Source organism: Colossoma macropomum, unplaced genomic scaffold, assembly GCF_904425465.1.
Source record: "Colossoma macropomum unplaced genomic scaffold, Colossoma_macropomum, whole genome shotgun sequence".
Taxonomy (NCBI): domain Eukaryota; kingdom Metazoa; phylum Chordata; class Actinopteri; order Characiformes; family Serrasalmidae; genus Colossoma; species Colossoma macropomum.
This window is the reverse complement of record NW_023494800.1, coordinates 5717034-5848810: the sequence shown is the minus strand read 5'-3', so window position 1 is coordinate 5848810 and position 131777 is coordinate 5717034. Positions and strand designations below refer to the sequence as shown.

Below are 131777 nucleotides of genomic sequence, written 5' to 3'. Positions count from 1 at the left end.
TATAATACAGAAATCTCCTCCATTTTTACATATTCAACTATAAAAGTAGTGCAAAAGTAATTTACCGTAAATTTATGCATTAAAAAATTGCTATTAATTTAGCCAGATCCACAAATTTTAATTAAAAATCTGTATTTTTTCATGCACAGAATTTATCCACAGGATATCTAAAATATGCATTTTTGAAATGCATATACACAGTTTACAGACATTTTAACTTCATTTATGCTTTGGTAAAATATGACCAATATTTAATTTGCTAATACAGTACCAATAAACAGTAAAATTTCTGTCAACACCTTCCAGACAAAAAATGTTGCTCTCATATTCCATAGTTGCTCAGGCCCCCATCAATCTCACAGTAACTTACTGTGTTATTACAGAGAATATATTAAGTTGATTTCACAATAAGATGATAAATACAGTATTTTACTGTGAAATATTAGTGTTTAATATTTTGATATCCTGGCAGTAATTAACAGTGTGGGTATGATTAGGACTTTTAGAACACTGAGCAACTGCCTGCACCATAAAAAAGACCAAGATTTGGACCAAGTATAGCCTGCAAACAACATCAACCAGTGTATAGTAACTGGAAAAACTGCATATTGGCCGCCCTTATGTACAGCTTCTGTTCTGTCCTGGAAGTGTACTGAGTTGCCACAGCCCAGAAAGTGGCATGCTTGACTGACCACCCCCCCCCCATATGACCTCAAAACACCTGACAATAAGAAGCCACATTTCTCAAATGCCTCTGGTTAGAGGCCATGAACGGTATCATTACTGCCTAGTTCATTGTGAAGGAAATTGTCGTTAGGAATGTGTCAGTAAATTAAAGGGCTGTCACTGATCTCTGTTGAACAGCATTAGTCCGGCCCGTCATCGCGGATGTTTCCTCTCTGTGGATTTAGGCCGGTCTGCAGGGTTTACCAGGAAGTCAGCATCCTTAGATCAGGTAGAAGCCACTGTGGAAGCTTAATTTGAAGGTCTGCACTGGACTGAGGGCATGAACAGGTCACAGCTGTTGAAACTGTAGTGCAACACTGATATTCAGTGGGCAAAGGTGTCCAAAAAGGTGTAGATTCCTGTTCATTCAGTCCCCCCTCTGCTGCAGTAACAACCTCTACTCTTCTAGGAAGACTTTATACTAGATGTTGGAACATTGCTGTGAGGATTTGATTGCATTCAGCCACAAGAGCATTAGTGAGGTCAGGTACTGATGTTGGATGATCACTTCTGGATCTCTCCAGATCATCCCAAAGGTATTGGGTGGAGCTCCATCACTCCAGAGAACGCAGCCCATTGCTGGTGGCTTTATACCCCTCTAGCTGAACACCTGGCATTGGGCATGGTGACCTTAGGTTCATGTGCGGCTGCTCCAGAATGTCCCATTCAATTAGCAATGCTTTCTGATGCAGATTTCATGACTGTGTGCACATTTTAGCAGTGTTAAGTATGAAGTGCGTCTTAAAATAGCTCGACCCACTCATTCGAAGAGTTGTTGGGATACATTTGTGTATTTTTTAATATATTTTGGTAGTAGTGCTAACTTTCCCCAAAGTTATTATTATATTATTATCATGCTGAATCACAATAGTGAGACACAGACATGAGACAAATAACAACAAACAGAAAATAATAGTATTTTAATTGTATTTTGTATATCTAAAATACGTTTGGGTCGGACCCCCTTGCTTGGGCTTTACCTCTCTGTCAGCTGGTTGGCACAAGCCACTCCTTCTTCTCTGTACAGGCGTTCTCCCTTCACAGAACACAGCACTGCAACTCATGCCTTTGTGACTTCTTTGAAGGTCTTCAAATGTGCCCCCTTTTTTTTTGTTTCGTCATTTTAAGATCAGGACACCTGCAAAGGCAGATCCAGTGTTTTGCGTCTGCCCACTCCTCTATGCAGGTCAGTTCCCTGCTCAGCTCTGTCCTGCCTCCTTGCCAGCTTGGTTTTGCCACTGCTCACCTCTCTCTGGCCAAAGTCACCAAAATACAATTTCTGCCTGCTGGCTGATGTCAGGAACCAATTTTCTTAGCTTGTCCTTTAACACATACGCACCCCTAAGGCTCTGCAGAGTGACTGCCCCAGTAAACCCCTGCGGTCAACTTCAGCTGGGTGATTTCTCCATCCCCTCTGTTGGCTCTTAAGGACGAGGCCTCGATATTTGGCTTTAATCATATTGTAAAGCACTTTGTGAACTTGTGTTGTAAAGGTAATATATATAAAGTAAAAAAAAACAATAATAATAATAATAATAATTACAGCAATAATGTTTATTATAATTACTATTATTATTATTACTATTATTATTATTACTATCAGGGCTAACTCATACCAAACACCGGATGTTTGGTGTGAGTTAGCCCTGATAGTAATAATAATAATAAGACTAGAGCCAGATTTGTAGCAAATCACCAAAGGAAATCTGTCTGCCGGGTTTCTTCTTCCCTCAACATACAGCACATCCCAAATGCAGCCAAGTGATTCATGCAAATCCTCCTACGTTAATCAGTGTTGCCTGCACAGGGCGAAGTTTAGGCAGTTTAGTTTCACTTTGATTACTTTTTTTTCCTGCTTAAAAGAAACAAAACACTAAATGACCCCCTGACGCTGGCCTGTACTTTCTGATTTGAACTATTTATCCAAATTGTATCCCAAATAGTGCCCTGATCCCCTCTCTAGCCTCGTTAGGGCCCTGTTTTCTTACTTCTCAGGTGTGTGGTCAGAATCTGATGTGATCTAATGGTAAATCAGCTTGCCTTGTAGTCTCCTCTTAATCCTCTCCTGCTTCCTTCCCATATGGAAAAAGAATATATTCTGAATGTATTTATCAAATATATGTTTGCAATGTATGAAAATGGCCCAAGGGATATTTTTGAAATATGTTTTTAGAATGAATTTATTTGTGATTGCTATTATATTTTTTTTAATTGTATGTAGTTTTAACAAAGGTTACAAATAGAACTAAATGGTACTGACTTCTGTGTTTCGCATTGTACTTCACATTAATCATGTACGTATGCAGCAAGAGACTCACGCGCAGTGTATTTCAAATAAGCAAGATATCAAATCATAACTGCATTTATGTATCGGAACCTACAACACTCGCTTTTGTCATGCTAAAGGTTTACTTGTTAATATTCAACATTAAGATGCTGGAATACAAATTAATTTAAAAAGGTATCCAAACGGTATTTTGGATGTTTTCATACATTTTCAAATTAATTTTTGTATGGTACATTTCTATGTGTAATGTTTCCCCATACATTTTAAAATAAATACATTTTAAAATATATTTGGTTAATATGGCAGTATATTCTGAAATACATTTTAGTGTTTTGAATGTATTTCGGAATGGATGTAATGCATTTGAAATGTATTTTAAATATATATCTATATATTTTTTTTCCATATACTATAGATGTGTGTTACTTTGACCCTCAGCAGTAAAACAAAGCAAACCTTCTTCAGCATCTTTACCATCTTAAACTTGTCCTGACCCCTCCGTTAATACCCACCCTAGCTCTAATTCCAATCTTCTGTCCAATCCTAATGTCAATTTTGGCCCTGTTTCAGTTTATTAACCAAGTTTAATGTGATATTTGTTCATAATCTGAACTGATCTGGAGGTAAAAACACTTTACCCAGCAGACATCTCTCAGTCTTTTCTTGTTTACTTACTCTGACACTCCCCAGTAGTAAAACAAAGCAAACGTTCTTTGAATAGGATCCTCCACGAAGGTTTTAGCATGTGTGTCAGTGCGCAAACGCTGCCAAGTAAAAGCCCTGAATCTCTGAATCCGCCTCGCTCTTTGTGCTCATGTAACAAACGACCCAGTCTGAATGACCCGGCCGAATGTGCCTGGATTAGAGTTAAACAGCTTCCTTATGGAGGGCTGTTTTGTAGCATTGGGCTGATGATGGCTCAGACACGGAGGAGTAGATCGCAAGCTCACAATCCACCATGAGCCAAGATACACACCACGTATAACCAGTCTGATGTTGCTCTTGGCAGCTAGGATGAGTAAACTCTTATAGACGCCGAGCCTGCTCTGCACACTTATGATAAGTAGAGCAGGGCTTAGTCCTGACAAAAACAAAGGTAATTAAGACGAATACGCTCCCAAACTACTGCGCTCTTTAGGGTTCACAGAAGGACTATCTATCAATCTTCCTTGGCTGAGGTTCATCTGATAGGGATGGATAACAGAGAGCATTCGGACAGAATCTTGGCAGCTTCTCATCAGAACAGAGCCAGATTAGAATATAATGGTTACTTACTTATGCCAAATGTTCTGTCCTGACTTCAGATAGATTAGATTAAATAACAGTGTTGACACTTGACAATGAACATCCAGACCTGGTACTACTGAGCAGATTAGAGACGGGATTTTTTTACTCCGTTTTCGTTATTAAAGTCAATCCCTGTCTGACTCCGCTTTCCATGTTAAGTTGGTGGATACAGATGAGTGACAAATGAAAGGAAATATCTGAGTAAAACAGCGGAGAAACATAATGCTTTCAGACAGACTGCATGATGCAATTAGGCAACTTCCATCCTACCATGATCTGTGCATGTATGAGAATGCTGAGCAGGCCAAATTGACCATGATTTGCCATGTAAATGACTTTTAAAGAGGGTTCATTATTGGGGCACACATGGCACAGAGCTTCACAAAGATTGCTCAACTGGTCAGTGTTTTAATAGGAGCATGTGGATGTAGATCTGTGGAAAAAACAACAAGAAATTGGTTTGGAAAAAGGTAGTCCTGTTAGCTTGGCATTAAAGCCAAAGGCCGCTCATTTCATCTCCTTTTTGTGATGTCAGCACTCAAGCCTGTCAGCCAGAACAGTTTCAATATGTCCTTTCCACAATAGTTTGGAAAAGAAACCATCATTTAGCCAAAACCTGCTCTTCATACACCGATCAGGCATAACATTATGACCACCTCCTTGTTTCTACGCTCATTGTCCATTTTATCAGCTCCACTTACTATATAGGTGCTTTTACCCTGTTCTTCAGTGGTCAGGACCCCCATGGACCCTCACAGAGCAGGTACTATTTGGGTGGTGGATCATTCTCAGCACTGCAGTAACACTGACGTGGTGGTGGTGTGTTAGTGTGTGTTGCGCTGGTACGAGTGGATCAGACACAGCAGTGCTGCTGGAGTTTTAAAACACCTCAGTGTCACTGCTGGACTGAGAATAGTCCACCAACCAAAAATATCCAGCCAACAGCGTCCTGTGGGCAGCGTCCTGTGACCACTGATGAAGGACTAGAGGATGACCAACACAAACTGTGCAGCAGCAGATGAGCTATCGTCTCTGACTTTACATCTACAAGGTGGACTGACAAGGTAGGAGTGTCTAATAGAGTGGACAGTGAGTGGACACAGTGTTTAAAACTCCAGCAGCACTGCTGTGTCTGATCCACAGCGCAACACACACTAACACACCACCACCACGTCAGTGTTACTGCAGTGCTGAGAATGATCCACCACCCAAATAGTACCTGCTCTGTGAGGGTCCATGGGGGTCCTGACCACTGAAGAACAGGGTAAAAGCACCTATATAGTAAGTGGAGCTGATAAAATGGACAATGAGCGTAGAAGTAAGGAGGTGGTCATAATGTTATGCCTGATCTGTGTATATGAAGAGTGTTTAAGCTAAATAGACCCCGGATTAGCACATCGCTGTTTTATGGAGGCTTAATTGAAAAGCAAGAGCATAAATCAGTCATTATTCTCAGAAGAAGGCAAGGTGGCCCCAAACTTTTGACAGGCGGCCTATGTTAAAAGGCTGCTTCCTGACCCAAGCCTGATGGGACCTGACAAAATATTGTGTTTGGGCCAGGTTCAAGCCAATCTTTCATGTACAGCGCCAGGCTTGGATGGGCTCAGGTTTGTTTCCTAATGAGTGTTTTATTTATTATTTCTCATATCGTAGATTTGTTTTTGCATGCACTTGTCATGCTCTCTCTTGCATTTTCTCTCTTGCACGATCTCCATGTAAAACAAAACGTAGCTAATGGTCATGCCAAGCTTGTCATGTAAGTGTATGCGAGGGAGTTTGGGCCAGGCTCGAGTTTCAAATTAAATAGTACCAGTTGGGCCTGGTTGAGTCAGGTATCAAAGTCAGAGGTGCAGGTCAGGTTTGGGCTTCACTTTCATGCCTGTGGAGGCCTCTAGTGTGACCAAATGTCATGAAACACGCATTTAATATTGACATGCAAGCACAAATATTTCCAGATCCACAGAACAGAATCCACGGAAATGTGGGAAACTGCCAAATAGATAGAATAATGTGTCGTGATTCTGTATGATGTATAACTCTTGAAGAAAGTAGCCACAGTCAATCGCTTTCTTAATATTCAATATAGTTTCTTGTACTTTTCATAAACCTAGAACCTAACAGAATGACTTACTTGCCAATATTAGACCTAATTTTACTATTGATCTAACACATTGACACTATGATCATTTTTAGGCCTATGATGATGCATATTTATAAGTGCTCATACAAACAGCATGAGCAGAGGGGAATTCCACCAATTTTTCAAAATTCCTGCATAATAAAAAATTCTAAATGATTTGATGTGAAATACTGAATTGTAAATAGTTGTTCACAGAGATGATGATCTGAAGCGTCCGAAGCATTTAATGCCTCTAAAACTCCCTCACAAAAATGTATTACATGGATTACCTATGAATACACTGCCAAATGCCAGAGACGTTGTTTTCTGATGCTTTTTAGATACGTTTTGAACTGAACTGCATTTTTTAAAAGCCATTCATGGCAGAGAGGTAAATGCAGGGTGTTACATGGCAAAATAGTCCCTAAAAGAAAGTGTACTTTTCTAGATTTACTGCTGTTTTACCATCAACAACATAACATATAAAAACTCAGAAGACACAGATAGGTTCACTGGTGGTTTTGGATAGTAAATAAAATAGCTATTTTTTTTTGTAGACATCACAACTCCTGGTTACCATTAACACCATTTTAAAGAGACCAGAATCAGTATGTTTTTCTCTGCAATAAACCTATTTCATATTAAACCACTCTGAATGACTTTCTTTACATCTCAGTGATTGAATTTCACTGATATGTTGATAAATCAGTGGAATTCCCCTTTAATACTCATACAGCCATTCTAACTATTATTAAGGCAAGGCTTCTCTGTGGTTGTGGTACCATAAATTTACCTTGACGTAAGTTTTAATTACAATATGCAGCATTTGAAAAGACGTCTCAGTCTGTCTGGGGAAAATTCTGGCACCACCCAGTGGTTAAAGGAAAAGTGTATGTCATTGAATCCATATGTTACAGGCCTGTCTTTCCTCAGGTACATATTTCAGTGCTGCTATTCTTACCTTCACTGAAAGTCCTGTCCAATTATTAGCGGGTGCTGATTTCAGCTTGATCAGCGGGCCTGTGGGTCACTCCTTTGATCACTTTGACCCAAGCCTAAGCCAGCCTCTCTGACCCAGCCTCCAGGCCACTGCTGCTCTGCCCTGGGAAGGCACCGGCGGTGCCAGCCACAACAAAGGCAGCCAGAGAGTGGGGACTTTCCCCCACGGACTCACTTATGATCCATTACAGCTCCACATGGCTGCTGAAGCTAAAACGCAGGCTGTCGGCCTTAATTACTGACAGATTCGCCTTAGAAGCAGCCGAGCCTTCACCCGTTCGCTTTAGCAGGACCGCAATGAGGTTGACTCATCTCAAATTACCGGACGACTGGCAAAGCTGCTTAAGAAGAAGAGGGAAAAAAAGAAAACAATAACTCTACTTTTCTTCTAGGAGAACCAGGTGTGGAGTATGAGCCCGGGGACGTAGTTAACACTTTGTAAAATGTGAGGTTGATTAAAAAGACAAATTAATTGACTATAAATTAAACTGATAAACATCTGAGTTAAGGAAACATAGAATAACAAGTATTCAAAAGGGGAATGTAAATCGATTCAGAAATAAACCAATGAAAATAACTATTGAACTAACTAATGAACAGATCTTATACTATTGCACCAAATATTTGCTATCCCTTTACTTTTCTTATTACCTTTCTGTTTTTTCTCCTTCTACTTTTCATTCCCCTTTTCACAAACATGAGGCCAAATAAGCACATCTCTTAATCTGATTGTCTAATAAGGACACATCAGAGCAGCCTGTTAAATAAGACGACACACTGGTTGTGTTAAAAATAACACAGTGTGTTGTCTTTTATGATACATGAATGTGCCAAATATACAGTTATTTAAATAATGCGCTACATATTCTAACAGACAGATGTGTTACAAAAAAGAGGTGACACTTTATTTTGAGTGGTCCTTTTTAGATGAAACAAACACTCAACTGACTCTCATTAACATGTTAAAAACATGGTTAGGATTAGGTTTTGGGTTGAGGTTAAGGTCGGGGTTAGGATTAGGGCCAGGGTGAGGGTTAGGGTTAGGTTTTGTGTAATGGAAGCATAGATATACAGATCTAGATGCTGCGTTGGGTCCAGCCAGGCATGTCAACAGCGCTGCCTTTTTGGGGCGGTCAACATCGCTCCTGGACTGCATTCAGTACCATATTGCTCTCAGAAAGCGAGACAGGATTATATAACAGAGGGAACGCAGCAATCCACACTCATGTTAGTGTGATCCATATTGTTTGTGTGATGTTTATGTGTAGATATGGTCATGTGGGGGGGCGGCACGGTGGTGCAGTGGGTAGCGCTGTCGCCTCACAGCAAGAATGGCCTGGGTTCGATTCCCGGCTGGGTGACCAGGGTCATTTCTGTGTGGAGTTTGCCTGTTTTCCCCGTGTCTGCGTGGGTTTCCTCCGGGTACTCCGGTTTCCTCCCACAGTCCAAAAACATGCAGTCAGGCCAATTGGACATGCTAAAATTGCCCCTATGTGTGAGTGTGTGTGACTGTGTATGTCTGCCCTGCGATGGACTGGCGACCTGTCCAGGGTGTATCCTGCCTTTCGCCCAGTGACAGCTGGGATAGGCTCCAGCACCCATGTGGTTGGTGAAGCACAGAGAACCTGTTGATGTGATTACTTTTCCTCAGGTTTTATATTAAGCTTATTTTATTTAATAGTCTATTCAGGTGATCTTAACTTGATGTAGTAAGAATTTTATTTGTAATGATGGTTAAAGCTTTGTAGCTCGGTAAGTTATAGCATTTCTTAATCCATGTAGATATTCATAATAGATTAACATTAGCACCTTTTTACACGAACCTGAAGTCAGCTTCTCATTTCCCAGCATCTTGTTCGAAATTTCCCATTCCACCTTAAATGGTGCAGCTTCAGGCACCAGAAAGTAACTGCAGCATCATTTAAGGTGGAACGGGATAACTTGAACAAGAAGCTGGCGAATTGCAAGCCACATTGTTTCACACATTGATGGATTTGCTGATGTGTTTCTGATCGTGTTTCTCGCGCTAAACTCGGTTTTTTAACGTCAGTTGCAGACTGAATACTTTCCTGCTGGTCCAGACGGCTAATTAGCACAATCAGTTATTAAATAAGTAAAAGCTACCGAGAGCAGCTCTGTGCAGCCTGGATTAATCTGTGTGTGAGGATTATAACTAAACAAATTTGGTGAAAATCGGTTGAGTAATAAGGAAGTTGTGGCCGATTTAAACCTTAGACTCATCGTCTCTCAGTACAAGTGAACTTGTTCACCAGCGCATCTTGACCTCTCCAACATGGCAGACGCACACACGTATCGCCTCAGGTAGAGAACAACAGACAACGCGGCATCTAGGTATGTATATCTATGAATGGAAGTAACATATTAACAACACATCTACTTAATGTAAGTAATGTATCAACAGAACATCTACAAGATATTTACTTCAATGTATTCAGGTGCTTCACTACTGATACTTCACTGATGTTGTTGATGTGTTATGCTAACTATACACTAGAAGACTTTGAAAAGACTTTTGAAAGACTAAAGTCCGACACCCTCTCACATCCAAAGACAGTGTCACGTTTTTTAGTCAGAGACTATGATTTTGCAAAGACTGGGAATCTTACAGTGTCACTATTTACAACACTGCATCTAGATTTTTGAGATTATTCCCCATCATGCACCTGGTGGAAATTTACAAGCAGATAAACACTTTTCCTTCCACTCTATAGCGGTACAGATGGGAAGATACGCTGGCTGGGCGTGTAAAGATCTGGGACACTGTAGAGCTGTATACTCTGGCAGATCATCACCCAGAATCTTTTAATTAACCTGTAAAATGTGCTGTTAATTTTTTAATTTGATATAAAGATTTACTCATCAACACAACACGCAGCGATTCAGCATTGTCGACTGGGTTTTATGAACTAAACCATAAGAAACAAACAAACAAAATAAGAAACCAGTGTAACAGAAAACAGAAAAAAATAGAAAAGAGTTGATGATTCTTTAATAATGACATTCTTAAAGTCCTCTGCACATTTCCTTACCTGTTACAGGCTTAGCTGAAATATTAAAACAGTCAGTTTACATTTTAAGTTATTATGATTATTGTATTGAGTTGCCGTTTTTTACAGAGATTTCAGGCAGTCACGCCTGCACTCTCTCTCTCTCTCTATCGCGCCATGCGCCTGCGCTCGCCCGCAAGCACTCACGCCATGAGCCAAGACTATAATATTAAACACGGTTGATTTTGTTGCAGCGTCAAGACGAGAAAAAGACTGACTTAAGACCGCCATCTTGACCACCTTATACCAAACGATCAAGATGACGCGAGCGCGACGCGACTCTAACAAGACTCTCATGATTTTATTCCGACATGGATATCTGTCTGCGAAAGTGAAATCGCTTGAAAAGTCGTTTGATGTAAAGCCGGCATTACTGATACTCGGTTAAGAGTTTATTAATCATCTACAAAGGACCACTCCAAATAAAGTGTTACCAAAAAAGAGTTTAAAACATCCATTGTGAAAGTGCACTGCTGTCCTCGATGAGGGCTTCTTGCTGGATCCTCACACTCTGCTGTGATTCCAGATCTGAGGCCCTTGTTTAAGTGAAGGTGGTAAAACAGAGCAGCTCAAGCACCCCAGAGACACGTTAACATCTCTACGCAAATTCACATCCAGAGAGATGTTTGCTTTGTTTAACTGTTTTATTGTAGGCGAGTATCAAACTGAGTAAACAGAGTGAGATTCAAGGATACAGTTGTATGCCAAAGTTTAAACACCCCAGTCAAATTACATGTTCTGTTGATTTTCTAAGTCAAAATAAGCTTACACTTCTTCTGCAGAGAACACACAGTAATTGTGTACTAGTAGTAGCGTAAAGGTTGTGTAAACCAACACGCTCATGGACACACAAGTTGTTACACACTGTCAGAATGTGTGACGTAACTATATTCCATATACATTGTAAATATATATCACTGTTGTCGGAACAAAACCTCCAAAATGGTAACTTTACAGGAGAAGGAAAAAACCTACTTTACTTTTAATGTAAGTTAATGGAACCAGACTTTTTTCCAAGTGATTTTGGGTCGTTTCTTTTGGTCCATTCATCATGAAATTGACACACAGTATAAAGAGGAACAGGCACATTCAAATCAGGTCAAAAACTGAAAAATGACAAAAATGGAGATACAAGGTTTTGTTCCGACAGCAGCGATGTGTACCTGTGTATTTGTACCTGTGTATCATGTGTATCATGTACAGTACTGTGCAAAAGTTAAAGAACACCTTTCATTTATGTAATTTCCAGTCAAAATGGCCATTTAGTTATTTTTCAGTGTTAGATATAAAGCAGAAAACATCTATTTTTAACAGAAAATTACACAGAAATCTCAACAACTCAATATTACAGCATTATTCAGTGTTTAGTGTGTCCACTCTGCCTTTATTACAGCTTCCATTCTTTCGATTTTTCTCAGTCTCAGAAGTTGTTTTTGCATTTTCTGCATCTCACAATCCTAGAAATCCAAACACCTTCAGCAACGTTGAGGCCTGGACTCTGGGGTGGTCAGTCCATTGTTCAGCTTCTTTGTTTGATGTGTCCGTCTCCTTTTCTCAGTGAGGTTCTTCTTGAACAGTTACACATCCTTTCAGACCCACAGCGCTGAGTCGTCTTCTCACAGTGGAAGGATGGACAGAAACACCTGTGGATGTTTTCAGATCTGAAGCAGCTTGATTTTCTCCTCTCTCTCAAAGATGAAAGATTTAAGTGCTGTTTATCTGATGGGGGCAGTTTTGGTGTCTACCAGGTCTTCCAGGTGGTTGTTAAGAGACCCATTTTCTCTGTGGCTTTTAAAAATTTTTTGAACTCCAGTTTTGGCATTTTTTTTTCTTTTCCAAATAAATGACTTCAGCTTAATGACTGTTTTGATTGGAAATTAAATCGACAAATGGTGGTCTCTGTCTATGCAAATATCTACATGCAATAAAAATGCTCTTTCCTAGTTTGGTAATGCACACTTCCACACACTAATTGAGATCTTACACATCTCCTCTTTTGTCTTTGGTTTGAGAAATGAGTAGCGATTCACTCTTTCCACAAATCTTTTGCGAAATAGATGAGGTTTACAAACATGTTGCAGTGTATTGTAAAGTTTTTCAGAAGGGCAGTTGCAGTTGCTAGGTTATGACGGACCAACTGGGTGACCCAGTTTGCTACAGCGCCACCCTGAGGCATCACTAGTTAGTTAAGCATACCAAGGACAGAAGCTCGCTGACTGTGGGTGAACAATGGCTTAATGGTGGCTAAACAATGACCTTTGCCAGAATTTGTATTTCAGCGTCAACATTTCCCTAATGTAGAGCATAACGTCATAATAAGTTTATTCTCAGGGACCTCCCAGAATTTTGATTTTCAGATATTCAGGGAGTCCAAGAGGTTAATCAGGGGTTCCTGGACCCACAGGACCCCCTGTATTTCGCACCTTGGTTGTAGGTTAGTCCTGTGTTTTCCTCAGGTTTTTATAAAGTCAAGATATTTTTGTCTCTAAGATGCATGAAAACACATACACAGGTCTTTTGTTGTCTGAAGCTTCTTAAATTCTTAAAGGCTTAAAAATCACTGTATATTCTTGTAGATGTCTACCACAGTTGCTACAGTGATGTATAGCATTGTCAGATCTTCTGCAGAAGGATGCTGCTTTAAGGCATTTCATGTCAGCACCTCCGTCTGCTTATAATTTGCTCCATGCTCCGTAGGGAACAGAATCAGTCTACAGTGCGGGTTAGTCTTCTCTGATGAACAGTGTGGAAAATGATGTCAGACAAGATGTAGACAACACGACACTGAAGAAATGGTTTGTCAAAAGCTGAAATTTACACATTTACACACTAACCGCACATGTAGTCCATCAGCTAAGACTTGTTTGGTGTCCGCCTCTTCAGTTTTGCACTAGAGCAGGGGTCAGCAACATACAGCTGTGGAGCCACATGTGGCTCTGTTACTGCCCTGTTGTGGCTCCACAGCAGAATTAGATTTGTAGGTAAAAATAAAATAATCCTCCTTTACAGTAAAATAAAGCTCTGCTGATCGTTCAACACAGTTTAACAATAAATTGTCTTAAATACTGTAGTTAATGTAGAACTGCTAATTCTACCCTGAAGATCAGCGCAGACTGCTGGTCACCATAGCAACGCAGACAACAATCTCGCCTTGCTCTAGTAGCTAACGAAACGGCAAAGAGAGAGATTTAAGACGAATATTGATCATTTGGAGACGAATGGACTGATTTGCATTTATAAGCTGGTTTCCTGATACGTTTAATCTGCAACATGAAACTGTCAAACACTAAAAAGTTGCGAAGCTGAAGTCAGTTTCTTGTTCATCAGCTTCTTGTTTGAATTTTTTCTGTTCCACCTTAAACGGTGCATTCTGGCACCTAAGGCACCATTTAAGGCGGAACGGGAAAATTTGAGCAAGAAGCTGGTGAATGAGAAGTGACTTCAGTCTCGTAAAAAGTCAAAAGTTGAGAAACATTTTACAAGAAACTATTCTACCTTTGAGGAAAAGTTTCCTGCCAGATATGTGAGAAAAGCTATAGCTGAGCTACAGTTTAAAACAGAGCAAAGCAGATTTTTCATTTGTATTATATTTTTATCCTATACTAACACATCAGCACATACTGAGACATATTTACAGCCACGATGGTAAAATGGACAAAAAAGGTATTATTTGGGTGGCGGATTACTCTCAGCACTGACGTAGTGGTGGCACGTTATGTGGATCAGACACAGCAGTGTTGCTGGTGCCCAAATTTTTTCCTGACTATGAAGCTGTCTGGTGACTTTTAGATGTCCACAGCTGCTCTAATCATATAAAATCCATAGCCAAAAAGGCAGGACAGAGTTGTCTCAAGTATATTAAAACATGCTTTTTATTATTGAATAAATATATTTCAACTTCAGTAAAAACTTAGAGTACTTCATTTATCATTTTATTTATTTATTTCTCTTTAATGTAATATGTATATATATATATATATATATATATATATATATATATATATAAGAGTAACAGACTAAACAAAATAAAAAAATTACTAATGGAGTGTTACATGCTGGTGCTTTGCATTAGTGACTCTTTGTCAAGTCAAGGCAGGCTTTATTGTCATTTTAGCTATATACAAGTACACAGTGAAACGAAACATTCCTCCAGGTGCAACACGGGAACACAAGTGCGAGACAATGCAATATACACAGTGCAGACAATATAGTACAATGAATAAATAAAGACGAAAGACTTACAATGAATACAAAACAGAGCACAGGCAGCACACGGTACTGAGAGAATGTGGGGTTGTGCAAAGGAGGATGTAACACACTATGACATATGAGCAGCTTAGTAGAAATCCCAGCATATATGAGCTTAGCAGTCACTGAGATAGCAACCAGAACAGCAATGGTATACAGTGTTTGGTTGACACAGTAATTCTAACAGCTAACATTGTTAAAGTGAAGTAAGAATGTGCAAAAAATGCAAAGTCAGATATTGTTGTGGAAATAAATTGTGCAAAAAAATATAAGTATTCAGAGCTACAGTCATATCAAATGAAGTATTTCAGTGAAATGCAGTAACTATATTTAAATACAGTGTTCCAGACATAATTTGGGACTGCAAGAAGTGGGGAGTGAGTTAGTCCCATATTGTTATGTATGTGTTTGTGGGTCCATGTGAGTGTCCTTCAATTCAGTCCGTGGGAGTTGAGGAATCTGATGGCTTTGTGTCCTTGTTAAGCGATGAAAGCTGAAGGGCTAAGCAGTAGTAGGAAGCTATGGTCATTCAGATTCATCGGTAGGTCATTTTGAGGGGAGATGCAAAAAATTGCATGAGAATGAAAGTGTGATTTGAGGTTAGACTTAAATGAGTAAGTCTTGCAGCCAGTGCAAGAAGGTTGGCAGCCCTACCTGGTTTTGGTTTCGACTTCATATACAAGAAGTATCAAGAACATGCCTAGAACTGTCCCCTTAGGATTGCACTGCCATTTAACGCTAAATGTAGCCTAATTGTAAGCATGAAAATATTCCACATCATTGAGAAGTATTTCCTATTTGTATAAACCGACATTCCTCTTAGCATTCCTTTTTGATAGGAATGAAACAAAATCTTTTGAGACCGGTCATTCGGCTCCCTGTGGTCGAGGAGGAAGCCTACAGGCCATTTTGTCTCTTCTTTGGAAAGGCTGAAGATTCAATAGGAAGTCAACACCCAAACAGATATATCTTCTGCGGTAATTCTAGTGCAACAGTGCAGAGTTTGTTGTTTGATTGATCACGTAAACAGGTAACAAGCATTACCATCTTTTCAGAAGATGTTTTGTTTGTTTTGCACAGCAAGAAATTTAGCATGCTTTTCCCACTCAAGGCATAACTGAACATACTGGGTGATCTCCTGCGTTAAAGACAAATTTATTGGAGCTAGCATAAACGCTGGCCTACATTCTGTTTCCATTTATCCTGCAGAGTTTATCTCTCGAGATCTTTAAGATCCATCAGGCATCTTTTGTTGACAACTCAAGACTTAAGCTTTCAAGTTTTTTACTTTTTTGGTTTTCTCTTTTGTGCTTTTATATAATAGAACTTTCCCCCCAATTTTTTCCCCAACTTTAGTCAAAGACACCCACTAGTTAGTGCTCCCCCTATCACATGATGCTACTAAGCTAGGAGGGTGAAGGCTACCACATAGGGTTGCCTCCTTAGGCCTGTAAAATTCCTAGACATGTAATCAGTGGCTTATTTTTTTTCTAAATTCATTGGATGTGCTGCTATGCTCACAATCTAAGGTAGATGTCAATAGCTACACAACCAAATCTCATTTACCAGGTTGCAGCGCCTAAACATGTGCACAGACCAGTTGTCTGTACTTCTATGCTAGTCTAAACTAATCAAAACCCCCTGTACACAAATGTAGAAGCTGTCTGAAATGCTAACATATGTAAACGCTTGGATTCTGGGATGTTTTGTGTCCAGGAATGGAATTCATATTTATCTTGGACAGACAACCAGAAGCCAGGACAATGCAGGAAAATTCTGGACAGGTGACAAGCCTGCTAGCACATACTACCTCAGCGTCACATGAAGTACCACCACATCTTTTCTAACTGCTGCTAATGCAATGTCATTGGACAGCTCAACACGCTTGGAGGAGAGCACTAAGCCTGTCCCAAATGCTCTCATGGCCTCTTGGCCTTTAACGGCTGTGAATTGCTGAGGGTTCAACCTGTGTTCTTTAAAAAAAAAAGGACTGAAGCTTAGACAATTACCCCACTTTGAAGCCCATCTATAGTCTTTTTATGACACACATTAGGCAGCATTTCTGCATATTGTGCGATAATAATAATAATAATGCCTAGGGACTTGGCTTGAGCTGGTAGGTCACCAGGGACCAGCTGACCTTTGAAGGGGGGGGGGTATGTAGTGACCACACTATTGGCTAGCACTAAGAGACTCTGGATTGCACTAACAAATTTTTTTGGTTTACTTTACTAAGTTGTTAAATTTACTAATACAAATCTAGTAACACACTATTTCCTGTATAATCCTTAGTTACTTAGGTAAATCTAGTTACGTTTGGATAAGTCCTACAGACTGGAGAGTGTTTTGTCCAAAAAGCTTCCCAGCATTCTTAGCGGTTTCTGTTATTTAACTCTAATTTTTCTCATTTATAGTATACCTTGTGTTAGAGCATATTCTCATGTTAAATGTGAAGTTTGAATGCATTTATATGTTGTTGTTATTTTCATCATGATGGTGCTGTGATTGTGTTCAGGTTTACCAGCTCAGCCTGGAGCCATCAATGTTAACAGAACAGGCATTAAGCTGTTAGAGTCCTCTGAAACGAGTGATTCTATTCTTATCAAAGCCATTTATTTATAACTGGACAAAACAGTTCACTTACTATAATGGACTTTTAATTCATGCTAATCCATCACACAAGGAAGAGTATTTGATTCAAGTTCATTGAACTAATTTAAGGGTAGGCAGAGCCTCAAATAGTAGACCACTGCCAGCTCAATGGAAACCATTTATAATGATTGGGCCTTTTGAGTTGACATTAGTTGCTACAGAAATGTGGATCACAGAAAATTTGTAAGTAACTAAAACTTATATAGAGAGTTATTTAAGCTCAAACCTGTTAGGTAACTTTACTTAGGTTTTTTAGAGGCAACAATGTTTGCATGTTTTTTGAGTCAAGTAATTAAATTTTACAGTGTGCTAACACACTCAAAAACAAACGTTTTAGTGCACTGCTTTAAAGCCAACAAAACTCCAGAACATAACCAGAATATGACCCCACTGAGTCTCCAGCCCAGTGGGGTTATATTTGTTTCTTTTTTAAACTGCAGAAGAAGTCAACATTCGCCGTCTGCAGAGTTTTGCCGCTATGTAAACATAATTAAATCATTGTAGACAAACATATTTCATCTCAATATTTTTGCTGCTGAGATTATCTCCACTGATGAAATCTGTTTTTGTCTGCAGAGAGAGAGAGAGCTTGTTGAATTTTAGATGGGTCTGCGACTATTTGGTCATTCAATTTTTATTTCAAAAATGAATATTAAAAAATGAAGAATTTCTCACTTTTGTTTTTTTTATTAGTCTAAAAGCAATAAACTGTAGCTACAGAAGCTAACTTTGTGAACTAAGAGATCCACAAGCATCCAAAATCCAGTTTAATCCCTAAAACTAATAAAGAATTGGATTACATGAGCGACTGGCTCAGTAGGTATTTAACAGGTCAGGCCGTTTTAAGTGGTGATGACTCTAATGGAAGGCACATGTTGTAACACAATTGTCTTTGTATCTCTGCACACTGAGATCAGATCTGTTTTCCACTGGCAGTAATTATCTGTAATGTTAGATGAGTACAGTAAGCAAGTCTTCAGTCATGCGTGGGATGCGACAGGTGGATCTCGCTAATGACGGAGAGGGAACAGAGCAAAGTTTACAGTGGAAAAAGCACTGCGGGATGTTGGTGTGGACTGTTGCCAGCATTGCTACCTGAAGCCATTCTCACTCCTTCAAAGGCCCATAACAAAGGAATTACAGCGCTGTAGCGTGCACCACCATGAAGCTTTGGGATAAACACGGTTTAGAAGCAACTCTGGCAACTGGAATTGTCCTACTGTGTGTGTACAATGCTTGTTAGCACATACCAGAACACATCAGTACATATGACATGTATGTCAATATTTATGTTACAATTTCTCAATTCATTTTACGAGAGCAACTAGTCATTTTTCTGCATGACCATGGCCATGGATCCATGGTTTGGGAGCAGCACAGCATCACCAGTAGAGCCACCTGTAGGGGGATTAAGTGCCTCGATTAAGGGCACAACCAGGAGTGCTCACAAGAGTACTCTGAGATTTGAACCTACAACCTTCCAGTTGATGATTCAACTCTCTGGAGTATGCATCTATACCTTCATGTTCATCAAGGTGTCTTCCTTGGGCGGCTCCCAAATGACCAGTACCAGGAGCTTAGAGACCAGAGTACCCAAACTGTGAGGCCTCCAAATTGGGATTCGAACCCATAACAGCTCAGCTATCTTGCCACCCAATTCGTTTAAGCAATCAAATCATGTGCATGGGACCATCTACACCTTCATGCTCATCAAGGTGTCTTCCTTGGGTGGCTCCCAAATGACCAGTACCAGGAGCTTGTGGTTGATGGCTCAATTTTCAGAGACCAGATTACCAAAACTGTGTAGCTCCCAAATTGGGATTCAAACCCACAACAACTCAGCTATCTTACCACCCAATTCGTTTAAGCAATCAAATCATGTGCATGGGACCATCTACACCTTCATGCTCATCAAGGTGTCTTCCTTGAGACGAAGGGCAGTATAACAGAATACATCTGTACAATTATATACCTATATTGACCTATTAAGGACTTAAATATCTATATCAAAATTAAGTTATACTTTATTAATCTATTTCACAACAACAGTTGACCATTTTGCGGCCTAGCCATGGCCCTGGTTCCATGATCTGGGAGCAGCACAGCATCGCCAGAGGACCAGCATCACTTGGAGATGGTGGGTGATTAAGTGCCTTGCTCATGCTATAACCGGGAGTATCCAGTCAGTACTGGGATTTGTACCCAACACCTTCTGGTTATGGCTCAACTCATTTGAGCTGGGAGTACTCTGCTAGGCCTGGCGTTTGAACCCGCAATCTGGTTAACAGCTCACCTCCCTTACCACTGGGAAACCAACTACCCTATTTTTGTTATCATGTGCATGGAACCCTCTACAGCTTCATGTACATCATTGGTTTGAAGAGATTTTGCCTAACTAATGGTTCTTTTTCCAAACTCTTGTTAAAAGCATATATTGAAGCTCTTTTGGCCAAAGATGTTTTAAACACCTGGAAGGTTTGAGCGCTGACATCACAACAAGGGTGCTATGACAGGGCTTCTCTCAGTACTTTTTGCAGGTTTTGCAAAGAGAAAATGGCTAGATCTCAATAGTCTGGGTTTGTGCATGCATGCTGAATGGAAACGGCCACTGAGCTCAGGTTCTGACAGTGGAGGATAAAGACGCTTTACATGAAGAGCCCTTTACTCGGTCTCTGCTACATTTTGTGCTGCAGTCAGCCTTTTTTTGAGGTGGTGGGAGGCCCCTCCAGCTGATAAAAATGCAAGCCAGACTCCTACAGCAGTCTCACCACCATCAGAGCTCTAGCCGAAGCCCAGAGACATGGGTAAACACGCTCAGGCTGCGACATGAAAGAGTGCCCTAGGGTAATGAGTCACTCACTCGCCCCTTCTCTCCATTGTCCCACCATGCATCACTGACCGCAAGAAAGAGGGAGGAAGAAAGGGGGTCGTTTTGGGAGGGTCTGGGGTACAGCTGGCTCTGTAACAAAGCTGCTTGAGATGGGATTGTGTGTTTCTCACACATATGCTGTCATTTATATACTAAAACCTAATTCACTGTATACTAAACACTAATTGTAAGTGTTTTTAGAGTATATAAAGTGCTATGTGAAAGTCAGAGACCAACCTTTTGTTTGTTTCATTCCAGCCAAAATGACCAGTCATTCATTTCTCAGAGTCAGAAAAAAAAGCAAGAAACATATAATTAATAAAAATATAATATCAAATCTATCAGTGTTTAATTTGTCCAGTCTTTACTTTTGTGCACCCTACTGCCACTTTTCCACCCTTACAATTCAAAAAATGATTGAATATGTAGAGAAACAGGACACTGAACAACCATGCAATCGCTGCCAAAACCGCCCCCATCAGATAAACAGCACTTAAAGCTTTCATCTTTGAGAGAAAAGAGAAAATCAAGCTGCTTCAGATCTGAAAAAATTCCACAAGTGTTTCCATCCTTCCACTGTGAGAAGACGACTCAGCGCTATGGGTCTGAAAGGACGTGTAACTGTTAAAAACCTGTTGCTAAAAAAAAGAAAATAGACCGAAAAGAGGAAGTTTTGCACTACAACACTGAAACTGGAGGTCTGAGACGTGGAGTAAGCTTTTATGGACTGATCTAAAGTCTAAATTTGAGATCTTTAGAAGTAGCAGAAGGCTGTATATATGCTGCTGAAGCAATGCAAGATTCTCTGTCAGTCAAGCATGGTGGAAGATCACGTTTGAGGATGTATAACAACACCTGGTGATTTGTTTTTGATTGAAGGAATCATGAATGCTGATAAGTACAAACAAAGTTTAATACATTATGCAGTATCTCCTGGAAAACAATTAACTGGGAAGAAATTTATTCTATAGCAAGATACAACCTCAAACACACCACTGGGATGATGCTGAGATGGTACTGGGACGTTATCATCAAACAATGAAGCTGCTGGTGTTCTCAGAACAATAGCCTGTCCACCCCAGAGTCCAGGCTCAATATCATTGTATGCGTTTGTGTTTGCTTGGATTGTAAGAAGCAAAAAATCCAACCAACTTCTAAGACTGAACTTTGGAGGTGTGGCTTGAAAGTGAGTCTCCTGAAAAGAATGGAAGTTGTAATAAAGACAAAAGGTGGCACCAAACATGAAAATGTCGATATTTATTTTATTGTTGAGGCTTCTGTGTATTTTTGTTATATATATGATTTATGCCTTTTTTCCAGATGCTCAAAAAAGAATAAAATATTACTCAAACAATTAATTAATTAATTAATTAATCCATTAACAACACAACAAATGTAATGATTTTTTGCTACCTTAAATATGGCTCAGCCAATCAGGTCTTAGAACTGTCTGTTTTATCTGTTTGCACATACATACGAATTCTGTATTCCATTCTTTTGTAAAACAGACACTATTTCTTCAGTCTTAAGTTAGAAGCAGCTGTAAAAACACTCCACACACAGACAAATGACTGCACACATCAGTGGAATCCTGTTTTAATGCACCAAGTTATTAAAAACTATGTTGCAGTTCATGGTATATTCAATTATTATGTGCTTGGCAACAATAGCCTTATTCACTGTCGTTGTAAACAATACCCTACAAACTGCATTGCTTGGTGGAACAATGTTAGAACATAGCAACAGCTCAGCAACAGCTTAGCAACCACCTAGGATAGCTTAGCAGCGGCCTAGCTACGCCTCAGCAACCACCTAAGATACTAAAGCAAAGGCCTAACAACACCAACTTCCTGGGATACTATAGCAACAGCCTAGCAACACCTTAGTAACCACTTAGGATAGCATAGCAATGCCCTAGCAACACCTTTGCAACCACCTAGGATACTATAGCAACAGCCTAGCAACACCTTAGCAACCACCTGGGTTAGCACAGCAATGGCCTAGCTATGCCTTAGCAACTACCTGCGATGCTAAAGCGATGGCCTAACAACACCACAACAACTGTCTGGGATACTATAACAACAGCATAGCAAAACCTTACCAACCATTTAGGATAGCATAGCAATGGCCTAACAACACCTTAGCAACCACCTAGGATAGCATAGCAACGGCCTAGCAACACCTTAGCAACCACCTGCGATACTAAAGCAATGGCCTAACAACACCAAAACATCTACCTGGGATACTATAGCAACAGCCAGCAACACCTTAGCAACCACTTATGATAGCAAAGCAATGGCCTAGCAACACCTTAGCAACCACCTGCGATACTAAAGCAATGGCCTAACAACACCAAAACATCTACCTGGGATACTATAGCAACAGCCAGCAACACCTTAGCAACCACTTATGATAGCAAAGCAATGGCCTAGCAACACCTTAGCAACCACCTGGGATAGCCCAGCAACTGCCTAGCTACGTCTTAGAAACCACCTGCGATACTAAAGCAATGGCCTAACAACACCAACTACCTGGGATACTATAGCAACAGCCTAGCAACACCTTAGCAACCACCTGGGATAGCACAGCAAATGCTTAGCAATGCCTAGGCAACCACCTGCAATACTAAAACAATGGCTTAACAACACCTCAACAGCTACCCATAGGATACTATAGCCACAGCTTATCAACACGTTAGCATCCACATATCAACCATCAACCAACGCCCTAGCAACAAGCTAGAAGCAACAGCCTAGCAACACCTTAGCATCCACCTATTAACCATCAACCAATGCCCTAGCAACAAGCTGGAATAGCACAGTAGCCATAGCAACTACATGGAATTACTATATAAAATTATTTTAAAAAGTTCGACAGTGTTCTTTGTCAAGCCAACTTAATGTTTGTTCACAAAGGTTTCCTTTCTAGTTTTATAGTATGGTCAGTACGCTGCATATGCCTTAAGTATTAGTTGTATCAATGACCTATTGGTGTCCCAATTACTGTCCAGTGCTTTGTTTTACCTTGGTCATGCTTCTTTGGTCTAACGATCGCTTAGGCAGGCCCACATCCATGCGGAACAAAGGAAGGCTGTTGATTTAAAACTCGGCACCACATTCATTACCCTGTCCACAGAACAGTAATTATGAGCAGAAGAGGAGTGGTGAGTCAGGGCGAGTGACCTGCAGCTGCGTCCCCCCTCCACAAGCTCTGAGGTGCTTCCCGGGTCTCAGGTTTATGCTGCACTTCAGCTTTTTATGAGTAGGGCTGGAATTTACCACAGGTCAGAAGAAACCATGGAGGCGTCCACCCACCTGGAGGAGCTCAATATAGGGCATATTGGTTCTGTGTGATAGATCCTAATGTGAAACTATCGCTTAGAACCAGGAGGCCTGTGGAGATCAGGTGTGTGTCATCAGCATTTAGCTTATTTAGTTATTTAAAGCGCCAGTCAGAAATGTCTGAAATAGTGCGGCTCAGGACTGGCTTTGAATTCTGCAAAAGAGCTAGACACATAAAATATACACCGATCAGGCATAACATTATGACCACCTTGTTTCTACACTCATTGTCCATTTTATCAGCTCCACTTACTATATAGGTGCACTTTGTAGTTCTACAGTTACAGACTGTAGTCCATCTGTTTCTCTGATACTTTGTTAGCCCCCTTCTTCAGTGGTCAGGACCCCCATGGACCCTCACAGAGCAGGTACTATTTGGGTGGTGGATCATTCTCAGCACTGCAGTAACGCTGACGTAGTGGTGGTGTGTTAGTGTGTGTTGCACTGGTCTGAGTGGATCAGACACAGCAGTGCTGCTGGAGTTTTTACACACCTCAGTGTCACTGCTGGACTGAGAGTAGTCCACCAACCAAGAGTGGACAGTGAGTGGACACAGTGTTTAAAAACTCCAGCAGCACTGCTGTGTCTGATCCACTCGTACCAGCACAACTGAGTAATTCACTCTTTACATCAATCTCTTGGGGCAATTTTTCAGATTTACAAATATGCTACTATGAAGGATCAACTAACTGAACCACTCTGAGGCAGACCAGTGCTGCATTACTAGTAAGTTAAGAATATCAAAGACAGAAGGTCACTGATTGTAGGTGAAGCAGCCCAACATTGACCTTTCCCTGAATTTGTGTTTGAGTGTCTGTTTTACCCTAATAGACAGCATAATGTCATAATAAGTTTTTTTTCAGGGGCGCTCTCATAATTTTGTTTTTGAGATATTAAGGGGGTCCAACAGGTTAATTAGGGGGTCATGGACACCCAGGACCCCCTGCATTTTGTACCTTGATCATACCTCAATAATATACATTAAGGAAACCCAAGAAAAGGGATTCAAAGGTCATGTTTAGGATCTTGGGGTCATGAAATTTGATACAGTGAACAGCAAGGACCTGATTTTTCAATAGGAACTTGCCCTCGGCCAGTCTAGCCTCAGTGAGCTAATTAGCCAGCTAAACAAACTTTGTAATGCAAACCATTTTCTGAGAAGTCAGAGAGTAGAATAAATTGTAATGTGTGCAAGACATGGGCACATGTTCATTCTGGGTTATTTATTCTACAGCAGTTGCTCTCTGGATTTGGTCTAACAAAGACTCTTATTCTGAAGGGCTGGGTTAGCTCACTGTGTTCATGCCTGTACAACAGGAAGAACTTGTTAGTCAGAGCTCGGAAGCGAGAGACAGTGTGTCCCAATTCAGGGGCTGGATGCTTCAAAGGACGCGGTCTATGAAGGCGTGTCCTTCGAAGGCTGTGTAGACCCGCTAAGGCTGAACCGTTATGAGATGGTCTGCTCTATGGCGGATTTCCTGTTTGTGTCACAGCACCGCTGTTCCCACCCTTACCGGTGCATCATGAAACACCACTCCCGTCAAGTTCTTTTAAAGTCCTTTAAAGTTTGGAGCCAAACTTTGATTTTTGTTTTATTTTTTCATTTATTAGAGCTGGAAATGCTTCTCTCTGTCGGCTCCTTGCTCCCTAAAACAAAACAAAACTTTTGCTAATGTATATCGTTAGCTATTCAACTCAGTTTAAATCCAATACTTACATTTAAAAGTGTCTCCTCAGCCGCTGTTCGCTCCTCTGCTGACGTCACCAGATTCATGAATCCTTACCGGCACGCAATGATATGCTGGATCCTTCGTTGCCATGGAAAAGAAGGACACATTTCTCGGCTGCATGCGAAGGAGCCTTCGAAATGGGACAGCCAGCCTGGTATCCAAGTAAAGTAACACATTTCTATTAGCTTGTTTGCTACATTAAGCTCAGTTTAAAAGGGGCAAATCAAATGTCGTAGTTTTGAAATATTAAGTAATAGATTAAATGAATGTTTTAGATCACAGTGATATCTGGGCAAGTTGTGCCTCTGAAGAACTTAAGGAAACGTGACGCAACTTGGGGCTGAAACATGGGGCCATTAGAACATAGAACTGTTTCCTAGAAAGTAGGACCCTGGGAATATAGACCTGTTTCTAGGAAACCAGGGCCTGAGGGACATAGTGCTGTTTCCTAGACTTTTCAATGAGAAAAAGAGAGCCAATGGAACACAGGGCTGACCCCGTTGAACCTAGCAAAGAGGTCCAGGCACTCCTGGTCAAATTCCATTTGTTGATTTTCTGTGTGAAAATAAATACACTTCTGCATATTTTAATGCACAGTTACTGCTTATTTGCTGTACTTAATATATTGGAACAACACAAAGTGTGGCCTGTGCAAAAGTTATGGCACATTTTCTATTTTCTGTTTTATTTTTTCAATATGTTAAACTAAGCAAATAAACAAAAACTGTGCTCTAAAATCTACGTTTTTTTCCCCTGTAGAGGGTGTGTTAACTTATTTTCAAGTTCAAGATCAACAGAACATGTAATCAGGGAGTGTTCAAACTTACAACTGTAGCTGGAGAGATTTTCACTCTTCAGTGAAAAAGTAGAAAGACGCAGAACCAAAGTGGAGACACAACTGAACGCTTATCCACTCTAAATGAAACAGAGCCATAAACAGTGTATAATCTGCCCTGATTCACTCTTACTCACTGGCCTCTATCCGGGACTACAGGGTGAATCACACCATTTTAAGTTCATTTTGAGACCCCCAAGTGCTGACCTCCGCCACACACGGAGCGGATGCTGCAGGCCCATCTGTAACTAACCATACAGTGAACCTAGATCCTAACTGTGATGACGTTTGGGAAGTCTTTGTTGTGTGGCCTACCACACACGCAATGGCCCCTTTATTAGAAACCCCTCCTGTATAGCTGGTGGGGGTAGACTGTAGCCCACCAAACCATGCCCATACCATGTCAGTGTCACTGACACGCTGACAGTGGTCCACTACCCAAATAATAACTAGTCAGTGGTGGTCCTTTGGTGGTCCTTTTCCATTGATGTGCGGGGCAGAAGCGGGTAATAAATAGTGCAGAGAGAGTTGGGCTGCAGTCTGTAACAGTAAACCTACAATTTGCACCTGTATGGTAGGTGTTTCTGATAAAATGGCCAATGAGAGCAGATTCAAGGTATACAAACAAGCAACTCACTATCTGTCCAAAGTTTGCAGACACCTGCTCATCCAGCATTTCTTCTGAAATGAAGGGTATTAATGGGGAATTTGTTTCCCTTTGCTGCAGTAACAGCCTCTACTCTTCTGAGAGGGCTTTACACCAGTGGTGAACCAATGGCGATTAGAGCCAGGCCTTCAGTTTGGGCCATAAATGTCAAAACTCTGTCAAAAATGTGAAAAACCACATACACTGTTAGAAATTCTGTTCAGGTACATTTTTTGTTCATCAAGGTACAAACAATGTAAATGTGCCCTCAAAGGTACAACAGTGGTTTTAAGGTCCAGTTGTGAAAAGTTCGTATTGGTACCTTTCAGTAACCTAATGTTTCAAAAGAACAATATAATAAAAAGCCTGGAGACGGGACGGGGTGTGTGGAGTCAGTACAACTTAGAAAATATCATTTCAATGGATTATAGTACAATTATGGGTGGTGTACCTCTGTCAGCACGAGCCCTTTGAGCTTCAAGTACAGCTCGGCTTGACCTGCCATCCTTCGAGACACAGGGAAGACAAGCATCAAGCCTTTCTCTGTGCTGGCACCCAGGTGGTGGAACGAACTCCCACTGGCTGTCTCTCACAGCCTTCAAATGCAGACTGAAGACACATCTTTTATTTCATCTCTAACACATCTCTAAGTATTCATTGTAATGTATTGTGCTCCACTTATTGAAATGTATTTTATTGTGCTCTGTTTAATTCTGTGTCATTTTCTCTGGGTGTCAATATGGGCTTTTGTTTCTATTAGTATCTGAGCTCAGGACCAGCTTTCTCTCTGCTTGTAACTAGCAAAGATACTTTCTCTGAGTAGACAACAAAGCACCCTTTGTAAGTCACTCTGGATGAGAGCATCTGCTAAATGCTGTAAATGTAAATGTATTATGTTCCCTGACTAAAGGTACTGAGATGTACCCTTGAGAGTACCACCCCAGTGACAGGAGGGGTACTGCCCCAGTGACAGTTTACTACCTTTTTTTCTGAGAGTGTAATGCTTGTTTCTTCTAGCACCTCTGTTGGATTCTAGTATATATATATATATATATATATATATATATATATATATATATATATATATATATATATATATATATATATATATATATATATATATATATATTAACATTCATGATCATTAGTCCAAAGCTAACAGTAGTTCAGATGAACATTTATTGACCATTCTTAAATCAAATGCAGACATTTGCAGCTTGTTTAAGACATTCTGTATGTTTTATTTGAAGGTTCTAACAGACATGCATTTTACCTTACAGTGACTCCTTAAGTAAAGAGCCCTGGCAAGGGGCTGATCTACGGAAAACAATTAACCAGTCTATGCTGGTTTATACTGGTCTTGTGCTGGTTTAGCTGGTCACCCAGCATGGTCATACCAGCATCCAAAACACAACATATGCTGGTTTTGTTGGTGACCAGGTCTATGGTAGTTTTCCCAGCTAGGTGCAGCTGCTATTTTCCATTTTTAACATCAGACTGAAATGCGCTGGTCAGGCTCACGCTTGTATTTACAGTCACTGATGCATCTACTACTTTCAGAAGCCCTACAGTGATGTTTTTCTCATAAAATTGGTCCCATTGTACATCAAAATGTGATTGGTTTATTAAATGGTCAGTTCCTAATTACGTTAGTAGTTAATCTGACTCTTTAGGCCTTCAGTTCAGCTACTGAAGTCCTGCCCAATGAGAGAGCTCGCTAAGCTGTGTCTACCTAGATAGAATTTTGATTGGGCCGTTTTCTATTGGGTAGTTCAAAATTGTAACCCTTCTGTTTTCAACCAATGAAATAACAGTATCGCTACAATACTGCAGAGTTGAAACACAACACGCGTGATGATTTTATTAATGGAAAATGAACAAAAAATAACCTATGTTTTCTTTTATTCTACAGAAATCAGTAGGCCTTTTCTGAAGACCTAGAAGGCCCTGAGGGTTCCCCACTGCTTTACACTAGAGGCTGGAACATTGTTGTGAGAATCTGATCGCATTAAGCCACAAAAGCATTAGTGAGGTCAGGTACTGATGTTGGATGGTCGGTTCTGGATCACTCCAACTCACCCCAAAGGTACTGGATGAAGCTCCATCACTCCAGAGAACACAGCTCCACTGCTCCACAGCCCAAAGCTGGGGGCTTTACACCCCACTAGCCCATGCTTGGCATTGGGCATGGTGACCTTAGTGGTTAATGCTTTTCTATGGAGATCATACAAACTGTGTGCGCTTTACTGAACACCTGTGTCAGCCACCTCAAAGCAGCTGATTTCGCTCAATCGAAGGAGTGTCTGGATACTTTTGGACATATAGTGGAGGTGTTTTTGTTAATATGGACAGTGAACAACTTTTGAATATAGCTGCTGATAAAGTGCAGTGTTTAACATCTATGTCTTGATCTTTGCAGGCCATGTTGTTGTCCTCCTTTTCCTCACCTAGAGAAGAAGAAAGCTTTAAACTGTTGAAACTGAGCCTCTTAGTCTGTGTTGACACCACAAAAGACACACTGAGATGCCTACAGTTTAAGATTCTTTATAATGAAAGAAAAACATGCCTGTATCAACAAAACATCAAACACTTGGACCATCATAAAGCACGCTCCTGAACAATCGAAATGTTTTCCTTTCTCTCCCACAGACAACACCAGGCATTCACTACCACAGAGGACCTTAATCGTGCCAAGCTTTGTAGGGAACGTCTACAAGCAATTTATGTTTAGTGTGAAGTATTATAAATTACTGTTATATCACGCTATTCATCTGCAGCGGCCTTTATCTCAGCCCTGACAGGGGTCTTTATCATGCTTTGGCTTTAATTGCTTCGTAAAGATGGAATTAAACTAACCCAGAGTTATGATGTTATGCAGTGGAGTCTCCAACCACATTTAACAATACCACAAACCCTCTTTGTCTTCATTTAATGAGGATAATTGTGCCTCAGCACCTGGGGGGAAGCTAATAACACTAAAAAGCTGCATTTAAATCTCATTGCATCAAAGACATGCATCATTTCTTTGTCACTTGCTTTTTTTAGACTGAAATGTGGTCACATAATTCTAAATAATTATATAAAGCATTAACAAAACATGCAGATGGAAAGCCCCACTTCAAAAAACACGCTTGGCGACTTCAAGATGAGAAATTACTAATGTGTGAGCGCCATCTAGTGGTGACCAGCACAAAATAAATTGTACTGAGAAAAGATAAGTGGTCCACACAAATCTGAAGAGGAAAATGGACACTGGATGCTATTCAGAAAGTTTTCAGTGAAAATATTACAGGAAATACGTTTAGAATAGTGAACTTCGTTAAAGGGAGATTTCACCAATGTTTCAAAATTGCTGCATAATTAATGATTAAGATGTCAACAAAGTCATTCAGCATGGTTTGATGCCAAACGCTCCTTTCGTGAGAATAGAATTGTCTTAATTATTCACAGTGGTGGTGATAGGAACCAGATACCTGAAGAAAGTATATTCATAATTTATACGTATTACATAATTTATCACTATTTTACCAACATCATTATTATGCATAAACCCTCAGAAGACAAATGTAGGTTCACTGGTAAATAAAGTGGCTAAATTTATGTTGTGACCTCTGAAAATGAGGTGTATGCATGGACTATGGGCCAGTGTGGGCACGGCCACACATCAGCACCAATCACCAAACCTAAGAAGGTGATTGGTCTAGAGGGGGTGTCAATCCAGCAGGTCATGGCAGGAGCCCACAGCCTGGCTTGGATTGCCATCCCCACAGACAGGTAATGATAAGTGAAAGAATATGTTAATTGAATCATTGGTACATAATTTGTTACTCAGCTTTGTCCTGCAATGCCTGGTTCCTTTCACCACCACCCAAAGGGAAAAGAAATACATACATATTTTTTATATGTCATCCAAAAAACAAGTATTTCCATTTTGCAATTTTACTTTTCTGCATAATTTGAGCTCAACGGCTGTCCTTTTCATTGTGTGAACATTTCATGATGAAGGGACCAAAAGAAATGCTCCAAAATTGCTTGGAATAGAATCTCTTTACATTAACTTACATTAAATGTTAAGAATGTTTTTGCCCTCTCCTGTAAACTTACCATTTCAGAGAGACTTGTTTTTAGTGGCTACATATGAAATACAATTTAAATGTACTGTTAAATTCAAAAATGTATTTTAAGTACTAAATAGATTAAGCAAAAAAAAATGGCCTTTTTCATACATTTTCAAATGTACTTGATAAATACACTTCACATATCACTGCTGTCCAAAGAAAACCAGGCATCTCCATTTTTACTGATTTTTATTTGTCTACTTCATATCAACACACCAGCTGTCCTTTATGATATGTGAAAATTTCATATAGAATGGACCAATAGAAATGCTCCAAAATCACTTGGAATAAAATCTCTTTACATTAACTTACATTAAGTGATAGGAGTGTTTTTGGCCTCTCCTGTAAAGTTACTATTTTGGATAAACTTGTTTTTCTGGGGCAGTCGTGGGCTGGAGGTTAGGGAACCAGCCTTGTGACCGGAAGGTCGCTGGTTTGATCCCCTCAGCTGACAGTACGTGACTGAAGTGCCCTTGAGCAAGGCACCTAACCCCGAACTGCTCCCCGAGTGCTGTGGATAGGGCTGCCTACCGCTCTGGGCAAGTGTGCTCACTGCCCCCTAGTGTGTATGTGGTGTTTCACTGCACAGATGGGTTAAATGCGGAGGTCTAATTCCGATGTGTTCAGACACAGTTGGCTAAAAGGTTCATTTCATTCATTTTGTTTCATTCTTTGGACAGCGACAATGTATTTCTTTTCTGTATGGGCTGTAAAGAAATCTGAGTCAGTAAGTTTCTCCACAAACAGTTTCATCTCAAATCACTCTGAATGACTTTGTTTACATCTCAACCGCTGACTTATGCAAAACTGTTTGGAAAAATGGTTGAAATTCCCCCTTCAGACCAGCCGTGAAACGCCTCAGGAAAGCTTTTTTGTAAGAGGTACTGAGAACCAAGGTGATTCCCAGCCACCAGTCATTGTTAGGCGTGTTCTCATGCTGGGTTTGGACTTATTTGAGCTCATACTGTTCAGCATAATGAGTATTATTATTTGATGTTTACTACACATCCTAAACCTTCATTATCATATGCAAAGATGTGTAAACACAAACAAATACTCATTATGTAAGGACAGGCAGGGCTGTCAACCAGGTGTTAATGGGTGTGTACAGGTGTGAATAAGTGGGTGGAGGTGTATCTCTAAACATTACACATATAAAAGGACTGATACCTGACAGTGGCTGTCACTGTGATCTTATTGTCCCTAGTGTTAAAAAACAACAGCATCAAAAAAGCTCCGCCCCATCCTATATTTTTAGCATATTTCATTTTTTTCCCTGAGGTCGACTCATAATGTTTGTGGGATTTATGTACCCAAAACAGTAACAGTTATAATTCATTTTTACATAACCATCCTTCCACTGTGAGAAGACGACTCAGCGCTATGGGTCTGAAAGGATGTGTAGCTGTCAAGAAGAACCTTACTGAGAAGAGGAGATGGACACATCAAACAAAGAAGCTGAACAATGGACTGACCACCCCAGAGTCCAGACCTCAACACCACTGAATGTGTTTGGGATTATTTGAGAATAAGAAAGTGAGAAGCAGAAAAACTAAACTTTTAAGACTGAACTTTGGATCTGTGGCAGCAGATTTCTTACTAAAGTTAACTATTATCAGCTCCACATATTCAAGTAAAGCTGTACACCTACTTCCTGGTAAAATACTGTGCAAAATAAAAAAATGAATTCATTCAAAGAAAAATAGCAGCAGCAAAAGTTTCCCATATAAAAGTATAAGTGTTAAAAACTGTGAATGTCTGAAAATGTAAGTGCAGTAAACATTTACAGTTATCTGCATTCTTTCAAGAACAGTAGCATCCTGACTATGTTTTTCTCTACTGAGCCCCTAAGATGGCATGTTGATCATTTTTAGTAAGGCATTGCCACAAATTAATATATTGAGGCCACAAGTTAAGTTTCTTGTAGCAACAAATTAATATATTGAGGCCACAAGTTAACTTTCTTGTAGCCACAAATTAATATATTGAGGCCACAAGTTAAGTTTCTTGTAGCAACAAATTAATATATTGAGGCCACAAGTTAACTTTCTTGTAGCCACAAATTAATATATTGAGGCCACAAGTTAATAAATTGAGGCCACAAGTGAATCTTCTTGTAGGCACAAATTAATACATTGAGGCCACACATTAAGCTTCTTGTAGCAACAAATTAATATAATGAGGCCACAAGTTAATACACTGAGGCCACTAGTCAAGTTTCTTGTAGTCACAAATTAATATGTTGAGGCAACAAAGTAATATATTGAGGCCACAAGTGAAGCTTCTTGTAGCGACAAATTAATATATTGAGGCCACAAGTAAATTTACTAGTTAAGTTTCTTGTAGTCACAAATTAATATGTTGAGGCCAAAAGTTAAGTTTTTTTGTAGCAACAAAGTAATATTTTGAGGCCACTAGTTAAGTTCCTTTTAGCCACAAATTAATATATTGAGGCCACTAGTTAGGTTTCTTGTAGCCACAAATGAATATATTAAGGCCACAAGTTATGTTTCTTGTAGCCACAAATTATATTGGGTCTAAAAGGATGTGTAGCTGTCAAGAAGAACCTCACTGAGAAAAGAAGACGGACACATCAAACAAAGAAGCTGAACAATGGACTGACCACCCCAGAGTCCAGACCTCAACATCACTGAATGTGTTTGATTACTTCAAAAATGCCAGCTTCTAAGACTGAACTTTGCAGGTGTGTCTACAGATTCTCTGAGAAACTGAAAGTGAGTCTCCTGAAAAGAATGAAAGCTGTAATAAAGGTAAAGAGTGACTCACTGAACACTGAAAAATCTGATATTATGTTTAGTTGTTGAGGTGTCTGTATAATTTCCTGTTAAATGTGTTTTCCTTTTTTCCTGACACTGAAAAACGACTGGAAATGAAACAAATAAAGGTGGTCTCTGACTTTTGCATAGTGCTTTTGTGAAAAATACTTGGCTTTTGCTGAGAAATTGGATCTTTCAGTGAGTCATGCGTGTACAGTTGTGTTAGTACCTATAAGAGGGGTAAAGATTTTAGGGTGGGCCTGGTCACTGCAGGCCCCAAAACTTACAGCCCCTTGGATTTCCTTAACAGATTTCTTTGCACATAGCAAATGTTTGTGTATGAATCTAATGTGAACCAAAGCATCATTAATGTTAGGGAGCCTTTCTGAGGGAGCAGGTGCAGAGGTTTTCTGTCTTTCTCTTTCTTCCTGCCTGCGCAGTGTAATACAATACGTTCTGCGGTTGATGGTGTATGAATGCGCCACAGAACTGAAAGGCAAACGTGACATTGCGTTTCGTTGTTCTCTCGATCGTACTTCAAGCAAGCACAAATCCACTTTCATGATCACCTGCATCCAGCATTACACTGTCTTTATTTGTTTTGTCATAGGATATTAAAAACGAATGCAAATGTTCTGCGGTTGATACACTGGAAAAAAATGATGCATTGAATTGATCTTTTCAGTGTGACATTCAAGAATACAATATTTAAAACCATTATGCAGTTTTTTGAGAAATCAGCCCCTCTAAATATCCATGAAAAATGAAGAGCTGAAAGGGGCAGCTACAACTTCACCCTCCACCCACCCATGATGTAGTCTTGGTTGAAAAACATTTTGACAAAATAATCTATTGCTTTTTTCATAACTGATGAAATCAAAACAGTTTTTAGATGTTTGGACCTTGTTTTATGTTTGATATTTCAATTTAATATACAATATGTCTAAGGAAAGACATTATTATGACATTATTAACAAGACCATGAATGTATTCTGTAAATATAAAGTGCACTGAACATCTCTCTAAGGCTCATTTATCAGACCCCACAACTTTAAACCAACTGAGAATGCTTTTAATTGTCAAAGCTGAAGAACTAAGAAGAGCAACTTGACTGAAAAAAGATTTCTTTGAACAATTTCCATAAGTAGTGTAGTTCAGTTATAGACCTGCCCTGTGAATGTGTGACCTAAGCATTTCGGCTCATCACAGGATTTTAATTTCGCTGAATAAATAAAAATAACAACCTGTCGTCCCCCCCCCCCCACACACACACACACACAACAGAAACCCAATTTTACATTAATTGCACAGTTGAAACATTTTGTTTTTGTGTGAGTGGATGCTTGTGTTGCCTAGACTTGGCCTGCAGGTGTCACCCTGGTGTGCTGTTACATTTACAGCATGTCAAATAGTTAATCAACTGTCTGTGAGTAGGTCTGTTTGCTTTGGAAGGCCATGTACTTCTCTCTGATCATTACCTACATTTACAGCCTTCATTCTATGCATATCTATATCTGTATCATATCTATATCATCCACATGCAAATCAGGAAGGTATTCACTAATGTTTATAACTGCTTATGTCTGTAAATGGAAGTGCAGTGAACATTTAGTTATTTATATCCTTTCAAGCACAGTAGCATCCTGGGTATTTTTGCTCTACGGAGCCCCTAAGACGACACGGTGATTATTTTTAATAATGCATGACCACAAAGTCATATATCGAGGCCATAAGTGACGTTTCGTGTAGACACAAAGTAATATATTGAGGGCATGAGTTAAGCTTCTTGTAACCACAAATTAATATATTGAGGCCACTAGTTAAGTTTCTTTTTTTGCCAGAAATTAGTATATTGAGGCCACAAGTTAATATATTGAGGACACAAGTTAAGATTCTTGTAGCTACAAATTAATATATTGAGGCCACTAGTTAAGTTTCTTGTAGCCACACATTAATACATTGAGGCCACAAGTTAAGCTTCTTTTTGCCAGAAATTAGTATATTGAAGTTAAGATTCTTGTAGCCACAAATTAATAAACTGAGACCACAAATTAATATATTGAGGTCATGAGTTCAGTTTCTTATTGCCACAAATTAATATATTGAGGCCACAAGTTAATATCTTGAGGCCACTAGTTAAGTTTCTTGTAGCCACAAATTAATATATTGAGGCCATGAGTTCAGTTTCTTATAGCCACAAATTAATATCTTGAGGCCACTAGTTAAGTTTCTTGTAGCCACAAATTAATATATTGAGCCCACAAGTTAATATGGTGAGGTCACGAGTTAAGCTTCTTGTAGCCACAAAACATATTGAGGACTTAAATTAATGTACTGAGGCCACAGGTTTAGTTTTTTGTGCCCTCAGGATATTAATTCGTGGCTTCCACATATTGATTTGTGGTCACGTCTTATTAACTAATAATTCCCATGTTTTCTAAGAGGCTCTGCATATTTTAGCTGTTTGTGGAAACTGCCCTTTAGACAAACGGCTGACCCAGAATATGCGCGTGATTACGCAGTGGCGCTGCTCTGAGTCCAGCTCTGTAGAAACGCACACATTCACTGCACTCTGAGACCATCAACCACCTGAAACAAAGCAGACGCAAACCCTGCTGACTGAGGCGTCCAAAGCCAAAGACCCAGAGGATCTGTCTCTGTGTTCACTCGGCTCTACCTGCCCATACCTGTCCGCCACACGCACGCGCACACGCATGCAGTCCCACCGTAATGACGCAACGTACGCGCACTACAAAAGGAGCCGGGGCCACGCCCTTTCTAAAACCTGTTCGGTCACGTGACCGCCTTAAATAGCTAAGTGAAATGTTTTTTTTTTTCTTTTTTTTTCTTGCTGTTGTTCTTGTGCCAAACGTGAAACTGATCAAGAAGCAGGAACTGAGCTGAAAATGTCTGGGGTGGAACTGTAGCTCCTGCCTCCTCCACCGGCTACACCGAGTCCTGACTGGCCAGTTTTTCTAGTTTTTTTAGTGAGTGGTCACAGTCAGACAGGTAGAGAGAGAGAGAGACAGACAGAGACACACACACACACAGCGACTGACGAGGAGGACGGGATGAAGCACTAACTGGACGAATCATTTGTCCAAGGACTTTAAAGCAGATCGTGTGAAAAAGGTAAGTAACCCTTTCTTGTTGTTTCCATTGTTTTCCACAATCAGTCGTTGTGCTTCGGGGTACGTTTCTCCGTGGAAGCCCGTCCTTCAGCTGCTTCAGGTGAGCCTTTGTCAGGTAGCCTAGCGTAGGGAACTCCACCACCTCCTCACCTCTGCATCAGAGCGGCCGATGTAGGTGATCCATAAAACCATAATGAAGTGAAGATTATCTGTAACTTCAGTTAGATAGTGATTCCAATAGAGAAACAGAAACTAATCTGAAAAAATCAGATCCGAATCCTCCTCTGCTTCTGAGCTCCAGAGCTCCAGAACTCAGTAGATCTTCATTAGTGCATTCAGCATCTACCAGCCTAGGACCTGAGGTTTGTTAGGCTCTGTTTAGACTCATTTTGATATAAAATAAAACCCTAAAACTCCGGAAAGAAATTAGAAACTAAATTAAACTTACAAATATACTATAATGTAGATATTATAATGTAGATAGCGCTGTCAAAAATATCAATATATTGATACCGATTGATTCTGGAAGTTTTATCTGATACTGATACTCATTTTCAGTATCAACACTATCCATATTCTATATCAGTGGGAATGAAAAGGTTTCTACCTTAAGCATTGTAGTGTAAAGACAGTACGAGGTTTGCACACGTGTGTAATTGTATGACTGTATCTGGCTCTCATTGTAAACTACATTAAAAAGTTCCCGTTGTTGGGCTGCAGAGATGACTGGCTCCAAGTACTGATGTTGACTATAATCAGCTCCATGTATTCAAGTAAAACTGTACACCTACTTCCTGGTAAAATACTGTCCAAAATAAACAAATAAACACATACAAAGAAAAATAGCAGCAGCAAAAGTTGCCAGTATAAGTGTTCAAAACTGCCTATGTCTGTAAATGTAAGTGCAGTAAATATTTACAGTTATTTACATTTTAATGAACAAGAACAGTAGCATCCTGGGTATTTTTTGCTCTACTGAGCTGCTAAGATGACACAGTGATTATTTTTAATAAGGCACTACCACAAATTAATATATTGAGGCCACAAGTTAATATATTGAGGCTACAAGTTTCTTTTAGCCACAAATGAATATATTGAGGACACTAGTTAAGTTTTTTGTTGCCACAAATTAATATATTGAGGCCATGAGTTATGCTTCTTGTAGCCACAAATTAATATATTGAGGCCACAGGTTAATATATTGAGGCTATAAGTTTCTTGTAGCCACAAATTAATATATTGAGGCCGCTAGTTGAGTTTCTTGTTGCCACAAATTAATATATTGAGGCCATGAGTTATGCTTCTTGTAGCCACAAATTAATATATTGAGGCCACAGGTTAATGTATTGAGGCTATAAGTTTCTTGTAGCCACAAATTCATATATTGAAGCCACAAGATAATATATTGAGGCCATTAATTAAGTTTCTTGTAGCCACAAATTAATATATGGAAGCAATGAGTTCAGTTCAATTTATATATGGACGACACATGTTTAGTTTCTTGTAGCCTCATTTATATTAATTTGTGGTCTCAATATACTAATTTGTGGCGCCTTATTATATAATAATTCCCACGTCTCCTCAGGGGCTCTGTATATCTTATCTTATTTAGACAAACGGCTGATCCAGAATACGCGTGTGATTACGCAGAGTGGCACACCTTCCACATCGCTCTTTTCAGTATTGATACTGTCCGTATTCTATCAGTGAGAATCAAAACGTTTCTACCTTAAACACTGTTATGTAAAGACAGTACCAGGCTTGCACATGTTTATAACTGTATGATTGTATTTGGCTCTCATTGTAAACTTGATTAAAATGTTCATGTTGTTGGGCCAGCAGACGGTTCTGATGCTCTAAGCTGCTTTAATTCAGCCACTTCTAAAGCCGTATTGCTGGCCATTGTTTCAAGTAATTGTGTGTGGCGTGGTCAGTCATTTTCTTTTAAACTGGTAAATACTGCAGACCCCCATCCCCGTCCCATGGTACTGAAAATGGCATTGATAGCTGTCCAAGCCTTGCTCTGAAGTTGGAAATTTCAGTATCATGACAAACACCAATTCTAGAAGTAACACTTTACGTGTAAATTGAGTAAAAATCAGTCAAAATGTTGCTTAATTGCATGAACCAGAATAAATGTAAGTAGGTGCTACCTACCTCCTAGAGTTTGAAGCACCCTTGTTAATGATTTTAGGTCCATCAGTTGGGGTTAAATGTGTGGAAAGGCTGGTTAATAACAGGGCAGAACAGTTAATTGTGGTTATGTTGAAATCACAGGAGCTGTAGTTTTATTTATACCCTACATTATTCAGCGTTACAGAGACTGTAAATACTGTTGTTAGTCCTAGTTACGTTTATACTAATTGTGTTGTAACTACCTCATACTTCTACGCTGTAGACTGGGGTTCAGTCCCCGCCTGGCCAAGCACCCTACGCTATACCAATAAGAGTCTTTGGGCGAGACTCCTAAAACTGCCTTCGGCTACCTGTGTAAAATGATCAGATTGTAAGTCGCTCTGGATAAGAGCGTCTGCCGAATGCCATAAATGTAAATAAATAAAACTGCAGCTCTTGTGATTTCAATATAACCACAATTAACTGCTCTACCCTGTTACTAACAACCCTTTCCACACATTTTACGCCAATTGATGGGCCTAAAATCATTAGATTCGATTTTTACAAAGAAAAATCAACAAAACATTCTTTTGGCCAGGGGTGCCAAAACTTTTGCCTATGACTGTATTTGGACCTGTTGTAGTTTGCACATGGAATAAGTGAGCGTTTCTGGTCACTACTCACCTCTGTGGACTGCACCTATAATTATTTGTCATAATAATGTATTCGTTTTAATAATAGTAAGTTAGCTTTAGCTTCAGTATGTTAACGTTTTAGCTACTTCAGACCTTCTGAAGTGCAGCTGTTGCATAAAATGCAGAGAAGATGAATCACATTTGACATTTAGGACAACAGGTGCCATTCCAGTGTTTCCCAACTTCATTCCAGTAATCCGCCCACGTTGCACAAGCTCGTGTTTTCTTCCGCCTGAGTCGCATCGGAAACTAATTATACAGTCCGGATTCACAAAAGTGTCTTAAGAAGAAAAATCTTCTTAAATATGTGTTTTTTCTTAACTTCATTCTTAGGAAAAAAAGTCAAGAGAAATTGTTATTCTTCAAATAACATCTTAAGAATGATCGTATTTTCTTTTCTAAGAACAAAGTGATATTACTGTAAATATTATGATATGATTTTTTTTTCAAGAATTGCATTTAGGAACGTTCTTATGAACTTCTTAGTGTTTGTCTTAAGAATCTTTGCAAGTTTTTTTCTTAAGAAAGCTTTCGTTAATCCGGCCCCTGGAGCTGAATCGTGTGTATTAGAGCGCGGAACAGTGCAGTGCAGGTGGGCTACAGGAACAGGGGGTGGAAAACGCTGGTCTGTGCTTAAAAAGAATGAAGCCAGTGTCTCCAAATGGTGCATCGCAAAGCCTCACATGTGCTACTGTAAGCTTAGGAGTTAGTTTTGCAGTTTAAATGCAGAGCATATAGTCAGTGTCTCACTTCACTGTAAGACGTATTCATTAACAACACATTTTAATATTTTTGTGTCATTTTGTGTTAAATATGTGTTAAAAAGTAGTCGGGGTGCGTGATGTTACCAGAATCACATCAATATGTGCAGATATTTACTATATAAAAAAAATATGTAAATAAATATATATCAGGATTGGACAAATGTCTAAATTTTGCAGACAATTCTAAAGATTATTTGATAATATATATTTGTTTTACTCTGGAAGAGCAGAAAATGTAGTCATCGCTGGGTTCCTCTGCTGAAACATCTGCATTTTATTCATTTAAATGAATTTGTAGCCCTCTAGAAATAACTGTTGTATTTCTATTTTCATTTTATAAATGTTTATGCGTCAGTAGATGCGTACGTGAAAAATGTTGATGAGCGGTCCACAGTGTCCACATTAGTGCGTGCCTCAAAAGTCACATGCAGTGTGCTGTTCTCAACTGGTCACAGTGTAACAGTAGTTTGTAAAGTTGCTGCTTTCAGAGGGCTGAAGACACACACGTTTTCTTCATATTGTTTTTTCTTTTTGTTTACACCAGTTGTCCTTTACATTGTGTGAACATTTGGGGAAGAATGGACCAACTGAAATGATCCAAAATTACTTTTTTATTTCTGTTTTTTTTACATTCAAAGATGTAAAGTGAATTTTTTTCTCATGCTTTTTTTTTTTTATAACAACTGCAGACAAGCATAACTCCAAACACTGGCTTTTATTATGTATAAATTGTGCCCAATGCATTTATTTTTGTATTTTAATCCTTTTTTTAAAAAAATAACAACAGTAAACAATCATACCTCCACACACTTGCTTTTATATGTAAAAATTGGGCCCAGTAATGCATCAAATTTTTTTATTTTCATGTTTTTTTTTTTTAATAACAACAAGCAAGCAAGCATAACTCCACACATTTGTATTATGTATAAATTGGGCCCAGTAATGCGTCTAATTTTTTTTAATTATTTTTTTATTTTCATGCTTTTTTATAACAACAAGCAAGCAAGCATAACTCCACACTCTTGCTGTTAATATGCATAAACAGGGCCCAATCACACGTCTGCTGTGCTCGTCCATCCAGTACATCCGTGTGTTTAATTTCCGGAGTTTACTGCAGGATTGATTGGGTTTCTATGTAAATAAATATGGAAATACAGGCTTCATTCTGGCAGGACTGATTTGTTGGTTTCCTGTGGAATTAATGATGTTCATAATGAAGTGCTGATTAACGTACAGAAGGATGGAACGAAATGTTTTTAGAATTTGCGTAAATATCTGAATGAAGGCTCATAACAGGGAAGGATTAGCTGTCGGTACGCTGATGAAAAGCATGTATTGTAATGTTTACACCCACACTGTGTCTCATTTACTTACCCTTCACATGCGCATCCTCCTCACTGTGGACAGTCTGTCTGTGGAGTCGCTGCAGGAAATGGAGACGGCCTTGATAGGTGTCTGCGTATGATACTTTAGGAAGCACAGTGTATTTGAACCTGTTGCTTGGCGGGGATGTATGTTCACTGGATGAACACTCTCATGAAACCGTTACTGGGGCAGTCCCCCTCTTGTCACTGGGGTGGTCCCCTCAAGGGTACATCTCAGTACCTTTAGTCAGGGAACATAACTGAACCATAATCCACTGAAATGATATGTTCTAAGCTGTACTGACTCCACACACCCCGTCTCGTCTCCAGGCTTTTATTTTACTGTTCTGTTTTAAAACATTTGGTTATGAAAAGGTACAAATACGAACTTTTCACCTGGAAAAACTTATTTAAGGTTCACAGTTGGACCTTAAAACCACTGTTGTACCTTTGAGGGGACATTTACATCATTTGTACCTTGATGAATGGAAGATGTGCCTGAACAGCACCTTTATTTCTAACAGAGTAGCTGCTTGCCTACTTGCTGCAAATGCCTGGTTAGTTTGTACCTAATAAGGCTACCTGTTATGTCTGGTATTACATCTTGGCTTGGGATTACCATAATGCAGATTTAGCAATTCCTAATTGAGGTTTTAAGGAATTCTTTTATTATTATTATTTTCGTTATTTTTAGTGTGAGATGTTCAAATACCAAATACAAATAAGTTTTCTTCTGTGTAGCTCTTTGAGTGATATGAGCCAGTCATATAGTATACACTATATGACCAAACAATATGCAGACAGCTACTACTTTAAGGTGCGTCCATTGCTGGTAGTTCAATTACACACACACAATGTGTAGAATCTCCATGGAAGAGTGTTAACTAATAAAATGGGATGTTCTGGAGCAGCCACACTCGTGCCTAAGGTCCCCATGCCTATAATGGACATAAAGCCTCCCAGCATTGGGCTGTGGAGCAGTTGGGCTGCGTTCTCTGGAGTGATGGAGCTCCATCTAGTTCCTTGGGGAAGAGTTGGAGTGATCCAGAACTGATCATTCAACATCAGTACCTGACCTCACTAATGCTCAATCAAATCCTCATAGCAATGTTCCACCATCTAGTGATAAGCCTTCCCAGAAGAGTAGAGGCTGATACTGCAGCAAAGGAGGACAAACACACTATTAATACCCTTCATTTCAGAAGAAAGCAGGAGTTTTTGCCACTCAACATTTGTTTTCATTAGCTTGGCATCCTCATTTTGGATATGATTCATAATTTAAACTCCTGGTTTAAATTCTTTCATCGAGGCATTTCATTGTCTTCTTGTGAGCTTTGCGTCACTGTTTTGTCTCGTGACCTATCTAGCCGTGCCGTATAACCAGCTCTGGATGTGTGATAATTGGAGCAGGTCCCTTGGTGCTGTCCTGTGTTTGATCCCTGCGCCGTCTCCTGTTTCAGCCCTCCCCCAACCTTTTTCAATCTTTCATGGCGGATAATGTTGCCTGCGTATGGGCAGCAACAGACACAAACACGTGTTGTGTAGACTTAGCTGACCTGTCATGAGTTACCCGAAAGCGTCGCAGTATAAGGATCAGTGTAAGATGTTTTGCTGGTTGGGAATGGTAAAATTCAGTATGATAATTTTTTGGGAATGTATCTCAGTATTACTGAGTCAGATATCAGAAGCCTCACTTCTGTTTTACTCAGCTAACTTAACTAAACCAATATATTTGTTATGTATTTAGCCAATCAGAAGCATCCAGTAAGTGATATATATGCATACTGTTTGGCAACAGGAACACTGCTATTTTATGGTCATTATACTATGGAAGTCTTGTTTTAAGGCTTCCTCATACATTGTCTGCGAGTTGGAGATGGCACTCAAGTACATTCCGAGATCAGGTTGTGTGAAGCCGTTAGTCCCGTTTAAATGTCCCGGATGGCTCAGAGATAACCCCGTCAGAGTAGAGGCGTCAGGATCCACGTCAGGTTACAGGTTGCTGTTGCTGTACAAGGCTAATGGCTAATTCTGCCTTGGGCTTCCGTGTGATACAGATACAGAGAGCCAACATTGCTTGAATACAAACAAAGAAAAATAAATAAATAAATAATGTTAGAGTCAACTGGCTTGTTTTGTTGATTTTCCAAGTGACAGTAAGTGAACAAGTCCTCTACAGAGAATACACTGAAATATGGCAGGCATGTTTACGCAAATTTTAATGCACAATGTTTGTTTATTTGCTGAGTATAACATAACGAAAAAAAAGAATACAAATTATAGAGTGTGCCAAAAATTGTGGACGGGCCACATTTTAACATTTAACATTTAAATGTATATCCCTGTTGTCGGAAGAAAACCTCGTATCTCCAAAAACGTAACTTTACAGGAGAAGGGAAAAACCTGCTTTACTTTTAATGTAAGTCAATGGAACCAGAATTTTTTCCCAGTCATTTTAGGTCATTTAGTCCATTCATCATGAAATTTACACACAATGTAAAGGACAACAGGGATTTTCAAATGATGTCAAAAACTGAAAAACGACAAAAATGGAGATGCAAGGTTTTCTTCCGACAACAGCGATATGTATATGTTTCCCTTCAACATAGACATGTCATTTGACCAGGGGTGCCTAAACTTTCACATACAAATGTAAAAAAGTAGTTAAACTAAAATAGTAAACCCTGAAAAACTGATGTATCTCCCATCAAAGTTTCAACCACTAAATTTGCACCTTTTTTCCATGTTCTGTCTGCTTCACATTAAGGCCTTCAGTAACCATGAACCCTTCAACTCTGTGAGCGCTTATTGTTGGAACTGTCTCCAGCAGTACAGACAGACAGCCTCTGTCTTCCGTCTTACACTTATAAAGGAGACATGGATCTGCTCCTCAGACACATCTGGAGAGCTTATCTGATATGCGCTTCAAAGTGTAGGAAAATGTAGACACGAACAAGACGTGTACAAGACAAGTATGATCAGTGTGAGCCTGTGTTTTATTGGCGTGATGGTTATTGTCTGTATGTCATAATGTAGCTTTACTGTGATTGTCCAGAAACCATTTGCTGTTGGTAGATTGATGGAAAGTGAGAGAGTTCCAGAAAGCAGGGGTTCTCAGTGAGGGTGGACGATCAGGCCTTAGTTATACGGTATTGATAAGATGCATTTTTTAAGAGGTTTGCAAACAAGTTGGAAACTGTGGAAAGCAATGGACACTATGGAAAACTGAGTACATTTTTTGTTATTCAAGATTTGCAAAAAGAAACATTTTGGAAGAAACAAACGGAAAAACTGGTTAAAACTACAGTGTATTGTAATGGCATAATGGGCTGACATCCAATCAGCTACTTGCAGTTACTCTACACTGGTTGTTGTTGTTGTTGTTGTTATTTTTTTGTTTAAAATAACCATGATATACCCTGAAACGTGTATTGTGATGTTATTTATATCTAAGGTCAATAATAAAGCCATAGGAAATGGGTTTTTACAAACCATATGTGGAAATTCATATGGAGTGGTGAGGGCCCTACAGGTTGGAAAAAACATTTGTCATAAAATGTTGTAAATGCATTAGTGATAAATGATGACAAACATAATTTAAGTGTAATTTAATTAATAATTTAAGTCTGTATGAATCCCTTGATCATTTTTTCCATAATAGTATTACTTAAGCCTTCCATCTTTTCTCTCAGTGAACTCTCTCTGATCTATTAGTTCTGTGGCTGCCAAATCACAGTCGTGATGTTATTCACGTTAACATATTCTCTCTCATATTCTGACGCTTTCCCAGTCACACAACAGGCTAACAGACATTTTTGGTCTTTACTGAAAAACTGTAAAACTACAACTTACAACATGCTGTAAAATGTGAATATACATCACCGCTAGCCTGGTGCTTGCATAAGATAGGGACTCCCATCTTCCCATCATAGGGGCGGATATCATCATTTTACGATCCTGGGCTCATGAAGGACGCTGGATGAGTGAGAAACGTCTGCAGCAGCCTTTTCTTTATTTTCACTCACAACAACCAATGAAACACAACCAAAACTGAAGCTAACTACTTTTCAGTGGCTTCAAAGCTAGATTTTAAAGTCCTTTTCTCTACGTTGAGCTTTTCATCTCTTCAGTCCGCTGCTGCTCGTCCCTCTCCCCTCTCTGCTCTTTTTAAAGGCGCTTATGCTTCTGATGCCAGAGAGGGACAGAGCTTGTTGCTCTGCCTCCCTGTCACTGCCGCCGCCCCCCAGCTCGGCCGCCGGAGTCTAACAGAAGGTGTAGTCTAGCAGCCTCGCTGCGGAGCAGGGGTGGGTCCTGGGCGGCGGAGTTCAGGACTGGTGTCCCAGCTTCGTTGTCGTTGTCATCCCACACTCTCTGGCGGCTAACGTCCTCCTCCAGTCGTTACTTGCGTCCCTTTGTGGTGTTCGGGATTTGAGCCTGGCTCTCGCGGCTGTTATCGGGGCCCGGGGCCCGGGGGACGGGTGCCTGGCACGGTATTATTCGGAAGAGAGGTTTTCGCATCAAGCATTGTTATTTAATGGTATGTCTGACTGGCTTATCAATGATTTTATGACTGTCATCTTTCTCTCAGCATATTGCCATACTGCCTGTTCCAATTTCTCAGTGAGGTGGATGACTTAAGCCCAAAGTAAGAGCTCTCAATAGGAATTTCTCTTTCCTCTTCTCCTATTTTGGTTTAATTTATCTGCTTAACTGAGAAATCCTGCTTTGTGAACCCCCAGGCCTTCAGATAGTTCATACTTAACTTGAGCTTAGTCCATTAAATCCTTCTTGCTTTGAACTTGTTTCTGTTTGTACGTAATTTGCTGTTGGCACATTGAAAAGACTGCTTCTCAGGAAATAGGACAGTATTACTGTCAGTCTTATGTTGGTTGTTTTTGTAGAAACATGACTTAATTTGCATGACATCTGTTCATAACACATGTATCACAGGCAGTTATGGAAAACAGGGAACACTAGAGTAGAGTAGATACAAGATAATGAACCGTATGTCAACAATTTTACGACCTTTGTTCATTAGATTGATGGACAGATTAAACATTGGGGCTGAATAGAGAGTCTACAGTCTTGTGTTAGATACTTACATTACATCAGGGAGGTGAATGTTTGCTTATCAGTTGTGCAAGTGTAGTTCATTTGTTGCCATTGTGAGTTTCTTTATGGAACTTCACACAGAGCATGTTAAAACATACCATTCAGACATCAGACCTACAGGCATTAGAAAATCATTCACGACCTTTTGAGTGTCACCTTTTCATGGAAGCTCATTCTTTCACCTGAGAATGATTTTTCTTTTCTTTCAGTGTGGTGGGGCGCATTGTATGTACATTTCATGATGAATGGTCTAGAAAAAATAGTCCAGTAAAAATTACTTCCAAATCTTGTTACATTTAGAGAAATGGTTTACTGAAAAAATCGGTTTTATACATTTTCCCCCTTATTTACTGGAGCTCTGAGTCTAATTCCACATTGCAAGAGGATAGCAGGCCACGGTTGGCCCACAGACGGCAAAGCTGGCGGCCCACTGGCTCAGCGTTTTCCAGGCGGCCTGCTGGTGGTGAAGCACAATATTGGACAAAACATAATTTTTCATTGCTCATTTTCCCCTCACAGCCCAATTTATTCATTTTTCCTTCATTTCTTTCATTTCTTATGTTGTCCTTTGTAATTTAGTTTGGTAAATAAGTTTAACAGTAATATCATAAATAAAGCTTGTTAATTAGCTGTAACCAGTCTAGCACAGTTTCAGCAACATTTTCAGTGTAGTCATTTTATAGCAGGCCTAGTCATTAATAAGTTAATTATAAGTTTTATTATAAGTTTGTATTAATATATATATATATATATATATATATATATATATATATATATATATATATATATATATATAATAGTAATTGTTTGCAATATTTGTCTTAGGTTATTTACTGTTATTTCTGGGTGGAGTTTGCATGTTCTCCCCGTGTCTGCGTGGGTTTCCTCCTGCAGTCCAAAGATATGCAGTCAGGCCAATTGGACACGTGAAATTGCCCCTAGGTGTGAGTGTCTGTGTGTGTGCATGGATGTATATGTCTGCCTGTCTGTCTGCCTGCCCTGTGACGGACGAGTTAGACCTCTTACAGTTGACAAATAATATTACATAATGTGTACGCATTAATGTTTTACTCACATTTGCTGTTGTAACATTGAGTTATAATGGAGCTTAAAGAGCTGTTAGGCTGTTCTCTGCTGCAGTGGTCTTCAGTAGCTGCAGTAACAGCCTCTACTCTTCTGGGAAAGCTTTACACTTGATGTTGGAACATTGCTGTGAGGATTTGATTGTGTTCAGCCACAAGAGCTTTAGTGAGGTCAGGTACTGATGTTGGCTGGTCAGTTCTGGATCACTCCAACTCATCTCAGAGGTACTGGATGGAGCTCCTTCACTCCAGAGAACAGGTCTTAGGTTATTTACTGAAATAGTCCTTTCTGGGTGGAGTTTGCATGTTCTCCCCGTGTCTGCGTGGGTTTCCTCCTGCAGTCCAAAGATATGCAGTCAGGCCAACTGAACATGTGAAACTGCCCCTAGGTGTGAGTGTCTGTGTGTGTGCATGGATGTATATGTCTGCCTGTCTGTCTGCCTGCCCTGTGAGTTAGACCTTTTACACATGAATACGAGTTAGACCTTGTATACAGGACAATAATCTGATTGGTTTGAGGGTGGACCAGCGGTGGCATACAGTCAGTGGGGTGCTGATCTTATCAAGCCAGTGGACCAATATATGCTTACTGTTGGGGATGTAACTATCAGGAAATGGAAGTCTATATGTGCTGAAAACTGGAACTGATCCAAAAGGGAGCCAGCAAAACTTACTGTTCCAGTCCTGGTTCATTTTTGCTGCTTGAGACAGATGTAATTGTCATGATAACTATGATTAACCGTTTTATTATGACCTCAAAAGACAATCTAATGGTGTTCTTTGTAATTTTACAGCACTCTCAAATGTCTGATTTGATTTGCTAGTTAGCTTAACTTATTGGCTGATGTTAAACAATGTGCTGAACTGTTTTGTGCGCACCCAAACACAAAAGTGTCCACATTTACACAGAATCATGTAGAATCAATCAAAGTTATATTATTTATAAGCAAAGCTAATATTTCTGTCTCTCGAGTATGAAAATATGAGCAGTCATTCTGTGGAGGCTAATATACTAACAGCATTAGCTTCCTAACTAGCTTCTCACCTCAGATCAGACTCTTTATAAAGTTATAATTCTAAAAATATCAATATAGACAGATCAACATACCATTGAAGTTTACTCTCTGGTGCACTTACTGGTGTCATAACAGTGCTTGGTGACTTTACCTGGAAGAATTTGCTAAATTGTCGTTGGTTTCAGCCGCAAGTCTTGCTAAAGAGGAGGAGAACATCGTGGAGTTAGGCCCTGTTAGGTACCAAAGACCATGAAACTGGAGCCTTCGGTACAGGGCTGATTGTATTAGCCTTGTAGCTCTGGTGCAGAACTAACAAAGCAAACTTAAGAAGCTAAGAACCTTTTAAAGCTAAAGCTGAGAACCTTTTACTTTCTTGTATAAGTTACCGTTTCAGAGATATGAGGTCTTGTGACAAAGTGTTCATTTTCTTCACATAATCATTAAAATCAGGCTGACTGAGAACCGTCACAGTGATAGTTTCATTATTCTTATGGTTGCTCTGAGCTTAGACTGCAGCTTTGAGGCCGATTTATAAACACAAGCTGCTCTCTTGCCTCTTTTATGGTGTGCTGGTGTCCAAAGATGGTCATTCAGCGAGGTGAGTGTCTCTCTTTTGGTTAGTAAAATGTTTTTCCTATGGACATCGCAACCAAATCACTCATTTAGAGACCTCTGGCCAAGGCTTTGAAGGATTTGAATTTTTCTGACTTGTGAGGCAAATGTGTGTGAATTTGAATCGACTCAATGAATGGCAAAGTAGATTTACACAGCGTATCTTAAGTGAGGTCCGTCTTAGTGAAAAGACTTGTCAGACTGCTCCTAAGGACAATTGCCCGCTTTGTTTCCTTATTGCTTAATGTTTCTTCTGAAGGCCTTGCCACACAGTGTTTTTACATTTTGTCCAATCAAGTGTTCTGGAATTTTTTGAAGGGTAAAGATGGCTCGATGCCACTTTTCCTTTTCTAATGTCAATATTAAAACCTTAAGTATTAGCCAATACAGATAACAATCAAATATTTCTTCTTAATTTATCTTAAATGCCAGGTGCTGGAGTCATTCCCAGTTTTCACTGGGCGGAAGGCAGGGAAAATCCTGGACAGGCCGTTGGTCCATCACAGAGCAGTCACACAGACTTACACATTCACAGTCACACTTAGGGGCAATTTTGATATGCAGTCAGACCAATTGGAGATAAATAGCCTTTTCATATATATCATGCGTGTTTAATTAGACTACCAGTTCATAAATAATTTCCACAAAATACACCGATCAGGCATAACATTGTGACCACCTCCTTGTTTTGATGCTCATTGTCCATTTTATCAGCTCCACTTACTATATAGGTGCACTTTGTGGTTCTACAGTTACAGACTGTAGTCCATCTGTTTCTCTGATACTTTGTTAGCCCCCTTTTACCCTGTTCTTCAGTGGTCAGGACCCCCATGGACCCTCACAGAGCAGGTACTATTTGGGTGGTGGATCATTCTCAGCACTGCAGTAACACTGATGTGCTGGTGGTGTGTTAGTGTGTGTTGCGCTGGTCTGAGTGGATCAGACACAGCAGTGCTGCTGGAGCACGGGAATGTGTCCCAATAGTCATTTATGTCTATTTATAAACGAGATAAAAATTGATTAAGAAGCTGCCTGTTAGTTCTCACTGCTGCACACTGTGATGCTATATATGTATATACATATAATATACAGCTAAATGCACTCTGATGAAAGTGCCAACTGTCAGTTCTGTTGTGTCAGCTAACAGATGCTCTGGCTGGCATAGAGTGATGGGGGGATCCTACCCACCCTAAGAGAGCAAGGCCAATTGTGATCTCTTAGACTCCCAGTCATGGATGGCTGTGGCCTCACCAGTGAATTTACTGTATTTTTATTATAGTAACATTTTTATTACTATTATTTTTATTTTACCTGTTTTTAATTTTGGTTATTCTTACTAGTTTACATTTACTTGGTCTTTTTTTACTGGTTTCTTATTAGTTTACATTTTATTTTGTCTTTTTTTACTGGTTATAACATTGTTTTAATCTTGTTTGATCTTTTGATTTCAGTGTTTATTACTCTTTTCGGCCCTTTGTTTCCTACACTAATGCTCGGCTACATTGCAAATGAGGGTCACCCTCAGTGTACTCTGAGTTTAAATAAAGATTAGATCTTTATCGGATCAGAAAAAGTTGACAAATAATATTACATAATGTGTACGCATTAATGTTTTACTCACATTTGCTGTTGTAACATTGAGTTATAATGGAGCTTAAAGAGCTGTTAGGCTGTTCTCTGCTGCAGTGGTCTTCAGTAGCTGCAGTAACAGCCTCTAATCTTCTGGGAAAGCTTTACACTTGATGTTGGAACATTGCTGTGAGGATTTGATTGCATTCAGCCACAAGAGCTTTAGTGAGGTCAGGTACTGTTGTTGGATGGATCACTCCAACTCATCTCAGAGTTACTGGATGGAGCTCCATCACTCCAGAGAACACAGTTCCACAGCTCCACAGCCCTCCCACAGCCGGCTTTATACCTCTAGCCGATACTAGGCATTGGATATAGTGACCTTAGGCTCATGTATGGCTTCTCCAGAGCATCCAATTCCATTGTCTGTTCAGTGAATGTTATAAAATGAATGTTAGTGGAATGCTGGAATGTTATTGTGCTTAATGGATACATCGTGAAAGCTTCTTGCGCGTGTTTATTGCAGACCATAAACACGTACTTCACTTTGAAGATGGTCATGTGACTGGACAGGTTAAAAAAAGCGTTTTGTAATGCTGCGTCGCTGCAGTTGGGTCGTGTGAGTGCCTGTGTGTGCGATTCCTTCATTAGCATGTGACCTGCTGGGATTGTTGTTGTGAAATTCCCTCCGGACTCTGCAGGTGTTTTCGCTCAGGCAGGTGAGAGAGAAGCCGTCATTAGAAGCCCCGTCGCTGATTGAGCCATTAATGGAATGTAGCACAATGTAGAAGAATGCAGACGTGCTGTTGCAGCTCGTTTACTAGTGATGTGGCACATTTTCTCCACCCACTGCTGGAACAGGCGGAAAAACATCAGGAGCAGGTTAAGGGAGGGACCCGGAAACCGAAAGCTTCCCCACGTCTCTGAGCTGTATACAGAGTGGAGCTTTACACTTATCCTTGAGGGGGGGGCCTCACTGCTATCAGTTTCAGACCAGGAGGGTCTTTCCCATCTGTTCTCTCTCTCTCTCTCTCTCTCTCTCTCTCTCTCTCTCTCTTTCTCTCCCCCGTCTGTCTTTTTTACATTCTCTTTTCCTCATTCTGTCCTCTCTTTGCTCTTTCTTTCTCTTGTCCCCCTTCTCTTTCTTTGTCCCTCTTCCTTCCTCTTAAGTCTTTCTTGCTTTCTTTCTTTCTTTTTCCCTTCTTTCTTGTCTGTATCATCCTTTGTGCTGTCTTTCTCTGTCTATTTCTTTTTCTCTCACTCTCTCCCACTTTCTTTCTCCTTTTGCACTCCCTTTTGCTCTCCCCTCTCTCTTTCTCTTCTCCCCTCTCTCTCCATTTCTCTTTTCCAGTTTTTTCTTTCACTTTTCTGTCTTTCTCTCTGTTTCTTTTTCTGTTCACTCTCTCCCACTTCTTTTTCTTTCTTTCTTTCGTTCTTTCTTTCTCTGTCTCTTTGCGTACTCTCTCTCTCACACACACACAGACTCTTCTTAATTTCTTTCTTTCTTGCTTGCTAGCTTTCTTTCTTTCTTTCTTTCGTTATTTCCCTTTGCTCTTTCCCTTGACACTCTGTCTTGCTCTCCATTCCCTCTTTCTCTTCTCCCCTCTCTTTCTTTCTTTCTTCTTTCTTTCCTTCTTTCTCTCTCTCTCTCTCTCTCTCTCTCTCTTTCTCTCTCTCTGTCTCTCTCTCTCTCCATCCACCCTCTGTTGCTATAGTATTACCCCAGGCAGGTCACTGAAACCGGTTTGCTTTGTCTTTGTGCTGAGGTGAGGGTGAGGTTGCTCCTTTAGGGAGTCGCTCATCCTGGACGGCTCTTGTTTTCTCCTGTAATGGCAGCAGTGTGAATTGTTTTCTGCGTGGAGGGTGAGGTGGTCTTTTGATCGCTGATTATCAGTGTTTCATCTCGTTCTTATTGTCTTCGGTCAAACGTATTAGGGGTGTAAAAATGTAGGCGCTGATTCGACTGCATCAGTAGTGCAGTGTCTAACTAACCTCACTAATAGCACTCAGCATTCCCTGAACTGCTGTTTCTGGACTACAAAAAGCACTAACTCCTTTAAAAAGCTATTTATGGTAATAAACAGATGGAGTAATCTTTTAGCTGTATTTGTATGGTTTGTAATTGGCTCTCTAGCAGAGTGGATAAGTCACTTGCTCAACACATGGGAGACCAGGAGAGTATACGGCTCTAACATCTGTCACTGCAGCCATTGATGATGCATATATCATGGAAATTCACTGGATTCAGTGTAACCAGACTTTTTCCAAGTAATTTTGGGCTGATTTTTTTTGGTTCATTGATCGTGAAATTTACACAAATTGTAAAGGGAAACGGACATTTTCAACTTATGTCAAAAAAGCTGAAAAACAACAAAAATAGAGATACAAGGATTATATATATATATATATATATATATATATATATATATATATATATATATATATATATATATATATATATATATATATATATATATATATGCTGTTGTCGGAAGAAAACCTTGTAAAAACATACTTTAACATGCTTTACTTTTAATGTAAGTCAGTGGAACCAGACTTTTTTCAAAGTCATTTTGGGTCATGTCTTTTTGTCCATTCATCATGAAATTTACACACAATGTAAAGAGAAACAGGGATTTTCAAATTATGTCAAAAACTGTAAAGCGTCAAAAATGGAGATACAAGGTTTTCTTCCGACAACAGCGATATGTAAATGTATATAGTTGCTCTAATAACTTTATAGGAGAAGGCAAAGACACTCCTACCTTTTAATGTGAGTCAATGTAAAGAGATTGTATTCCAAGTGATTTTGGAGCATTTCTATTGGTCCATTCATCTGAACATTTTCACATAAAGGACAGCTGGTGTGTTGAAATGATGCAGAAAAATAAAAATCAACAAAAATGGGGATACATGGTTTTCTTGGGACAGGGACAATGTGTGTGTGTGTGTCTGTGTGTGCGTGTGTGTGTGTGTGTGTACACACATATAAACACTATATTGGAATTAGAATATTAGAGTCATTATTTGAAATTCTAAAAAATAAAATTTTGTATAATTTTTTTAGAATTTCAAATAATGATTAAAGTAATGATTTTATATATGTCACTGTGTTTGGTTAACCATTTCTAAACCTCTTCTCATGGCAGCCCAGTGTTGTGTAGTAATCGTACAGCACCTGGATTGACTAATCAATACTTCATTAAATGAAATCAGGTCTGCTGCTGATGGAATTTAATGAAATCACTCTTGCTCATATTTGTTAATAAACAAGCATGGCCTTTTGATTTCATTGCCAGCTGATGGCTTTTAAATTCATGGCTTCAAGCAGAGATGAGTTGAAGTGTTATCTGTGTGCACTTCAGCCGTGACTCAGCACAAAGATTTGTGTCAGTGCATATTAATATGCAGTATTGCAGGTTAGCTGTGGAACAGGGAGAGTTGCATTTCTGCTAGTGTTTCAGCCTTTTCATACACAGCTCAGCACTAATACTCTGTCCAACCACATTTTTGCTAAAAATAATCATACAGTGAGACAGTGGAGAGATGTGCCGTCACACAGTACAGTAAGGGTTCAGCAGGTGTTTTAAAGCGACGCTCAGCTGACTTTAAAATAAAAAAGTGGAAGGTTATTGTGGAAAGTTAGGGCTGGGTCCACGTTTCATAATACATATATCTAAATAATTAAAGTAAAATTAATATTAAATTGTATTAAATGTACAGTGCTAATTCTTTAACGATTGTGCCAACACATTTTAGTTTTTTTTACATACTTTCCTTTTATTTAAAATACTAGAAGGTAAACGTTTGGCTAGTAATTGGTTCTCCAGATGCTGGATTGTTTAAGACACTTCCTGGTGTCCCACTTTTGGGCAAAACTAGAGGTCAAATTCTTGTGGATTTCTTCTGTTCATCTTTGAATTGTATGATTTTTGAACTAGAGGCTTTTGCAAAGTTGGCACTCTCTAAATGAGACAGATTTAAAAAGTTAACACTAAGCTCCGGTAAGGCATCGTCAGAGATCTTCTAGCATATGGTGAGATGGCAATCAGTTCCTGTTTGGCCCTGTCCGCTGAAGTCATGCGTCGCTCTGTAGTCAGCGTCATTCCCATTTTAGAAACTCTGATTCCAAGCTGGATTTCTCTGTGGCAGAAATGAATGAAATGCTATCACACCCTGTGAGAGTTTTAACTGACTTGGACTTTAGACTAAAGTCCTTCTGCTCTGGTGATTCTGTACTTTAATTATGTTTATTTTATCAAAATAAATGATTGGGCGTTCCATTTTATCACTACCAAGACAACCGTAGCACCACCGAAACTCTGCCAAATGTTTCAGTAGTGATAATTTTAGCTCCGTATGAGCAGAACTCAAAAATGCAAGCCAGTACATGACTAGCAAACACAGCTATGAGCAGTGGGGAAACACGCGGGACAGCATTTTTTTAATACGTTTTTTGATGATAAATCTCATGATAAATCTAAATCTTTTAACTTCACTTTAAAAGTAATTAAAAAGGTCTTTTGCATATTTTTAAAAGTTTTTTAAAGTGTAAGTATTTATACAGTATAGTCCAGTGAATATCTAAACAAAACCTCATCTCCAAAATGGTAACTTTACAGGAGAAGGAAAAACATACTTTACTTTTAATGTAAGTCAGTGTGGCCAGACTTTTCATTTTGGGCCGTTTCTTTTGGTTCATTCGTCATTAAATTTACGCAAATTGTAAAGAGCCACAGGCATTTTCAAATTATGTCAAAATACTGACAAAAAGAGTTTTGTTCCAACAGCAGCAACACACACATGCATATATATCTCTGCTGTTGGAACAAAACCTTGTGTCCCAATTTTTTTAGTTTTTGACATATTCTGAAAATGCCTGTTGCCCTTTATAATTTGTGTAAATTTAATGATAATTAGACCAAAATGACCCAATATGACGTGTGTGTGTGTGTCTGTGTGTGTGTGTGTGTCTGTGTGTGTCTGTGTGTGTCTGTGTGTGTGTGTGTGTGTGTGTGTGTGTGTGTGTATGTGTGTGTGTAATGTCCATACACAAAATTTATACAAAAAGTAATGATTTTATATATGTCACTGTGTTTGGTTAACCATTTCTAAACCTCTCCTCGTGCAGACCAGTGTTGTGTGGTAATCGTACAGCACCTGGATCGACTAATCAGTACTTTATTAAATTAAATCAGGTGTGCTGCTGATGGAATGTAATAAATCTATGAAAATAATCTTTGAAAATAAGAATTCTTGTTACTTTGCACTACTTTTATGTGTATTTGCAACAGAATTATTGCCTAAATAAATACAGTACTGTGTTACTGTGTGTGTGTGTGTGCGTGTGTGTGTGTGTGATTTATTCAGGGCACTCAGATATTTCCTTCATTTAATCCACTGAGTCCATTAAGCGTCTGTTCTCACTGCTTGTGCACTGTTACGCCATCGTTTGCTGTCTCGCACTGGGACGTGGAGAGGCTCTCTGCATTGTTCAGACACACCCTCTTTGTATTTTTCTCATCGGCCTAATGTTTGATCAGAAACTCATTCTGACTTTACAGTATAGGGCTGGTGGTCAGGTCTGGCCTGAACCCTGATGGGCCCAGTACGCCTCATTCCTGTAATCAGGGGAGACATGGACTGTTGAAGCTACTGTATGTTGTCGTGAGGCAGCTTGGCGATGACTGGCAGATTTCACAGTTCTGAGAGGTTCTCACTGAGGCCCAGGATCGTGTGTACAGATCAAACATTTCATAATAACTCGCCTTTTGATATTTATTCTTGCATGCGCGCACACACGCACACACACAAATCCACACCCACATTTATCTAACAAACACTTTTTAATGTGTGTGTAAGTGAAGGTGTGGTGCCACTAATGCACTAATACTGCCTATTAATGCACCCACTACAATGCAGCATTATATCCAGGTCTTTTAAAGCCAAATCTCAATACGTAAGCATCCAGCATCAGTTAGACTGCTGATTGGCTGTCTGAATTACATCCCACATGCGTGTTATGAAAATCAAAGCTTTTTGATTTAGTCAATATTATGCATGTAGTATTGAAGCAGCGCATCGAAACTGAAAACTGTATTGCCGATATGCCCCTAGGTGTCTTCGAGGGTCTCTCATTCATCATCTTAAATGGAAACCCCTGTCAGTGATCAAAATTAGGCATCTAGGAAAGAGTAAATCCTCTCCGAGTAAAGTGGGCAGACTGGGAGGGGCTTATTAATACACACACCCATGCTTAAATCGCTGGGCTTTTTATATCTAGGGGTTTATTTTGTTAGTGGACTTCATGTCAGGCACTGAAAATGTTCTGTTGGTGAACCTTTAATTTGTATAAGGCAAAGTAATCTGTGTAGTTATATAATCAAGGCTCTAAAAGTGTATTTCAAAAATATATTTTAACCCATTTAACCCATAACATATTTTTTAAATAAAAACATATAAGGTCATATGCAAATACTGTTAATGTTTCAAAGCAGTCACGCCCCAGCCCGTAAAGTCAACTTTCCATTGAAGTTAATGTAACAATATTTTATTCCAAGTCATTTTGGAGCACTTCTATTGGCCCATTTATCATGCAATTTTAATACAGTGTCAAAAACAGCTGGTGTTTTTAAATTATGTCAAAAAATGAAAAAATACAAAAAAGGAGATATGAAGTTTTTGATATAAAGAAATGAAGCTGCAAAAACAGCCTGTTTTCAATTCACTTTTTTCATGACGTCTTGAAAACCAATGTCTGGAAAACTAATGCATTTACACCCATTCATAGTGAAGTTATAAGGAGTGTTTTGGTCCGGACTGCCTTGTGAATAAGGCACAATAAAGGACATCCAACCAGAACGGAGATCATGTACATATCTTAGTCTTAAAGGCAGTGTAACATAAACAGACTGATTAATTATATGGAATAAAGAGAGAAATATGAAAGTTATGAAGAATATGATGAAGTGCATTTTGGAACCACCGGTGGTCTCAAGGAGTATAAGAGGCTACATGAATTATGACTGTCTTTGGCATATAAAACCACATAAACATCATAACTGGACCTCAGTGGAAAAAAATAAAACAAAAGAAAAATTTAGCATGTGGGTTCTTTAACATTAGAGCGTGAGGCATTCCTAATTTTTCCTTTTTGTATCGAAAACCTGTATCATGTTGAGGCACCACCATATCACGTTGAGTTTAAGCTGCACTCACTTCCAGTATGTAAAAGAAAGTGTTGAAAAAATCATTTGGGCATTGGTATCAAAGTCAAGGTATCTGTATTAAAATGTTTTTAATGAAATCCAGCCATTCTTTCTAATGAGAGCTTTCTAATGAGAGAAGAGCCTTCACAATAGAGCACTGTAGAACTCATTAATGTAATAATAACCTGATAATCTAATAACAGCCAGAAATGCAGTAGTATTTTGCAGTTAACTTGGTCAGAAATGTTATCTTGGTCAGAAAAACCCAATAATGTAATAACTTGCCCAGTAATGTAGTACAGTGTCTTACCTGACAATGTAATAAGATTTTTACTTAATACCTTTATTATAATATTATACTTATTACCTCAATATTGTCTTACATTATTGAGAAGAACAGGTGGTACCGCTGCTAGCCCTCTGATTGTGTTCCAGTCACATTTGACTGATTTACTGATTCATATATATTATTTCTGTCATCTGATTTGATAAGACTTTATCATTTTATCCAGACCAGGCAAGTTAGGCAAGACTTTTGATAACTGCTCTTGAAAGTATTACATCATTCATTTTGGATGTTACACGTATAATGCGTTTCCAAGACATTACAAACGGTCAGCCTGAAAATGTATTACATTTCCAATAATGTAATAAGGTAATACATTATTGGTAAAAGTGTTGTTTCATTATTGCTTAAGATGTATTACATTATTGGGCATGTTAGTACGTTATTGACCAAGTGAAGTGCACATGTCTATTACATTATTGGGGAATTATTACAATATAGATTTCTACCAACACTGTTCACAGGTCTTTTTACCATTATTACAGGTCAGATTTCATCAGACACTCAGAGCTAATGAAGAAGTGGACTCCATGTACTCCTCCATGATGAACAAAGTAGTGATGGACATGTTTTTCTGGAATCTTAGCAATGTTCATTTTACTTTAGCACTTTTTTATCGTTTATTTTGTTTTCACTCTGGAAATGATCAAATGAGGCTTTTACATAAAATATCCAGTCATACTGGCATTTCTTTGGATGTCTCTTGTCTAAATTTCATGAGTTTGGAGTTGAGAGAGAGAGGAGTGTGGTGAAGAGAAAGAAACAGAGAACAAGAGAGAGGAAAAGAGAAAGAAAGAGGCAAAGAGAGAAGATCAACAGAGATGGAAAAAAGGAATAAAAAAAGAGAGAGGCGGTGGAGAGAAAGAGAGAGGAAAAGAGAAAGAGGCAAAGAGGTGAGAGAGAGAGAGACAGAGGTGACAGGGTAGTGAAAAGAAGGAAAGAGAGAGAGAGAGGTGGTGAGTCGTTGAAGAGAAAGAAACAGGGAAAGAGAGAAAGGCAAAGAGAGAAGGTGTATAGAGATGGGAGAAAAGAAATGAGAGAGAGAGGCAGTGGGGCGGTGAAGAGAAAGAAACAGGGAAAGAGAGAAAGAGAAGAAAAGAGAAAGAAAGAGGCAAAGAGAGGTGTATAGAGATGAGAGAAAGAGAAAGAGAAGGGAGATAGGGAGAAGAAAAGGCGAGAGAGAGAAAGGAAGAGAGAGAGATTAGAAGGAAATGCTGAGGAGAGGTGAAAACAAAGGCCTCGTACACAGAGGGAGAAATACCTGAGAGGCCAGGAGAGGTGTGTGTGTGTGTGTGTGTGTGTGTGTGTGTGTGTGTGAGGAGGTGGAGTGAACAGACATGTACGTTCCACACATGTTTACCGTGCTGGAGTGAGGACGAGCCTGAAATCCTGCTTTAGGCATAAAACAGAGCTAAACTCTCTACTGTTCTTTAACATCACAGACAACAGATTCGAACCCAGAACAACAGCCTCTCTGACTAAATGTCCACAGGTACACTTAACAAACATCTGTGTTTGTCCAGCCTGTCTGTGCAGCACAGAGTTAATGTCTGGAATGGCTTCGTGTTTATTTTCTGGTGCTGAATTTGAATGGTAGGCATGAATGAAAAGACAAATAAAAGCCACTCCCAGAATTCCCAGCGGCTGCATGGTGAGAGAACCACATCGTAGAACTGGTTTCTTGGACAATAATTAAAACCTAGAACTAAACTGCAATTCCAACAGTGATTCTCCATCAAAACTTCTCCATCAAAACTAGGCTTAGTCTTCATCTGGATCTAGGAAACCAGCCACGGGTCTTTAGTCAGTATCAGTATAATTGATCATTTGTAAACGGAGTCATTCAGAGTGGTTTGGTTTGAAATGGTTCACTGTAGAGAAACTTACAGACTCAGATTTCTTTACAGTGGTGGTGATGGGAACCAGGGGTCACAATGTCTACAACACAAATATAGTCTTTTTATTAACCACCAGTGAACCTACACGAGTCTTCTCAGCTTTTATATGTAATGTTGATGATGATAAAATAGTGATAAATCTGAAAAAATACGTCTTCAAGACTGTTTTGCCTTGTAACACCCTGCATGCGCCCCATGGATAGATTTAAAAGAAATACATTTTAGGCAAAACCTTCTAAAACTATTGCAAAACAACGTCCCAGAGATCAGACAGCGTATTCATAACCATGTCATGTTACAGTGCTTAAGACTGTAAACACTGCTTTATATGAAAGTGTAACTTTATTGTAACACTGATCAAACTCTAATTCAAAGTATCTGCAAATTGTTGCACATAATTTTAGTCCAAGATTTTTATTAAAAAATTGATCCTAAATAAAAAATCTTGGCTAAAAATAAAGCACATAGCTCTCGATCAAAACCTTAAACTTTTTGGCCACCTTTATTTTTAAGAGTTGGATTTTACCAGAGTGCATATTATTCACTATCCAAAACCACCAGTGAACCTACACGAGTCTTCTGAGCTTTATATGTAATGTTGATGATGGTAAAATGGTGGTGAATGTGAATAAATACAAAAATAAGTTTTCTTTGGGGGCTGTTTTGCTTCATCATGCGTACAGTTACCCCTCTGCCATAAATGAATATTAAAAAGTGTATTTCAAGCCACTGTCGTGAAACAATGTCCCAGGCATCAGGCAGCATATTCATAACCAATTGGTGTAATAATTTTCTGTGAGAGAGCTTTGAGGCATTAAGACGTCTGGTTCCTATCACCACCACTGTGAACAATTCTGACTCGATAAGATTCTCTGTAATGGAGCATTTCACACCAAACCACTCTGAATGACTGTTTACATCACAGCCGCTTAATTATGCCGAAATGTATGAAAACTGAATTGTAGGGTGTTTCCAGCACTCTTAAAACAAAAGGTGTCAGACATGGTTGTTTGCATGTTGCCATAGAAGAACCATATTTGGTTCCCTAAAGATAGTGGAGAACCATTTTTGCAAGTAAGGTATGTGTGTGTGAAGAACCTTTTTAAAGTTAAAGAAACTCCACATAATAAAAGGTTCTTTAAAATGCTTTTTATGCTCAAATCTCATTTATAAACATGGGGCCTCCTTCACCAACCAGTCTTAAGAAGAAGTTTCTTCTTAAAAACCACACAGTTTTTACGAAGATTCGGACATTAATCAGTGTTTTCTTATTCGGGATTTGTTCTTAGGTAAGAACAGGATCTACACACACTCAGGAGCACGAGGGTGAGAACAGTGCAGCGCTTTAAGAACACGTCATGAATCTGACGTAGACTTTTTCTTAGAACCTTTCTCAAGAACACATTTAAAAAAAGAGCTTAGGAGGATGTTGGTGATTGAGGCCCGTGATTCTTTTGGGTACTAAGATGGTTCTTCTGTGGCGTTGCTCAAAGAACCCCTTTTTTTAAGAGTGCAGAGCTGCAGGTCCAAGCCTAGAACCATTTAGGAGCCTTTATTTTATAAGTGTGGACCAATTATAGTCCAAAGGCAGTGGTGATTCACCATTAAAAATCCCATTTAATCTGGGTTTTGCTGAATCTGGGTCCGACTGAACACCACCTGCAGGAACGGTGTTGAGAGGCACCAGTTATTCCACTACTCCTGTGTAATTTGACCCTGTGGAATTCACGTTTCACAGGATGTTGACATTTTCCACACTGTTCCCTCACAGAGTTATTGTTTTCTTTACTCAGACTGAATGACGCTGCCAGGTAAGAACCTGTTCTATGACGAGTCATGTTCACGTTCATAAGGAACGTCAGTCATGTTCTCAGTGTGAAATATGCTAGAACTGCAGAAATAAGACACCAAAAGAGCTTATTTACACCTGATACACACAGGTGTGAGCACCATTATACGGTTTGAAGAAGCCAGCTTCACTGTATGAGGAGAGTGATGGGAAAAAATTATCATTTTTAACACTATTTCTCATCTTCGTTACCTAACATTTGGCTTCCGGAGTCTCAGACTCTGTTGTTGGCCTTTTTAATCTATGTTTTTCAGCGAACTGGTTTTGTGCAGCTGCTAGTGAGTGCTGATTGGTTGGCTAGCGGAGCAGCTCATTGGCTGTTCACGCTCACAGACATCATGGACGTACATGAGGCGTCATTTTAAACTCTTATAGCTCGAGTTCAAAAGCGCTTAAACATCTAAGAGCAGTTTTAAAATGTTTAACGCTATTCAGTGTTCAGTCAATTAATGTATCCTGGAGTGTCCACTCTCTGTCCACTCTATTAGACACTGCTACCTTGTCAGTCCACCTTGTAGATGTAAAGTCAGAGACGACAGCTCATCTGCTGCTGCACAGTTTGTGTTGGTCGTCCTCTAGTCCTTCATCAGTGGTCACAGGTCGCTGCCCACAGGACATTGTTGGCTGGATATTTTTGGTTGGTGGACTATTCTCAGTCCAGCAGTGACACTGAGGTGTTTAAAAACTCCAGCAGCACTGCTGTGTCTGATCCACGCAGACCAGCGCAACACACACCAACACACCACCACCACGTCAGTGTTACTGCAGTGCTGAGAATGATCCACCACCCAAATAGTACCTGCTCTGTGAGGGTCCATGGGGGTCCTGACCACTGAAGAACAGGGTAAAAGGGGGCTAACAAAGTATGCAGAGAAACAGATGGACTACAGTCTGTAACTGTAGAACTACAAAGTGCACCTATATAGTAAGTGGAGCTGCTAAAATGGACAATGAGTGTAGAAACAAGGAGGTGGTTATGATGTTATGCCTGATCGGTGTATAAGGGTTTGTTACAGTAGCAGCAATTTATGAGGCGTATAGATAAAATAGTCCAAAGTTAGTAATAAAAAAGCACATTAAAGTTAATGTTTTTCCTTTTCCTGTAAAGCCACAGGGATAGGAGGTGTTATTCTGTCAGTGACAGTGAGCTCGTCATTCAGCTTTGTTAATTTTAGTTCCTTTGTTGATTGTGAAACAAGCCTGAGAAAGTCATGCTGTAGAGCGTGTTGCGTAATTTGGATTTACGTGAACGCTGAACCCTCCCATGGCGTTGCGCTCTACTCGGACTGATAAAGGTGACGTGATGTCACATGCTCGATACCGCAGCGCTGTTTTAGAGCAAGACTTTCTGTCTTACCGTAAGTGTGTGGAGCTCTGTGTGCACATTCGGGCGTGGGAGAAGATATGAAGCGGCTGAATCACTTCTCTGAGTTTGGGTTCCTTATTACCATACAGTAAATTCACATAGAGAAAACAGAGCTGCTCTTTATTTACTCTGAGCTCAGCTGAAGAAAAACACAAACTGTGAAAGGCTGTAAGAGCTGTGTTCAACTCCTGCTTTGCATTTTGTCTTCCTCTGCTTTCTTTCTTTCTTTCTGTCTGTTTCTTTTGTCTATTTTTACTTTACTTGGCTCCTTTTCTTTCTTTCTTTCTTTCTTTTTTCTTTCTTTTTTCTTTCTTTCTTTTTTTTTTTTCTTTCTTTAGTTATTTGTTCTTTCTGTTGGCCTGTCTGTCTCTTTTCTTTCTTTCTTTCTTTCTTTCTTTCTTTCTTTCTTTCTTTCTTTCTTTCTTTTGTTTTTATTTTTCTTTGGCTCTTTGTCTGTTATTCTTTCTATTTGTGTCTAATTTTTTTTTCTTATTTTCCCTTTCTGTAATATTTTTCTTTCTTTTTCTAAGTTTTGTTTTCTGTTTACTTTTTCATTTGTTTACTCTTCCTTTGGTTCTTTCTTTCATTCTTTTGGTCTTCTGTTTCTTCCTTTTTTCTGCCTTTTGTTCTTCCTTTACTTCAGGTTTTTGTTTTTTTTTTCTTTCAGTTTTTACTGTCTTGTTCCACTTGCTATTCATTCATTCATTCATTCATTCATTCATTCATTCATCCATTCGTTTGTTTGAGTTCCTGTAAGATCTTCCTGAAATACACTTGAATGAAGGGCTTATAAAATCAATTAAGTCAAATCTATTTCTCTCCCTCTCTCCCTCTCTCCCTCTCTCCCTCTCCCCCTCTCCTCTGTAGTGTGTGTGCACTCTCTCAGGATGAGTCGGCCGCGTGCGGACTCCCAGGATTCCCTGGGGCCGGATGATGAGGTCATGCCGTACAGTGATGATGAGACTGATGATGAGTTGGAGCAGGATGAAGATGAGGAGGAGGTGCAGCCGACCGTCCCAGCAGCAGAACCTGGTGCGTCTCCACTTCTTTCTGTGCCACGTTCTTTAGTCTGTGTGGTACTAATAAAATTAAATCATGATATTTCACAAATATCACAGTATTAGATTGGACTAATTGAACTGTTTTCTTCTCTAAAAGCCTGTGTGTCCTTGAAAACCAAATGTTAGTCACTTTTTTAATAAAAAACATTTAATATTGTTTGTAAACATTGTTCCAAAACATACCATTGACTCCCCAGTCTGTATATGTGAACTAAGCTGCAAAAACAGCCTGTTTTGAATTCACAGTTTTTGTGATGTTACAAAAACCAACACATTTCCACAGATCCTTCTGTTCAGCCTACAGCATTTTTAGTCTCACCCATTCACACTGAGAGTGTAAGTGGACTGCTTTTTGAATCAGAACAGAGGTTATTTACCTTAATAGTAAAGTCACAATAACGATTTAATTGTAACAGATAAAGAGAAATTGAAATTGGATTATGACTGTCTGGTACGTAAAACCAAATAACCTCATAAGTAAAAAACAGCACAAGAAAACAGTAAGATATGGGCCTTTTAACATAACATCAAAGGGATGTTTTATATATTATTATAATAATATTATACACACACACACACACACACACACACACATACACATATATATATATATATATATATATATATATATATATATATATATATATATATATATATTGATTTTATAAGCTTTCTTGATTTTATTTAGGTGTATTTTAGGAAGATAGTCTTATAAATAAAGAAATATTTTAAGCTTTACCTGTTATATAACTCAACAGATTCAACAAATTGAATAGAAGTGTTTAGTTCTGGTACTAAAATCAGATTTGTTGGGATACCTTTGAAGATAATGCCCCAAGTTATTAAAAACCATGTTATTCATGGCATAATCTTCGCTCATTATGCTGGTTAGGAGTTTTCACTCTGCTTTACGGAGTAAAATGTGATGGTAAAATCACTGTAATGCACGGTCTTCTTCCTTTACTGCACAACACTTCTGTAGTCAACCTTTATTTCTGTGACTTCGAGATCATGACAGCGACCAGTGAGAATGTAATATTTTGAATGCATTTCTGTCGCGTTGCATTCGCCACATTCTAATTTACGACCTTCTTTCCTGCCGTTTGTGAATATTTGAACCACTTACGCGATTTTACTTTTGTTCTCTCGATTACAGAAGCTGGATGGCAAGTCAAAGCGAATGACCGAGATTTTTGCAAACTTCCAGAATTCAAGAAGAAGGTCTTTCTGTGCTTTACGAAGAGCAAATACTCAGTAAGTGTGCGCTTTATCTTTCATTGTTTCCATGGAAAAATCAAACTCAGCTTTCTGGATGAAACCTGCACCTGTTTGTGTGCGGAACATGCGAGGTATAGGCTGTGGGGGATGGAGGTTTGTGCCTGTGTGAGGCCAAGCATGTCGCGTACAGCACAGCAGAGCTTTTCCTTGTTTAAACCAGCAACACTTGCTAGAGTGCACTGTTTAAGGTCAGATTTGCATGCAGGCTGTGGTGTCCCTGTGGCATTATGATGCTGATTCATGCTCCAAGGACTTTAGTGCTGTAAAATTGTGTTTGTAAAGTATGAATTTCTGAATTCTTCTTTTGGCAACATACAGCTGTCAGCAGCATGTGGCTTCCCTGTTGTGACTCCACAGTAGAATTAGATTTTAGGTAAAAATAAAATAATCCTCCTTTACAGTAAAATAAAGCTCTGCTGATCGTTCAACAAAGTTTAACAATAAATGATCTTAAACGCTGGAGTTAATGTAGAACTGCTAATTCACCCTTTAACCCTGAAGACTGGCGCACAGACTGCTGGTCACCATAGCAATGCAGATATCAATCTCACCTAGCTGGTAGCTAACAAAAAGGCAAAGAAAAAGATTTAAGACGAACATCGATAATTTGGAGACGAATGGACTTATTTGCATTTATAATCACTCCAGCTGGTTTCCTGATACTTTTAAACTGAAACAAGAAACTGACAAACAGTAAAAAAGTCACAAAGCTGCAGTCGCTTCTCATTCGTCAGCTTCTTGTTCAAATTTCCCCTTTCCGCCTTAAATGCTGCAGCAGTTTCAGTCTTCTTCCGTTCATTTAAGGTGGAATGGGGAAATTCAAACAAGAAGGTGGCGAATGAGAAGGTGACTTCAGCCTCGTAAGAAGTCTGTGTTTTTGCTTATATTTAGGACGTTAGCTAACGCATATTAGGACATATTTTCATTCAAGTTGGTAAAACAGTACTTCAGTAAAATTGACAAAATGTTGTGGCTTTCAAAGAGTTTTTTGTTGAAAGGACAAAATGGCTCTACTTAACATTTAGGGTTAGACCCCTGGACTAGGAGAACAACAGACATTATAATAAGCAATAAATTTGGTGTAAGAAGTTCTGGAGACGATTGAGAAAGGCAAGATGTCTCCTTCTACACCGACTGATGAAAGATTTCTGAAATGTAGAAAAGAGCTCCAAAAAAGAAAAACATGAGCTCTTATATATGTGTATTAGTATTGTTCAGCTAGGTCTGGGTATTAGATGAGTCAGGTAGAGTTAAGCTACCTGTGAGACAGCGACAAACCATGACTACTAGAGTTACGCCTTCAGTTCGGGCAGTAAATGGCAAAACTCAGTCAAAAAACAAGACAAAAACAGCTCTAGCATAATGCTAGCTACTGCTAGTGTCCCTAAAGGATTCTAGTAGTATGTTGGCTCTAAGCTAAAGGCGGTTCACAAACATTTTTTGGCTTTGCTAGATTGAACACATTTTACCTAGTATGAATCAGTGTTCCAGAGAATCTTTCAGTAAAGAGCCAGAGCTGCCACCACTGTTTTTCATTTCTACCAACCCATTAAAGCCTGTTTAAGCTAGGGGTAATGGCTATGCATACAGGCTATGCTCCCTGATCTGTAACACGTGTCATTAACCGTCCAGAACTGTCCTCTGGAACTATCACTTATCTTTATTTTTAAAACGATAGTTTGACAGTTTTACCCCTCACCCCAAAATTAGTCGATCTGCCCAGACTTGTTTGGCATTCGAAGTTTGCTTCTTTAGTTTTATGCTGTAGCCCATGGCTGATATAACTAACAAATGCTTTATAGCCACCAGTTAGCATTGTGCAAATTAGTGATGCACCAAAATGAAAATCCTTGACTGAAACCAAAACCAAAATTTAGGACAAACTGGGCCCAAAACTAACAAAAAACTAAAAAAATGACAAAGAGTTGACATTAAAGTAAACTTAATATCAAACTTAAGATCATTCTCAGCACTGCAGTAACACTGACGTGGTGGTGGTGTGTTAGTGTGTGTTGTGCTGGTACGAGTGGATCAGACACAGCAGTGCTGCTGGAGTTTTCAAACACTGTGTCCACTCACTGTCCACTCTATTAGACACTCCTACCTTGTCAGTCCACCTTGTAGATGTAAAGTCAGAGACAATAGCTCATCTGCTGCTGCACAGTTTGTGTTGGTCATCCTCTAGTCCTTCCTGTAGTCCTTGGTGGACTATTCTCAGTCCAGCAGTGACACTGAGGTGTTTAAAAACTCCAGCAGCACTGCTGTGTCTGATCCACTCAGACCAGCGCAACACACACTAACACACCACCACCACGTCAGTGTTACTGCAGTGCTGAGAATGATCCACCACCCAAATAGTACCTGCTCTGTGAGGGTCCATGGGGGTCCTGACCACTGAAGAACAGGGTAAAAGGGGGCTAACATAGTATGCAGAGAAACAGATGGACTACAGTCTGTAACTGTAGAACTACAAAGTGCACCTATATAGTAAGTGGAGCTGATAAAATGGACAATGAGCGTAGAAACAAGGAGGTGGTCATGATGTTATACCTGATCGGTGTATTTTCTCGCTGTATTTTTCCTTCTTGTTTAACGTTACCATTTCAGAGATACTCAATATGTTAAGAAGCGTACAGATATGACCATAGTGTACTATCTCAGTACTTATAGAGGGCATTGTGTTTGTCTTTCTCAGGTCCACTTGTTGTGATAATGCAGTATTTCTCCGTGATCAGTTACTCATGTAGCATTGCTGCTGTTGGTCTCATTAGCTCCCTTATCAGTTACTTGGAAACGGGTGGCCAACTTCCAAAGACATGCATTTCCTTAATCAAGGCACTGAGCTGTGCTTGTTGTTGTAGAATTTGGCAGTGATCAAGTTAATCAGAGCTGGAATAAATGAGTATTTCCGTTACAGCTCCGTTTTGCTGGAAGTGTTGGTGCAGTCTTCCTTTGACCTTTGACGGAACCACAATCGCCCTATAGTGTTTCTCAGCACTGCTATATTTGTCATACTGCTTTGTTGGAAGTGGGTCAGTGTGATAATGACAGCTGAGGGTACCTGGGCTTCAGTGTCGTATATTTGGGATGAAGATCAGTCACGTTGAGTCACCTTTCGTCCGTTTTCTCTAGCATGTGTGCTCTTCCTGCTTTCTGCAGCATGTGACACTGGAATCTCTGTAGCGTCAGACTCTCCTCTGTGGAGGAAATAAAGAGACGTCATCCTTCTCTCTATTCATCTATTATCATGATTATCACTGTAGCCTGGCATGTCTAGTTCACACCCACAGCAAGCTGGTGGTATCGCCACCAGAGCGAAACCTTGTATCGACATAATAACTTTATAGAAAAAAGTTTATAGAACTTTGTAAATGGACAGTCGTAGGGTATATCAAGGGTACATCTCAGTACCTTTAGTCATGGAACATAACTGTTCCATAATCCATTGAAATGGTATTTTCTAAGCTGTACTGACTCCACACACCCCGTCTCGTCTCCAGGCTTCTTATTCTATTGTTCTGTTTTAAAACATTCAGTTATGAAAAAAGGTACAAATACGAACTTTTCACCTGGAAAAACTTATTAAAGGTGCACAGTTGGACCTTAAAACCACTGTTGTACCTTTTGAGGCCACATTTACATTGTTTGTACCTTGATGAATGAAAAATGTACCTGAACAGAACCTTTATTTCTAACAGTGTATGATAGTCAAATTGCATGTGTTGATTTTCTAAGTGAAAAAAGTGAATAGGTCCTCTACAGAGAACACACCTCTGCATATTTTAATGCACAATCACTGTTTATTTGCTGAATTTAACATAATAAAACCTAAAATGTGACGTGCAAAAGTTATGATAAACATTAAATTCAGCAAACAAGCAGAAAAATGTAATTTTTAAGTGTGTTCTCTGTAGAAGATGTGTTAACTTATTCATGCTTAGAAAATTATGAAAAACATGTAATTTGACCAGGGGTGCCCAAACCTTTGCATACCACTGTAACAAGATTTTATTATTATTTTGATCCATTCTGACTGATCTGCATGATGTAAAGGACAGTTGACTTTTTCAAAGTATTTATAAAAAAGTTAAAGGGTATTTTTTCAAAATTTTCAAATGTCAGCAGTCATTCAGAGTGACTTGGTATGAAATGGTTCACTGTAAATAAAGTCTATATATACAGACTCAGATGTCTTTACAGTGGTGGTGATGGGAACCAGGGGTCACAATGTCTACAACACAAATATAGACATTTTATTTACTATCTAAAACCACCAGTGAACCTACACGAGTCTTCTCAGCTTTTATATGTAATTTTGATGATGATAAAACAGTGATAAATCTGAAAAAATATGTCTTTAAGACTGTTTTGCCTTGTAACACCCTGAATGCGCCCCATGGATAGATTTAAAAGAAATACATTTTAGGCAAAACCTTCTAAAACTATTGCAAAACAACGTCCCAGAGATCAGACAGCGTATTCATAACCATGTCATGTTACAGTGCTTAAGACTGTAAACACTGCTTTATATGAAAGTGTAACTTTATTGTAACACTGATCAAACTCTAATTCAAAGAATCTGCAAATTGTTACACTTAATTTTAGTCCAAGATTTTTATTAAAAAATTGACCCTAAGCAAAAAAAAACAATATTGGCTAAAAATAAAGCACATAGCTCTCGATCAAAACCTTAAATTTTTTTGCCACCTTTATTTTTAAGAGTTTAATAAATTCTAGGAATGGATTTTACCAGAGTACACTCATCACTTTAATAACGCCTATTTATTCCTATCATGCTCTTTAATTAAGTGCGTTTACATGCACTCAATAGTCCGATCATAATCAGATTTCTGCAGTTATCCAGTTATTCAAATGGTCATGTAAACACCATACTCCAATCTAGAAATCCGATTAAGAAATCTGATAAAACGAGCTGGATTTTAGCTCAGTAATCAGATTTCTCAGTGCATGTGAACTCTTACTCTGATTTCTTTCGGATTTCTCAGTCTGCGTGTGCATGAAACAGATGGCAGTACCAGAAATGTGCAGGCAGCGTCGCCACGAGACGCCGCAAAACACTTTTAGAGTGACGCTGAAACCAAATACATTCTCAACGAAATGAAGAATTTACATTTTATTCATCTTCTAGATGATGTATGTTCATATTTTCAGGTAAAATGGCGCAATGTTTAACACGGCATGAAATTTGAGTTTTACATTATGTTTACGTCACGTCGTCTTCTGTGAGTTTATTGACCAGTTTCAAAGCAGAAATCCAATTACTGTCTGACTCATGTCGACCAGGAGTTTTCCCATTATCTGATTACTCAAGTGCATGTAAGCGCGTTGATTGGATTACTGACAAAATCAGATTTTGTGCAGTTATCGGATTGTAAGTGCGTGTAAACGCACTCATTAAAGGAGAAAGTCCGTTTGAGAGAACGAGCAAGAGAGAATGAGACAAAGTAGATAAGCCACAGTTACTGAACAAAGATGTCAGTGATGGAGGAAAAAATGCAGTTTCATAAAGACTGATAGACACAGCACTGATATACACAGTTCACTGCGGTTCAGGGACTGATTCTCTTTCTATTTCCTGGTGAAGGCAGACGTTCCTGCTTCCCTGATCCTCCACTGTAGCAACAGATCATCCTGACAGTGCTGTAAGACAGTAACTGTGACTCAGCTACACCAAAAACAGTTCAGGAATTGCTGCTGAAATGTCTGACACACAAGGAAAAGCACAGCGATTCATGATTTATGAGTTGATGAGGCTGAAACAGGTGTGAAGTTATTGCTAGCAGAAGCCCTTAAAGGGGAGTTCCATTGATTTTTCTGCATAGTCCAGTAATTGAGAAGTTGAAGAGTGTTTAATGTGAAATAGTTCATTGTAGAGAAACTTTTCTTTACAGTGGTGGTGATAGGAACCAGGAGTCATGAGGGCTACTACACAAATATAACCATTTTATTTACTATCAAAACCACCAGTGAACTTAAACATGTCTTCTGAGTTTTTATATGTAATGTTGATGATGGTAAAATAGTGGAAAAGCTGAAAAAATGTCTTTTTCTTTTGGGACTGTTTTTCTTATGACAGCCTGCATGTAACTCTCCACCATGAATAGATTAAAAAAAAAGGCCGAAATCTCAAAAACTGTCATAAAACAGTGTCTCAGACATTAAATGTCAAATATTCATAACCATTAGCATGTAATAACTCTCTGTGAATTAGCTTTAGAGGTATTAAACTCTACAGATGTCTGGTTCCTATCACCACCACTGTGATTTTTTTTATTCCTTTTTCTAGAACAGTGCATTTCACATCAGACTTATTGACTTTGTTTACATCATAGCAATTTATTTATGCAGATGCAATCAATGCAATTAACCTTGAATCAGTTGTGCCATCAAATCTTGATGTTTTGTAATGTATTTTTATTTATTATTGTTTTTCAGGGGAACGCTATCAAGACCTATAAGTACAACGTCTTGACCTTCCTCCCTCTGAACCTGTACGAGCAGTTTAAGAGAGCGGCCAACCTCTACTTTCTTGCCTTGCTCATCTTACAGGTATGTGGCGGACCTTTCGAGTGTTACCGCTTAAAGCGCCCATACTGTGTAAAACTTGCTTCTTTAATTTTGTTGATGTAGTTTCTGTTGCTCATACAATACATGGAAACTAAGCTGCAAAAACAGCCAGTTTAGATTTTGTCATGGTTATGATGTCACAACCATGAAATTATATATGACCACCCATTCGGTAGACAGCAGTCTAGTCCCACCCATTCTCATTGAAGTGTTGACTGTTGTGGATATTGACAGTCTGCAGCAGCGTTATTGAAGAGTGGAAGATGTGTGGAAAACGATTAAACGTTGTGCTGTTCATGGCTGTCAGGAAGCAAATGTATCATTGCAGCCTTCAAATGATCCCATCATTGTCATCAGACGTGTTTTTGACATTTATTTTGCTTACAGGCACAACAAAACCAGCCTGCTTAACTGTTTAATTAGATTTTTTTTAAGTATCCAAATTTAATTTCTAATTTGATTTTTAATTTAATGATTTTCTCTTTTAAATCTGTTGTTTTAATCATGTTTTTAATTTCTATTCTCTTCTATGCTTTTTTTTAAAAACAACTCTATTTTCTTACTAAAAGTGTAAAGCACTTTGAATGACAGCAGTGTACGAAAGGCGCTATATAAATAAACCTGCAGCTGTTAGAGATAAATAGAGGTAGGGGAAGATCATGTAAAAATGAATTTCGACTGTTTTTGGTACATAAAACCATACAAAGGTTACAAGCAGAGTCCTGGGGAAAATAAAATATAAGAAAAATGCTGAATGAAGTACTCTTATGATAGTCTTTTGGGCTGTGCAGTTTGTAGAATGAATGTCTGACTGTTTTTGATCTGTTCCATTCAATGCAAGCAGAGTTTTGAATTTGTTCTCAACACGGCTGATGGTCATTATATTTCTGGTTAATTAGATCATCCCACAAATCTCCACACTGCCCTGGTACACCACGCTGGTGCCCTTAGTGTTGGTGCTCGGCATCACTGCTGTCAAAGACCTGATAGATGACCTGGTAAGTAATTGTGCAGGGTTTTTATTAAGCATGTGTGTCTTAAAATCTGGACCAATAGAGTCAGGAGTTTCCACTGGAATAAGAAAGTGAATAAAGTGAAAGAATTTTGGTTTATTGGCATGAGATCATAATAATAATAATAAAATTATGTATACAGCGACTTGTTTGGAAAACAGTGATAATAGTTTTGTTACGGTATCACAAAATCATAAAAAATAATATGTAAATATAACCATCACTTGGGTGCCTCCTGTCTGTCTTTGTTCGTAGTTGAGTTGCACTGTTGACGATCAGTACTTTGCATAATGACGTTACTTTGCAATATTTCATTCTCTTATGATCTTTTATGATCTTGTATGAAAATCATATCGTTACCCCCCCACTGATCACCCTTTCTTTATCTGCCATTCACTCTCAGGCTCGACACAGGATGGACAAAGAAATCAACAACAGGAAGTGTGAGGTGCTTCTTGATGGCAGGTGGGAGAAACAGGAAGTCAGGATTTAGTGAATAAGTGATTCTGCCACAGTTTAGACACTGTGTTATAAAATGATGACAAATTATGATATGATTATAACGATGCTCAGTAAATGATTTAATTAATTTCTAATACTAATTGCCAAAAACATCAAATACTGTAGTATGTTAGCATTAGGCTATAGTTACAAAGCAGCGTAAGGGTTAAAGATTAGTGCTGTGTGATGCTCAATATCTCTGTTGCCATTCAATTTAGCACACTTTACTCATGTGATCAAGTCCGGACAGGTGACTGCAGCGGATGTCAATTACTGGCTGCTTCAAATTGTTTTGAAAGGACAGTTAAGCCTTGTTTGGTGTTGATGTTGTTACTCAGTGGTCTGGTGGACCCACTACATTATTGTTTTTTTAAATCAATACAGCCATAACCATTTAGGTAAAAAAGCCAGATGTTTAAAATATCACAAGCGGTCAGCGTAGGGTTCTCCTTTAGCAGCTGTAGCCAGTCAGCAGCCTGTCTATGTTGTCCACTTTCTCACACACACACACACACACACACACACACACACACACATATATACAAACACATACACACACAGCGACACACACACTAACAGCAGGCCATGTAGGAGGAGAACAGAGTGAAGGACACAGCACCTCCACACTTTTACTCCCCGCAGGTTCACCCAACACCACATGTGTAATATAAATGTGTGGGGGATGAACAGAGTGAAGACACTGAAAAGGGATTATTTTATATGTTCTTCACAGAAAATGAGCAAAGGCCAAGAATCTGAGATTGTAATAATAATAAATCGCGTTATGTTTTGTTTTTGGTGAAGATTGAAAATGGGTCCCACAGAGTCCAACAACACACAAGGGTTAAAATCCATACAAATGAAATAAATAGTGCATTTCATTTTTTCTTTTCTGTGAATGTACTCCCTGGTTAATGTTATAAAACTGTGAACAGCTCCCTTTGGCGCAATATTAAAAGGACTAACAACGAACTGAAACAAGCTACATCAGGTTTGTAAGACATTTAGAGTAGCAGCACTCAGGAAGCACAGGCTCATTGACTTTATTAATGCAAACCTAATTATTAATAGATACTGTGATACCTGATTATATTCAGAAAGTACTGTGATATTGAGTTTCACTCAGCACAACGTTTTTATTAACTTGGTGGATTAACAGGTGCAAGAGTGAAGTTGTGTAGTCATACAGTTAAAAAAAATTGCTTGAAAAAGTTACGTTTTGTTGATTTTTAATCAAAATATGACATTTTTTATGTACTACAAAATCAGCAAAGCATATAATGTGACCAGGGGTGCCCAGACTTTTGCATTAAGTGTGAACATTGTGTATTTTTGCACTGTTTTCAAACTTGGCTCAGCCAATCAGACTGTTTACCTAGAACTGTCTGCTTTCTAATGCTTAATGTTTGCTATATTTATGTATTTCTCTGTAATATTTATCTATTCATTCCATTTGTTCCAGGTTTCAGCAGGCCAAGTGGATGGACATTCAAGTTGGTGATGTGGTCCGACTGAAGAAAAACGACTTCATTCCTGTAAGGCGACCCACAAAACGACCTCTGGGGGCTCTTTTCTGGAGTTAAAGTGTTATTTGTCTGAAATAGTGTTTGCTGTGATTTGCCTCCATCCTCTGTGTTTGCTTTTTTGTATGTTTCTTCTTTTTCATGTTTACTTTGTTCCATTCATGGTATGATTTTGATTTAATTTGATCATAGATTTAATTGTGATTCTTGTTTGGCATCATGTAGGCAGACATTCTGTTATTGTCCAGCACTGAACCAAACAGCCTGTGTTACGTAGAGACAGCAGAACTGGATGGGTAAGAGTCTTCTTTCATTCAGCTCTGTTAGCAGGTCCATTTCAGCAGCTTTATCTGTTTGAGGAAATGTGTCGTAACTGAGTCTTTCCAACCTACAATGAGCGCCAAATTCAGATTTTACATTTTCCATTTAAAACAACACTTAGTTGTTGGTAAGGACTGAAGCAGTGAGACCTTTCACTAAGATGTTCATAATTGAAAGAAATTATTAAATTGCATTAATTATGATTAATTAATTATGTTTAAGAGCTTCCAGTTAAAGTTTAAAATGGGTTTTAGAAGTGCTTTTAGTGCAGAAGGCTAAATGATATACTGTAAATACCCAGATCTGAAAACACTGATTATTTGGTAACACTTCATTTGAAGGCTGCCTACATAGGGACTTTATAACATATGCATAAACATTCAATAACATTTTACATGTTCACACTTTATTACACTTTGTCAGTATTCACAGTATAATATGAGATGTTTCATGAAGTGAATTACATTGTATTGGCATAAGGGCCCTGGAACTTGAGTGACACACATTTACTCCATTATAACACTGTTATGAAGAGCTTATAAGGCCCAGACATATTTAGCAACACCATATACTATATCAGACCCATGAAAGAAGCTCTCAGACTAAATGATGTAGAAAAATGTGTGAAAATTGTCAATCTTTTCTAGATCTAGGCGTTCTTCACTAGATCTCCAGTTCCGTTACTTGAAAATGATGCCTTATAATGTGGTGTAATAAACATAATAGTGTCAGTACATAATAAAGCATCTTACGGCACATAGGCTGTTCAGAAATAGTGAAGTTTTCTATTTTATTGCATTATTCGCTGCTTATGCACGTGATCTGATGTCCATGTTTAGGTAGCCTTCAAATAAAGTGTTACTGATGATTTCACTCCACTGTCCTGATGAACATGGATGCTCTAAACTGAGCTCTGCTTAAAGGCTCAGATAAATGCTACAGCTTGCTGAGGATAAAACCCTGCATTAAGCATTAATGGACTTAATGGACAAATGTTTGATTTGTGGGTGTTTTTATAAACACCGCAAAGCCAAAGACACATGACACACATGCTTTTTTTCTCATGCCTTTTGAATGGGCCGTGTTTTCCAGCCCTATAACGTTTCACTGCCACGTCTCCTGATCTGCCGAACATGACGAGGATCCTCAACAGTCAATATTGATTTTGGGTTTTGTTTGAAATTTTAATGTTTCCGTGTTCAGAGAGACAGAGTCTAATTCTGGGTGTGTATCATAAACTGACCCAGAAGCAACTATGCTGCGATTGCACTGACCATACAGACGCTGGTAAAAGACAAGTGAGTGGAAATTTCCATTGAAATGATGGACAAAACAAAGGGAAAGGACTTATTATCTTTACACAAAGTTTACTGGCACTTTTAAGGATAATAAAATAAACAATACTGATGCTACTGCACCTCTGCTTCTACTGCTTATAAAATACATACCGGTCTTATTCATATATACAAAATAAAATTTGACCTCTCCGCTCTTTGAAATTACATAAAATCATTTCGGGAATAAGACAGTCCTCAAAAAAAGTATTAGAGTTACAGCTGAGTTGCAAAAATTTGGGCATCCAATTTAACAAATCAAATTTCTAAATTTAAATAATACTACATTCACATTACAAGCCTCATTGCTCAAATCCGATGACGTGATGATTCACATTCGTTTAGGTAAGTGACTCAAATCTGTCATTAATGTGACGAACCGGCGTCCTGAAATGACCCTCATGAGCTCATCCTACTCAGTAACGTCACATGAATGAATCACGTGAATCATCAGCTCAAACTAACGAGCAGAACGAGCTTCACTGAGAAGATAATTAACTCTGATCAGCTCTCAGCTTCATTATTAGAGCGAGACGAAGGAGAAAAAGGTGAGATGTGTTGCTTTTCCACCGTTTACAGGCTTTAACTTCTGTTCGGCGCTGCTGCCGTGGTAACGCTGAATGATGCCACACGCACAGTGGAAAAAAAGCACATGAATTCCCATCTGAACGTCACATTAAGGTCACATGGCCACGAATCGGATAGGTGTCTGATCTAGGACCACATATGAAAGTGGCTCAGGTTAAATTTGAAAAGATCAGATTTGTGTCCACACAGCTCTGAAAACATCAGATCTGAGTCACATTAGGGCAAAAAATCAGACTTGTGCCACTTCAACCTGGTAATGTGAACATAGCCTAGGTGACCACATCCTCTACAGAGAACACCATTTAATACACATTTACTGTTTGTTTGTTTGCTGAATTAAACATATTGGGGACAAATAACACATAAAATGTAGTCTGTGCAAATCTTATGGCACATCTTATGTTTCATGTTTATTTTTTATGTCAAATAAATAGAAATTGTCCAGTAAAATTTGCAGAAAGATGCCATATTTCTGTTCTGTAGGGTGTGTTCACTTATTTTCACTTAGAAAATCAACAAAACATGTCCAGGTGTTCAGACTTCAGCATGCAGCTGTATGTAGCTGCCAACTTTTCCCATATAACATTAATTTTTAAATTAAAGCCAAAATAGTTTGTTTAGATATCATCAATAATCACAGAAAAAGTAAGAAGAGCTGACCCGCCCTTCCTGTGTCTTATAAAAGGAACTGTTTTCGACTGTACTGTGATTATTTGTTGACTTGCGTAATAACAGTCCTTCGTCTTTCTGCTTAATTATCATCACATTCATCACTATTGAGGAATTTTGCTAAAACATTTACAACAACATGCAGATGAGACTAAGAATTGTCACATAATGTAAAAAGATCAATGCCAGTCGGCAAAATAACTGACAAATATAACTATAATATAACTGACTCTTTTGCTTCTTTTTAGTGTTTTAATATTGACATATAAGGCATTAGGCATCAGTGTGATAATCCTAACTGTAGTTTGTTTACCTGGTTTTAATAACTGTACATGAGCTTTCTGACTTTGGCCACCCCACAACCAAATTTGCACCCGTTTATGTACAGCCAATGTCATTTTACAGCACATTAGTAATAACAACAAAGAAACCAAAGGGAATTAAAGAAGGTAAACAATATAACCAAGAGACTGATGACAGTCCTGAGACTGATGTTTGTTTGTTTTCTATTTGTGTACTTTGTAGAGAGACTAATCTGAAGTTTAAGATGGGACCGAAGGTGACTCATGAGAGACTTCAAGAGGAGAGTCAGCTGGCGGCTTTTGATGGTAAATATGAGCACTGCGGGCAGAGGGGCTGGGGGGATCTGTGCAGAGTGAGTGTGTGTGTGTGTGTGTGTGTGTGTGTGTGTGTGTGTGTGTCACACACGCACACACAATGGTGCTTGAAAGTTTATAAAAATTTGTTTTCTATATTTCTGCATAAATTTGACCTAAAACTTCATCAGATTTTCACAGAAGTTCTAAAAGTTTTTGACAAATAAAATAACAAGTTCTTGTTCCTAAAATACATACGTACAAGCACTGAGGGGTGGGGGGTGGGGGGCACCTCTCGGTAACATTTCTGCTACACTTATCTGTAGAATGATGTATGCGTGCTTCTGTCCATATTCATGTTTGATTTTATTTACTCACAGATACCTAAGAACAAACAGAATTATTATAACTCCATAGAGTTAGACTTCTGCATGCAGCGAGTCGACCAAACTCGGTAGCTCGCCATCATGTGGCCAGTTTTAGACACTATATGACCACATAAGCTGCACATTTAGTCAGTTCTTCGGTTTTTATCCTGAGGCTTATTGTACTTTACTGTTCAGAAGTTTAGAATCGCTTTCAGTTATATAAAACCTGTTTGGACCCAGCTGTCAAGTCATATGCAGATGTTTGAACACCTCCAGTCAAGTCACACCACCACCTCTACCGAGAAGTTCAATATAGCATATAACTGCAAATGTGCAGTTTCAGTTTATTTGAGTTTAACATGTTATATGTCACTTTTGCGCAGTTCAAATTATGTTTAAGTTTCCCCCAATATCTTAAATTCAGCAATAAACAGTAATTGTACATTAAGGTGTGCAGGAGTGTTTACTCTGTAGAGAATGTATTGACTGATTTACACTCAGAAGACCATGTATGTATTAGTCATTTGACCCAGGGCACCAGACCTTTGTGTGCGACTGTATATAATGTGTGTGTATATAATGATTCTAAACTTGATGACAGTACTAGTATTAGCAGAAAGCTATGCAGGAAAAAAATACTTAGTAGCTAAAGTATTAGTAGCGCTGCTGTGTCTGATCTACTCAGACCAGCGCAACACACACTAACACACCACCACCACATCAGTGTTACTGCAGTGCTGAGAATGATCCACCATCCAAATAGTACCTGCTCTGTGAGGGTCCATGGGGGTCCTGACCACTGAAGAACAGGGTAAAAGGGGGCTAACAAAGTATCAGAGAAACAGATGGACTACAGTCTGTAATTGTAGAACTACAAAGTGCACCTATATAGTAAGTGGAGCTGATAAAATGGACAATGAGTGTAGAAACAAGGAGGTGGTCATAATGTTATGCCTGATCAGTGTATATACACACATATACATATATGTTATATACACACATATACGTACAGTATATCATATAATAACTTCTTGTTTCTAAAATACTTACACAAAACATCATAAAAATACTGTTGGCACAAGTTTTTATTGCATTTAAAATATTTTGTAAGTGACACGTCATCGCTCATCTGCCCCGCAGCTATGATCTTGTGCGAGGAGCCGAATAACCGGCTGGATAAGTTTACAGGCACCATGAAGTGGAGGAGGGAGATGTACCCACTGGACCTGGATAACATGCTGCTCAGAGGCTGCAAGCTCCGAAACACAGAGGAGTGCCGCGGACTCGTCATCTTCGCCGGTTAGAAAACTCTCTCTGACTCTCTGACTCTCTGGCGCAAACAAAGAAACGCACGCTTACACACGAGCACCTCGACATAGCCTGAGCCTAGAGATGATGTCACCATCAATCATACATCTGTCTTATGTAAAAGACGCCCCTGGTCAAATTAAATGCTTTTTGATTTTCTAAGTGAAAATAAGTTAACACAGCCTCCCAGTACTTAAAGTACAATGAACAACTGGTTTGGAACTGGTTTCACCCATTTGTCACAAGTTCAGCTAGTTTTGGAAAAATTGCCCACAGCATAACTGACTTTATGTTCAGCATTCTTCATGATCTGTTTCAGCAAAGCTAGGGAATAGAGCTGGTGGGCTGACCCGGATTCCACTTGCTTCATTGCTCTTGGGCGCCCCCTTCTGGTGCAGGACCTATGGTGATTCCCCTTCAGTAACTTCAGGCTGTCACAGATGCACGCAACATCTCAGTACCAGAAATCCCACAGAAAAAGCCCAGAGTATCTCTTTAAAGGAATATTTTGGCAAAAAATTGAATTTGCACAGTTCTCCACTTACCCCATACACAGTCAATCAGACATGCTAAATTTTGCTTCTTTTCTTTACAACTTGAGCTACGAGGTTAGTGTTGCTGAAACACTAGAAATCAATAGTCACCCAAATCTTTTCCATAAATGCATCCTCTCATAACTACAACTTCTCTCAAACCGCGTCCAGGTCTCCATTTTGGTTGCACAGATGCGTACAGTATGACTTACTGTGAACTATAGAAATGAACAAAACTAGATCATTATGTCGGGTCACTTCTGACAACATCAGGGCTGGTGTTCACAAAGCAGGACTGATCTTGGGTCAGATTCCTGTCATAGTCACATATACTGATTCTAAATCAGCCCTTTCACTCCTGTTGTGGTCTGTAAAAAATGACCCTAATGTCTAAAAAGGCTACCAGCAGTGTTCAGGGTTGCATCTCTCTTGATAAGAGTTATAAATAATAAATATTTCTTCCTGATCTTTATGTTTAGGTTTAAAGCCTGTATGTCAAACACAAGGCCCGCAGGCCAGATCAGACCCACGACACAATCCCACAAAAGCGTGTAATTTTCTATTAATATTAGCCCATTTCATGTGCTGCACTACACTCCCCAGCATGCACTGCAACGTAATGTGCGCTCCGACTCTCCTACCCTATCAACAATCTATGGGACAGCGGTTACACCTCAATTCTACACAATTCTACACAGTTCCACACCAGTCATATCACCAAACACACCAGCTGCATTTCAGCTGCGGTTCTACCAACATAAACACCCAACGTCAGCTCAGCAGCTCAGAAACTGAGCCCAAGTATTAATGAACTTTCAGCAAAGAAAGGATGTCAGGTGTCTAGTTCAAGCAGCTCTTGGGGAAATTTAAATTTTGAATATTTCAAATATTCATGTAATATTTCAAGCTCTACTACAAGTGCCTGTAATTTACTGCTGAACTTTTTGCATATTTTGAATGAACAGTGGTCAGTTTGGGTTGCAGCACAACATTTAATTAAAAATGAAATAATATTTTTTTCTCTGACCCACAGATTTGTTGAGATTTTTTAATATGGCCTCTTTAGTGGTTGAGTTTGACACCCCTGGTCTGAGTTCTACCTATCTCTCTCTCTCTCTCTCTCTCTCTCTCTCTCTCTCTCTCTCTTTGTCTGCGCAGGAGCGGACACTAAGATTATGAGGAACGGTGGAAAGACGAGGTTCAAGCGCACCAAGATAGACTACCTAATGAACTACATGGTCTACACTGTAAGTTAACTGTCCTCAAACACCTTTGCAGTGACAGAGGTTTATGGCTGCGGATTATTCTCCGTCCTGGACAACGTGGTGTCTTCAGTGGACGGTCACCACAGAGTCATTTAGAACAGGAGTATGCTTAATCTGTGTCTGGAAGAAGACACAGGTTGCTTCAGATTGGTAGTTTATGTCAATGCAGCAAAAATAATGTTCTGTTTATGCTTCATATAGAAGAACTTTAATGGGGAGAATCTCAACTGCCTGTTCCCTCCACACTCTGTTAGATCTTTGTGGTGCTGGTCCTGGTGTGTGCTGGTCTGGCAATCGGACACTCGTTCTGGTATCAGGAGATCGGCAGCTTGGCTTGGTATCTGTATGACGGCAAAAACGAGACGGCCTCTTACAGAGGCTTCCTCAGCTTCTGGGGCTACATCATCGTCCTTAACACCATGGTGCCCATCTCGCTCTACGTCAGGTGAGACTGTAGCGCACTTAGGCTCAATCCCATTTAATGCCTCACCCCTAACACTGAGCCCTTACCCCTCCATTGCATGTTCACGTCTAGGGGTAGGGTGTCCTGAATAGCTGACTTCAGCTTCATATCACCAAAGAATGGTTTAAGCTACAGACATGATACACAAATCAGACTATTCAGCAGACCCGACCCTAACTAGCTAGTGTGACGGCGGCGAGCTGTGACGTCAGCATCAGTGAGTAATTCAGCTCGGAAAATCACCCAAAATCCTGATATCATTGCTCTGTTTTTTGGCCTTCATATTCCAGCAAAGGGTTAAAACAGCGACATGATTCACTCATCAGACTCTACCCTCACCGTCTAGTGATTTCATCCACCTGTGATCCATCCATCAGCCAGAAATCCAGCTCCAAAATCACGCACAACCCACTTGCTACTGTTATATCTCTGCTTTTAGCTTTCATGTTATAAACAAAGGGTCATGTTATAAACAAAGGGTCAAAAATAGCAGCAGGATTCACACATCAGGACATTCGGAGGAACCTGCCGTCACTAGCCAGGGTGAGAGAAACCAGCTCTAACATCCCACAGCCCAGAAGTACAGCACAAACACACTGCCGGATCACTGTAAAACCTGCTACGCCTTTATATGGCAACAAAAGGGTTAAACAGTATTTTACTGGGATGCACAGATTCACGTTTGCCATGGAAGTCCCATTAAATAGGAGGTGACGTCCTCAGTCTGAATGGCCAACAGCTCTTTATGAATGAATGAATGAACCTTTTAGCCAACTGTGTCTGAACAGTGCAGTGAAACACCACATACACACTAGTGAACACACACACACTAGGGGGCAGTGAGCACACTTGCCCGGAGTGGTGGGCAGCCCTATCCACGGCGCCCAGGGAGCAGTTGGGGGTTAGGTGCCTTGCTCAAGGGCACTTCAGTCACGTACTGTCAGCTCAGGGGATTGAACCGGCAACCTTCCAGTCACAAGGCTGGTTCCCTGACCTCCAGCCCACGACTGCCCCTTTTTAGTTTCTGAAACTTGTACAAAATACACTTTGGCAGCATTTCATTCACAAAAACTGGAAACTCGACTTTAAAAACTAAATCATGATGGAAATGCTCCGTTTTGCAGGCTAAGCAGGATCAGTTTTATGTAGTAGCAGCCATGCACACACAAACGTTTTTGAGTGGTGTGTCTCCGGAAACATACAAAATACACTCCTGCAAAAAACAGGACCCACTCAGCTTCCTCAGTAATGTATGGGCCTTTGTTCACACACGAGCCCTCCTGCTAATTTTGTGGGAACCGTAATAAATCTAGCACAGATAGACCGCCGTGTCAGTCTTACTGGGATTAGAAGTCTGGATGTGTGTCGAATGGTACATTTGAAGCCTTCTGCCATCTGCTGGTTGCATTTTTTAGAACAGAGATTCATTTTTCCACAGGGAAATGTTTAATAGCAGATTAAAATCACTTAAAACTGGAACTTTGGTGTCATTTTGTACTGTTTAATAGTTCTTCCAGTCACATTTATGTGTTTTTTTCTGAAGTCAAAATTGTATCAAAATGATTTAATTCCATTGAATTGTGGTGCAGTTTGACCTTTCATGATGAGTTAAAACATTTAGTTAGGAATCATAGTCGAATTGTTGGCTAGAGTCATTTTTTAACTCTGTTTCTCTCTCTCTCTCCCTCCCTCTCTCTCTTTCTCTCATTTTCTCTCTCTCTCCCTCTCTCTCTCTCTTTCTCTCATTTTCTCTCTCTCAGTGTGGAGGTGATTCGGCTGGGGCAGAGTAAGTTTATAAACTGGGATTTGCAGATGTATTACGCTGAGAAGGACACTCCTGCCAAAGCCCGCACCACCACTCTGAACGAGCAGCTCGGCCAGATCGAGTATATTTTCTCCGACAAGACGGGCACGCTCACGCAGAACATCATGGCCTTCAAGAAGTGCACCATCGGCGGACGCACATACGGTAAGAGCTTAAGTGCTTAATAAACTGCTTCTGTGTTGGACTGTTAAAGTGTACTTGTGGCGTCTGATAAGCACTGTTAGCCAAACAGCCGAGTGAGGATTCCTCTTGAGATTAGAGTGGGTTTTCAGCATTGAGACAGATTGCTTCATAAACCAGTCTTCCTTCCTCTGAAATAAGCTGCTCTATTGTAGGGAGCACAGTGAGGAGAGCAAGTGCAGGTCTACGCCATCTGGTGGTTATGTTCGGAATATTTTATAGCGGCCATTCAAATTTTGCTAAAGGGAAAATCTTGAAAGATGGGGTTTTGTTCTGACAGTGACAGTGTTTATGTATGTTTGGGCCACTTTGTACATTCATATTAGGAGAATCCAAAGGCATGTTTCCTATATGATGAGCAATAATGCCAGTGTAACCAATTTACATTTACATTAATGGCATTTGGTGGACACTTTTATCCAGAGTGACCTACAGTTTGATCATTTTACACAGGTAGGTGAAGGTAGTGTTAGGAGTCTTGCCCAAGGACTCTTATTGGTATAGTGTGCGGTGCTTGCCCAGGCAGTGGATTGAACCCCAGTGTAGAAGGCAGAGGTGTTACCCACTACACTATATGAACCAGCGAGCTGTCTTTTGAGCCGGATTTGAACCAGCAACCTAAGGAAGGCCATTTATAACATCTACAGTCCTCCGCTCTGCCAACTGAGCTATCGAAGGTTAATCTAATCTGTTTTTTGATTCTGAGGAGTGCTGCTTGAAGATGCAGTAAACGTTAAGTGTGGCGATATGGTCGTGTTTGTTGTACCTAGGAGTGGGCAGTATGGTGATATGGTGATATCATCATCATGATAAATTGCATCACACCATGCATCACGCCTTTAACCAACAACCAATGTATAGTAACTGCATAAAAGCATAATAACAAGCAGTTGATTTGATGCCATTTTCTTATTTTATCAATTTATTTACTATTTTGCTTCTTTCTCAAATAGTTTTGTGTTGAATTAAAAAATGAATTATAATTTTTGTAATTTTGTAATGTAACTGATCTTTGTAATGAATCGTTTTTAAATGTGATGCTGTTGTTTTGCTGGTTAATTTTGTCCATTTCAAAAGACTAAACACAGTGATTTATCATTTAATCAGAGCCATTGCTTCACCTGCTTTTCCCCCTTTTCTGTATTTTAATATTTAATACCGATGGTAAAACTTTATTTTCTGTTCATGTTGCTCTTGTGTTACCCAGAGGAGGATGGGTTCCCCTTTTTGAGTCCTGGTTCCTCTCTAGGTTTCTTCCTCCTGCTCTTAGGGAGTTTTTCTTGCCACTGTCGCCGTTGGCGACGCTCATAGGGGCTCGGACCCGGATTTTTCTGTAAAGCCGCTTTGTGACAACACTGGTTGTAAAAAGCGCTATATAAATAAACTTTGACTTGACTTGTATGATGCCGAGTTAAATATTGCGATACATATTGTGTCAACAAGTATCATGGTGTTATACTGACCACCCTTAGTTACATTCAGCTTTGTCCTCAGCCTGATTGAACGTGTGGAATGTAGATGATCGGTCGGCAACCTTTACAAACAGCGTTAAAGCCTGACTGTAGTTTGAGCTTGTCGCTGTGGGCTCGGGTGACTGGCTGTTGGCTGTTTGATCCAGTGCCTTTAGGGAGATGGATATCTGACACTGTTTCACGCTGGTGACTCTGTTCAAAACACTGTGTGTGTGTGTGTGTGTGTGTGTGTGTGTGTCTCAGTCAGGAACATTCTCAAGAAGCAAAATACGATGTTTGAGTTACATTGTTACAGCATGATTCTTTTATCACCATATCTTTCTGATATCTATTTGGACGGCCAAAGAACTGCTATCCAAAACTATGAATACAAGAATTTTATTCATTGTTTCAAATTCTCCACTGCACTAAATCCAAATAAACAGGATTGATTTACAGGTTTCTGTTCATTAAGTACTGATTCTATCCACTTTATGCTCAGAAAATCATACTGTGACATATTTGATCACCATAACGATAAATATCACCATATTGCTCAGCCCCAATTATGATTCGCCTTGCAGCATATTAAAAAACACCGAGCTCTTGGTGTGACGTGGTTGTAGTCGAGTTAAAATCAATATGACCTTCTTCATTCCCTGTAATCTTCCGTCACCCCCCCCTTTAAAACGTCTTCTGTGTTTTATCATTACGTCACTGTGCACCAGCATTCGGAGCAAAATAATGTTTTCACACGTTTGAATCAAATGGATGCCTTGATTCATCCAAACACTTACAGAACATCTGCAATTGATCAAAATGCCTCACAGTACACAATAAAAAACATTCAGTGATTGGTTAGAGGTGTATATAGATAGAGGTGCATGCTTATTACTGTTTCAGTTGATTTTTGAGTTGTTTTAATTCATTTTTTCTGGTTTTATTTTTTCTCTGGGGATGTTCAAACATTTGCAAACGACTGTACAAGTCTAGCGCATAGGCTATTATTATTTTAGTACTTTTTATTATTCTTAATCCCCCATGGCACTCAGTATATTGAAGATATACACCAATCAGGCATAACATTCTGACCACCTCCTTGTTTCTACACTCATTGTCCATTTTATCAGCTCCACTTACTATATAGGTGCACTTTGTAGTTCTACAGTTACAGACTGTAGTCCATCTGTTTCTCTGCATACTTTGTTAGCCCCCTTTTACCCTGTTCTTCAGTGGTCAGGACCCCCATGGACCCTCACAGAGCAGGTACTATTTGGGTGGTGGATCATTCTCAGCACTGCAGTAACACTGATGCGGTGGTGGTGTGTTAGTGTGTGTTGTGCTGGTCTGAGTGGATCAGACACAGCATTGCAGCTGGAGTTTTTAAACACTGTGTCCACTCACTGTCCACTCTATTAGACACTCCTACCTTGTCAGTCCACCTTGTAGATGTAAAGTCAGAGACGATAGCTCATCTGCTGCTGCACAGTTTGTGTTGGTCATCCTCTAGTCCTTCATCAGTGGTCACAGGACGCTGCCCACAGGACGCTGTTGGCTGGATATTTTTGGGTTGGTGGACTATTCTCAGTCCAGCAGTGACACTGAGGTGTTTAAAAACTCCAGCAGTTTTGAACAATGAGCATAGAAACAAGGAGGCGGTCATAATGTTATGCCTGATCGGTGTGTTGTATAATTATTTATATATTAATTATGTTTTTTTTAGACTCACAAACAATATTTAATGTGTTCTGCAGTATTGAGGAATAAAATGTCTCAGCATCCAAGTCACCACTGCCTGAGTAATATTGTCAGACGTACCAGGTGTCTTAACGTAATATAATCTTGCTCAGTTGGGGATATATAACCAAAATCACACTGTTTAGCATGATGTGTGTATCAGTTATAAAATAATGGATATGTCTAGACTATTTTTATATAAAAGGTGAACTGTAGCAGGTAGCGTTATTCTTATTATTTCTATCTTAATTTGCTGACTGTGTATTGTGTATTATAGTAGCTGCCGTGAGGCAATAACAGTGCTGTTTCTGTCTGATCTGTAGGGAATTCTGCAGGTACAGATGGTGGGGAGCGCGGGAAGGTACTGAGCTTCTGAGCTTCTACTTTCTACTCTCAGTTCAAATGTGTTTACAAAGACAGCGTGCCTGTTTTAAGTAACCATTTATGCTTTGATTGTAACTGCCAGAAAAAAAATGTACTGTTTGTTTTAATCTTTCCTGTCCTTCACTATTCAGCTTGCAGACTTCAGCTGGAATAAATACACCGACCGGAACTTCCAGTTCTATGACGGTCACCTCATTTCATGCATCCGCTCGAAGAAGGACGCCGAGATGCTGGAGTTCTTCAAGCTGCTCTCTCTCTGCCACACTGTAATGGTGGAGCAGAAAGGTGAGAAGGCCTAGTGTTAATATAATCACATCTTCAGAAGGTCTGTGGTCAGGGGTGTGCAGGAGACAAAGCCTGGGGTGATGAGAATAATTCACACGGATCTTCCATTTCCTCATCATTAGGGCACAAACACCCACTTGAATTGAGGGTTGCGCGAGGAAATCTGTTTAAATGCATTTAGATTAATATTATAATATCTTCTACCAGTAAAGCAAAGCTGAATATGATCAACTGATGTACATTAAGGGGAATTCCATTGATTTTTTCAAAATTTCTGAATAATTAAATGACAACGGTTTTCAAAGTGTGAAATACTCCATTTTAGAGAAACTCGGAATTGTTACAGTGGTGATGATAGGAACCAGACGTCTGAAGAGTTTAATGCCTTTAAAAGCTCCCTCACAGAAGGTTATTACATGGTATGAAACAGTTATAAATACGCTGCCTGATGCCTTGACAATGGTTTTGGCCTAAAGTGTATTTTCAGAATCCATTCATGGTGGAAGGATTCATGCTTAGAGCTGAAAGGTGAAAGAAAATTCGTTTTTTCAGATTTATCTCTGTTCTATCATCACCACATTTAAAGCTGAACATGAAAACTCCCTCCCAGAAAGTAATTACATAAATGGTTCGATATACACTGCCTGATGGCTTAAGATGTATTTTAATCCCTTTATTTTAATCCATTCATGACGGAGGGCTACATTCGGGGTGTTGTAAGGCAAAATAGTCCCCAAAGAAAACTTTTTATTTTTATTTTTTCAGATTTATGACTATTATCATCATCAACATTACAAATAAAACTCTGAAAACACGTGTAGGTTTACTGGTGGTTTTGTATAGTAAATAAATGTCTATAATTGTGTTGTAAACATCACAACCCCTGGTTCCTATCACCACCACTGTAAAGAAATCTGAGTCAGTAAGTTTCTCTACAATGAACCGTTTCACATCACACCACACTGAATGCCTCTGTTTACATCTCAACGGTTGAATTACTCAGACATTTTTGAAAAATCGTTGGAAGTCTGCTTTAATCTATTTACACTGTTGTTTATGGTCATGATGTTTTTATGATCAGTATGGTCTTTTTCCGCTGTGCCTTTCAGATGGTGAGCTGGTGTACCAGGCCGCGTCTCCAGATGAGGGCGCTCTGGTCACCGCAGCACGATGCTTTGGCTTTGTGTTCCTGTCTCGCACGCAGGACTCCGTCACTATCAGTGAAATGGGCACAGAGAACACGTACGAAATGCTGGCTCTGCTCGACTTCAACAGCGACCGAAAACGCATGTCCATCATCCGTGAGTGCTCTGACAAAATGGTTTTGGTCCCTCTCGATCCCTTATTGTCTCTCTTGCTTGCTTCCTTGCCTTGTCATCAGTCAGATCAGCCTCTGCCTCGCTTGCTTCTTTGCTTGTCCCCCTGCTGAACAATTGTTTTTTTTTAAATGAGTTAGTTAAATATGTATTGTAAAAACTTTACAATTCTCCTAGTCTATACAGTCCAAGGCAAGCCAAGTTTATTTATATAGCACCTTTCATACACTGCTGTCATTCAAAGTGCTTTACAACTGAGAAAATACAGAGTCAGAACATAGAGTTGTTTAAAAAAAGTAAACGAGTATATAAATTAAGAACATGATGAAAACATGATTAAAACAATAGATTTAATAGAGAAAATCACTAAATTAAAAATAAATTTAGAAATTAAATTAGGATAGTTGAAAAATCAAATTAAAAGTTAGATTAGGATAATAAAGTGCCGTTACAGAGGAAAAGGGGCTAGAGTCACTAACAGTGTTTAAACTGCACTGAAAGCTGCACAAACAGGTTTTGAGCTGGATTTAATGTCTCCAGTGTTGGAGCTTTTCTAATGCTCTCTGTCAACTGGTTCCATTTAAGGGCAGCACAGTAGCGAAATGCTGCTTCTCTATGTTCAGTCTTCACCCTCAGCAGGACTGACTTGCTGACAGACTGGTATCCAGTGCAGGGATTTAAGAACTGGGGGTGATGTGTTCCTTCTTTTACTCATAGTGAGACTCTGGCAGCTGCATTCTGAATTATCTGAAGCTGTTTGATTGTCTTTTTTTGGGAGTCCAGTTAGGAGACCATTACAGTGATCAATCCTGCTAGAAATAAAGGCGTGGATGAGTTTCTCCAGCTCTGCTTTAGTCAGACAATCTCTGATCTTGTTGATGTTTTTAAGGTGATAAAAAGCTGATTTAGTAACTGCTTTGACACGACTGCTAAAACTAAGATCAGAGTCCATTAGTACACCAAGGTTATGTACTAGTTCTTTAGATTTTAGGGCTCTTAAATCCATATAGGCAGCTAGTCTGCGCCTCTCATTGCTATTGCTGAATACAATAATCTCTGTTTCATCTTTAATCAACTGCAGAAAGATTTGTCATGTCCACACATTGATACTAAGCTGCAAAAACAACCAAGAACAACCAAGAACAGCTACATATGAAATGTTAAAGAGTGTTGTTATAGCAGACGGTATAGATCAGAGTTATTAGTTAGCAGCACATATACATTATTAAAGCATTTACTACGTTATTGGAGTGAAAGATATGGGGACAATGATTAAATGTTGTGCTGTTCCTGGCTGTCAGAAAGCAACTCTGTCATCAAAACCTTCCAAAGAATCCACACATCCAACAGGAGCGACTTTTTTTTCTTGTTCCTGAGGATTAAAGTTACATCTTAAGAATAATCTGGGGCTGATTTACAGAGTTTAGGCCCCTTAGTTACAGTGGAAGGTGATGTTAATGTTGCAGCATACAGAGACATTTACAGACACGTATATGCTTCCAACTTTGTGCCTGCGCACAAAGCGAGCTCCGTAAAGACATGTTTTGATGAGTTGGGGGGGAGGAGCTCCAGTGGCCTGCACAGAGCCCTGACCTCAACCCCACAGGGCACCTTTGGGATGAACTGGAATGTTGCACATGACCCAGCCCTTCTTGTCAAACATCCTCACAAATGCTCATTTGACTGAATGGGCACAAATTCCCCCAGACACACCCCGGAATCTTGTGGAGAGCCTTCCCAGAAAAGTGGAGGCTGTTATAGCTGCAAATAGGAGGCAATTCTTTATTAATGTCCATGATTTCCGAAAGGGATGTCCACATAGGTGTGATGGTCAGGTGACCCGTTTAAATCTGAGGGATAAAGAGTGGATGAAATAATTGTTTTTGGTGCATATTAAAAAAATGTAGAACATGAGTCTTTTAAATGTGCAGCCTGTTGATGAACTCTGTTCTCTGTGCGTGCAGTGAGGTTCCCTAATGGCAGTATCCGACTGTATTGTAAGGGAGCCGACACAGTGATCTACCAGCGACTCAGTCCCAACTCCAAACACAAGGAAACCACCCAGCAGGCTCTGGATGTAAGTGCCTCTAATTTCAGTCATGTCGAGGCATCAAGCTATGTAAAGGCTTCTGTGGGCATCACATGGTTTCTTTTCTTGATTCTTTGCTCTCCTTCTACTGCAGGGCTTTGCCAATGAGACCCTGCGGACGCTGTGCTTGTGTTATAAAGACATCAGTGCCGCTGAGTATGACTCGTGGGCTCAGAAACACAAGGAAGCCAGCGTGGCCATGAGCAACCGCGAGCAGGCGCTGGACAGAGTCTACGAGCTCATCGAGACTAACCTGATGGTAAATGGGTTTGATTCAGAATTCCTTTGAGTTTGTAAATATTGTATTTTAATCACTTGCTGTAAATTTAGTCGTAGCCTTTTAGATGTAGATTGTTTATTATAACTATTTTTTTTTTCATTCATTCAATCCGCATTTAAAATCTTAAAAATAGTACTTATTATATGCCTTAAATGGGTTTTAATTCTTAAAACTTTTTTATAAAATTGAAAAAGTGGCTTTACTGGGTCAGTACGAGTGCTGCTGCAAGTCTCTCTGTAAAGCCTGAAGTCGGTCTGAATCATTTAAATCACTTAATCATGATAGTAGATGATAGTAGGTGCAGAACACGAACCCTTTACTGATATCAGACATCACTCAGAGAATTCATTCAGCCTCTGTTTCTTCACTGTGTAGCTGATTGGAGCAACGGCCATTGAAGACAAGCTTCAAGATGGAGTTCCAGAGACCATTGCCAAACTGGCCAAGGCTGACATCAAGATATGGGTTCTGACCGGAGACAAGAAAGGTTAGTGTGAATAACTGATGTATGTATATCTGTGTATACACACCGATAACATGACCACCTCCTTGTTTCTACGCTCATTGTCCATTTTATCAGCTCCACTTACTATATAGGTGCACTTTGTAGTTCTACAGTTACAGACTGTAGTCCATCTGTTTCTCTGATACTTTGTTAGCCCCCTTTTACCCTGTTCTTCAGTGGTCAGGACCCCCATGGACCCTCACAGAGCAGGTAGTATTTGGGTGGTGGATCATTCTCAGCACTGCAGTAACACTGATGCGGTGGTGGTGTGTTAGTGTGTGTTGTGCTGGTATGAGTGGATCAGACACAGCATTGCAACTGGAGTTTTTAAACACTGTGTCCACTTACTGTCCACTCTATTACCTTGTAGAGACAGCAGCTCATGTGTGTCAGCATAGTTTTTGTTGGTCATCCTCTAGACCTTCATCAGTGGTCACAGGACACTGTTGGCTGGATATTTTTGGTGGGTGGACTACGAGGTGTTTAAGACTCCACACACTGTGTCTGATCCACTCGTATCAGCACAACACACACCACCACGTCAGTGTTACTGCAGTGCTGAGAATGATCCACCACCCAAATAGTACCTGCTCTGTGAGGGTCCATGGGGGTCCTGACCACTGAAGAACAGGGTAAAAGGGGGCTAACAAAGTATGCAGAGAAACAGATGGACTACAGTCTGTAACTGTAGAACTACAAAGTGCACCTATATAGTAAGTGGAGCTGAGAAAATGGACAATGAGTGTAGAAACAAGGAGGTGGTCATAATGTCATGCCTGATCGGTGTGTATATATATATAATTTTCTAATATAGTTGGTAACTGTGCTATATATAAAATATTGGAAAAATAAAATATGCTTAGGCACCGTAGAGCTTATCATGTGTTTTGGCTTTATAGTATCTTATTTAATATTATATAATAATATGTAGAGTACTGTTATGGTTTTGAATTGTGAATAATTCATGTTTGTTTATAAACAGTGCCACTAAAATGTTTTATCCATTGATTTAACAGAAACTGCTGAGAACATTGGCTACTCTTGTGAGCTGCTGACAGATGATATGCAGATCCACTACGGAGAGGATGTAAAGTAAGGAGCTCTTCAGATGTGCTTACTGAAGCATTATATCCGTGGTACTGGTCAGTGGTTTTGGAGTAGCCCTACTGTGTCTGTCCTGCTCTAATGCACTCAATTCAACTCAAGAATGGCTTCTTAATGAACTCATTAGTTGTATTGGGTGTGTTAGAGCCAGGGGTGCTCTATTGACCATTGACCTGTACACTGCACCTCTAATGTTTTGGGTACACCTACTTTGCACATACGCTGACTGTAGCTCACCTGTTGCTGCATAACCATGTGAGTGTCACTACTTTGCTGAGAATGGTCCACCACTCAAGTGATATCTGGTCAGTGATGGGGTGAAGGATCAGCTGAGACATTGTGCAGCAGCAGCCAATAATAAACCTACAAACTGCACCTCACTGCAAACACCATGTCTGTGTGTTTCTCTGTGCAGTGAGAAGCTTTCAGTCCGATTGATGAGGAGGCGGAATGAGCCTGATGGAGGCCGCAATAAGAAAGTGAAGGAGCCCTTTTTCGCTGGAGAGGGCAAAAATGCTCTCATCATCACTGGAGGCTGGCTGGTACGTTCACTTCCAGCCAAATACCTGGAGGAGGAATTTTAATCCCTGTTTCTCCAGTTTTGGAGCATCATTGTTTTTATGAAAATGTTTTGTGATGTTGTACAGTCGTATGCAAAAGTTTGAACACCAACGGTCATATAACATGTTTTGTTGATCTTCTAAGTGAAAGTGAGGTGACACATCCTCTACAGGGAACAGACTCAAATATGGCATTTTTTCTGCAAATTTTAGTTTGCTGAGTTTAACATATCGGGGGGGCGAAAACATTAATCCTTGTGTGGTGTTGATGTATTTGTTACTCAGTGGTCTGGTGACCCACCACATTATTGTTTTTAAAGTCAATACAGCCATAACAATTTAGGTAAAAAATACCAGATGTTTAAAATATCACAAGTGGCCTGCGCAGGGTTCTCCTTTAGCAGCTGTAGCCAGTCAGCAGCCTGTCCATGTTGACCACCCTCACACACACACACTAACAGCAGGCCACGTAGGAGGAGAACAGAGTGAAGGACACAGCACCTCCACACTTTTACTCCCCGCGGGTTCACCCAACACCACATGTGCAATATAAATGTGTGGGGGGGTCAACAGAGTGAAGACACTGAAAATGGGTTATTTTATATGTTATTCACAGAAAATGAGCAAAGACCAAAAATCTGAGGATGAAATAATAATAAATCACATCATTTTTTCTTTTGGTAAACATTAAAAATGGGTCCCACAGACCTGAACACCCCACAAGGGGCTAAATATAAAATGTGCCACATTTTATACTTTTTTCCAATGTGTTAAATTCAGCAAATAACCAGTAATTATGCGATAAAATGCACAGAAGTGTGTTCTCTGTAGATGATGTGTTAATTAATGTGTTAACAGTATGTACTGTACCGACTCCTGAGTGGACATCTGTGAGTTACAGTAGCAGTAACTCTGCCATTGTTTACACTTAATAAATAGCCCCAATTCAGCACTCTACACATACCGTCTCTGTCAGTACAAAACTCCATTTCCATTTTTAGCATAACATTAGTAACACAAGCTCCATAGGTGTTTGCATTCACATGCTGAAAATAATGTTATTGAATTATTGAAAGTAATGAGTCTGTTCTTATTATGCTTAATTTGTCCTCTCACGGCAAAATGCGCTGCATTTAAAAGGAAAATATCTATATAAAAGGAAAACATCTTCAGTTGTTTTTTTGCTCCAAATATTGGGGCAAATAATACACATTCGATTCATCATGATTAACTGCACAAAAGAATGCGATTAAACATTATTAATTATTATAATCGCCTGTCATCCCACTACTACCTGCCACCCAACTACTTTTATTATTGTTGTTGTTGTTGTTGTTGTTGTTGTTGTTGTTTATTGTTATTACAGTTTAAGAATATTGTTTTTTGCTTCTCTTGTTAAAGTAGCGATGAAATTTACATGTACAAAAAGTGTAAAGACCTCAGTGTGTAATTGTTTAAAGATTATGAAGAGAGTTACAGTACTGTGCAAAAGTCTAGGGCAGCCTACATAATTGTTTGAAACAGTTTATCTCTGTTTTTTTTACTGTTTTGGTCACTAAAAACACCAAAAGTAAACCTAAATGCAGAAAAAAGTAACAAGAATTTAGACAAATTGAAGAATACAGTTAGATAGACTGGCTTCTCAAAGCACTCCAGCCATTGCGTTGCATGAATGTGTTCAATTCCATGAGCAAATTTAATTTCATGATTTAAATTAAATAAGGGTCGGTTGGTCAAACTCTCATTTTCTCACATGCCTTGGACTTTTGCACAGTGCTGTATATGCAAGTTCTGTTCCATTATGGTCACAGTAATCTATTTCTACAGAACGAGATTCTGTGTGAGAAGAAGAAGAAGCGTCGTCGTCTGCGTCTGCGGCGTCTGGGGAAGCGCCCGCGTCCCACTAACCCGCAGGACGGCCAGCCTGCGGACGACTGGGAGAAGGAGCTCAGGCAGAGGGACTTTGTGGACATGGCCTGCGAGTGCAGCGCGGTCATCTGCTGCCGTGTGACCCCCAAACAGAAAGCCAACGTGGTCAGCCTGGTCAAACGATACAAGAACGCCGTCACTCTGTCCATCGGAGACGGAGCCAATGATGTCAACATGATCAAGAGTGAGTAAACACATGATGCTTCCACTGTGGCTTTTTTCCTGATAGCTCAGTTGATTACATGGTTTTGATATTTAATAAGTTAAAGAGATGAAGTGAACTGAGATGGTTTTGTAATGTGAAGGATTTTCAAACTGATATAGTTTGGTGTTTGGTAATTTATGTTCTGTAACTGGGATCCACAAGCCCGCAGCGCCCGGAACAAATCGACTTTATGCAGGGCTGTTAGGGGCCCTAAAATACCAGGCGTGCAGGCCTTAAAGTGAAAGTTGGATAAACAAATATGAGGCATACAATTTTCACCTTTCCCCTAAAGAAGTCGATCAGTTAAGACACATTTGGTGTCTGATGTTGGCTTCAGAAGTATCTTACACTGTATGACGTACTGTTATCGATAAAAGTAAGTCAAATAATGCCAAAAAGTAGTAGCAGCTGTTTTGAAGCCTAGATTTTATCTCTACTTTTGTCCATGTTTATAGTTAAAAGTGTGTCCTACAGTTTCAGTAGCCACTTAAGCAAGTCTGTGTGAGATTACTTAACAGCTCCACATGTTTTTGAGGCAAATGTATGATGATTTAGACATACAATTCTGCTCAATGCCAAATGGTGGGGTTTAAGCTTCCATTATCTGTTAACGTATGTGTTAGTTACATTATCTCTAGTGCAGAATTAAAGAAGCAAACTTTGGACAATTGGCTATTGCTTAAATTCCAGTCCTGATCTAGCCTGGCACTGATGGTTAGACAGATAGTATGCAGAGCTATAGTGGTGCTGCAAGTGGTCAGCAGCTCACAGTGGGTATCTTGGGGCCGTAGATTTGGGCTTAGTCTTATTATTGGGCCATTAAAGCTCTGATACATCAATGTAACAGTCCTCAATTGCAGTTTCTGACTCTGGCTTTCTGTCTCATTTGATGCTCTAAAGCTGCGGACATCGGCGTGGGCATTAGTGGCCAGGAGGGCATGCAGGCGGTGATGTCTAGCGACTACGCCTTCGCTCAGTTCCGCTACCTGCAGCGCCTCCTGCTGGTGCACGGCCGCTGGTCCTACATCCGCATGTGCAAGTTCCTGCGCTTCTTTTTCTACAAGAACTTCGCCTTCACCCTCGTTCACTTCTGGTACTCCTTCTTCAACGGATACTCGGCACAGGTGAGGGAGAAATCTGGAACCGGGGTTCTTTCTCGCAATCTGGAGCCGGGGTTCTTTCTCGCAATCTGGAGCCGGGGTTCTTTTTCTCAATCTGAGTTTATAACTCAGTGCCCTGCAATATATGTGTCTTTTGCATTTGACCAATTTGTGGTGCTATATTAAACACTATTATAGGGAACAGAAATGGCCCCCTAATCACTGTTCCCTTAATTGGAGCACTATATAGAATAGTATTATAGGGAACAGAAGTGGCCCCCTAATCACTATTCCCTACAATGGAGTGCTATGTTGAACACTATTATAGGGAACAGAAATGGTGCCCTAATCACTGTTCCCTTAATTAGAACGCTAGTATAGGGAACAGAAATGGCCTTCGAGTCGCTATTCTCTATTGTAGCTTTATATATAACTCTACTATAAGCGAACAGAAGTGGCCCCCTAATCACTGTTCCCTACATTGGAGTGCTATATAAAAAACTATTATAAGGAGCAGAAATGGCCCCCTAATCACTGTTCCCTTAATTGGAATGCTATATTAAACAGTACTATAGAGAACAGAAATGGCCCCCTAATCACTATTCCCTACATTGGAGTGCTATATTAAACAGTACTATAGGGAACAGAAATGCCCCCCTGATCACTATTTCTTTAATTGGAGCACTATATATAACACTTATAGGAACAGAAATGCCCCCCTAATCACTGTTCCCTTAATTGAAGCACTACATAGAACACTATTATAGGAACAGAAATGGCCCCCTATTCACTGTTCCCTATATTTGACTAATTTGAATGCAGCGTTTGCTCTGACTCAAAGATGATGCTTTACTATAAAATGAAAATTATGTTTTTAAAAATATATGGCTGGATATTTATTATTAAAATCAGACGTAAACATTCATTTTTATTAAAGGATCTTATTTTTTGTTTCCAACTGAATTTTCTTCTTATTTTAAATTTAAGCCAAAGCTACAAAGTCACTGAAAATGCCTCATGATTTTTGTTTTGGTAGGTTGCATATGAAGACTGGTTCATCACTCTTTACAACGTGCTGTACAGCAGTTTGCCTGTGCTGCTCGTCGGGCTGCTGGACCAGGTGAGGTTTTGCTCTTTGCTGCTCCACTGATTTGCAGTCATCCGTAATCGTACAGTGTGTTTGACCCAAGATGGAGAATCTCCGTTCCAACTTCTGTTCCCTCTCGTCTCTCGTATAGGACGTGAACGACAAACTGAGTTTGCGGTTTCCAAAGCTGTACCTTCCGGGCCAGAAGGGGTCGCTGTTTAATTACAAAAACTTCTTCATTAGTCTGTTCCATGGCATCTTCACGTCCCTCATCATCTTCTTCATCCCGTACGGAGCCTTCCTGCAGACGATGGGTCAGGACGGAGAGGCTCCGTCTGACTACCAGTCCTTCGCCGTGGTAACCGCATCCTCGCTCATCATGATAGTCAACCTTCAGGTACCCCCTCTTCCTCAGAGTGTGATTTCTCAGTGCTGCTGCTGTTTGTAAAGAGCATGATCTAACCAAGCTGAACATTTTGTAGATTTTTGTTTTATTTGTATCACAAACTATTTTGATCAAGCAGTCATGTGAATAGGAATGTGCTTCACACTTCAGTGACTTTTATTGTTACTGATGAAACTAATCAATAATAAGCACTTCCACTGTGATGTGAACTGCATTCGGAATGAATCACAGTGCTCGATATTTCTGTCCTAACATGGTTTCATTTCCTGTCCCTGTGCAGATCTCTTTGGACACCTCCTACTGGACATTTGTGAACTGCTTCGCTGTGTTAGGCAGTATAGCCATTTATTTTGGCGTAATGTTCGACATACAGAGCGCAGGAATACACGTCCTCTTCCCATCCGCCTTCACGTTCACTGGTATGATGAGTCTGTCCTCTGTGGAGTTCATTTTGTGCAAAAGGTTTCAAATAAAATAATAAAACCCATAAGCAAAATATGAGTTATCAGGATGACTCAAATATTTTGCAAATACAAAAAATGAAGGTAGCTGTTTCTAATAAAGTGGCCAGTAGTGGAAGCTCAAGGTAGATGTTTCTAATAAAGTGGCCAGTTAGTGGAAGAACAAGGTAGGTGTTTCTAATAAAGTGGCCAGTGAGTGGAAGAACAAGGTAGGTGTTTCTAATAAAGTGGCCAGTGAGTGGAAGCACAAGGTAGCTGTTTCTAATAAAGTGGCCAGTGAGTGGAAGAACAAGGTAGGTGTTTCTAATAAAGTGGCCAGTTAGTGGAAGCACAGCGTAGCTGTTTCTAATAAAGTGGCCAGTTAGTGGAAGCACAAGGTAGCTGTTTCTAATAAAGTGGCCAGTGAGTGGAAGAACAAGGTAGGTGTTTCTAATAAAGTGGCCAGTTAGTGGAAGCTTAAGGTAGGTGTTTCTAATAAAGTGGCCAGTTAGTGGAAACACAAGGTAGCTGTTTCTAATAAAGTGGCCAGTGAGTGGAAGAACAAGGTAGGTGTTTCTAATAAAGTAGCCAGTTAGTGGAAGCTTAAGGTAGGTGTTTCTAATAAAGTGGCCAGTTAGTGGAAACACAAGGTAGCTGTTTCTAATAAAGTGGCCAGTGAGTGGAAGTACAAGGTAGGTGTTTCTAATAAAGTGGCCAGTGAGTGGAAGAACAAGGTGGGTGTTTCTAATAAAGTGGCCAGTTAGTGGAAGCTCAAGGTAGATGTTTCTAATAAAGTGGCGAGTTAGCGGCAGCACAAGGTAGGTGTTTCTAATAAAGTGGCCAGTTAGCAGAAGTACAAGGTGGGTGTTTCTAATAAAGTGGCCAGTTAGTGGAAGCTCAAGGTAGATGTTTCTAATAAAGTGGCCAGTTAGCAGAAGCACATGGCAGGTGTTTCTAATAAAGTGGCCAGTGAGTGGAAGAACAAGGTAGGTGTTTCTAATAAAGTGGCCAGTTAGTGAAAGTACAAGGTAGGTGTTTCTAATAAAGTGGCCGGTTAGTGGAAGCTCAGGGTAGATGTTTCTTATAAGGTGTCCAGTGAGTGGCCTTCGAGTCTCTAAAGGTTTTTTTTTCATATTGCTGTATTTATACCATTCTCATGATGACCACTGCATTGTGCTGTTGTCCTCCAGGTGTGGCTTCAAACGCTCTGAGGCAGCCCTACCTGTGGCTCACCATCATTCTTACAGTGGGCATCAGCCTCCTGCCAGTCATCTGCATCCAGTTCCTCTGTAAGACCATCTGGCCCTCTGTAGGAGACAAGGTAAGGCCTGCTTAGAAGAGTCTGTTAAAAGAGGAGGTGCTTCACTCCACTTCAGTTCAGCTGTAGTGGAGCTGAGGAGATTCCAGTGAGAACTGAGGCTGTTTTTCTGTTTATCTCGTCCTCTTGTTTTTAAAGTGTCCACAGTTGAGAGCGTGATGACTGTTGTTTCCTCTGTACGGTGCTAGAAATTAGTGTCTGTATGGAGTTTAGGTTGTGGTCCATGTTAGTGATGCTTATTTCATTTGTAACATTAGTGAAGGTCTTATAACCATTATTAAAAGACATTATGGCATTATGATTATTTCTTTGTTTCTCTCCAATTTTTCATTCTCTTTTTTTTCTCTCTCTCTCCCTCTCTCTCTCTTGTCTCTTTTTTAATTTTCTTTTTATTCCCCCTTTCTCTCATCTATTTATTTTTTTCTCTTTCTGTTTATCTCCGTTTTTCTCTCATCTTTTCTTTCTTTCTTTCTTTATCTCCCTCTGCTCTCTTCCTTTTGCACTCTCTCCTGCTCTATCCCAATTCTTTCTCTTCTTTCTTTCTTTTTGCTCTCTCACTGCTCTTTCTCCCCCCCTTTCTCTCCTCCCCTCTTTCTCTTCTTCCATCTCCCTCTCCATTTCTCTATCCCACTTTCTTTCTTTCTTTCATCTCCCTTTGCTCACTCTTTCTTTCTCCATCTTTCTTTTCTTTCTTCCTGTTCTCTCTCTTTCTTTTGTCACTTTTTAATTTCTTTATTTTTATCCCCCCTTTCTCTCATCTACGTCTCTCATCTTCTTTCACTTCTTTCTTTCTTTTTTCTTTCATTCTTTCTCTCTCTTCCCGTCTCTTTATTTCTCTCTAATTTTCATATTTCTTTCTCTCACTTCTCTTTCCTTCTTTCATTTTCATTCTCTCATCTTTCTTTTTCTTTTTTCTTCTTTCTTTCTTTCTGTGCTCTCTCTCTTGTTTCATTTTTTCTTTACTTTTCCCCCCTTTCTCATCTACTTCTCTGTCTCTCTCATCTTCTGTCTTTCTTTCTTTCTTTCTTTGTTTCTCTCCATCTCTTTCTTTCTCTTATTTTCCTATTTCTTTCTCTTGCATCTCTTTCTCTTTCCTTCTTTTATCTCTCTCTCTTTATCATCCTTCTTTCTCTTCTTTCTCATCATCTTTCTTCCATTATTTTTATTCCTCCCTCTCTCTCTCTCTCTCTCTCTCTCTCTCTCTCTCTCTCTCTCTCTCTCTCTCTCTCTCTCTCTGTAGGTCCAGAGAAACAAGAAGAAGTATGAGTTGGAGGAGGAGGTGAAGAAGAAGCCTCCGGCATTCCAGCGTGGCGGTCGTTCGCGCCGCTCTGCGTACGCTTTCTCTCACTCCCGCGGTTACGCCGACCTCATTGCGTCCGGCCGCAGCATTCGGCAGAGGCCGCGAGCGCGTCCCGAGCTTCGGGACAGCATCCGCGAGGTTCCACAAGCCGAGAACATCTGAGACACAACTTCACCGTGACTATGTTTCGACAATCAGAAGAGTCAAAACTTGTCCTACCCGCCACCACCATCCCACTCATCCAGCAGACACCAAAGCTGCTCCCTGTTTAGAACTGATTTCTCATTTGGATCTTGTGCAGATCATCACTGTCACATCTAAGACCTCCTTAACTTTAATGTTACAAGTGGTTTTGGTGCAAAAACCCCTTAAAAATAGAGATGCTGATATGACAGAAATGATGTGCTTTAAAACAAGCAATCACAAACTGTGGCTCGGTTTTAAAAGCAGAGCAGAAAAGATGGACAAATTAATTTGACTTCGACTGTCTAAACATAGCCATCTGCTCAGGTTCAGTCCCAGTTTGGCTCTTAACCATTTCCCCTAGACCACTTTCTCTCCTCCCTTCTTTCTATTGTAAATTAAACAGAGCCCATAAGGAAAGGGAGTACAGGAAGTGACCTACAGGCGTAATGGACTGGACAGGCTGACTGAAGAGGAAGGGTGTGCAGGTTGAGCCAGTGGGAATAATTTATAATAAAAAAAAGCAACAAAGAAGGGCTTATATTTCCAGAGTTTACAGGAAGGGGAGAGAACAAGACAAGTTCTCAATGAATCTCACTTGCAAAAAACGACCTGGACACCACTACTGGTTTTAAAACCATACACTATATGATGAATTGTTTCTCAGGATTTTATTTTTTTCACCTTTTAGAGATGCATTGTGTACGATTTCTGGGTACCTTTTGTACAAAAACAGGATAAATAAGGCAAAAAGGCTTATTTTTGGTGAATAATTTGTTCAAATCACTATAGTAAAAGTTATATTACAAAATAACAAATATTTGGGGTCAGTATGATACAATAATCAGATCATATTACAGTACAGAGTAGAACTATTTAGTAAGATTTTGTTCGTATTTATGCCAAAAAGTGCCATTAAATGATAAGATTTGTATGAAAACAGCCGTTATTCTTGTTGGCCCAGTATCCCTAGTTGCAAACTTTTTTAAATGAGTCACCAACAGGCTTTTACACCTTTGTTCCTGAAGGCTTTCCAAAAAAGACACAACAAATCTGTTTAAATGTCGCTGCTGTTGGAACAAAACCTTGTATCTCCGAAATGGTAACTTTACAGAAGAAGGAAAAAACATACTTTACTTTTAATGTAAGTCAATGGAACCAGAATTTTTTCCAAGTCACTTTGGGTCGTTTCTTTTGGTCCATTCATCATGAAATTTACACACAGTGTAAAGAGAAACAGGGATTTTCAAATTATGACAAAAACTGAAAAACGACAAAAATGGAGATTTTGTTCCAACAGCAATGATATGCTGCTCTAAAAGCTGTGGGCTCATTGACCTGATAGCCTTTACATGACTTTATCTTGTTTTGTTTATTACAGTGGACTCTAGAAGCGAAAGACATATTACTTATTAATTCCTACACAATGCATCTTTAGTTCTGCACCCATCCTAAAAGGTACGGGCCTCTCAGCTTTTTGCACATCTTAACTAAGCCTGTTCCTTTTGGATGTGGCATTGCTTCATTGTTCAGTTGCGGGTGGTGTGCTGAGCCTGTTTTGGGCGAGGAAGAGTCTTTTGGTGAGATTACGTGTCTTTAATTTAAGGAATAGTCCAAGAGTTTTCAACCTAATCTCTATCTGACGGATCTGTAGCGTATGCTTGGTTCCCACAGACAGTCATTTACATGCATTTTCTCTGTACTTAGTAAAAGAACAGAAAACTTGTTGACTCAAAACACGCTTGTAAATGTACAAGTGTGTTAAAAAAGGGAATTCCGCTGATTTTTCTACATTTCTGCGTAGTTCAGTCGTTCAGATACGAAGTCATTCAGAGTGGCTTGATTAGAAATGTCCCATTGTTGAGAAACATATTGACTCTGATTTCTTTACAGTGGTGGTGATAGGAACCAGAAATATAGCCATTTTATTCACTATCCAAAACCACTAGTGAACCTTCATGTGTCTTCTGAGTTTTTATATGTAATGTTGATGGTGGTAACAGTGATAAATCTGAAAAAAATAGTTTTCTTTGGGGACTATTTTGCCTTACAACGCCCTGAATGTACCCCTCTGCCATGAATGGATTAAAATAAAGGGATTAAAATACATCTTAAGCCAAAACTTTATCACAACACTATCATAAAACAACGTCTCAGGCATCAGGCAGCGTATATCAAACCATTTATGTAATAACTTTGTGAGGGAGCTTTAATGTCCAGCTTTAAATGTAATTATGATGATAAAACAGTGATAAATCAGAAAAAATGAACTTTCTTTCGCCTTACAACAATTTTTTTTTTCTTGGGGACTATTTTACATTAGAACACCCTGCATGTCTCCATGCTGAATGGGTTTTACATTAAAAACAAACACAAAACAGACCAGGCAGTGTATTCAAAACCATGTCATGTAATTGCTTTCCTGGTTCCCATCACCACTACTGTGATAAGTTCGGACGAAATTTTTAAATATTGGTGGAATTCCCCTTTAAGGCAGACAGAGATTAGTTTGAAAACCTCTGTAGTCATCTTTTAAATATGTTCTTGAATAATTTCATCTCTATCCAGACGAGCTTATGCCAGCACTCCATTGCGAGAAGTTCGGAGCTTCACTGTAAGAGTAAGCAAAGGCTGGAGTGCCGTCGCTCTAATTTTCTCTACACGTTTTTGTTTGTTTGTTTGTTTTGTTTTTGCCAAGAATGGTGGTCACGCATTTTGCCTTAAGGGATGGCTGGGTGTTTGTGTGTGATGTCTTAGAAGGTGGTTTTAACGTGATGAACACGTGTTTACAGTGATACTGCTGCACCCTTTGCACTTCCGTCTCTTCTATTCTGAGAGTTTCATGTCTCCTAAGATCCTCCAAGCTGTGATCTCCTCAAGAGGTGATTTGTGTCATTTTCTTTGCTATATTTCTTTGTTTATTGCTCTCTACGCTTTGTCATCCATTTATCCCTTTAAAAACGGTCCTCTTTTGGATCAGGAAGATACAGACTCAGATTACTCTAATCCCAATCTATTCATATCTATACATTTGGTAAAGGGAGGGCTCTCATTTTAACAGAAAACTGTTACATATTTATACTAAGCTAAACTCAATCTGCCATATTGGAATACCCTTTATGTGAAACACTTGTTTGTTGTGTGTTTTTGTTTTCTGAATGGAAACAGTTTGCTGAATTACCTGCAACATCAGTGCCTTATTCTCTAAAAAACTCTACTTTTTACAGAACGTTGTTTGTTTTTAATGTACTGTATTGTAATATACTTTGTACAAATAAATATAAATAAAGAATTAATGGAATATTTGTGTGCTACGGTGATTATAAAGCTAAAGATGCCGTATTTCATGGTCTCAGTCTTATTTCTTATCTTAACCCTCTACTGCACACATTATGAAAGCAATTTTTAAAAATTCTATTCACTTTTCTTGAATAAAATGATTCTTGATTTATTTTTTTTGGACCCAATTATTAAATTAAAAAACCACATTAAAAAAATAATAAATAAAAAGATGTGTACAGGGGTCCTTTTGAAGTATGTTACCTTGAGGCAACGTGCGACAATAAGAAGAAATTATATAGAGCTGTGTTCCCTTAAGTGGCGAGACCTGGCTTGTGACTGGCTAAATCCATTCCATTGTCGCACAATGTTGCTTCTAGGCAACAAACATCCATCCATCCATCCATCCATCCATCCATCATCTAAACCGCTTATCCTTCTGGGTCGCGGTGGGGTGCTGGAGCCTATCCCAGCTGTCATTGGGCGGAAGGCAGGATACACCCTGGACAGGTTGCCAATCCATCGCGGGGCAGACAGACAGACATACACAATCACACACTCACTCACACCTAGGGGCAATTTAGCATGTCCAATTGGCCTGACTGCATGTTTTTGGACTGTGGGAGGAAACCGGAGAACCCGGAGGAAACCCACACAGACACGGGGAGAACATGCAAACTCCACACAGAAACGACCCTGGTCACCCGGCCGGGAATCGAACCCAGGCCCTTCTTGCTGTGAGGCAACAGCACTAGACAACAAACATATTTCTGCAAATTCTCATAACAAAAAAATTGATACTGAACGTTAGAAAAAGAGATTTAAATGTGCCCACTAAGAGACAGTATGACGTTCATCGGATTTCTGCCTCGCTACAGCTGCCCTAGACAACTGTAAGTGCTGGTACTTTAAAGTGGCAATGTCTAGATCAGGGGTCAGCAACATGCGGCTCTTTTACTGCCCTGTTGTGGCTCCACAGCAGAATTAGATTTGTAGGTAAAAATAAAATAATCCTCCTTTGCAGTAAAATAAAGCTCTGCTGATCGTTCAACGCAGTTTAACAATAAATGGTCTTAAACACTGGAGTTAATGTAGAACTGCTAATTCACACTTTAACCCTGAAGGTTTGCGTGCAGACTGCTGGTCACCATAGCAGCGTAGACAACAGTCTTGCCTTGCTTGTAGCTAACGAAATGGCAAAGAAAAGTTTAAGACAAACATTAATAATTTAGAGACGAATGGACTGGTTTGCATTTATAATCACTCCAGCTGGTTTCTTGATACATTTAATCTGCAACAAGAAACTGTCAAACACTAAAAATCGTGAAAATGAAGCCATTTAAGGTGGAATGGAAAAATTAGAACAAGAAACTGACTTCATCTTCACAACTTTGAACAAGAAGCTGGCGAATGAGAAGCTGACTTCAGCTTCACAAAAAGTCGAATGTTGAGAGACGTTTTACAATTAACTATTCTACTTCTGCGGAAAAGTTTCCTGCCGGAGATGCGAGAAAAGCAGCAATAGCTGAGCTAAATCTTAAAGCAGAGCAAAGTAAGTCTGGATTTTCGTTTATATAGTTTTTGTCTATACTAGTACATCAGCACTGAGACATATTTACAGCCAAGATGGCAAAATGGGCATAAAATTTTGTGGCTCTCAAGGTGGTTTGATTTTTGTTGAAGGGACAAAATGGCTCTTCTTAACATTTGGGTTGCCGACCCCTGATCTAGGGGCAGCAACAGCTCTGCTGTGAAGCAGTAAGCCAGACAAGCCAGAATGTGCCTGCTGATGCACAACGTACATACGAAATTAGCTATACACGGTTTCAGCTCTTACAACCCAGTTCCAAACTCCCTCTGGAAGCAACTTTAGTACAAGAACAAAGTGAGGGAGAAATGTTTGGCAGGGTTCAGTGTGGAGGAACTTTGGGAACAACAGCTTTGGGATAAACTGGAATGCGAGCCAGGCCTGATCACCCGACATCAGTGACTGTAGTAATGTAATGCTCTTGTGGCTGAATGAAAGCAGCCTGCAGCCAAAATCTACTGCAAAGCCTGCCTTAAAGAGTGGAGCTCATTATAGCAGTAAAGGGGGAACAGAAAAGAAGTTAAAAATGTTATGAGATCTTATACTAAGCAATTTTATCATGTAAACAGCATACTCTGATGTCTTAAATCGGAGTAAGATCTAGAAATCCGATTAAGAAGTCCGATCCGATAAAGAGAGCTGGATTTTAGCTCAGTAATCAGATTTCTCAGTGCATGTGAACTCTTACTCTGATTTCTTTCGGATTTCTCAGTCTGCGCATGCGCAAAACAAACCGTGGTACCGGAAATAAGCAGGCAGTGTTGCTGTGAGACGCAGCAAAACACTTTTGGAGTGACGCTGAAACCAAACACATGCTTGACGAAGTGAAGGATTTAAATATTCTTCATCTTCTAGATAGATAGATAGATTGATCCCGAAGGGAAATTGCAGTGTTTCAGCAGCAAGACATATAATTTCACATTAACGTACACATACTATGCAGAAAATAAAAAATAGAAATAAAAATAGACATAAGTTAAAGTATAAGAGAGTAGAAATAAAGTATATCTATTTGTATATTACTGCGACCCATAAGGATAAGTGGTTTAGATGACGTATGTATATGTATGTATTTGCATATTTACATAGCATATGAGACAGATTTGTTGTATTTACATTGTAGCAGGCACTAAGTGGTATGAGGTAGTCTAAAAGCATAATGAGTATAGACATAACTAGGAATTGCAGCAGTATTACAGTGTAAAGTGTTATTACAGTAGCAGGTTACGATGTATTGCACAGTGTGTATTAACAGGAGAGGTGATACAGTGATGTGGTTCAGCTCAGTTCAGACAGCAGAAGATCAGTACCATCTCTGCAGTAAGGAGACTCGCTGTAGAGCCGTATATCAGTGGGTAAGAAAGATCTCACACGGCCTCTTTAACACAGCGCAGCTGAAACAGTCGGCCACTGAATGTGCTTCTCTGTTATCCAGTGTAGCATGCAGGGACCTCCAGAGAGTCCAGCTTGACTCCTACAACAGAGCCAGCCTTCCTAATAAGTTTGTTTATTTTGTTCAGAGCACTTTTGTTAATGCTGCTGCCCCAGCATAGCATAGAATAAAGCACTCGCTACGACAGACTGGTAGAATGTCCGTAGGAGCTTAGTGCTCACTCCAAAAGACCTCAGCCTCCTCAGGAAGTAGAGACGGCTTTGGCCTCTCTTGTACACATGTGAGAGTGTAACAGCTCCAGTCCAGCTTGTTGTCCATCATACATAGATGATGTATGTTCATATGTTCAGGTAAAGTGGTGCGATGTTTACAAAAAAAAACGCAGCATGAAGTTTGAGTTTTACATTGCATTTAATTCATGTCTTCTCTGAGTTTATTGGCTGGTTGCAAAGCAGAAATCTGATTACTGTCTGACTCATGTAGATCCAGAGTTTCCCCATTATTTCATTACTCATGTGCATGTAAATGTGTTGATCGGATTACTGACAAATCTGACTTTCTGCAGTTATCGGATTATTGAGTACAATAATGTAAACGCGCTCAGTGTTTCACAATGCACCAATACATTTTTACACCCATAGCGATGAAGGGAGCTTTCACAGAGGTAAGTTGGGTTCCCACATAATTCTAGCCTTGGCTGTTTTTCCCCTCTTTATGCTCCTCGTTGTGTGCAGACATTCTAGGATCCTGTATTTGTATTTGCTAATTACCAGTTTTAGAATGAAATATTAGGCACTATTATTTTTTAAAAGCTCTGAATGGTTTGGGTGCAAAGTATGTTTTAGATTTTTTTGGGCAAGAATGTAAGAAATAAAATCCATTCACTCCCATTCATTTTGGACCTGCTTCAGTTCAGTGGGCCTTACATGCAACATTGCCAATATATACACTATCTAGTGGTAAGTATTAACATGTAGAACACAATCTTTATGTAGTCATCAGTCATTTCTGTTTCATCTGTGTCTAATAGAGTATATGATGATAGACGCACTCAGTACATATTAGCTACTGCACTAAAAACTAAATCAAAATAACAATGGAAAATTAATATGGTATATAAAAAATGAACGGTAGTTAACTGTATAGTTTCACTTTCTGTTAAAGGGGAACCGGTTTTTCAGAGAGAAGATGTAAACAAAGTCATTCAGAGTGGTTTGATGTGAAATTCTCAATTCTTGAGAATTTTGTCAAGTCGGATTTGTTCACAGTGGAGGTGATAGGAACCAGACGTCTGAAGTGTTTAATACCTCTAAAAGCTACATTGCAGAAAGCTGTTACCCAGAATTGTTCTTACACACCTTGTTTTAAGACAGTTTTGGGAATGTTTTGGCCTTTCAAAAATATTTTAAATACGTTCATGGGGGATAGGTACATGCAGGCTGTTCTAAGGCAAAATAGTCCCAGAAGAAAACTTATCTTTTTAGATTTTACATCATTTTACCATAATGAACATATTAATACAGAATACTAGAGCATGTAAATACTCAAAAGACATGTGTAGCTTCACTGGTCATTTTGGATAGTAAATAAAATGGCTATACCCAGACAGCAAGCATATATCGGTCTGCTGGCTTGATAAAGTCGGCACCCCACTACGAGCATTACAAGCTTTAACTAGTTATTATTCTCTTCCAACAGATTTTAAATGGACCCAGCTTTTTATTTTAGAAAATAACCTTAGACAAATATTAGAGAAAAAAAATAATGACTAGGCCTGATATAAAATGATTTTATAGAGAATGTTGTTGCTGACACTGTGCTAGATTTAAATTATTTACTAAACTAATTTACAAAGTATAACTAAAGAAAGGAAGGAAGGAAAAATAAGTAAATTGGGCTGTGAGTGGAAAATGAGTGATGATAAGTGGAATTTTGTTCATTACTCTGCATAACCACAGGTGGACCGCCTGGAAAACGCTGAGCAAAACACCAGCGGACTGCCCGCTTTGCCATCAGCGGGCCAACAGAGGCCCACTATCCTCTTGCTATCAGGGTTTTTGCATCATGAACATCTCAAACATGTCTTGGCTTACAGAAAGCTATTAGATGAAATGGTTATGAATATGCCGTCTGATGTAATAACCACAAGCTTATTTTTTCATTCATTCTTGGTGGAGTACTATATACAGGATGTTGTAAGGCAAAATATTCCCCAAATAAAACTTATTTCTCCAGTTTTACCAGTGTTTCATCATCATCATTACATATAAAGACTCAAAGCTGATATTGCATAGTAAATAAAATGGCTGTATTGGTGTTGATCCTATCACCACCACTGTAAAGAAATCTGAGTCTCTACAATGAGAGATTTCACATCAATCCAATCTGAATGACTTTGTTTACATCTCCACGACTGAATTATGCAGAAATTTTGAAAAATCAGTGGAATTCCCCTTTAATTGGAAGGTCTTGTTGTGCATTAGAGTTTGCATGTGTATCTGTATTACACACACATCCACCCTGAGGCTCTGTGCAGTCGTCTGGTGTGTGTCTGAGTGTCTCAGAGGGTCAGGCTGCTGTCTGCTGCCCTCGTTAATGCTCTTCACACTTCACTGCACCCCTCTTTTGAACCCTTCTTCACTACACTTCTTCTCTCCCACTCTCTCCCTCCATCTCTACATGCCCTTTGTCTCCACTGCTTCTTAACACTTTGCAGGTTTATTTTTCTCTCTATCACCCTCGCTTCTTCTTTTCTGCCTCACTGTCTCTGTTTTTTCTATTTCTTTCTCTCTCTCTCTCTCTCTCTCTCTCTCTCTCTCTCTCTCTCTCTCCCTCCATCTCTACATGCCCTTTGTCTCCACTGCTTCTTAACACTTTACAGGTTTATTTTTCTCTATCACCCTCTCTTCCTCTTTTCTGCCTCGCTGCCTCTGTTCTCTCTCTCTCTCTCTCTCTCTCTCTCTCCCTCTCTCCCTCCATCTCTACATGCCCTTTGTCTCCACTGCTTCTTAACACTTTGCAGGTTTATTTTTCTCTCTATCACCCTCTCTTCTTCTTTTCTGCCTCACTGTCTGTTTTCTCTCTCTCTCTCTCTCTCTCCCTCCATCTCTACATGCCCTTTGTCTCCACTGCTTCTTAACACTTTACAGGTTTATTTTTCTCTCTATCACCCTCTCTTCCTCTTTTCTGCCTTGCTGCCTCTGTTCTTTCTCTCTCTCTCTCTCTCTCTCTCTCTCTCTCTCTCCCTCCATCTCTACACACCCTTTGTCTCCACTGCTTCTTAACACTTTACAAGTTTATTTTTCTCTCTATCACCCTCTTTTCTGCCTCACTGCCTCTGTTCTCTCTCTCTTTCTCTCTCTCTCTCCCTCTCTCCCTCCATCTCTACATGCCCTTTGTCTCCACTGCTTCTTAACACTTTGCAGGTTTATTTTTCTATCACCCTGTCTTCCTCTTTTCTGCCTCACTGTTTCTGTTTTTTCTCTCTCTCTCTCTCTCTCTCTCTCTCTCTCTCTCTCTCTCTCTCTCTCTCTCTCTCTCTCTCTCTCTTATCTAGCGCCACCCAGCGCCTCTACAATATATTACAGCAGTGGTTTACTTAAGCGGGCGGGGCTTTGGTACAGCTGCGTGGGACGTCATCCGCGACGTGCATACGTGTTCGGCAGAAGCTCTGATGCTAACAGGCTAACCAGATACATTCCGCACTGCGCTGTTATTAAACCCGCCGTCCTTTTCTCCCGTTTAGCGTTTGAAATACACGAAAGGCTCGGCTCGCGGGATCGTGTTCATAAGCGCTCTCAGAGCTGACATTCATCAGGTGAGTTCACTTTAAGGCCGGCTAGCGTGCTAAGCTAACGCTAGCTGACTTCAGTTTATATCTGCGTGTTGACGGCTAGCTCAGTGCTAACGCCAGCTAACCTAGGTTAGGTGGCTGTCCGTTACTGGACCTCATCCCTCTTCGGAGCGGTGAAGCTTTACGGACGCGGGCGATTCTGAATAAAGAGAGTAACGTCATTCCTTCAGCACCCAGCGCTGTGCCTGACAGTCAGTAACTTGAGGCTAAAGTTGTCCCCCTATTCAGCATCTTGCTCGAATTATCCCGGTCCACCTTAAATGGTACAGCAGTTACATGTAAGCTATAGTCAACTTCTTGCTCCCGGTCCACCTTAAATGGTGCAGCAGTTACATGTAAGCTGAAGTCAACTTCTTGCTCGAATTGTCCCGGTCCACCTTAAATGGTGCAGCAGTTACATGTAAGCTGAAGTCAGCTTCTTGCTCGAATTGTCTCAGTCCACCTTAAATGGTCCACCTTAAATGGTGCAGCAGTTGCATGTAAGCTGAAGTCAACTTCTCATGACACCTTAAATGGTGCAGCAGTTGACTTCAGCTTACATGCAACTGCTGCACCATTTAAGGTGGATCGGGACAATTCGAGCAAGCAGTTGACTTCAGCTTACATACAACTGCTGCAGTCAACTTCTTGCTCGAATTGTCTCGGTCCACCTTAAATGGTGCAACAGTTACATGTAAGCTGAAGTCAACTTCTTGCTCGAATTGTCCCGGTCCACCTTAAATGGTGCAGCAGTTACATGTAAGATGAAGTCAACTTCTTGCTCGAATTTTCCCGGTCCACCTTAAATGGTGCAGCAGGTACATGTAAGCTGAAGTCAACTTCTTGCTCGAATTGTCCCGGTCCACCTTAAATGGTGCAGCAGTTACATGTAAGCTGAAGTCAACTGCTTGCTCGATTTTAAGTAACTGCTGCACCATTTAAGGTGGACCGGGACAATTCGAGCAAGAAGCTTGCTTCAGCTTCGTGCTATCGAACAGGTTTAGCTAGCTTGTTGGGTAGCTTAGCTACACTCCTATTGATGGTTCCTAAAGGGGTTTTTAGTAAATGGTTCTGCTGTTGTGATTGTCAAGCTTGTAACAGTAGAAGAACCCTTTTTAGTGCTATACAGAACCATGTACAACACATTCTCCATCAGTCTGAAGAACCATTTCACCGTGCAAAGAGCCGTTTAAGCATGAAGTGGTTGTACATAGAGCTTATGGTTCTAAACAGAACCATTCCCCTTACTAAAGAACCCTTGAAGAACCATTGGGAAATTAGAGGAGTTAGTTTGTTGGCTTAACTGCTCAGCACAGCCTCTGCAGGTTCACCATCGTGCACGGTGTCCAAAAGTTTGGGGACACCTGCTCATCCAGCTTATCTTCTGAAATGAAGGGTATTAAAAGTGAGTTTGTCCTCCTTTGCTGCGGTAACAGCCTCTACTCTTCTGGAAGGCTTGAGGAGCATTGCTGTGAGGATTTGATTGCGTTCAGCCACTAGAGCATTGGTGAGGTCAGGTACTGATGTTGGATGATCAGTTCTGGATCACTTCAGCTCATCCCAAAGGTACGGGATGGAGCTCCGTCACTCCAGAGAACAGAGTTCTGCTGCTCCATGGCCCAGCCTCAGAGATGCGCTGTGATCTGATCACTCGGACCTCCTTCAGCGGTGGTCATGGACACATACGACCATATAACATTTGTAGTGTGAACACCAAAACCACCTAATCAGCTGCATCATCATGGGAGTATTGCATTGCTTCCTTCTTCATTTCCTCTCCTGTTTATTAATAAGTTGCGTTAGCAGCCCATGCGGATGGATTATTCTCACAAACAGGCCTACTGGGACCCATCTTGTACAAACTGTGTATGCAATTCAATGCCTTTGTTACCAATTGCTTGAAACACCCAACCTTAAATGGATTTTTAGTAACATTTTCATTAATTCATTCATTCATTCATTATCATTACCCGCTTAATCCAGATAGGGTCACAGTAGCAGTTGGGATAGCAGAGAATCCCAGATGACCCTGTCCCCACAGCTTCTTCCAGCTCATTCCCGGGGACCCTAAGGTGCTCCCAGGGCAACTTAGAGATATCTAATCCCTCCAGCAGGTCCTAGGACGACCTTTGGGTCTCGTCCCAGTAGGCCGTGCCTGGTAAACCCCCACCAAAAGGCGTCCTGGGGGCATCCTGATCAGATGCCCGAACCGCCTCAGCTGGCTCCTCTCAATACGGAGGAGTAGCGGCTCTGCTCTGAGCTCTTCCCAGATGACCGAGCTCCTCACCCTATAAAGTTGAGTGTAGCCCACCACCCTGCGAAGAAAGCTCATTTCCACTGCTTGTATTTGTGATCTCATTCTTTGGATCATTACCCAAAGCCATAGGTGAGGATTAGGATGTAGACCGACCAGTAAACAGAGAGCTTTGCCTTATGGCTCAGCTCCCTCTTCACCACTACAGTCCGGTACTGTGACCGCATCACTGCTGCCGCCTGTCCCAGCTTGCGGCTGATCTCACAACCCCTCTTCCCATCACTCATGAACAAGACCCCGAGATGCTTAAACTCCTCCACCTGGGCAGGTCCTTTCCCCTTACCTGGACTGGGCATGCTGTTTTTTCCGGGCTAACGTTTTCCAATTTACGTAACCAAATTCTCATTACTGCAAGACATTCACGTTTGAAGATATATCTGTAAATGGTGTTTTTTTCCTGCAGCTTTTCTTTTTTCAATTCTAAATATTGTTGTTGGGAGTAGCCTATTTTTTATATATTGCAAAATATAGTGTTTTCGAATTTTGTCTCATTACGGCAACACATTAACAGCCATTGAGTTTTTTCTTTTTGCTCGTACCACATAACATTTTGTTGTTTTAGTTCACATCCTCATGGTTTACAAGAAAAAACATTAAAGAAGAGAGATTCAACATTTGCAAGAAATACAATTTTTTTTCTAATTAAAAAAAATGATGAAATGATGAATATCAGTAATGAGAAACATAACTATAGAAACTTCGCAGTAATGACAATTAGGCCAGAAATGCGAACGCAGACGCTTCGAGCTATGCAGCCGGGGTTTCTCGCGTAGTCGCGTTGAAAAATGTGTCGCGATGCGTTTCATAACGCATTCTGAGCTGCATTTTGAGCCTCACAGCAAGGGACGCTAAAACAACAGCCAAGCCTGACCAAGCGGTCTTGTACCGCCAGCGTGCTTTCTCAACTGCCATAGCAGACGAGCAGTTGACTCTCACGCAAAGATGGCATAAAAATATGAGATTCCAAGAGAAGAGGTAAAGCAGCTCGCTCTCCCCTACTGTCCGCGTTTAGCTGTTGAGGCTGTTGGAATAACAGTAGATCCCTCTCTAAATTTGTACTCTATCGCCCCCTTCAGTACTGAGTGTCCACTTGTAATCAAATCACTGACAATGGATCTTGATACCAGGTGTGAACAGGGCCTTGGATTGTTAGTTGAAATTCATGGATTCTGAAAACTGCCAGGTTTTTGCGAGCTTTTTTTTCGTGAGTGATGTGAGTAGCTTTTTTATGTGTGATTAAAGCAGATAACACGTACCAGGAATCGAGGCAGAGGTGTGGTGAACAAACACCGAAGGTGCTATTACACCTTGCTTTTTGCAGCTGACAATGCTACAGTAAACCCTTTAGGCTGGGGGGTGTGTGTATTTAACAGGTGTGTGCTGAGGCTTTTAGATGTGTCAGTGCAGGAAGTTCCTACCTTAGTAGAGGAGCCTAAGGTAGGAGTGTCACATAGTAAAGGTTAGAGCATTTATCCTTTGGCACGGCTCTGTACTGTCAGCTTTACAACAGTTTTTAAATGTTAATACCTCTTAATTGGGCAGGTTTCTTGGATGCCTGTAGTCATTTGAACTAGCGGTTGAGTGAATCCATTCCGACATAAGAGGGATTTAAATGGGCAGCGGCACACATCAGGAGCGGAGCTTACATAGATACAGACTAGAAACTGTATAAAGCCTACACTGACCACATGCATTGGCCTGTAAATGTACTGCAGTAAAAAATATCATGGTAACCATCGAGCAGTCATGCAGCAAAAATGGTCGCTGCTTTGTAAAACGTAACAACAATGAGGGAATATGAATATTAATGTGTTTATTTTATTTTGTTGTTCAACTAAAAATGAATTTGACGCAATAACAAGCAGTAATTGAACGTGTTGAGTTTATCAGATGTTTTCTGCGCTGTATGATGCAGTGGAAGCGACCCGTTTAATGGGGCAGTCGTGGGCTGGAGGTTAGGGAACCAGCCTTGTGACCGGAAGTGCCCCTGAGCAAGGCACCTAACCCCCAACTGCTCCCCGGGCGCCGTGGATAGGGCTGCCCACTGCCCCGGGCAAGTGTGCTCAATGCCCCCTAGTGTGTGAGTCACATTTGTCTGGCTAGAGTGATTGATATTATATGATGGAGCGCTCTGAGCTTTTTGCCAACAGCGTTGTTCAACCGTGACGTTTTTACCTTTTCCTCTCGCTGTGGGAGCAACAGAAGTGTGTGTTGTTAATCGCATCTGCATTAGATATGCGCATAAATAACCAAACACGCTTTTATCAGCAAGGAAGCAAGTTCACATGCTGATTCCAATAATCAGAAAAATGCTGAACATCGGCTCCAGTTATCGGTCGGACTCCTATCTGTCACTGTAATGATGAAAGTTAGTTACTTTAAACTGTCAGTACTTAAAATTACTTCCCAACTATTATTTCATTACAAAGAGAGCTCAATGTATCAAATTTAATAGGATATAGTGCAGCACATTATGTAAAATATTGAATACAAATCATTGGATTCATAATTTTGATCACCTTTCAGTAGAAATAAATACTGTGTTATATTGAATATCATAAAAACTTCTTGAAAAATTGTGAGATTACATTTTTGCCTTATCAGCTCTAAAATACATCCATTGTATGAGAGTGTTCAGTTTTTCTGATGTTTGTGAGCAAGTTGGAACGGCCAAATGCCGCAGCAAAACATTAGCGCTACTTTTTAAAAAAGGCTGTGAAAAATGACATGAAGGACTGACATCCAGTCAGCTCCTTCTTAATGTACAGTTTATGCAGTTACTGTAAACTGGTTGTTGCTGTTGTTGTTGTTCTTCTTGCTTCTGTTGTTTTTAGGATCTCTGTAATTAGTCTGAATCTGTCTGGTTCATGCAGTTCTGATGATACTCATGATACTTTATCACCCTTGACGCCCTTGTGTCATCGACATAGCTATGAAAATTTTTTCGTAATAACGTCACCTAGAGGTAACGTACGACGAGAAGAGCAAGGTCCTCTAAAACTTTACCTGAGAGTCCAACACAATATATTTAAGGCATTGGATTAGAATCTTGTGATCAACGATATCAAAAGTTCCTCTAAGATCCAAATTAGAAGGATTTTTTTGCATCAGCGCTGAGCCTCAGGTAATTCACAACACGAACCAATGCTGTCCCAGTACTTACGGTTAGAACGAAAACCTGATTGAAACTTCTCATATATCTTGTTTGATATTAGATATGCATTTATTTGTTTGACACCCTTGACACCACACATTGACATTGAATGCAAGTCAGCTATGAGCAGAACAGGCAGTGGCACATGGGCAAGAGAAGATTTTCAGACCATTAATATTAAAGGAAACTGCTGGAATAATTAAAAAATATACAACAGCATTTTTTCCAAAAAAGTTGGGCTGCTGTGCAAAATGTAAATAAAATCAAAAAGCAATTATGTGCAAATTATTTAAAGCCTGTGTTTAATTGAAAATAGTACAAACACAACAAATCAAATGTTGAAACTGAGAAATTTTATTGTGTTTTGTGAAAAATAAATGCCCATTTTGAATTTGATGCCAACAACACGTTCCAAAAAAGTTGGGAAGGGGCAACCAAAGGCTGGTAAAGTTGTGTAGTGCTAAAAAAACACACCTGGTGGTTGATTGGCAACAGGTCAGTAACATGATTGGGTTTTGAAAAAGAGCATCTCAGAGAGGCGGAGTCTTTCAGAAGTAAAGATGAGGAGGGGTTCACCACTCTGTGAAGGACTGCACGATCAAATAGTGCAACAATTCAAGAATAACGTTTCACAACTTAAAATAGCAAAGAACTTTTTTTCTTTTCATCATCTACAGTACATAATAACATTAAAAGATTCAGAGAATCTGTAGAAATCTCTGAATGCAAGGGAAAAGGCCAAAACCCAGTATTTGCTGGCTGTGATCTTCAGACCCTCAGGCAGCACTGCATTAAAAACAGGCATGATTCTGTAATGGAAATCACTGCATGGACTCAGAAGCACTTCTTTAACCACTGTGAACACAGTTTGCTGCTGCATCCACAAAAGCAAGTTAAAACTCTAAAACGCAAAGAAGAAACCATAAATAAACAGGATCCAGAAATGCTGACAGCTTCTCTTGGCCTGAGCTCATTTAAAATGGTTTGAGGGGAAGTGGAAAAGTGTCCTGTGGTCCGACGAATCAACATTTGAATTTTTTTTTCGGAAATCACGGACACTGTGTCCTCTGGGCTAAAGACCACTCAGCTTGTTATCAGTGTACAGTTCAAAAGCCAGTATTCATGATGGTATAGGGGGCATTAGTGCACATGGCATGGGTGACGTGCTCATCTGTGAAGGCACCGTTAATGCTGAACTATATATATATATATATATATATATATATATATATATATATATATATATATATATATATATATATATATATGTATATATGTATATGTGTGTATATATATATATATATATATATATATATATATATATATATATATATATATATATATATATATATATATATATATATATGTGTTTTGGCAACATACGCTGCCATCCAGACAACGTCTTTTTCAGGGAAGGCCTTGATTATTTCAGCAAGACAATGTCAAACCACATTCTGCATGTATTACAGTAGTGGCTCCGAAAGAAATGAGTCTGGGTGCTAAACTGACCTGCCTGCTGTCCAGACCTGTCACCACTGAGAACGTTTGGCGCATTATGAAATGAAAAATTCAACAAAGGAGACCCCGAACTGATGAGAACCGAAATCTTATATCAAACAAGAATGGGAAACATTTCACTTTCAGAACTACAGCAGTCGGTCTCCTCAGTTCCCAAATACAGAGTGTTGTTAAAAGAAGAGGTGATGAAACACAGTGGTTAACCCTGCCCACTTTTTTGGAACATGTTGTTGGCATCAAATTCAAAATGTGCATAATTTATTATTTTTTTTAAATATTAAATTTCTCAGTTTCAACATTTGATATGTTGTCTTTGTAGTATTTTCCTTTAAAAATATGGTTTACATGATTTGCATTTCATTGCTTGCTATTTCTATTTACGTTCTGTACAGTGTCCCAACTTTTTTGGAAATGGGGTTGTACATAGATGGTGGCACCATGGAAAAAAATTAAGGTTAACAAATTGTTAGTTAACGATTTTGCCCCCCAGGGCAAAAAGCTTGAACCACTCTGGTCTAAAGGATGAAAAATGCATGTCAGTATTTTGTATCCTAGCTGTGACCTGCATACAGTACTTGTCGATACATCAAACAAAGATGGTAATTACAGCTCAGCTGCTTGTGTGACTTTTTTTAAAAAGACAACTGTTGCTGATGTAAAGTCAGATTACATCTTATTCATGGTGTTAAAATGCAAAACCAGTCTGCACACAGTCCTCCTGCTCCGAGGTCTTTGGTGAATTTGGCCTGAGCTGTACTTATGATCACAGACAAGAGCTAAAATTATGGATGTCCCTGCTCTGATCATTTTCTCATTCACTTTATGGAACAGCAACAATATATAGTGATAATGTATTGCCCTACACTGTGCACAAATCTTTGGTTTAGTTTTTAATAGTATTGTGGTTAAATAGGGAAAAATTTGACATGAGGTCAGAGGATGGATCATAAACCACTGTCACAAAATAGCAATACAGCTGTACCAAACAGCATTCTCATTTCCTGTTCCTGCCAGACTGAAAGAAAAGTAGATTGTATGGTACTTTGAACAGGATTAGTTTACAGGCTTTTATATTAACTCCCTGTTGGACAGCCGCAGAGATAAAAAGCCCATAGGTTTATTATCTGTATACATTTGCTTACAAGTGGTTAATAGTTTTGTTTCTCATATTGGGCTATTTTGTTTATCTTCAGTAACTGTTTGTGTTGGTCGATGAAAGTCAGAGGTTATAAGTCGCAATTAAAGTGCCTTTCAATAGGGAAGGGAATCTCTAGGCACCTCACGATTCGATTGGATTATGATCAGAGGGCTGCGATACGATTTATAAAACGACTGTCGATGCTTTTCTTTTTTAATCTGTGATAAAATGCACAGTGATGGTGGCATAAGACTATATGTGGCAATGGATATCCACGCATCATATTACAGCTACTCTACCGATTTTCTTCAGTGATTCCATAACTTCAGTTTTGGTCTCGTTGTAGATCTTCAGTTTTGGTCTCATTGTAGATCTTCAGTTTTGGTCCCGTTGTAGAGTTGCAGAGTGGGTCTCGTTGTAGAGTAGATATTGCTGTATCCCTAAAATATCTTCGAGACATCTCGGCTCCAAAGTGTGCAACATAGCACGAAAGCCCTGGTTCTCAAAGACTGGGTTCCGAATGGGGTGGAAGCTTTGACATTGCTTGCCCGATGGTCCTCTGGTTGGCAGCGTCTGCAACGGGGCATTTTTCTTCCTCCTCTGGGTGGAAACGTGTAATATGGTTTCTCATGTTTGTCGTGTTTCCAAAATATTTTAGTTTAGTGTGACGCAGCTTGCATATAGTGTGGCTCTTGTCCAGGTCCTTTTCTCCCTTCAACGTTATAGAAGCCGAAGTGCTTCCATAAGCTAGCTTTTAATGCAGAGGGAGGATTTCTCGCTGATCTATCTTGTGTCTTTGTTGTGTGCCGCCACAGACTGTCTGACTGTCTGCACTTCCAAGTTCCACCTTTTGCGTTCCGTCAACATTATCAATCAAAATTTAGAAAATCAATTTTTGACAATTGCCTAATCGATTCAGAATTGTCCACGTCTGCATCACGATCCATCTAAGAATCGATATTTCCCCCCACTTCTGCCTTTTATATGCTATGAGGAGCCTATGAGGTTGCAACTATTTCAATACAGTATCAAAGAATAAAATAAAATGAACTAGGGTTGCCCTGTTGGGAATTCTGGGCCATTGCTGATATACACATATGTATCTGTCGATACAGATGCATATAAATTTACATTTACAGCATTTAGCAGACACTTTTATCCATATATGTAAATATATATTTAATGCAGTGGTCTCTAGCCAACTTCCTGCAGAGTTATTTAACCTCTATCCAATAAACTGCCCAGTCCCTACATCTGATCCAGCCAGTCAGGGACCTGGGAAGAGGTTGATTAACTGGAGCAGGTGTGGCAAACTGTGCTCGGAACTAAGCTCTGCAGGAAAGTAGCTCTCTAGGACCAGGATTGGAGACCACAGCGCTAATGTATCAGTATTTGTCTTATATCTTGTTATCTTGTTTTATATATGTTTTATGAAAAGGTGAAAATGTGCTTGAAGCGCTTGAGTAAAGCTGTTTTGGTTCTGCAGGGTTTGGAGCAGTGGGTGATGAGGCTCTGAAGAAGCCTGGTGTGGTTGCCTGGGGCGATGGGTGCCAACACCAGTCAGGTGAGCGACCTGTCGGAGAGTCAGAGCATCCGCACTCTGATTGGTCCAGAGTCAATCTCGGAGAACGAGCCCTTCTGGAACCAGCTCATCTCCTTCACCTTCACCAGCCCCACCTGCAGGTGAGCACAGAGCCTGGCTCTTTCCATTACAGACAGTGTCACCCTTACTTACTGAGGGCGAAAGTGTTTCACAGAAGAAACTGAGTTCGTTGGAACATTTCTGAAGATTATGTGAAATATGTGTTTAGAAGAAGAAGGTGGTGCGGCAGATATTGACTGAGTGGCTGCTCATCACCATAACAGTTAATACTAGCAACTTCTCAGTCAGTTTTCACAGCACCTTTCTCCTGCACTCTTATGTGTCCACTGTGTGGGAGCTCCTCATCCGAAATTGCGCCCCCATTCGTTTTCAACAGTGAGTAGTAAAAAAATGTGCGGGATTGTGGGATAGTGTGTGGTGCAAGAAAAGTTGAGCTGGTTTCAGTTAGGGTTGGAATAGCTACTAAAAAATTAGTAGCTAGCTAATTTGTTGCTACTTTCCCAAAATTTGTAACTAGCTACAAATCAGCTACTTTTCCAGAGAAAGTAGTGGCTACTTTTTAGATACTCTTTGAAAAGTAGTGCACTACTTTTTAGCTACTTTCAAAGCGCGATTGTCAGAATGTTTGTATATCTCCACACCAAACAAGCCCAACTGAAAATGTGAACAAGACACGGCATTTAAAATTGTAGCTAGTTTAGAAAACGGCAAAGAGAAAGATTTAAGACGAACATGGGTAATTTGGAGACTAATGGACTTATTTGCATTTATAAGCACTCAGTTGGTTTCCTTACTCGTTTAATCTGCAATCAGAAACTGTCAAACAGGAAGTCGCGAAGCTGACGTCTTCTCATTCGGTGGCTTCTTGAATTTTCCCGTTCCACCTTTAATGGCGCAGCAGTACTTTCTGGTGCCTCAGGCACCATTTAAGGTGGAATGGGACAATTAGAACAAGAAGCTGCTGAAAGGGAAGCGACTTCAGCCTCGTAAAAAGTCAAACGTTACGAGACATTTTACAAGAAACTCTACTTTCGCGGAAAAGTGTCCTGACTGAGATGCGAGAAAAGCGGCTGAGGTAAAGCTTAAAGCAGAGCAAAGTAAGTCTGCGTTTTTGTTTAGATTATATTTTTAGCCTGAACTAGTGCATTAGCACATAGTGAGACATACTTACAGCCAAGATGGTAAAACGGACATAAAATGTCGTGGCTTCCAAGGTGATTTCATTTTTGTTGAAAAGACAATATGGCTCTTCTTAACATTTCAGTTTGGACCTCTGAGCTAAGCCTACTAGTAATGGGTGATCAGCGTGTGACCGTTTGCTCGAACTGTCTGCGGCTCAGTCAGGATTGCACAGTCGCCACCAGCCCAGTGAATGGCCGCGTTGTGTGGTTCAGATTTTGCGCGGATTGTCTAAAGCCTGTAGTGAAACTGTACTGAAAAGTATCGCTATAGCTACACACAAATTTGTAGGTGCTACAGCTTTTAACTATATTTCATAAAACTATCGCTGCTACAGCTATTAGCTACAAAAATTTGTAGTTAGCTACAAAGCTACTTAGCTACTTCCCCATCCCTGGTTTCAGCCTTATGCATATTACATGCAACAGTTGTGCACCGCGGACCAATCAGCAGCTGTCCATTGTCTGTGCACAATGCGGATGTGCCTGCATAGTTTCGTCTGAATGACGTGGGAGGAAATTAAGCTTCTTGGTTCCTCGTTCTGTATGATCCAAGGCTTAACAAATACAAAGATGAAAGTAAAAAAAAATGCTGCAAGACAGAAAGTATCAAAGCATAGTACAATACTGAATTGCAATTATAGCAGGCTAATATGTACCTATGTTGTTGACTGATAGCCTACCAACATGTACTGAGGTATACTGAGCTTTTTTACACTCTTAGAAATAAAGGTTCTGTGCAGGTACGATTTTTCGTTCATCAAGGTACAAACAATGTAAATGTGCCCTCAAAGGTACAACAGTGGTTTTAAAGTCTGATTCCAGGTGAAAAGTTCGTATTTGTACCTTTTCATAATCTAATATTTTAAAACAGAACAATAAAATAAGAAGCCTGGAGACGAGACGGGGTGTGTGGAGTCAGTATAACCTAAAAAATATAATTTCATTGGATTATGGTTCAGTTATGTTCCCTGACTAAAGGTACTGAGATGTACCCTTGAGGGTACCACCCTAGTGACAAGAGAGGAACTGCCCCAGTGACAGTTTCGCACCTTTATTTCTGAGAGTGTATGTTTGCGAGAGTAGCCTACTTGAATAGTGAATTTATTTGAAATATATTTGAAATCCATGACTGGTTGACATTTTCTGTATATTACCGAAAACAATACTTTTACCTGTTTTAGTGCTGCATAGCTTATTGTTTAAAAAAGTTCTTTAAAGAACCACACACAATAGGTTATCCATCATAGAGAAGTACCATTTTACCATGCAAAGAACCATGTAAGCATTCACATAGTACAAGTTGTCATGTTTATATATATGCACTGTAAAAAAATGTGAGGTCAGCTCAACTTAAAATAATATAGTAACTGATTACATGGCTTTTCTTGAGCTGACTCAACTTGAGGACGCCAGAGTTCACACAACTCAAACTTCTTAGTTGAGTCAAAAGTTCTCCCAGCTACTGTTTCTGGGTCTGCATCTCAGATAGATAAACAAAACCGAATTAGCTTTTTTTTTTTTTATTATTATTTTTATTTTTTTCCTTCTAACTCAGTTTCCCCACTAGCTGGCGCTCCTTCTATCACACAGTCCCATCTGGCATATTTTCCTCCTGGGCTTCTGAGTATGGACAGCTATGGCATTGATGGGACTCAAACTCACAACGTCCTGATGTTGGGATGAATTATTAGAGAGCTGCACCACATGAGACGATGGCACACTTGAAAGTTAAAACAACAAATACGTTCTTCAGTGTATTAAACATTTGTAGACACAAAATCTGAGTTGCTTCACGTGTTCCTGAGCGGTGCAGTGGACTAAGCCGTCACTCCAACAGGAGATTGTGAGTTTAAGCCCCAGCGATGCCATAGCCATCCGTAAGTACACACCCAAGAGGAAAAATGTCTAGCAGGATTGTGTGATGGAGAGAGTCCTGACTGGTGAGGAAGCTGAGTATAAAAATTTTCATTGTATTTACCCAACTGAGATGCAGAACTAGAAGACTTAAGAGAACTTTTGACTCACCTAAGAAGTTTGAGTTGGGTGAACTCTTGTGCCCTCAAGTTGAGTCAACTCAAGAAAAGCCATGTAATCGGTTACTATATCATTTTGAGTTGAGCTGACCTCTCGTTTTTAACAGTGTGGCCATAGCCTTTACTAAAACCCTTGAGAAACACCTTTTTTAGTACATATTCGTCTTTCTCTCAGTTTAATATACTACTGCTACTACTACTATCACTAATAATAATGATAGTAATATCTTTATTTATAGAGCACTTTTCGTACCGGTGGCGGCTCAAAGTGCTTTATAGACAGATGATGTTGTTTTACAGTTATAGACAAGATGGATAAAGTTAAAAAGAAATACCAAAGTGACATACAAGAGATACGTTTTCAGATAATTCTTAAAACTTAGTAGAAGGTGGAATTGAGTTCCACAGTTTCCAGAAGCATAATAACTTAAAAACAAGCAGCAGAACTTTAAAATCTATCCTACAGATACAGGCAGCCAGTGCAGTTCTTTCACAGCTGGAGTGATATAATCTCTCTGTTTTGTCTGTTAGGATTCGTACTGCTGCGTTTTGAGTTGTAGAGGATGTGTTGTTTTCTTAGGAAGCCCAGCAAGAAGAGCATTACAGTGATCAACTCTGCTTATAACAAATGCATTAACACGTTTCTCTGCATCGCTCTGAGATACAAAAGGCTGAACTTTAGTTATATTTCTCAAATGAAGGAAAGCTTTAAGGTGTAGAAGCATTTTCAGCACTGCAGTTAGTGTGTGTGTGTGTGTGTGTTTGTTTGTTTGTGTGTGTCTACACTTCCTAAGTATGACAAACAGACTGAATAAGTTCTTAATTGAACCCTGTGTATATAAAGGCTTGTTTTTACATTTAGCCGTTAGCTCATCTTAGAACAAAGTCTTAAAATTGAACTTTTTCAGTGTTGGAAATTAGCTCATGTCCTGCCACTGACCTGAAACAGGTGCCATGCTTAAATGTTTGTGAATTAATCACGGGTTAATATTTACTTGTTGTTAGAGGAAAATTAGCCAGATGATGTCATGATTTCCCTTTAATAACAGCTTCAGGGTTTTCTTAGCCTCTCTCTGCCCCGCCATTGCTGCATTGCTTCATTTCCTTGTGCTGTAGAGTTCAGGGCAGCTGTCATGTCTCTGTTTCTGCCCCTTCTCACCTCCTTTCCTTCGTCTCGCAGCCTTTCACCTGGAGGCCAAGAGTGAGAGAGAGAGATCAGGGCGAGTGAGCATGTAACTGTTTTGGCTGTCAAGGAAATATTTATTTATTTTATTTATTTTCTTTTTAAACCATGCTCTGTTTACCATATCCTTCAAAAATCCAGCCAACTTGCTTTCCGGATGGTGAACTCACCCATCTGGGTTGTGACTTAGCAAGCTTTATTGAGCATATTAATGATAAACAATCAGAGGAAAATATTCTAAATTAAACATCCTGCTCACCGCCGTCCTAATCATGCGACGGACTTTATAATCGACTGCGACAGTTCCATTCAGCTGCCAAATGACCTCATCTGGCAGGAGCCGCTGGGCCGGAGGGACGGAGGGATGTCTGAATGAGGCTGGAGAGTGTATGGCCCTGTGAGCTGACTGCACGCTGGACAGGCATTAGCTACCAAATTAGAGCACAGGGTGAATTAGAGGTATTGAGCCATCGAAATGAAAGCAGAAGTTAAAAGTTGAATAAAAACAATAATTTACCAAAAAATAATCCAGTTTACCCAATTTATGCACAAGAATGTTGTCAGTCAGCCAAGACATGTTTAGCATCCGAAGTTTGTTTTGCACTGGAGCTACTTGGCTGCTACTGTTTTTAGCTACAGCACACTTCATGTTTACAGATATCAGTATGTCATGCAGTGTTGGTTACCACATAAGCAATACTATTAAAGCTTGCAGATTTTTCAAAATGTCTGCATAGTTAAATAGTTAAGATGTATGCAAAGTTATTCGGAGTGGTTTGATGTGAAAGGCTCTGTTCTAGAAAAACATACAAAACTAATCACAGTGGTGATGATAGGAACCAGATGTCTGAAGAGTTGAATTCTACTAAAAGCTCCATCACAGAAAGTTATTACCCAAATAACTTGTGATTGTGAACTTTGTGATTATCACAAACCTTGATTTATGATAGTTTTGGAAATGTTTTGGCCCCTCAAAAATACAGGGTGATTCAAAAAGATCATTTTGAAATCAGATGAATGTATTTCACTTGTAAATCATTACAGAACAATGCAGTAAACTGTAAATGGTTTAAATGAGCATAAAGTTGATTATGTAATTTTACAAGGTCTCAGTATGAACCTCCTCCAGCTGTACAGACAACATCAACGCCACAGTCAAATTCATCCCATACTCGATTGAGTATGTTGGGTGTCGCTGTACTCACGGCTCTTTCAGTGTGATTTCGGGGATCATCCAATGTTGTTGGGAGTGGCACATAAACAGAGTCCTTAACATACCCCCACAAAAAGTCACACGGTGTGAGATCTGGTCTTGCTGGTGACCTTTGTCTTGGAACTGTTGGTGCCAACGATGAATGCTCTGAGCTGTTGGAGGTTCACTGCCATACTGACAGTCAGAAACTCTATGACCCCCTCTTTCAGTTGGATTGTGATTGGTTCCTAGGTGCCTCACGGTTGTAAAAACGTGGCGCTTTGAAATCAGATGAATCTTTTTGAACCCTGTATTTTAAAGTACATTCATGGTGGAGAGGTACATGCAGGGGGAAAAGGCAAAATTTTCCCTGAAGAAACTTATTTTTTCAGATTTTCCCCCAGTTTACCATCATCAACATATAGATACTTGAATACCTGAATACAAATACATATAAAAACTCAAGACATGTGTAGGTTCACTGGTAATTTTGGGTAGTAAATAAAATGGCTCTGTTTGCACTGTAGACATCTCAAACATGTATTGGCTGATCAAATGCCTTTGGAGTATTACCTGCTTACTTAATTTAACTTAGTTTCAAAATGAATGAATTAATTTATTTATTATCACTTTAATTAAAGTGGGCTTTTCAAAAATACAGTGGCTTTCTCAGTGACCCCCTTTATACAACCTCTAATTGCTGCTGTTGGCCTGCGCTGAAGATCATTCGAATAAATGGGCCACACACTGTCCTGCTCTGGCCTTTGGTGGCCTGGATTTGTGCCCCAAATGAGTGGTGGAGAGTGGAAAATAGCAGAAAGAGATAAATTGTATTACTCAAATTCTGGTGATCTTTTCTGATGAATCTTTTTCTCTCTCTCTCTGTTTCAGTGCTGATGCTAAACTCTTGGAGGAGGCCGTGGTTCCCTTTGCCAAAACCCTAAGTGTGTTTCGTATTTCTTTTATTCATTGGTTTATTGCTCTTTGTTTTCATAAATCGCAATACAGCTGCCGTTTGTGGCTTTCTCATGGAAACACAAGTTAGAAAAATGAAACACAACCAAATTATACACAGTGTTTGCTGGAACTGAAATCTGTAATTTTAGGGCTCTGTGCCGTGTGCTTGTTGAGTAGCTGAGATGACATTTGTTGCTCTGGAGTCAGCATTTCTTTTCGGTCTTCTAATCAAAGACTTGAGCTGTTTTTGTTCTGTTGTCTCTAGTTGAGAACAACCCCAGGTCAGGGAATTTCGGAGCTCTGGTGAGAGTTTTCCTGGGACGAACCAAAGAGCTGAAGATCTCCACTGAATGCCAAGAGTAAGTGCAGGAGGGACATTCTCCATGTGGGTGATTTAAAAAGATTCAGATGTATTTTGTGGATAACTGTTAAATGATTTTTGTTGCGAAATCACTACATTATTCTGTTGAAATGAAAACAGTATTTGATGATGATACACCGAAATAAAATTCTTGACCAAACTGAAATAAAGACTTTTTTTAATATATATAATTTGATGTTTTATTTAGGCCCAACCCAAATGTTAAGAAGAGTCTTGTCTTTTCAACAAAGATCAAACCACCTTGAGAGCCACAACATTTTATGTCCATTTTACCATCTTGGCTGTAAATATATCTTAGTATATGTTAATGTGCTAGTATAGACAAAAATATAATAATAATAATTATAATAAATATATAAAACACAGACTTACTTTGCTCTTCTTTAAGCTTTAAATCGGGTATAACTGCTTTTCTCGCGTCTCCGGCAGGAAACTTTTCTGCAAAAGTGGAATATTTTCTTGTAAAATGTCTCTCAGCGTTTGCCTTTTTCTGAGGCTGAAGTCGCTACTCATTCACCAGCTTCTTGAATTGTCCCGTTCCACCTTAAATGGCGCAGCAGTTACATTCAGGCACCTCAAGCACCATTTAAGGTGGAACGGGACAATTCAAACAAGAAGCTGACTTCAGCCTTGCAACTTTTTAGTGTTGGACAGTTTCTCTTTGCAGATTAAACGAATCAGGAAACCAGCTGAGTGCTTATGAATGCAAGTCCATTCGCCTCCAAATCCATACGTCTTTTTGCCTTTTCGTTAGCACTAGCCAGGTGAGATTGTTGTTGTTGCTATGGTGACCAGCAGTCTGTGCACCAACTTTCAGGGTTAAAGGGTGAATTAGCAGTTCTACATTAACTCCAGAGTTTAAGACCATTTATTGTTAAAACTGTGTTGAACGATCAGCAGAGCTTTATTTTACTGTAAAGGAGGATTATTTTATTTTTACCTACAAATCTGATTCTGCTGTGGAGCCACAACAGGGTAGTGAAAGAGCCGTTGTGAGCCATATGCCATGTGTTTTGCTGTTTATGTGCCTCAGCTCGAACTATTTGAACACAAACAGGGTTTTTTAGTAACATCAAACTGTTATTTTTATTTATTTATTTATTTTTTAACATTGAACTACCGTCAGTGACTTTGTTTACACCTTTAAAGCTTAATTATGCAGAAGTTTTGTGAAATCCGTGGAATTCCTCTTTAACTACTGGTAGTATATCAACTGTAGTAGTGCTTATATGCTACTCAGAGCCTTTGAAGAACCTTGTGAGAAAAGTTGAATTCACAGAGGAGAAGCATGTTGTATGAACATGGTCTCCTAAGTACTCCCAGCATTTAGGAAATGTTTACTGATTTTTACTGTCTCCACTACACTCTGTATCTGCCATTGTGGTTTCTCTGTGGTCGTGCTGAAGTCCTGGCCGATGGTTAGGCTTTCCCATGAGAAAACTTGGGGAGTAGCCCTTCTTTCCTCTATGATCTATCCACAGAGATGCATCTAAACGAATGGAAGGCTGCCGTGCGCATGCTGGTTTGTAAGAGGGCAATTCATAACCTCTGGAGGTAGTCACGGAGCGTGTGTAAAGCTGTTTCAGCCGTTCACATGCTGCTGTTGGTTACTAATTTACCATTTAGGGAGCGCTCAAACTATGGAGATGAGAATCTGGCTTGAAAAGGTGCTGATATGGGAAAATGTAGTGTCGTGCAGTTGTTATGTGGGCTGTTTATTCTGCTCTAGCACTCTTTTATTAGGACGTTAAGAGGGACTGTGGTCAGTGAAAATGAAACAGAGTGTGTAATTAATGAATCACTTACAAGCTTTGTCTTTCTCTGTCTCTTTCTTTATAGTCAGTTGTTCATCTGGCAGGCCCATAATGCCCTCTTTCTTGTGCGATGTCTGCTGAAAGTCTTCATCAGGGAGATGAGCGAGGAGGAGCTGCACTTACAGTTCTCCTACCAGGCGAGGGCGCCAGGCACCTATGGTAAGTCACACATACACCAGACCCATTTCATTCATCCTGCAATGCTTTGTTGGGGTTGACAGGTTGAAAAACATTAAAATTGCAGAGGTATAACAAATGTGGACGCTCTGAACTTCTGATTTCCTCCAAAATAAT

The 131777-nt window shown here is 39.7% G+C and overlaps 2 protein-coding genes and 1 non-coding gene across 3 annotated transcripts in view; 2 read left to right on the top strand and 1 right to left on the bottom strand.

Annotated features, from left to right (window-relative positions):
- Positions 1 to 36546: 36546 nt before the first annotated feature.
- On the top strand, positions 36547 to 102901 carry atp8b1 (ATPase phospholipid transporting 8B1). Its single transcript, XM_036588845.1, has 28 exons — positions 36547 to 36834; positions 64699 to 64861; positions 66047 to 66144; positions 72625 to 72738; positions 73656 to 73754; positions 74173 to 74234; positions 75733 to 75805; positions 76019 to 76089; positions 79231 to 79313; positions 80810 to 80968; positions 82669 to 82757; positions 83030 to 83220; positions 84999 to 85207; positions 88755 to 88792; positions 88947 to 89100; positions 90210 to 90401; positions 92381 to 92493; positions 92600 to 92764; positions 93161 to 93272; positions 94307 to 94382; positions 94810 to 94936; positions 96782 to 97067; positions 97989 to 98212; positions 99225 to 99308; positions 99427 to 99672; positions 99962 to 100100; positions 101312 to 101442; positions 102680 to 102901. Exons 2-28 carry the CDS (start codon positions 64717 to 64719, stop codon positions 102899 to 102901), a joined length of 3702 nt encoding a protein of 1233 aa, XP_036444738.1. The 5' UTR covers positions 36547 to 36834; positions 64699 to 64716.
- Positions 85834 to 85921, bottom strand: trnay-gua. Its single transcript is given in 2 exon segments — positions 85834 to 85869; positions 85885 to 85921. It is a non-coding gene; the product is annotated as a tRNA-Tyr (tRNA).
- A 9915-nt stretch (positions 102902 to 112816) lies between the features above and the next one.
- dym (dymeclin) overlaps positions 112817 to 131777 on the top strand; it is a 168318-nt gene continuing 149357 nt past the window's right edge. Inside the window, exons 1-5 of the mRNA XM_036589130.1 lie at positions 112817 to 112999; positions 122625 to 122821; positions 129222 to 129274; positions 129553 to 129646; positions 131509 to 131642. Of these exons, the coding sequence (XP_036445023.1) occupies positions 122682 to 122821; positions 129222 to 129274; positions 129553 to 129646; positions 131509 to 131642 (421 nt within the window). The 5' untranslated portion in view covers positions 112817 to 112999; positions 122625 to 122681. The remainder of the gene's footprint in view (positions 113000 to 122624; positions 122822 to 129221; positions 129275 to 129552; positions 129647 to 131508; positions 131643 to 131777) is intronic.

What these genes read in the sequence shown, in the direction of transcription:
- atp8b1 (XM_036588845.1), top strand. Translation starts at nt 64,717, where the DNA reads ATGAGTCGGCCGCGTGCGGACTCCCAGGATTCCCTGGGGCCGGATGAT. An exon ending in CACTACGGAGAGGATGTAAA is followed by an intron (nt 94,383 to 94,809) that starts GTAAGGAGCTCT and finishes TTCTCTGTGCAG; the next exon opens with TGAGAAGCTTTCAGTCCGAT. An exon ending in TCAACGGATACTCGGCACAG is followed by an intron (nt 98,213 to 99,224) that starts GTGAGGGAGAAA and finishes TTGTTTTGGTAG; the next exon opens with GTTGCATATGAAGACTGGTT.